Source organism: Siphateles boraxobius, unplaced genomic scaffold, assembly GCF_051911475.1.
Source record: "Siphateles boraxobius isolate OS27281-9 unplaced genomic scaffold, OSU_SipBor_1 3, whole genome shotgun sequence".
NCBI classification, from domain to species: Eukaryota; Metazoa; Chordata; class Actinopteri; order Cypriniformes; family Leuciscidae; genus Siphateles; species Siphateles boraxobius.
Genome location: NW_027508919.1, coordinates 3,682,273 through 3,792,135, shown reverse-complemented (window position 1 = coordinate 3,792,135; position 109,863 = coordinate 3,682,273). Strand labels below are relative to the sequence as shown.

At 37.6% G+C, this 109,863-nt stretch overlaps 2 protein-coding genes across 6 annotated transcripts; one reads left to right on the top strand and one right to left on the bottom strand.

Moving 5' to 3' along the window:
• Positions 1 to 21,868: 21,868 nt before the first annotated feature.
• On the bottom strand, positions 21,869 to 38,069 carry LOC143756756 (uncharacterized). The gene is made up of 6 exons (XM_077247436.1): positions 37,879 to 38,069; positions 34,846 to 35,225; positions 28,110 to 28,257; positions 27,618 to 27,708; positions 26,279 to 26,552; positions 21,869 to 22,406 (listed from the first exon to the last, which is right to left on the bottom strand). The coding sequence occupies exons 2-6, from the start codon at positions 35,024 to 35,026 to the stop codon at positions 22,258 to 22,260; spliced, it is 843 nt and encodes a 280-aa protein (XP_077103551.1). The 5' UTR covers positions 35,027 to 35,225; positions 37,879 to 38,069; the 3' UTR covers positions 21,869 to 22,257.
• psd2 (pleckstrin and Sec7 domain containing 2) lies at positions 24,613 to 103,146 on the top strand. 5 transcript variants are annotated; one of them, XM_077247425.1, is made up of 20 exons: positions 24,613 to 25,030; positions 43,905 to 43,967; positions 45,746 to 45,914; positions 49,549 to 49,645; positions 52,589 to 52,619; positions 55,256 to 55,515; positions 67,365 to 67,822; positions 69,080 to 69,787; positions 88,434 to 88,628; positions 88,720 to 88,800; positions 90,993 to 91,105; positions 91,931 to 91,989; positions 93,886 to 93,975; positions 94,354 to 94,397; positions 94,503 to 94,693; positions 97,012 to 97,082; positions 98,039 to 98,196; positions 98,338 to 98,482; positions 99,307 to 99,450; positions 100,934 to 103,146. In XM_077247425.1, the coding sequence occupies exons 7-20, from the start codon at positions 67,449 to 67,451 to the stop codon at positions 101,138 to 101,140; spliced, it is 2,580 nt and encodes an 859-aa protein (XP_077103540.1). In that variant the 5' UTR covers positions 24,613 to 25,030; positions 43,905 to 43,967; positions 45,746 to 45,914; positions 49,549 to 49,645; positions 52,589 to 52,619; positions 55,256 to 55,515; positions 67,365 to 67,448; the 3' UTR covers positions 101,141 to 103,146. The 5 variants fall into 5 exon arrangements, with proteins under 5 accessions (XP_077103540.1, XP_077103542.1, XP_077103543.1 ...); XM_077247427.1 differs by lacking the exons at positions 24,613 to 25,030; positions 43,905 to 43,967; positions 45,746 to 45,914; ... (1 more) ...; positions 52,589 to 52,619; positions 55,256 to 55,515 and adding an exon at positions 57,753 to 57,952; XM_077247428.1 differs by lacking the exons at positions 24,613 to 25,030; positions 43,905 to 43,967; positions 45,746 to 45,914; ... (1 more) ...; positions 52,589 to 52,619; positions 55,256 to 55,515 and adding an exon at positions 61,571 to 61,591.
• Positions 103,147 to 109,863: the final 6,717 nt, after the last annotated feature.

The window sequence follows — 109,863 nt, the reverse complement described above, 5'->3', positions numbered from 1 at the left end:
GGCCATGGCAACAGAACCAAGGACACGTTTTCAAACAGGAGAGAGAGACCATTCACAATACACAGTGTGTGTGTGTGTGTGTGTGTGTGTGCGTGCGTGCTGCCCTGTGAGTAATACTGCATGAGCATGGCTAACTCAGATAGAGTTTCCTTCAGATGTCTTTGCCATTAAACCAAATGTGGTATTATTAAGTAGCTACTGCTTCAGACATGTCAACAGTTTAACTAACCATAATAATTGACCTGAAAGAGAAAGCTGACCATAAGAGATGATGCTAAGTTTACATTAACACCTTCTACAGTGCCCTTTGCAGCAACACACACTCATAAAATCAAGTTAGTGTTCTTGTGGAGTATATTTCTGGGCTTAGGGGCCGTTTAAAAAAAAACATTTTTTAAAACAAGCTTTAAATCTGTTGCGTTCTGTTGTGCTTTTTTTGAATGCAGTAACACACTGTGTATATGAACGGCCCGTGAGGCCCAAAACATAGGCCTACTCTACGCAAGTGTGTGAAAGCAGCAGCTTTTAGCTACGCAAAATTTTACTTGTCTTTGCATTCCAAAATGTTTCCAAACACAATTCCAAATGCAATGCAAGTTCACACCGAATGCCTTAGTAAGTTCATCTGTGCTATAGCACTGTAAAAAATGTTTGTAATTTTAACAGTAAAAAACTGTAAAAGAGCAACGGAAAAGACATGTTAATTGCTTAACAGTATTTATCCTTACTAAATACAGTGAAAAACTGTAATAGCTCGCACGGGACATTTCACGTTTTCCATTAAAACTGTAGAAAAATGCATTCTGGGTGATATTTGTCCTTTTCGAGAAAGTAGCTATACTGTGAATTAACAGCGCTCAAAGTCGACACTCAAAGGCTGTGTTCCAAATCATATCCTACACCCTCCTTCACTATTCCCTACATTAGTTCACTAATATAGTCCACTTGACTGAGTGAATAATTACATAATTACAGTTAATTCAGTTAATTTTCTAAGTTAATGCAGACACTGAGGAACACCTGCTGTTAACAAGCAGAATCACTGAAGGAAAGAGGAACATGAAGAACAGAAAAAATATGAAATCAACTGAATATTAAATAAAATCTCAGAGGAGGACTAAACAACTCCATAAACAGCATTACCAACTTCACTTATTACTAACCAGAGTGACTTTATTTCTGTCAGACGTCTACAGAAGTTCTTATTAAAAGGTGACAGAGGTTTAGATGTCATTTTATTTTCATTTGATGTTACCATGATGGTGATCAGTGATTGCTTTAGTTGGGCTCCTGACCCTTGACTTTTGAACATTACTTTTTTTTTTAGGCTGCTATAGCTGTTTTTTAAAATACATTTGCTATTGCAAAAAAGCTGAAAGAAAACTTGATCAGATGACATTTTGCTAATAGTCACAAGCATCATATAGTTGCTTGATTATTTTTTTATCTCTTTTATTGTCAATAGTATTTATTTGGGTGAAGTTTTGTATTTTTTTATCATGGTATCACTATGATTTTACAGATAAAGCCTATCCGAGTTTTGACAACCTGAAAAAATGAAGGATATTACAAAGTTTATGCACAGAACATTTTGATCTTCTATAATGGCCAGACACACACAGACATCAATAATTGGCATATGAATCTCAACAATGGTGACAATCAAAAGTTTGATGCTGCAATGCATGTTGGGTACCAGCATAGTACAAAAAAATTGTCCCAGACTCCCAGCATGCATTGCAGCATAAATAAATTATGCAGCTGAATTGTCTGGTTATTTTCTCATTGTCTTATTTGCTTTTATTTTTGCTGTTGGTTTTGTGTTGACTTTTACTAGCGTGTTTTATGATGTTCCGATTTGATGTTATCTTTTTTGTTGATTGTCACCATTGTTGAGATTCATTGGCTGATTCTTGATCTCTGTGTGTGTCTACCTGAAGTCGTAGTAACATTAATTTTTTTAGTTAATGATGAGTTAAAAAATTGCGCAGCACTGCTTGCTTTTTCGCAGCAATTTCGCAGTGTAGTAATATTAAATTAAGCTGTATTATAAACACATTTTTGATAAATGATTAGACACTGAATAAGATAAGTGAGTCAAATATTATGTGATGACATAATCTAAAAAATAACCAACAACACCTCATCTCATTTTTATTGGCTTTGTTTTTGCCACAACAAATGTGTCTTATAAACACACAGTTACAGCAGCCAAAAATCTGATTTGAAGTCAAGGGTCAAGAGCCCAACTAAATCAAACACTGATCTCCATAATGGTAATGTCAAATGAAACAAAACATCTACACCTCTGTTAAATCTCAATAGGAATTTCTGTAGATGTATGAAAAAATAAATAAAGCCAATCTGGTTAGTAATAAGTGAAGCTAGTAATGCTATTTTTTAGATTTGTTTAATCTTCCTCTGCTGAGATCTTGAGAGATGTAATGTCTTCTGTGGTGTGAAGTCAATTGTAGTTTTTGTGTTTCGCTTTTTTATCTTTTTGTGTTTCTCTTTCCTTCAGGGATTCTGCTTGGCAACATCAGGTGTTCATCACTAATGATCAATCATCAGTTAATTAATCACTGAATTATGTAATTAACTTCAACACTGCTCCAGTGTTACTCTAACACTGTAGTGTGGACACACAAGTGTTCAAGACTGAAGATTTTGCAGTGGGGTTTAAAGGGTTAAATGTGTCAAAAAAAACAGAGTGAAGTGTAATTTAACGGTAATAAACTGTAAATTAATTTACATCATAAAACTGTAGAAAAACAGCATTTTACTGGCAACCACAGCTGCCAGTAGATTACCGTAAAATCAAAGAAAAAACAGTAATATTCTGTAAAACTCAACAGTCAGATTTACTAAACAAAAGAAGTTAATTTTACTGAAATATTAGTAAAAGTTCATAGAAAAAAGTTATGTGAAGTCAATAACTGATAAGGAGAGTAAATATGAAACTGAAGTGTTTTATGTGTTTTGCAAAAGATGATATGGAGAGATCTTTTAGTTTAATGAATGAGTTTTGTGTGTCACCATTGTGCTGGAGAGTAGAGCCTGTGCTTCAGTCAGAGATGAGCAGAGAAACACTGATGTTATGCTAACTGTTGCTTTATTTAGAAGCAGTGACTGTGTATGCAGTGACAATCTCTTTGTTAAGTACTTTAGCTCAAACGTGTGCTAATGTTCACTGCAAACTGCAAAGATTTTAGATAAAGTTGTGTTTTTAATTAATTCACTTTTACACATTAGGGGTTTGTGGTTTTATATTAAGAGATATTAATTTTGAGTAGACTGACAGGAAAGTAAGTTCACAGTACTATCAGTGTATCACTCGTTTTTAAACTTTGGTAGCAGTACTTTGCTGGCAACCACAGCTGCCAGTAGATTACCGTTATTTTACAGCGCAAATTTTTACAGTGTAATTTTTACAAAATTATTCTGGCAACCACAGCTGCCAAATTATTTTTGTAAAAACAACAGGATTTTTTGTTTAAATACACACAAAATGTCTGTATTTCTTACAGTAAATCCCAGTAAATTTTACAGGATTTTTTTTTACAGTGACTGTAATTTTTACAAAATTATTCTGGCAACCCAGCTGGCAAATTTTTTTTGTAAAAACGACAGAATTTTTTTTACAGTGTACTTTTCCATTGTTTTCATTTTCCAGTTCTCCATTGTGTTAAATATGCGGTGGACAGACGGCTTTAACCTTTGTGCTCATGTCCCATGTCTATTACAGCATTTCACAGATGACACTTTATCCAAAAAAGTTCAAATTCGATTAAAATAAAATTGCTCAAGTTCAATTACAAATTACAATCAAGGTCTTACGTTTTTTTCCCCATTCCACTTGAATTTTCAATGCAAAAATGCATTTGATGTGATTTGGCCCCTTAATTACATTTTCTGTTAATTGCATTCTGTAACGTGTCAGAGCACAATTAAAAACAAATTGCAAATACATGTTGCATATTGATTAGCATTAGTTAAAATCTGTTTTAAGCTAAGATCATGTTTATTCTTTCATGTCAACTGCTCTTGCAGTGGAGCGATACTTTAAAGAGAATCTTGCTGATCAGTTTTTTGAGCTTCTAAACACGGTTATGTTAAAGTCTCTTCGAAGGAAAGTCTGTTCACTCTGAAGCCATATTTGCAACACCTTCGGGCAGCTATTTCGGGAATCCAAGGCTCTGGGATCCAAGAATCCAAGGCTATCTATTTAAATGGGTTAATCCTGAAATCTCAAAAACTGCTTGAAGTCATAATTAAATAACATTTCAAATCAGCAACAAAATCCGACAGGAACTGTCCTATTGTCACATCCGCCGATGGAGTGCACATGATCTCCACTAGAGGGCACTCCTCCTAAATCTTGTGCTATATTATCATCGACTACATTTCCCATAACCCACTGCCTGGACTCATTATGCTTGATTACATTCAGCTGTGTCTCATTACCTTGTTAACTCTGCCTATATAAGCCCTGTGTGTTCTCTCATTCTTTGCGAAGTCGTATATGTTGTTACACTGCATTTCTGAGCGTTATCCTTTGGGTTTTTTGTTTTGTTTTTTATTTATTCCCCTTCCTGTATTCTGGATTACCCTTTGTGCCTGTGTTTTCTGCCTTGTTGCTTATTTTGGTTTGTTTGCCCGTGTGTTTGACCCATTGCCCTCTGGATTTTGGACTGTCCCAATAAAGCTGGATTTTGATCTTCAATCCAATGTTGTATACATATGCTCAAATAATGTAAAAAAAAAGAAGCGTACTTTTCAGGCTAGACCATTCAATGCACGTGCAGTACTAAGCGCAAATCTCAGTTTTCAATGGAAACTGGCACTTCTAGCGGCAGCTGCAGTGACACAATGAATTTACTTTTATTTAGAGGGCGAGACATATTCCGCCATATTGCGCGTTGAGGTTTCTCCCATTCTTAAGTGATAGGAGTGCACCGTCTTTGTTTATCTATAGTCTTTCATTATATTTAGCTAGCTGAACAATAATACAACCAGTTTTATGGCACAGACTTGTAACTTGAGTGCAACTTTATCGCCCCCTAGAGTATGGAGGTTTGTTACCTTTTCACATAGTACAATGCAGTAGTATATTTGCAATGTGTTGCCTTAGCATTCAAACCTGTGTTTGCTGCTTAGACTTGTCAGAGGAACAATCAGGAATGATCTCCTGGGCCACTAAGATCCTCCTACATGGTATAACCTACTCACCGATGATAAAATATTTTCCCGGGCCACATGAATTTATGCGACGGGCCTGTGTTGGGTGTTCCTGTCAAAATAGACTATTAGTACAGTAAACTCTGATGATCTGAACACTGCATGCTTGTGTTTATGTGTGTTGTCGTTGTGAGAGGAAGAGGAACAAAGAGAGAAAGCGTGACAGGAAGTAGAACGCAAGGAGACTGGAGCAGGCAGATAATGTGTAAGTGAGTAAACGAGAATCTCAGAGAGAGTGAGTGTGTGCACGCGTGTGTGTGTGTGTGTGTGTGTGTGTGTGTGTTACAATGAGAGAGACAGCGAGATGGAGACAGGCAGATGCAGTCTAGGGGAGATAAAATGGATTTGTCTCTGGAGATGCAGTCTAACCAGGATGAGTGTGTCACAGACAGCGAGTGTTGCTCCATGTGTGTGTGTGTGTGTTTAAGATAGGGCGGGAGAATGCGCCTACTGCTGCAGTAGAAACCTGACGTTAATGATTAAATAGTTTGTGAAGGTTTGCTTCATTAACACACCACCATGTGACTAATTCACTGAGCACAACTGACCCCAGTGTATGTGTGATCCTGCCACGCTGGATATCAAGACGTCACGGTCTGTGCATATCCATGTGTGTTCGTGAAAGTCTACAGGGAACAAAAGATTTCTCCATCTACTTGGTTCTCAGCGTTGTAATATACTATTAAAAGGATAGTTCATCCAAAAATGAACATCCTGTCATCATTTACTCACCCTCATGCCATTTCCTGTTTGGATAAATTGTGCTTTTAATTTAAAAAAGCACTGGTTTTCTCATGTGGTTGCAGAAAGCAGTGCCGGTTTGATTATGCAGAATGGGGAATGAGATCTGAAAGCTGCAGCGGATGTTAAGATTATAAGAGAATATTGATTGAATGTTGGTATGTTCGTCACAAAAATGTATTGTGTATCCACTTAGGCGGATGATAATATTCTGGTTATTATTCCCTATTATCATAAAATTAGAATGATTATCAAAAATGTATAGATATAGTTATAATTTTAGTAGTCATGGTCTAAATTGTAAAAAAAAAAAATTAATTCGGTTTCGAATGCAATGATAGGATGCCTACTTGTTTACACATTCATTATAATTGTAATGTTATGTGCTTTGATGTAATTGACAATGTCATTTAACGCCGTCTCGATTGTTGCAGAATCTGTTCTTCATGTGATTTGAAGGAGGCGTGGTTTTGGAGACGCTCTGAAGGGAGGGTGGGATCCTATGCTTGCTATTGCTAGCCTCTCCCAAATTACCTACCCTATCTTTAAGTCTGTTGTGTCTATATTATATATAATATATATATATAATATTATAGTTAAAACACTTCGGGTTGGGGTTTAGAATAAGTTGGCATGTAGTTGCAAAGTTACGTATAGGCAGAAGATGTCTGCTGCAGGACCATCAAAATAAAGTGTTAGCAGATTTGAAAGGGATAGTTCACCCAAAATTTAAAAAACATTCGGTCATCATTTACTCACCCTCATTTTTATCCAAACCTGTATGAATTCCTTTCTTATGCTGAACACAAAAGAAGTTATTGTGAAGAATGTCAGTGACACAGTAACCAAATAGTTGATGGACCCCATTAACTTCAATTTTTTGCCTTCCATACTATGGAAGGCAATGGGGTCCATCTATTGTTTGATATTCTTCAAAATATCTTGTTTTGTGTTCAGCAGAAGAAACAAATTCATACAGGTTTGGAACAACTTGAGGGTGAGTAAATGATGACCGAATTTTCATTTTGTAGTGAACTTTTAAGTTTACCAGTACTCCAATGACTGGTAGTTGACATGTAGTTGCAAGGTTATGCATAGTTAGTAAAACACCTAAAGTGGACTATTGAAAAGTATTTCCAGAAACATTCATATTAAAGATGCATTCTCTGAAAACAAGTCTAATGCAGATTTTTAGACATTTTAACTTGAAAATAAGATAAAAAATGCATTTTTGAAGTGTGTTTTACAGACAAACAGCACATGAGTAAATGATGACAGTAATAATTATAGAATTAGAACTATTCCTTTTATAAACATTCAATGAAGCCTATGAGCAAAGAATCCATACAAGAGCAAGTCCGAAAATACAGGACTGATTCTCCGTACTCATTCTGTATCGCTCAAACTAAGCTAGCGTGACTCTGATCTCTATCAGCACGGCATCGGGCCTGTGGGCTGGGCTGGGCTGGGATAGCGTCAGTCGTGGGTAGTGTTGTGTAAAGACGGAGCTGTGAGGGGCCATTGTTCTTCTCACCACAGTCCAGTGTGTTGCCGTGCCGTCTGACGGTAAATAAGGGCCCGGCTTTATTGAATTGGCCTAAAGGCGTGCAAGAGAGATAGGGAGCGAGAGAGAAAGAGAGGGAAGGAGGGGGTTGTCTGATCCACCGTGTCTGACGCTGTCACCTCTCCAAGCTAACAAAGTTTACATCTTTATCTCCAATCAGATTTCCATCACATACTCATCAAACACAAACACATACTGTGCTGTTGGTTTCTGCTGGCACTGGTTTCATTACAAAGAGGAAAAAAACATCAGAAAGTTAAAAATGTCCCCATAAAGGTCAAATTGGGGCAAGTTGTCACATGTTTTTTTAATGTTAGAATATTATGTTTGATATTTTTCCTTTTTTTGTGCTGTTTTTGTGATTCACAATTGTTTTAATGTTACATTTGTGCTCCATATATATTAGTTAACTACATAGTCTATAGTACATTTAAATAGAAATAAAAACAGATATATTTTGGAAGATGAACTTTGTTTTAGTTTAGATTAGTATAAATAAAACTGCATTATAAAAATCAGTTTTTCATAAACTCAGTATTTTAGTGTCAGTAAACAGCAAGTTTACATTGTGACAACTGAACTATAGACGGGGTTTGTCTATACAGAAATGGACTTTTAACAATAAATACCCTGAGAAATATTCACTGGAGTAAGAAGTGTGACAACTAGCCGAAGACTATCCTTTATTTTAAGTGACACTTGTGTCAGGAACATAATATGATCCTGTGGAATGTTGGGATCTTTGATATGCTCTTAAAGAGACAGTTCACCAAAAATTTTAGTTTTTTTCTTTTGTGGAACATAAAAGATAACATAAAGGAAAAACAAAACTGGACCCCATTAACTTTTATTGTACCGACAAAAATATTTTTCTAGATATATTGTATTTTGTATCTCTTCCGCGATTAAACAAATTGATGTTGAAAAGTGTTTTTTTATATCAGCATGTTTTTGGGTTAAAGCATCAGTGCTTGATGGTTTTCTAAAGAGCTAGATAGTCTTTTGTAGAACTTAAAAATGTTCCCATACTTTAAATCATAAGGTTTTTTGGTTCTACTTGGAAACGTAACATTTATTTTTCGGAATATTCAGTCAAATTCCGATTCCGATTCAGCTTTGAATCTATGAATAGAATCTCTATTACCATCAAATCAGTGACATATAGTGTTGTATTGTATTCATATCAGTATCTCTCTATGTTTTGCACCATCCATCCTTCCTTCTATCTTAACAAGATGTCCAGTCCCTGCTGCTAAAACACAGCCATACAATATGATGCAACTCCCACTATATTTCACTCTAGACATGGTGCTTTTTTGTGGCGAGGTTAGATTTATTTTACACCACATAAATTGCTTTGAATTTCCACTAAAATGCTGTATATCTCGTTTTCATCTGACCACAAAATCGTTTCCCACATTGTAAGCGGGGCGCTATTAAGCTTTTTGGCAAACTCTGAACGTGCTTTCACATGGTTCCTTTGAGTAATGGCTTCTTTTGTGCCACCCTCCCATACAGGCTAGTGTCAGAGCGTTTGATATGCTTGACTGGTGCACCTTCAGTCTGTTCTCAGCTGCTGAACTCTGTAACTCCTTCAAAGTGATCGTTGGCTCCTTCACGGTTTCTCTCACATGTGTCGTTCTTGTTGGCACAGGGACGTCCTTTTTTCAAGACGGCAACTCGGTTGTTTGATGTGCTTGATAATTGAACAACAGAACCCACTGGGACATCCAACAATTGGGTATTGTCGAGTAGCCTTTTCCTAATACTTGCATTTGTTTTACTTCAGCCTCTTCAGAAGACTTTTAGTTTTCGTTTTTACATCCGGCCTTCGGATTTGCAACCTAAATAATGATCGCTTATAACTGTGGGGTTTTTGTCTAGAAAATGTGGTAGTTATTTTAATGATTCTCAGGTAGATGGCATTCGCAAGGCAGTTGTGTCCTTGTTAGGGAAATTGTTTTTCATCGATGTAAACTTAGAGCTGATGCAATGCAGGGACTGAAAACTTAAAGAGTTTTTCTTTGTATGTGTGTATTTGTCTCATAAAATAAATTAATTTAGAGTTTCAGAGATTAAATAAAAATAGATTTTACATTTTCTGGGTTGTTATATCATCCACCTGTCAAAAATCCCAATAAAGTTTCAAAAGTTTGGGGTCGGTAAGACATTGTAATGTTTTTGAAAGAAGTCTCTTCTGCTCATCAAGGCGGCATTTATTTAATCAAAAAATACAGGGAAAAAATGCTAATATTGTGAAATATTATTACAATTTAAAATAGCTTTTTTTTCAGTGTTGAAAACAGTTGTGCATTTTTTCAGGATTTTTTGATGAATAGAAAGTTCAAAAGAACAGCATTCATTTGAAATAGAAATATTTTGTGACATTATAAATGGCCATAAATGTAAGGTTGGGGGTATGTTGTCAAATATGTTTTATATTCTAATTTTATACAATTGATTTATGCCCAAAACATGTTTTTACTGTGAATCTGTAAATTATGCATGATTTGTTGTGCATGGTTGTTTTATGGTGACATTTTGCTATAAAGACATTGAAAACCCTGTAATACATTTTAAAGACAGATTTTTGTGGAAGACATATTTTGCTTTAACTAATATTTCATAATTAAAATAAATGAGTTATAATTGTTTTATAATCAGTTTCAATAAACAATAGGTTCACATTAGGACAACAAGCCCAATGTTATGTGACAATATGCCTTGCTATTGGGTTAACGTGTGTTAAATAAACTGTAATATCTGTTAATGTTCAATAGCTTTTTTGTAGCCAAGACGTTAATACTTGGCATTAATGTTTTTTTCAAAACTCTAACCCTAACTATGAGTAATAGTTATAAAGTTACATCACAGAGAGCTAAATTTCAATGTACAATTTGAAATTATGTAAAAAGAAAAGTAGTTAAGGATCAAAATACTTGGCAATTAAACGTTTCATGGTGAAATTTTGCATGTATCACATGAAACCTTGTGCTCAACCCTGACTAATGCCGTGAGATTTGATACTTCGGCACTCTCCCACAGAGCAAAAACGTGTTTGGACGAACAAAAACGGCTCTGATGTAAGGCACAGAGAAAGACGCAATTTCTGCCTGTGCTTCTCTTGCCTCCTGTGCACACATCCCAGCATGCACCGGGCCTGGCTGCCTGCTCTAGGGACTGCGTGACCACCATCAGTCACGGTTCCGCGTTGTGCGCAAACACACACGTACCCACACACACAAATGCACACACACACACACACACACACACACACACACATCTAAGCGCCTCTCTGTGAAATCCTACTCCCCTGAGCAAGGGTGAAATACAGGTCTAGCTTGCAGTGACCTCTCGGGTTTCCATGGATACGCCGCACTATAAATAAAACAGGGTTTTTCTTCTAGCGGTTTGGCAGATCTGTAGGGGCCTGCTGGTGGTACAGTTCCTTCCCTCTCTCCCCCTTCCCTCTCTCTCTTTATCTGTTCGCTTTCACATAGGTATCTCTTCTATTTCGTTTCCTCAGCATCTACCCAGCGTCGTCCTCTCTCTCTCTCTCTAAAGTGGACATCCTTCCCCTCATGACAGGGTATTCTGATCAAAACAACTGTGACGTAATGAGAAACAAAGAGTGTTGTTTATTGACAAGGCCGCATATTGTGTGTGCAGAGGCAGTGGTTGTGTTTTATGTAGTTTATAGAGGTTCTAATCTCTACGGAGTGAGTCATGATGACGGCGTTTGAGTGTGCGTGGAAAACAGCAAAAAATTATGACAATAGGCACTTTCACAGCCTTTTTTGTAGATTTAACAGCATTTTTCTTTTTATAGGTTACGAGTAAACAGAATTAGTTGTCAAAGTTGGACATATCGACTCTGGCGACTAGCTCAGGAAGTTGGCGAAAAAGTTGTATTAATAAAGAGCCTAACTGATGTGCAGTCACAAATTTTACTTATATATAGCCTAAGTTTATTGGCTGTTTTATAGTTCAACGCCTTTAAACTTCGTTTGCTTAGAGTCGGCATGAATGTTGCGATAGTCTTTTCTTCCCTACTGTAACGTATATCAGAGTAAAATGGATTCTCTAACAAGACAAATTATAGGATGGGACTGGATTTTGTCCAGAGAACTGATTGGATGTTTGTGGTTTGCTATTGGTAGATCTCATGTGAGTGACAGGTTGCCCCGCCCTCACGCCAGTAAATATGTCATCCGAGAAGAGATGCTGCAAGAGGGGGTAAAGATTATGAGGCACATGAATAAAAAAATAAAAATAATCATGTGCATGGATAAATCATTTATAATAAATACTGTAATATTCCATAAAAAAAACAAGAATTGTCAATTTAGATTTTAGATAAAATATATAAATATGAATTAAATTTAAAATATACATTGAAATAAAAAATATTGTATTAACTATTATGAATATTATGACTTAATGAATAATTTAGCCTACATTTTGGTTTGCATCCATAAAGTTCATATTTAAAAAAAAGAATATTGTCAAATAATATTTAGTACTATTTTTATTTATAAAATATTCATATTTATTTTAAAATAAATTCTAAAGTATTTTCTTTATTATGTGGATCAGGGTTTCCCAAGAATGAAAATTTGAAAAAAAAATTAACAAATTGTATTTGTTTACCTGCATTACATGCAACCATTAACCAACATCACAAAACCATGAAAATGGAAATGTGTTGTTAAATGATTGAAATATTAAATCTTATATATTAATATATCTAGTAAATATTATAGGTCAAAGGAGTTTGCCTGACACAAAAGTTAAGACATACCTGCTGTGGATTTGACATTGCTATTTGGTTATGTAAAGTATAAATAATGTTTGGGTGGATTTCCGGACAAATTAGTTTAAATAATTTGCTTAAATAAAAAAACTATTGTTTATTTTTTCTTTCTTTCTTTTATTTTATATATATATATATTTTTTTTATATAGATATATATATCACATTATGAAATAAATGTTTTTCTCCAAAACACATTGGCCACAATTATTAGCACCCCTAGAATTTTCTACGAGTAAAATATCCCTGAAGTATATTCCCATTAATATTTACCTTTTTATAGCACACCAGGGTGACTGAACATGAAATTGTCTAGCTATGACTTCTTGGTTCACAGGAGTTTAAATATGAGGAAACACAAAGGCCAAATTCCCTTCCATTGCGAAGATCATTAGTTATTGGGCCGCTAGCACAACACAGTTCTAACAGAAAAACCCTAAACGTGCTCCGGCCGCCCATCTGCATAAAACAGTGCCTGGTGACTGTTCAAGAACGCACTTCCTGGAATACGTTTGAAGGTGCAAACGATTATCTGTTATCTCTTCTCAAACCTCAAAAACGCAAACCCACGAAAACGCAGACATGCACATTACGTGTTCAGTAGATAGGTATGCGCGTTTGAATATATATCTGCGCCGGTGTGTAGTCCCTCTTTACAAATCAACCCTCAACAAACTACTTGTCTGGCTTAAAAATGTATAATACAGAAATTTTTGTCGCATCTGCGTAGCAACGCGAACCGGAATTATCCTGACAACGTTTTATCTGTACAGAGGTAAAGGGAAGGAGGCCTTCACAGTGGAGAGACTAGTTGACACTTCAGGACTGCGTTGTCGATGTGTCCAGGTGCTGGTCCTTCATCAGATCCGGATACGGCCTGGATCCGGCGGATTGCGGTAAACCTCGGGATAAACAGAGAGACAAAAATTTGCGTAGACGCCATCCTTCTTGTGATGTAACAAGTACATCAGGATTAATGGGAAGTGTTCCTGGTTCCGGCTTATCTAAACTATGCAGCCTAACATTTAATTATAGAAGTCTATAATGTGTTATGTGTATGCTAGGCCAAAGAGAGTGTTTTTAGTCTAGATTTGACCTGACAGAAAAAATCTAGAAGTAAATCTAGATTAAGAAGTTCCAAACAACTAAAGATGTTACAAATCTGCCAGGAAGAGTATGTGTGTCTATATTGTCTTAATGCAAGGTGAGGAGGAAAGTTTGAGTGGCCAAAGACTCTCCAAGGATCACAGATGGAGAATTGCAGAGATTACTTGAGTCTCGGGGGTCAGAAAGCCTAAAAAAATATATCAAACAACCCCTACATCACCACATGTTGTTTAGGAGGGTTTCAAGAAAAATCCTCCTTGCTCCTCCAAAAAATATACTCCAGCATATTCAGTTGTCAGACACGACTAGATCTTCAAAAGGGACTGGATTCTAGGGCTGTAGTCAAGACCCATTTTGTAGAGTCCAAGACCAGGACTAGTCGAGTCCAAGTCAAGACCAAGTCCAAAGAGGTTCGAGTCCAAGACAAGACCGAGTCTAAAAAGGTTTGAGTCCGAGTCAAGACCGATTCCAGGGACAGGAAAAAAAATGATTATGCATGACATTATCAAGACAATCATTTTGGGTTATTATTTGTTGATATAAAAGCAAAAACAGTGTCACAGCACACAGGATTTTTAAGTATAGACATTCCCCTTGATATCATATAATCTTTTAATCTAAAGAAAACAGAATCATGACATATAGTGATACCTCATAATAGCAATGTTTCACTGTGGATATGAAAGACGCACACTTTCACATCCGGATAGCCCTCCATCAAAGGCCATTCTTGAGATTCGCCTTCGAGGGGCAGACTTATCAATACACAGTTCTGCTGTTCGGTCTGTCCCTACCACCCCGTACATTTACGAAGTGCACTGACGTGACGCTTTCTCCCCTGAGACTCCAGGGAGTGCGCATGCTGAATTATCTCGACAACTGGCTGGTTCTGGAGCAATCGCGGCTCACACCAGAGCATATAAACGGCGCGCAAATAAACGGCTTTTATGTCTGCTTACTAGGAACATAATGAAGACACCTGGACTCGGTTGAGACCAAAAGCCATATTTGGCAAGACCAGTGGCCGAGACCGAGACAAGTCCGAGTCCGAATACCAGCGTGTCCGAGACAAGTCCGAGACCATAGAAAAACGTTTTCGAGTCCGGACTCGAATACTACAGCCCTACTGGATTCTATGGTCAGATGAAACAAAAAAAGGGCTTTTTGGCAGCAAACCCACAAGATGTGTTTGGTGCAAACAGGGATGAAAAGTACCCCATGCCTACGGTTAAATATACTGCTGGATCTTATATGTTGTGGGCCTATTTTTTTGCTGGAGGTCCTGGACATCTTGTTCAGATGCATGGTATAATGGATTCTAGCAAATACCAACAGATAAAAAATCAAAACATGACTGCCTCTGCTAGAAATCTTATAATGGACCGTGGTTGGATCTTCTATCAGGACAACGGTCCAAAACAAACATCAGAATCAACACAAAAATAGGTAACTGAGCACAAAATGAAGCATCTGCCATGACCGTCCCAGACCCCTAAACTGAACCCTAATGAGTGGGCTGAACTGAAGAAAAGAAGTGCCAACATTAACTTGTGAATCTGAAGGATCTGGAGAGATTCTGTATGGACGAATGGTCTCTGATCTCTTGTCAGGTGTTCTCCAAACTCATCAGGCATTATGGAAGAAAACTCAGAGCTGTTATTTTGGAAAAAGGAGGTTGCAAAAACTAATTACAGGGAGCCAATAATTATGACCAGCGTGTTTTGGAGAAAAGCATTTACAGGTCCTTCTCAAAAAATTAGCATATTGTGATAAAGTTCATTATTTTCCATAATGTAATGATAAAAATTAAACTTTCATATATTTTAGATTCATTGCACACCAACTGAAATATTTCAGGTCTTTTATAGTTTTAATACTGATTATTTTGGCATACAGCTCATGAAAACCCAAAATTCCTATCTCAAAAAATTAGCATATCATGAAAAGGGTCTCTAAACGAGCTATTAACCTAATCATCTGAATCAACTAATTAACTCTAAACACCTGCAAAAGATTCCTGAGGCTTTTAAAAACTCCCAGCCTGTTTCATGACTCAAAACCGCACTCATGGGTAAGACTGCCGACCTGACTGCTGTCCAGAAGGCCATCATTGACACCCTCAAGCAAGAGGGTAAGACACAGAAAGAAATTTCTGAACAAATAGGCTGTTCCCAGAGTGCTGTATCAAGGCACCTCAGTGGGAAGTCTGTGGGAAGGAAAAAGTGTGGAAAAAAACGCTGCACAACGAGAAGAGGTGACCGGACCCTGAGGAAGATTGTGGAGAAGGACCGATTCCAGACCTTGGGGGACCTGCGGAAGCAGTGGACTGAGTCTGGAGTAGAAACATCCAGAGCCACCGTGCACAGGCGTGTGCAGGAAATGGGCTACAGGTGCCGCATTCCCCAGGTCAAGCCACTTTTGAACCAGAAACAGCGGCAGAAGCGCCGGACCTGGGCTACAGAGAAGCAGCACTGGACTGTTGCTCAGTGGTCCAAAGTACTTTTTTCGGATGAAAAGGGGTGGGGTGGTGATGGCGCAGTGGATAAGACGCATGCCTTTGATGTGAGAGACCCGGGTTCGAATCCACTGTGACACACCTATGTGTCCCTGAGCAAGACACTTAACCCCTAGTTGCTCCAGAGGCGTGCGACCTCTGACATATAAAGCAATTGTAAGTCGCTTTGGATAAAAGCGTCATGTACATGTAAAGCAAATTTTGCATGTCATTTGGAAATCAAGGTACCAGAGTCTGGAGGAAGACTGGGGAGAAGGAAATGCCAAAATGCCTGAAGTCAGTGTCAAGTACCCACAGTCAGTGATGGTCTGGGGTGCCATGTCAGCTGTTGGTGTTGGTCCACTGTGTTTTATCAAGGGCAAGGTCAATTCAGCTAGCTATCAGGAGATTTTGGAGCACTTCATGCTTCCATCTGCTGAAAAGCTTTATGGAGATGAAGATTTCATTTTCAGCACGACCTGGCACCTGCTCACAGTGCCAAAACCACTGGTAAATGGTTTACTGACCATGGTATTACTGTGCTCAATTGGCCTGCCAACTCTCTTGACCTGAACCCCATAGAGAATCTGTGGGATATTGTGAAGAGAAAGTTGAGAGACGCAAGACCCAACACTCTGGATGAGCTTAAGGCCGCTATCGAAGCATCCTGGGCCTCCATAACACCTCAGCAGTGCCACAGGCTGATTGGCTCCATGCCACGCCGCATTGAAGCTGTCATTTCTGCAAAAGGATTCCCGACCAAGTATTGAGTGCATAACTGAACATAATTATTTGAAGGTTGACTTTTTTTGTATTAAAAACACTTCTTTTATTGGTCGGATGAAATATGCTAATTTTTTGAGATAGGAATTTTGGGTTTTCATGAGCTGTATGCCAAAATCATCAGTATTAAAACAATAAAAGACCTGAAATATTTCAGTTGGTGTGCAATGAATCTAAAATATATGAAAGTTTAATTTTTATCATTACATTATGGAAAATAATAAACTTTATCACAATATGCTAATTTTTTGAGAAGGACCTGTATTTCATAATGTGATTTACCCCCCACTTTCAATTCTTTTACTCCAATGAAATGTTATATTTTTGCGAATTTTTTCAATGAAAGATCAAAAAGGATAAACAATGCAGATTTATTTTTACAGCCATTTTTGATCATATTTAGCAGGGGTGCCAGTAAATCTGACCACAACTCTATAACTACACCGTGATATAATATTCCTGGTGTTTGTGTAGGCCTTTGTGTGTGTCAGCAGGCTGACAACAAGAACAGTCCTCCTTAGACCGTCCATTTAACAACATTCAGTCCGACCTTTGCGGCCTTCGAAGTCAGAGTCCTCTTGAATTGGAACACAGCCATAGTCTCCAGTCATATGATTCACTCCTAAAGACCCCATGATTAGCACACTTTTCTTCCTGGTTAATGTATTTCCTATCTAAAACAGGAAGCTGGTTCTGAACATTTTGAAGGGCTCATCCTTTTTTTAAATAGACAAAAATTGGTTACTGTCATTTTTTGGGCATCAGCAGGTAACCAAAATACAGAACAGCTGAAAATGCTTTTTTCTGTTTCTCTGACAGGTCACAGTGTATTAATAAGTATTAATTACACATTATTTTGTGTATGACATAATAATTGGACCTCACAGACCCATTTGGGTAGCCTATATACTGAGCATATGAGGTGAAAATTTTTCCTTTTGGTCCGATGACGCATTTCAATAGTTGAATTGAACCCTATGGAGAAGCTTTTGAAGAGTGAGGCTACATTCACACAGCAGTTCAGTTCTGTTAGGAGAGAGAAATACACTGGTGTGTAGACAGTGACAGTAAAAGAGTGACAATCGCTTTATATAACCGAAGTGACAGAATTGTAAAAGTATTAATAAACCTACTCCTAAAAACTCTTACTGACTCAAATCTTTTGAATTCTAAATCAAATCTTTACAATGGTTTTGTATATCTGCTAAAGCAAATTTATGTTAAGTAAATTAGAATATGACATGAAAAGCTCTGTAGACAAAACTCGTAAAACAAATGTTTTGTATGTAGTCAAATCAAAGGGGCGGGATTATGTCTGATTGACAGCCGTGTAAATTTCATCACATGCCTTTGTGGTCTTGTGATTGGTTTTCAACATGCCAGACATGTGATGTATGTGTTTGAAATAGTCTTTAAACATGTCTGCAGGGGATTTCTGGGTTTGTGCTATGCTGATGGTGTTGTCAGGTGCAGTTTTTCACTCACCAGAGACTCAAGACCAGATGCGTTCAAATGTTTAGGGTCAAAGGTTTTTTTTTTTTTTATATATAAATTAACACTTCTATTCAGCAAATATATCTATAATTTTACAAAAGGTTTCCACACAAAAGAAGATATTTTGAAAAATATGGGAAACCAAAAAGTTGGACCCCATTGACATAAAAAAAAACTATGGAAGTCAGTCGGGTTGATCAAATGTTTGGTTACGCGTATTCTTCCAAAAATCTTCTTTTGTGTTCAGCAGAAGAAATAAATTCATACAGGTTTGGAATGAGTAAATGATGACAGAATTTAAATTTTTGGGTGAACTATCCCTTTAATAGGCCTATATAATTTAGTTTCTTTGAGTGTATATATTACAGTATGAAAAGCTGTTTTTATATTACATTTAGTTTGCTTTAAATCAAAGTTTGTACTGTTTTGATTCAACTTAAAGCTAAATTGGTTTAGAACAAAATATGTTCTAAGAACGTTTTAACTATAACATTCCCATTAAGTTATGAAAAAGTTTTTTTAAACATTTTAAATGTTTAAAAACGTTCTTAGTTATGCGAAAGTTAAGAAAATATTTCATGTTATCACTCTGCAGACATTATGAGAACGTTACTTTTGAATGTTATCTGAACATTCTAAAAAAGTAACATTTATATAATGTTAGAAAAACGTCCAACTAATCCGTTAAAAAAAGTTCCATGATTGATGTACCCTATGGCCTAAAAAAAGTGCTAACGTTTAAAGACCAATAAGACCAGATAACTTTGAACGAACATTCTATTAATGTTACTGGACAAACTTTGGCTCATAAAATAAAATCTTGCCAGAACGTTAGCTAAAGTTCTGAGAATGTTCCCTAGCTGGTGAATTATTAAATAATTGTTAAAATATCTGTTGCTCACTATTAGTCTACTCTCTAATGGTGTTTGTGCTATAACCAGTCCCAGCTAATTAGTTTGCAATGGTTTCGGTGTTGGTGATATTACAGGTTGTGTTTTCAGTGTGTATCTCCAGTATGTGTGCATCTCCAGTATGTGTGCGTGGGCAGTAAAGGGTTAAGAGCGTTGGAGCTGTCGCAGTCCCTTCGGCCCTCGGCCTCCTGCCCTCGCTCTGATTAATCATGGAGGGAAAAACGCAGTAGACCGTTCACTGCAAGACACGCACGCACGGACACGCACACGCAGCTCCACGTATAGAGACGCGCGCACACACAGAAGGGATTGTTTTCGCCAAACGGATTCGGTCACACACACACACACACACACACACACACACACACACACACACACACACACACACTGGCGCTTTCGCTGCAGACCGTTTCGCTCTTGCCTGAGGGGCTGAGCCTGTGTGTGTGTGTGTAGCCCTGTCACATGTTGCAGCGATAAACACACACACACACACACACACACACAGCGCTCTCTCTCTCGCCAGGGGTCACTGGAGCCGAGGTTCAGCCTACACCGCTAGACCGCCACAACACTTCTCTCTCTCTCTCTCTCTCTCTCTCTCTCTCTCTCTCTCTCTCTCTCTCTCTCTCTCTCTCTCTCTCTCTCTCTCACTCGCTTTTTTCTCCCTGGGTGACAGTGGTGGAGGTGGTGATGGGCTTCTCTCTCTTTCCGCGCACAACAGTCTTTTTTTATCTCCCTTCAGAGAATCCCACTGCAGCAGGGAATTGTGTGTGCGCGCGTGTGTGTGTGTGTGCGCTCGCATGTGTGTTTAAAAGGTTTACGATGCCTGAGTACCCCTGTCCTCCTCGCGCTCAGAGAAACCCCCCACCTTCCTCTTCCTCCAGGAAGCTTCTTCAGAGCATCTGAGTGTAACGGCAAAACAGTCGTGGTCTTTGTAGAAGCAGAAGAGAGAGAGAGAGAGAGATAGAGGGAAGCAGAGAGAGAGAGAGAGAGAGAGAGAGAGAGAGAGAGAGAGAGAGAGGGGAATATGAATTCTCCTCTCATGTAAAAAATTCTAGACCGGTTTGGTCACTACAGAGACGACAGACATAAAGTATCGACTTTATGGAGTTACAGAGCAGCTTCCCAAAACTCTGCAGCTCCGTGCACGTACAGCAGTGATACTGTTTATGAAATATTCATCTGTTCTCTCGCCATTCGCACATCAGAGGTATTTCTACGGTAGGTAGCCATCATTAGTTGAGTTTTGAAAACACACATTCAACTCGGACGGGAATCTGATGGTTTATCATTATTGCATCAGCACTAAATTTAATATAATTTGATAGGCCTTTTAGCCTACCTGTCCATTTTTTTGTGTGATGTTTGTTCAGGCTAAATTACTCACGCAACCCACACAATAACATTCACTACACGTTTACTTTAATCAGAATATTCAAATCAAAAGTTATTTTTTCCATTAGAAATTGATTGAATCATGAAAAGTGGGTGTTTCAGACCTGAATGCGTGTTTGCAGTCGATGTGTGTATGATGACTAAACTCCCTCAGTCAAATGGTGACGTCAAACAAAAAGCTAAGACGTTTATTATCTTTACTGTAACTTTTGATCAAGTTACTGCCTCATTGCTTAATATAGGCCTAATTATTTTTATTTCTTTGAAAATGAATCTTACTGAACTGTTCTCCCCTCATAACTATAACTATAACATAATATGATTATGCATTGTAGACATGCATTTTAAAGCGATTTAGTCTTTATGTTTCATATTTTTATTGTTTATTTTTTGGCCTATGTGAACAGAATTTAATGAAAATTGTGTTGTGCTGAGAATTTATGTGTATGGTTATACATATGATTTTACTGATTTAGTCTTTATTGTATATAAATTGTAGTTTTATATATGCTATATGTAATGATAATTGTGTTCAATTGAAAGATGAGAAAGAATAATTTTTTAATAAAATTAAATATATATATATATATATAATATATTAAATTTAAAAAAAAATCCCCATTTTTATTTGATGTGAGCCAGACTCAAACTCACATTGCCTGTGAAACACTGTTAAATCAGGAGGCTACAGCTCCAACAGAAGGATTCACAGTACTGATGTTCCTTTAAAGTCATCCTGAAGGAAAATCACCTGTAAACCAGTTAAATTATGAGATTTGCTTGACCCATCTTCTCTACATCATCTTAACTTTCCCTCCATCTCCCTCCCTCCACGTCTCTCTTTTTCCAGCCCTGATCCTTCCGAGGAAGCGAGGAATGGGAGGAGATAAGGGAGAGGTCAGTAACTCTGCTCCATGAGCTCATTTGAGACGAGGGTCAGCATGACGGCCGTCTGCCTCGACCGCTCGAACTATCCCAGCTGCTGTTTCACAGTCTGGAATGATTGACTGGCTCCGTCATGAACCAGATGCCGCACCAAACATGTGGCGATAATATGGAAGTACATTTTGAAGGTTGATTGACTGTCGATTGTCAGTTTGTTGTTTTAAACTGGTGTTGTAGCCTATAACATGTGTTTAATATAAAATTATGATTAAAGTAAACTCCAAAATTTCATTTTGGATATCTATCTATCTATCTATCTATCTATCTATCTATCTATCTATCTATCTATCTATCTATCTATCTATCTATCTATCTATCTATCTGCGGAGGACATTAGAGGGCCTGGAACAGCATTCCTGTTTAGATGAGCATTCAGTTCTCAAAACCAGTTAAAACCTTTTTTTATTATACAATAGGCTATAACACCGTTATTTACAGACAGAAAAAAAAGATTATCTATAAAAACATGAACTTTGGTCTTTCTTCACTTAAGGAAACAAAGTTTATATAAAAATACATAAAATAAACAATATCACATAAAGGCAGTAGAACAAATGTTCCCCTGTAAACAATGTGGGAACTGAAGAGTAGGGGTGCGAGCTGGGTCATAAAGAGCGTTTGATTTCTGTACAGCGTCTGTCTCCAGCTGCATCCACACCTGGATCTGCTCATACGCGCAGGTATGTGCAAGTTCTTCTAGTTTTTTAGTCCATTTTGCAGGTTTTAAAATACACAACAGTGTTTTTCAGGTGTGCAGAGTGGCAGTGTTGTGTTTATCTGACAGAGGGGGAGGTCAGTAGGTGAGCTGGCTTGCATGGGATCGGTGGTTTGACACATGGGGCACTTGTGGTGTTGAAGTTCTTCCTGAGCTGAGCCACACGACTGCCATACGTCAGGCTGCTATCCTTTTCTTTCACCACTCCTTTACAGAGACAGAAAGAGAAGAAAGATTGTATCATTAGACATGGAAACAAAACTTACTCTGTTGAAAAACCTAGTGAGCTGCCTTGTTGTTTACATGGGCATCATGCACAATGTTAGCATGTTGCTAAGCTAACAACGACATGATACATTACTAAGTGTGAATAAATACACAGCAGGTTAGATTTAATATGGGTAGAATTAAATTGCTTCTATTGAGCTGTTATTTTATTAACACACACATATGTATATAGTTATATTCAACTTTATTTTTTATGAATAATATACATGTCAGCTTAGAGTCCAATTCTCACTGTTAACTAGCTGCTAAATAGCATGCATATTACTAGGATATTTGTTGTTTATTAGTACTTGTAAAGCACATATTAAAACCTTATTCTGTATGACCATAATCTACATCTCTAATCCTACCAATACCTAAATTAACAACTACCTACCTAACTATTAATAAGCAGTAATTAGGAGTTTACTGAGGCAAAAATCGTAGTTAATATTGAGAGTTGGACCCTAAACTAAAGTGTGACCTACAGATTGCTAAAGATAACTTTTTTATTTTTGTAAATGATGTATGTGTGTGTATATATACAGTACACACACACACACACACACACACACACACACACACACACACACACACACACACACACACACACACACACACACACACACACACACACACACACACATATTATATAAAAAAAACTTTTATGTTAGATGTGATTAATCACTCTGTGCAGGAGCGCAGCTATGATCTGGTTCAGAGCCACGAGGACCTCGCGAGAGGTCAAGACTAAGGAAATAATCAAGCAGAAATTCATAATTACGAGACTTTGACTGTCTGTAAATCACTTCTGACTTTAAAAAGCTGTAAGACCCCTGACACAAGCCCGCCGGGGATTATAATACATCCACAGCTGTCTCTCTCTCGATCCTCCTTTCCACCCACTCAAGGCAGGTCTAGAGGTCACAAGAGGGAGAAGCAAGGAGAGCGACAGCACGCAAAGAGAAAAAAGTGAGAGGAAGAAAGTAAAGGACGTAGAGAGTACAAATAACATGAGCGTGAGGAAGAGGGTAAAGGCTACGGGAGTGATGAGTCAATTTGAATGTGTTAAACGGGGTGAGACAGGTGGTCAGGGAATAGGTGAAGGGGTGATTGAGGTAGGAGGGAGGAAGAGACAGAGAGATGGAGGAGGACGCTCGTGGGGACCATGGTTGACTTCAGAGACAGATGCTGTGGAGAGCGAGACTCAGAGGAGAGGCCAGGGGAGAGCTGTATTTTTAGACTTTCCCTGAGGGGTCTAAGCCTGGAGTTCCACCCCCTTCACGCTTTTCCTGTGAGACCAACTCTCTCCCAGAACTTTTTTTCTTCTTCTGCACTGACATGGGGGTCTTTACAATGCCCTCTACATGCAGTTTTTCCTTGTATTCAAGTGACGCAACCTTTATTTCTAAGTTGCAACCAATGAGGCGGCAACACAAGACCCGTTCCCATAATGACTGAAAACATCTAACCAGATGCAATGTGGCAAAGTCATCATCAGCAAAAAATACACTTCACTTCCACATCATCTCAAATAAATCCAAATAACCTATTCCAATCTGAGACATTTTAGAGACAATGACACTCACGTTTATGCACTTTAAAAGTTTGAATAAAAACGTAATTTGTCTTTTAATTTAATATGCATATTTGAATATGTTCTGGTATTTGATACTTTTATTTAATCGCTTCAAGCTGCATTTTCACGTTTCACACCACATTGGCAAAAGGTGTCATAGGGTTTGTTAATAAACAATGCTGTAAATGGTTGCTGTAAACCTAAATCTCAAAGGGATAGAAATAAAATGGAAATAAAAGATTTAAATTAAATATTTTCATCATATAACGCGTTCGAGTCTACTCAGAAAGTTTGGACTAAAGCGCTTAATGTGGATTAGTTTTACAATCTATTAACTTTTTGAAGCTCAAAGTGGTAGTTGCGTATAGCTGTCAATGGAGGGACAGAAATATCTGATTTCATCAAAAAAAGATCTTCACTTTTTGTTTCGAAGATTCACAAATTCATCTTTGGGTCGACTTGAGGGTAAGTAATTACTGAATTTTCATTTTTGGGTGAGCTATGCCTTTAAATTAATGACTTTCGGGCACTTGGAAAAATATATGACGTCGAGATCGTGACGCAAGCGGTACTACGTGCAAACACTCGATCGTTCTTACCAAGGGCTCTGGTTCTAACTAGACAGCTGTGCGGATTATAATGGGAGCCGTCTAGTTTTGTCACGTCTCTCTCTTTCCCTCTCATGAGTTGAGCCGTGGTTCCTGTTGCTGTTTCTCTAGCCGTTCCCTGCAGCCGTGACCCCCTGACTGCGTTTGCTGTCGCCATGGAAACGTTGGATAAGCGCAAATTCCCGCTCCAGCGCACACGCACAGACTGAGTCACAGGCCCACAACCCCACACTCGATGCATCATGTATCCACTTTAACAAAAAACAAATTAAAAAAATTCACTATGTAAGCGCAATATTGTTTAAGGTGACGACACAAACAACGCCTGTCCGGCAACATCTGACCTCCCAAGCTGAAAGTCAGGTAACAGTTTACAGGTACGTTAATATGTTGGAATCCTGTAAACTCGTGTTTGTTTTCTGTTTCTAAAGAAGGTTGGGTGTAGTTTTTGAGTTTGGCTGTAAACAAAGCAGCATTTTAGTACGCAAACACCAGCGCAAAGTTGCCTGCTTTTGAATATTAGCCGCAGCTGGTAAACAAAGGAAAGTGTTGCAGTGACTGATGTGTCCTGCAGGTGGCGCACGCAGGCTTACAGGCTCCCTGTTGCTTGTGCTAATGATACTAGAAGTCCACTAGATGGCGCTTGCTGTTCGTTTATTTTGACAACAACATGAAAATCCCCTTTTAAATGTAAAATGGCCATAAACCATATAAATGTTGATCGTTAATTCCCAGGTTATCTGTTCATTTTCTGAAGTATTTAAAAACGTGTATACTGTTTATAGGTTTAATTTTAGAAACTTTTTTAATGTTTTTGTAAGAAGTCTCTTCTGCTCATTAAGGCTGCATTTATTTAATTAAAATACAGAAAAAATAGTAATATTTTGAAATATTATTACAATATAAAATAATGGTTTTCTATTTAATTTAAAATATAATTTATTTCTGTGATGTAAATCTGAATTTTCAGCATCATTACTTCAGTCTTCTTGGCATGATCCTAAAAAAGCATTCTAATGTGCGAATTTGATGCTCAGTTATTATCAATGTTGGAAACAGCTGCTTGCTTAATATTTTTTTGGAACCTGGCTGTGATACTTTTTTTCAGGATTCATTTAAAAAGTTAAAAAGAACAGCATTTATTTATTAGGCCCATATCAATTTAACACATCCTTGGAAAATAAAAGTATTCATTTCTTTCAAAAAAAAGAAAGAAAGAAAACCCATAGTGTGTGTGTGTGTTTGTGTTTGTGTGTGTGTGTGTATATGTGTGTGTGTGTGTTTGTGTGTCTCTTATTAATTTAAAATATTGTATATTAGTTTACATTTTATAATTGGTGTTTATTCAATGTTCATAGAAAGTTGAAAAATTACACAAATTAGGGTTTCAAAATGTATTTAGACATTGGTCACAAACCTCAGAAAATGAATTAAACAACAAACAATTACAATCTTTATAGAAAATAAGTTTAGTTTGACCTCCTGGGAATCGAAAAACCAATATCCTAACCTATCTATCCATCCATTGCGATTGTTATTATATTAGATGCAGATAAATGTTAATAATGGTGTGCTGTGCTTTCAGTTTGGCTTGTTCTACGGTGTTTTTGTGGTTGATTGTTTACCTTTGTCTGGTGTGGGTGTGTCCAGTGGGCGTGTCTGGTTGCTGATTGACAGCTGCTCTTTCATTGCTCTGTGCAGTTGAATCTCTCTCAGTTTGTCTGCTACTGTTGTCTCGCTGTTGCTCATGTGTGACCTGTAAAGGCCCGTGTCCTCCTCCGCACTGCCGGAGTCCGAGTCGTCTGTTGGGCCCCTGCTGTCGTCAGCTGACTGATCAGAACCGCTGTCCTGCTTGGACTCATCCGAGACTGTTGGAGAATCGCTGAGCTCCTCTGCTTTCTGGGGCAGATTGAATGAAACTCATTTGTAAACACTTACAAAATCGGAGTTGACAAATTCAGAGACACAAACAGAGAAGAAGGGGTGTTGGTGTGTTTGTGTGTGTGTGTGTGTATTCCCTCTGGCACTGTGGCACTAATGCCATCTGATACCGTTTAATTCTCTGCCCAGGCTCTAAACCATCTGCTCAGGGGAGCTTGGCCAGTCCAACTACACACACCCAGCCTCTTATTATTATTGCTGCTCTTATTATTAATATCACACACACACACGTATATGTGCATCTTCTCACATAAATGCACATTCATATGTCAAATCACATTAGTGCTCACTCAGTCGAACACATAGCGATCATGCACACTCACATCCAACACGTGTTCTATCGTAGCTGGAGACTTTCCACTGATGTCTATTGTTTCGAGCTAATGATATTCATATCCTCTATTCTAAACCTGTGCTTCTCATCTGGTGCTTTGTGACCCAAAAATTGTGAAACCAGATTTTTGGAGGGCCCTTAGAAGTGTGTAATGGACGTTACAGGTCATGCGGTCATGCCAATTTATAAGATGCCAACATGGACAGGTTTTGACATGATCCTCAAAAATCTCAAAAATACACAGAGTAAAAGAAAATACGACTCATTAATAAATACAATAAATCTGATTTTTTTTTAATGGTCAGTTTTACTATTCAGTATGGAAGCTTGTTTCTGCCACAGAATTAATAATACAAAAGTTAATTGCGACTTATTTTCTCAGAATTGCATAATATAAATCGTTATTTTTTAGTCAGTTATTAAGTCAGAATTGTGAGATATAAACACAGACTCTTTTTTTCTCAGAATTGGACTTAATAACTTGAAATTGCAAGTTTAGGCCCATATCCCACAATTTTGAGAAAAAAGTCAGAATTGCGAGGTATAAAAAAAAAAAATCAAAATTGTGGGATAAAAATTCGCAATAACCTTTTTACATGTTTTTTTATTCAGTTGAGAAGCACTGTCGTAACCCAACTTTTTAAAATTTTTATAAATACATTATTTAGCACACACACACACACACACACCTTGAGCAGTAGCTGGATCCCTGGTTCTGTGCTGATTTGTTGTGCTCTGCTGGCTTTGGTCAAGCTGCTGTTCACAGATTCTGCTTTTGCTCTGTGAACAAAGAAAATAACACATTTACTTCTCTGTCTCATGGTTGTCATGATGGGATCATTGCTTCGGATTTAGTTTTTATTAATTAGGTTTGTTTTAATCCAATTTTATTTTAATTAAACAAGCAGCTCGAAAATAACTTGATGAACATGAGAAAGTATTGAAGACATCTCTCCATATAGAACCTTTTTTAGGATCCTTAAAAATGTTGTCAAGAACCCGATGGGTCTATATATTTTGTTCTGACGTGATATTATAATTTTTTGTAGACTATATTTTTACCTGCCGTTTGTTAGTTAGTGTGTTTATAGCTCTTTGAAATACTTGTCTCTCGAATACTTGAATATTCATAATCACTTCATTTCTGGCTGCTGATGTTATTGCGGTAGAGGCCGTTGTACCTGTTGATATTGTTAGGGTTGGCTGCTGTCTTGTTCCTCAGCTCAGACAGGATGAGTTTTGAAGATTTGAGCTCATCCGATTCTCCGATAATACACACATGGACGTCGCCGTCACTGCCCAGCCGCCAGCTCACACTTTTACAAGGGCCTGAGGACAAAATGATATACATGTCAAGAAAATCAATATCTGAGAAGCAATAAATAAATGAGCAACACAGAAACAATTAAGCTACAAAGACTAAAAGATGCACGACAGAAACAACAGTTCACATTTAGTCCCTATATTGCTTTTTGAATACACATATGGGTATTTTTGAGGTTTAATAGTTTGTAATTTTATGTTAATTAGATCTTCTTTTCTCAACCCAAAGGACCAAGGTTTGGAATGACCAGCGTAAAGCATATTTCTCCATTTGACAATCGTATTTTGCCACAATATTTTTTCAGGGGAACACTAACAGATGGCTTTCTACAGGCATTGATGTTAACCAGTCAAACCCTGATCCCTTGACTTCCATGATTACAGTCTGTAGTGTGTCCTTTTCACAGACAGAGGGCGCTGTGACATTGAGTGAAATTGATCCTGTATACTGTAGGTCATCCACTCCGGTTTAGATGTGTGTTAATGTCATTCAGTGTGTAGATGCCGATGCCAGTGTTCGTCAGGATTGTATTATCACCTTACAGACACTTGCACCAACCCACAAAGGCTGTGACTCTTTCCCAGTCACCCTCATGATTATTTCAGTGTGATTTAACCTTCTCAGATTGCACGAAATGTTTGAAGGCATGAAATGAAGTGTGATCAACTGAAATGTGGTGCTTACGTAATGCTGCAGGCACACAAAAGGGATCCTTGTGCGGATCATATGGGGCCGTAGTTCAACTAACTACATAATCTAAAAGTACATTGTAATACCACAGATATCGCTGTGGGAATTAGAGAGAAAAATGTCAAGAATTTCCAAGCGTGACCAGTTTGTTCCAGTAGCGGACGACCTGTTTTTCTTTTTCCTTTATTTTGCATGCACGTAAGAGAAAACCTAACACCCTTCAGCTTCTTCAGAAAGGGTTACGTAAAGAACCAGTTCTCCAGGTTGGCAGTCTAAAGACGAGGCAGATCAGATGGCTTCACATCCAAACAAGGATGAATTTAGAGAAGGTTTCTGTTAGAAATCTCAGAAATGTTCAGTATGTGCAGGTGAAACTGTGCAAGATAGATAATATTAAAACTGGCACACATCTTTAGGAGGTGTTTTTGCACGCCAATGGTTAGATCTGTCTGTGTGTTTATTTGTGTGTTTGTGTTGCTTGTTGCCTAGCTGTGTGATGTAACAGGATGATGATAAATATGTTTTCCTGAGGAGTGTTTCTTCACTTTTGGCCAGGGCTTAATGCGGCCAGAGAGATTGGAGCTAGACCTAGTAAAGGAACATAACCCATCAGTAGTTATGTAATATCTTTAGCTGGACAATAACGTTATCCTAGAGCTGTGGTAAAGCCTAAACAATCTGTTACGGTAATTTCTATTATCACTGTAAAGCTGATTTGAAACAATCCATACTGTTAAAAGTGCTTTATAAATGAAGGTGACTTGGCTTGACTAATAAAACTTATAAATAAAAGACAATACGCCCTCCAACATTTGAGGAGAAGAGATGTTTATAGCTGAGAAGTTACTCTTTCTGATCTCTTTCTTTTCTTTGGCTCTTGTTTCTTGTACAAAAATAAATAAAAATGTCATATTTTACCCTCAAGCAGTTCCAAACCTGTATGTCAAATGTATCAGTGTTTTACATGCAATCTTCTTTTGTGTTCCACAGAAGAAAGAAAATCATACGGGTCTGGAACGACTTGACGGTGAGTAAATGATGAAATAATAGATTTATATTTTTGTGTAAATTGTCCATTTAAACTGCTTAAAATAGGCACAGATTCTTGTTGACAGGGAGCCTCAGCAAAGTCCTAAAGGCGCCTCAAGATGGTTTGAAATCATTTAAAATAAGACAAAACAAGCATTAAGTTAACTTAAACTACAAACAAAAAAAATTAAGATATTTTTAATTTAAATCCTCTTTGAAGAAGATCTCCAGGGTTTTGAACAACCTACATATAAGGTAGCCTAATTATAAAAGTGTGATTTCAAGATCGGGAAAAGTTATATAAATAATGAGATCCTCTAACAACTCCTTGGTCATTTTTATAAATTTTATAAACATACATTTATTTCTTTATTTATGCCAAGCTCTAAAATATTTTATCAGGTAGATATTTTGTATGTAAAAAAATCTATTTTTAAATCCTTATAGTAAATCACTAACTGATAGGTTATAGGTCTTCCAGTGTTGTGTGGACAGAGAGACAAAAAGAAGAGAAGCAATGAAAATGTGCATAACAGCTTCTATTTTGACTTTGACTGCATACTGTGCAATGTGACTTGTCAAATGAGAGCACAGTTTGAGATGTTGTTGAGATCATTTCTGAAAAAAATGTGAGAATATTGAAAGAAAATTAGACTAAAGGGACTGTTACATTAGATTTTATGTTCCTTTCACTTCCAATAATACATGTGTATGCGAGATCGTAAATGCAAGCATACGCTCAAACAAAAGTTCAGGCTTAACTAACTCTGAACTTGCACTGCAGAAAGACATCCAACCAATCGATGATCTACATTTCACAGATTGACTTCATTGATGAAAATCAGACAGGGAGGAAATGGTTTTTAAGAGTTTAAAGTGTCTCTATAGTAGATTGTGTATGTCCTGGAGTGTGACATCACATCCTGTTGCTAATATTCATTGACATGTATTAGATGTTTGAAGTAATCCCATATACTTAAGTCTAGACCACACCTCTAAATCTCCATTTGCTCTCCAATTCATCTCAGCGCTGTCTAAGAGAAACACTTATCGTATTAAATAAGTGTCATTGGTGATTTGTCAGTGGGCAGCGAAAGAGTCTCAGGTATAAAGTTCCAGCAATAGCTCATAGTTTTGTGTGTTTGTGTACAGAAAGAACTGCCAACGGAAACTTCAACAACATTATTTATCTTGACTACCCCTGACGCAAAGCTGACACACAGTATCAGCTGAGACGACTGAAACCAGCCACAAAGGGTTGAGCGAGGGAAAGAGAGACACAGCTGCGTTTCACAATGCTGCCATTGACATGAACTGTGAACCCTGCCATGTGCGTCCGCGGAGAGAGAATCTAAAGAGCACAGAAAGAGATTTGACTGTGTTCATGTCACACTGGAGTAAATTAATGAGTGTGCAGCTCGCACAAAAGTGCAGAGGCTTAACACGCATCACAAAGGCCCTGTGTCACATGTAGCCCATGTGACGTGACGAGATGAGAATCTGAAGCCGGAGGAGAAAACCAAGCTATTGATAGGAACGCTTACCAGGACATTAACGTCCCCAAGCAAATGTTTTTTTAATTGTCAATTCCTGTTGGGTTGGATTCCATCGTCCTCAACACATGAGCGTGGATGTTTTTTCCCAGCTTAAGAACTTGCTTTCAAGTTCTCACAGATGTTACAAGCATCTGATGCTTTGAAATTCCATGTATATTTATGCAGAGTTACGCAAATATTAGTTGTCGAGAGTTTTTCCTCATATACTGTCATTTGCAAATATTATTGGCCTCTATTTTTTCTCTCTTCTCTGTTTTTGCATGTCTTCTGTTTCCCAAAAACATGCCATTTCCAAATTTCTTGTAGAACACATCCTTAGACTTTAAAGCATTAGAAAGCCCTCAAATGTTTAGAGGAATTTACGTTGACTGGTCCCCTAAGGCATTAGATCCCAAAAAGGCTGAATGCTGATGCTGTGGGAGATAAACGGTGAGTTACTGTTGTGTTGAGGTGCAAGGCCAGTGTTGAAAAGCGGGAATTTGTCTCCGGTTTCGCCCCTGCAGCTGTAGGATGTCTCTGCGCTCATGTTATGTGACTCTTTTAGGTCACTTCATTTCCTTTGGCCTTAAAAATGTGATATCACCTCGAAATTACTTTTACATCATTTTGCATAGGTGTTGATTTTCCTGTTAAGTCATTGAGGGCGTGTTTGCTGTACTTGCGTAAAAGGGTAGGTCGAGATTTCATAAAAGTGATTCTGATTGGCTAGGGTCACACAGCAAGGGGTGATCTCATTAAATCAGGCTCTAATTGTGTTGAAATGCACTGTCTGTACACCATTTTGTTTTTGAAAGAAATGAATACTTTTATTCAGTGTATTTGTGTGGGTATGTTTATTCACATTTAATGACAGTAAAGACATTTATAATGTTACAAAAGATTTATATTTCAAATAAATGCTGTTCTTTTGAGCTTTCTATTCATCAAAGAATCCTGAAAAAATCTATCATGGTTTCCACAAAAATATTAAGCAGCACAATTGTTTTCAACATTAATTCTTGAGACTTCTTTAAAAATATCTAGGGTAGTGTAAATCATTGTAATTTGTTTTCAGTAAATTAAGCTCTTTAATATGTGGCTATTTCACCAAACTGTGTTTTTTAACTTTGTGCTAATTCTGTTTTTTTTAAAGACATCTTTACGTAAATTTTCATGCATTTTAAGGAGTTTTTTGCATTGTAAATAAACAATTTAGGTGTCTATGGCTCTGTCAATGCAGCACATTAACTGAATTTCACTCTCAAAATATATCATATCTATAAATGATATAATCTACAGAATATAACATTTTAAAAGTGTTCGCTTTGTTTGAGCTTTTTGACAGGGTAAGACAATTGGAGACATGCGTCCTTTAATAGATATATATTCTAACCTAAAAAATATAAAAGTAATAACTGTATGTGGACTATTCTAGAAACCTTAGATGTACCAGCTGTTATGAGTAATAAAATGGGAAAATCAAATGAAGATATAATTGGAGGAGGAAGATTAATTATTAATGATTAATATTAGTTATTATTATTGTTAGTTATTCATTATTATAAAAAAACAATATAATAAAAAATATTTAAATTAAATTGCTTTCAAAAATTTTGGTTCTGTAAGGTGATAGTCTCTTTAATACCTGAGCTGTGTGTGAACAGTGTAGAACTGAACTGCTGTGTGAATGTAGCCGTATTAACTAGAATCACTCTTCAAAAGCTTCTCCATAGGGTTCAGTTCAACTATTGAAATGCATCATTGGACCAAAAAGAGATATTGTTGCCTCATACACTCAATATATACCCGACTGGGTCTGTAAGGTCAAATTATGATGTCATACACAAAATAATGCGTAATTAATAACAAACACTCTGACCTGTCACCTGTCTTTTTTTCTTCTTTTTTTTGAAGGTCAAATTAGGTAATCCTGAGAAAAATGTATGGTATTGACAATTGATGATTTAAAAATTTATTTAAAATTCATCACTTTTATATGTGTGAAACCACGTTTGACTGAGTCATTTTGACATGTTTTTGAATGACATGTTGAACTCTGAATCCGTTCAGATATATATTGAGCATTTGATGCGGACATTTTTCTTTTTGTCCCAATGAAGCATTTCAGTTTTGAGCAGTTTGAGACCCTGAGATCTGAAGCTCTAGAGGAGTCACACTTGAGATTATAACACTCGCTAGTAATCTCACTGCTGTCTTGGAGAAACTATTCTTATATTACAGCCATTCTCATTGTGATTTTCTTCCTTGTGGTGGTTAAAGAAGATATTTTGGTTAAAATGTTCCTTTGAGCAGCTGTAAGTTTTAATGTTTTTTTTAGGGTTTGTGATCTAGACTGCTGTTTATGCCAGATCTTAGCTAAATGCACATCTATATTTCTCTCCATCATATACATTATTTAGTTGTTTCTCATTTAATAGCTCCATCTCTGTTGCTACAGCATTTCAGTCCTTAAGACTCTCTCTTTTCTTTATTTCTCTCTGCGAGAAATTAATCTCTACCATTTCTCAAACAAAGAGCCTCTCTGTATTTAAAACCAATCATGCGTCAGACATGTTTAATGCCTGAATTGAGTGTGAACACTAACAGAACTGAACTGCTGTGTGAATGTAGCTGTATTCACTAGAAACACTCATCCCTAAAGGGTTCAATTTACACTTATACATTTGGCAGACACTTTTATCCAAAGCGACTTACATTGCATTTCAATTTTCAAGGTACACATTTACATGCTAATCAGTTCTTGCTTTCTCTGGGAATCGAACCCATGACCTTGGCGTTGCAAGCGCCAATGCTCTACTGTTTCAACTGTTAGTTTAATATTTATGTTTTGATATTATGACTTTGATTTAATTTAATCTATGTTGAATATGAAAGTGAAGGTATTGAACGGCAATATGTTGGGAGACATCGAGTGGGTCGGATGTGATTGTTGACCACTTCATTAAGTTGTTGTGTAGAAAGCCTTTTTTGTTTTTTAAAGTGAAGTACGTTTTGTGTACATTTTAGATAAATTTCAATCAATGTTTCATCAACCAACTTCCTGGATTTAACAAATAAGAAGCTAACCAAGAACTTGGAGTTAGGCCAAAACAAAACACGTCATCGGAACAAAAGAAAGATTATCGCCTCATACGCCCAATATATATCCATCTGGGCCTGTGAGGTCCAATTATGTTGCCACACACAAAAGAATGTGTTATTAACAACAAACACTGTCAGAGACACACAAAAGCATATTTAGCTTTTCTGTAAATAGTTTTTGTCTCCTCACAGAATGACAGATGTGGCAGTATTTTTAGAAAGGGTGTAAGTTCATACCTTTCTTTTGCCGGAGCTTTTCTTTTTTCATCCCCTCCTTGCCATCCTTCTCTTCCCGCTCCTTCCAGCGCCTGACTTGTTCCTCTCTCATTTTGAAGAACAAGATCTTCTTCTGTTCATCATTCAGGGCCTCTAGTACATCAGGGTCTATGTACATGTCAGCTAGGATTTGCTGCAGCATGTTGGTTCTGTATGTGTGTTGTAGGTTTTGATTAAGTGTGCTGGTATACAAAATCGCTCCCTGAAGAGTCCAGCTTCTTTTGGGGAATTCTTATCGCCCTTTCCTCAAACAAAAGCTCCCTCTATCTTTCAGAGATTGGCATTTTAGATCCTGCTGCCGAGTTCGTTCTTGTACCAGACTCTGGCCATGTGATTCCAGTCTGAAAGAAAGGGAGAGAAATGGGAGGAGGTAAAGAAAGAAAGATCCATTACAGCATCTGTTGCCATTTTTGTTCAGCCCCCCCTTTAAGGGCGACTCTTTATATCTCTGCATTAGTTCATCCTGATTTCATTAGTGAAACAATCAAGCTTCCCACTTTAATTTCCTTTTCTGAAGCGAGCAGAGAGCAGTTTTATTTCTCTTTAGTCAGGCTTAATGAAGCTCTCAGATGTTGCTGTTTTGTTTTGAGAGGAGTGTTTTTATTGGAAGAATATGATAATAAATTCATATTGATCCACAGGAAAGAAAAATACCAAGTGAGATCTCTAAATACCTCAGTTATTAAGCAGCAATGTGGATTTTCTTGAATCTTCTACACTCAAAAAATATGTTTTACCGCTTGCTCAGTTTAATTAAAATGAGGTTTTTTTTTACATTTTGTCACAACTTAATTTCATTGTTAAATCAACCTAAAATATTTAAAACTGAAGTTTATGTAATTAATTTGTGGGTTAAAACTAGATGAATCATTTTTGTTAACAACCGAACTAACTAGCAGTAGATCTGTAGTTCCCAGCATGCTTTGCAAGGGACTGATTTAGGAGAGTAAATATAGTGATTATTATTATGTGTTATTTTATGTAATTTTCAGTTAAGGGAAAGATTTTGTTATGTTAGTGTTTAATGTTCAGTTATGTTGGATGTTTAGTGGAGTTTCTGTAATGTTTGTGAATTTTGTGGTTACATTATGCAGACGAGTGGCACCTGTGCTCAGTCATCTATGCTTATGTCAACATTGACACTACTCTTTTTTATTTGTTCATTATTGTGTATAATAATGATGAAACTGATTGTTTGAACATAAGAAAATTAAGTCTCAGTAAATTAATATACAAATTAAGTTGAACCAACATAAAAAAGCTTTAGTTAAGTTAAACATGCTAGAGTAGCCTAAATTAAACCAACCAACGTAAACCAACTAAATTGTGTTGACCCAACTAAACTAAATTAAATTGTCTGTAAAAACTTTCTTCAATTAATTTAAGTAAAGGTAATCAATTAATTGTTTGAGTGTATCTATTCTCGTTTTGTCCTAGCAGTATCTTTTAAACCTGAATTCATACAAAATGACTTGAATATGCCTCTGCAATGATGAATATGTTTTTAAGTTTTTAATTCCTGAATTTATACACCAAAGCATTTATACACCAAATCAATGTCAGTGTGTGTGGAAAGACCAACATCCAAGTTTTGTCATATGACAGGAAAATTATTAAACAAAGTAAACCCCAATAAAATAAATCACATATTTTTACTTTTTTTTTGAAGATCAAATGAAGTAACCCTGAGAAAAATTATTGGTATTGATGGTTTAAAAATTAATTTAAAGTTCATCATATTTATGTGTGAAAAAAACGTTTGACTGAGTCATTTTGACATGTTTGTCATTTTGTAAAACAAGCAGAAGTCAGTGACTGATCTGTTTGTGACATCATAATTTAATTGTGAACCCATTTTTCAGTAGTTGAATTGAATCCTATGGAGAGTCTTCTGAACACTGATTAGTGAGCGGTGAAGTTTGAGACACTTTTGAGATCTATCCGAAGATCTAGTGGTCATACTTGAGATTACTACACTCTATTAATCTCACTTCTGTCTATGAGACGTGATTCACATTACAGTGATTCTCATTACAGTGATTCTCATTGTGATTTCCTTCCCTGTGGGGGTTAAAGGAGTTTGTTTGGCCAAATGTTCCTCTGAGCAGCTGTAAGTTTTGATGTTTTGGGGTTTGTGATCCAGACTGCTGTTGAATAGAAGTCTGTTTTATGCCAGATCTCTGTGTGTTTTTCCCTCTCTCTGTTGACTTTAGCTAAATGAACATCTATAATTCCCTCCATCATTCAATTTATTTAGTTGTTCCTCATTCAGTGGCTCCATCTCTGTTGCTGTTTACACAGATTATACAGCATTTCAGTCCTTAAAACTCTCTCTCTCTCTCTCTCTCCTTTCTCTCTCTCTCTCTCTCTCTCTCTCTCTCTCTCTGCCAGAAATTAATCCTACTTCTCTACATTTCTCAAACAAAGAGCCTCTCTGTATTCAAAACCAATCATGCACCAGGTCAGACATGTTTCCACACCAAACAACTAACAAAGCCATTCAAAACAAACAAAGAAGCAATAAATTAATAAACGTCTGTGCTTTTTAATTACAGTGATATGGAGCAAGCACAGCAACTTTGAGTTTACTCAAGCAAAACCAACAATCTGAGCATGAAAGGTTAGATTGCAGCTGAAATAACATGTTAAAACTGTGATGATGATGCATCAGAGAAGACTTTGAATTTTGGTAGTTAAGGATAGACAATAGACACAGCCAGAGACTGAGACGTTTACACAAAGACTCACGACACAACAGAATCTAGATGTTGGAAAAAGAGCAACTAGAAGAAACAAAGCAAGAGAGAAAGCAGCCGTTAGACAGATCAGGAGCTTTGTAACTCTGCCAAAACAATCTGATCTGTTCCTCAGCACACGAGAAAGAGAGAGATCGAGAGAAAGAGAGAATGAAAAAGCTGTAAAGATGAGGACAAAGAGACAGCTGAGTGCTGATGAAGTCTGCTGAGAAAGAGAGAAAAGTGAACTAGTACTCACATTCTGAGCTGGAGGAGTGTGCAGTGGAGTTGTGTGAGTGAAACAGGCAGCAGCAGCATGTGTGTGTGTGTGTGTGTGTGTGTGTGTGCGTGTGAGAGTGTGTTTCTTTCTCTCGCCTGCTTTTGTATTTGAGTGCACTCGTGTGACATCATAGCATTCTTTCTCCCTCCCTCTCTCAGACTTCCTCACTCCAGCTCTCCTTCCTTGTCTCCTCCCTCTCTATCTGTTTCAATGTGCTTCATTCGCATAACAAAAACAGCTACATTTGAATTGCCAAATCACCAGGTTAGACTGATGTTGATAACAATTTACAGTGGATAGTTTTAGTTGGTTAACCATTGCATTACGTATCATGAACTACGAAAAACAATCTTTAATGTTAATTTATAAATATATACATATGTTCGTGTTTAATTCAGATTTGTTCATATTACTTATTTTTTTTATTTAATGTTAATTTATACAACTTGAAATATTAACAATGTAGTATTTGTGGAATAGTAATAATCAAGAATAATAAGTGCTGTAAAAGTATTGTTCACTGTTATTTTATGTTTGCTAAAGCATTAACTAATGTTAACATATGAAACCTTGGTGTGAATTTACCAAAGATCTAGATCTAATACGTTTATGGTACAGTCCATTAAAATACAAGTCATACAAAATTTACTAGAATAATTTTCTAACATGTTTTTAATGTCTAGTAATTTTGCGGGGGGTTGGGACTTAAAGACAAACATGACTGAGAAATTAGACATTTACTAAAAATAAGCACTTAATCAATTTAGTTTAAATATATTATTCATATATTAAATATATTTATAATACTATTAATAATTTAAAAATACAATATTTACAAAAAAAACGTGAATCTGTTTAAATCATATTACATATTTTGGTATTTTTATGAATAGGCACATTTGTTCACGGTCAAATAAAAAAAAGTCTTGCTATTCATGACTCATTTTGATCTGAAGTTGGCCATATGTTTAATATATTTGTGTTTGTAAACTTTTTTTTTTTATAAATCTCTGTCATTTTGTGGGCGTCAGCAGACGTAAATGAGTATTTACAGAACAGTCAAATATGCTTTTGTGTCACTCTGACAGAAGGTTCCTGTGTTTGTTACTAATTCCACATGCTATCGTGTGTGTGACGTTAACTAGTCCCCAATTAGCTATATTTTGACAGTTTGACGCAAAAACTTTTTTTCCCCCCGTGACGCATTTCAGTAGTTGAATTGAAGCCGAGTGTCTTCTGAACACTGATTCTAGTGAGCGGTGTGGTGAGACACTGTTGAGATCTTATCTTATTTTAGATTACTACACTCTCTATTTAATGATTGATATATTACAGTGATTTTCATTGTGATTCATCTTTCCAGCAGGGGTTTTCTTCCAACTAAAAAAATATATATATTAATGATTCAAAAGTATGTTATATTTGGAAATAATTTTTTAAAAATTAAAATATGTTTTAAAAGAATCATTGAATTGTTTTTATCAAAATAATGATTAAGTGAAAGTATTTTAGCATTTCCCCCTAATGGTTACACTAGACATTTTTAGGGTTTTTAAATATAAGGAAAAGGTATACAGGTTTTTCCTGTGTGAAATGTATCATGGTGTATTCTGTGCCAAAGACAATAGAGATGCAATAAATGAGTCAGAGAACAATGAGGTTCACACATCATAAAGCCTAATGACTAGCTAGTATCTCTATAGTGCTGTGACTGAAGAGCTTTGAAAGTGACGGGGGTTGAGCTGTGAGGGAGTGTTGGGCAGAACAGAGGGATAAAGATGTGTATTAAAGGCTATTCATTTATTGCAGGATCTTCACTATGGATAATGTGGATGGATATATTGAAACATTGAAAGATTCTACATTTAATTCCTTGACCTCTAGTGCAAACAGAGATCATGACAAGTTTAGGCACAGGTGATTTCCCATCATGCCTCGCAGGTCAAGGCTAAGTCAACAAGGAAATGAATCTTTTTTTTTTTCAGCAAGCCTCAGATTAAATTTAAAAGGCCCGTCTCTGACTTTTGTTCTTTAACAGTCATGAGTTAAACATGTTACACACCCACAATGAAGGGAGCTATGAACTGGTAAAGGGATAATTCACCCAAGATTGAAATTGACTTACCGGTCATGTTCCAAACCTGTATGACTTCCTTTCCTCTGCCATTCAATACTTTGAGAAATGTGTCTGTGTTTTGTTGAGGTTTTTTATTTATTTATTTTTATCACAAATGAAACCAAAGGGGACCATAGTTGTTTGGTTCTCATCTTTTTTCAAAATAATTTTCTTTTGAAACAGTGAGTAAATGACAACAGACCTTTAATTTTCGAGTGACTTATCCCACCTCAACATGAATCATTTTTTCAGGACTTTTTTTTTTTCTTTTTTCGAAAATCATTTTTAAGGAGATCTACACATTAAAATAGAAGTCACATGATGTTTGTTTTCCTACAAGCATGCTTTATAAATTTCCCAGAAAATTTCCTTTGAAATGTCTTGAGTCATGAATCATGGGGTGTGTGCAATGCATGCTGAAAAACAGGAAGTGTGTGTCTGGTTATGTGTACTGACCCGTTTACTCTTCCCTGACTCATGTGCTGTGGTCATGTGACTTTTGTCACTCTTTTTGAAATGGACTTCACTGCATGGCTCCATGTGAGTATGCATACACAACAATGGAGCACAGTGTGGGTTAGGGTTCACATCGTATATGTAAATAAACAAACACCCACACACACAACATATTTGACTTTCAAAGCAATCCCTCAGAATGGGAATGTTTGAACACAAGAGATTGGATCTGGAGCTCCTGGAGTTTTGAGCTGTTTATGATCGGCTTTAAAAAAAAAGTTTTTTTTGTGCGTGGCTGCACAAAACATTTCCAATACATCTTTGTTTAAATTCACAGATGAATGAAATCCTATCTTTATTAGTTATTTGAACACAGTAGTCTTCATGTGAAAATTTCGCTGTCAGCATCTTGCTTGTGTATTTTCATAAATGTAAATTTCACTTTTGGGCAAATAGTGGCCCTGAAACTCAAAAACTCAAAACCTGTCAAGGTCATATTTGACCCCAAAATATAAAGAATTTAATAATATTAATAGTAAGAATTGATCATTTTTATTACAATTAAGCATATTTTTCCTCTAAATATAATTAAAAAAAAATCAAGGCTAAATAATGATAATGTAACGTCACCAGCTGGAGTGCCTTGAGAGCCACCAGAGGGCACTCCACATTAGACTAATGTCATTCCCTCACAAACTACATCTCCCACAACTCACTTCATCCATTATCACATTCACCTGTGTCTCATTATCTTGTTTCGCTCACCCCATATACGCCTGGTTTTCTCATTCATTCACTGCGAAGTTTTGTATGTTTTTGCGCTGCATTTCTGAGCATTCTCCCTGGTTTCATTGTCTCTTGGATTTTTGCCTCTGACCCCTGTTTGTTTGTTTGGACTGCCTACCTGTGTTTTGACCTGTTGCCTGTACATTGGATTACGTGTCTGGATTAACCCATTATTAAAAGTTCTATCTGGATCTCAACCTTCTTGTCTCAGAGCAGTACGTAACAGAAAACTTCGCCATGCACAGATCCAGCAGCCGAGTAAGACACAGACCCACCGTTGATCCAGCAGTTCAACTCATCCGTTTACAGCAAGATAAAAGACCACTCCTGAGACTTTCTGTAATGGTCACCAGCTGGACTGCCTTGAGAGCCACCAGAGGGCACTCCACATCAGACTACAACTCACTTCATCCATTATCACATTCACCTGCGTCTCATTATCTTGTTTAGCTCCGCCCATAAGCCTGGTTTTGTGGATCTTGTCTCAGGCCATGTCCACACGGACACGGGTATTTTTATAACCGGAGTTTTTCCTACAGCGTTTTAAAAAAAAATCCCGTCCACACATGCTCGGTCTCCGTCTACATGAAAACGTAAAAACACACAATCAAGCGCGGTCAAGAGCATGCCACGCCAGCAGGCGGCAATATAAACCTTAACCCTAAAGCCACGTTGGCCAATCAGAAGCGCAAATCTGATGTCAAACACAGCTGATAACGGCGCACACTCTGACGTCACAAGGCAAAAACCCCGGTTTCACTGTCTACACGACAACACTGTAACCGGCGTTTCTGAAAATCCTCACCCTGGCAGGGGTTTTCAAAAATGTTCGGTTTCAGTGCGTTTTCGTGTGGACGAATGGCCGAACCGCGTAAAAAAAGTCACGGTTATAAAAATACCCGTGTCCGTGTGGACAGGGCCTTAGTCCAGTACGTAACAGATAAATATTTAAGTTTAGATCATTGTTGTACTGCCTTAATTTAGGCTAATGTAGATGTATTTTTTTTACTGAAGCTTGCTATATGGTAATGTGAATCTAATGAGAATTATCACTGAGAGTAATTACAGCTAATTATTGTGGTAATTATATTATTTAAAAAAAACAAAAACAGATCCATTATTTTCTTGCGAACCTGCTTAATTATCATGAAAATTATGTTGCCATGCATTAAACCTAATGATCCTAACTTTTTTTCTTTTCTTATTTTTACATATTTTTATTTTTCTCTCTTTAGTTTCAGGGTAAAATGTGACCTGAACATGTTTTTATGACATTCACCTATATGCATAAATAAAACAGTTGAAGGTATAATGAACTGCTGCTGTTTGTTTTACAGTGATGGTCTGTGTGTTTTCAGACTCTAGATTCAAGTGGGATTACACTGGTGCTGGTTCAGCAGTTATATCTGTACTATAACAGTTCACAGAGAGCGCGAGTGATATTGCTGTGAAACTGTTGCTCCGGTATCAGAGGAATGGGAGATGTTCAGAAAATGTGGTCCATTTGCCTCATCAAAATCAACTATATTTGTTCTTTGGTGTGGGACAAGACTCAGATTGTTTCAGTTTCATGTAGAGGTTCAAATTCTGGTATTTTCCCACTGTCAGGGAAATTTCATTTCTTTCCTTCTATCTGTCTCTCGCTCAGATTGAGAACTGGTCTGACCTGTAGTGAAAACAAATACATGTCAGAATGTGGCATATATAGGATGGTTTCTGGGTCAAATCCTTATCAGGTTTCATATCAGTGGAGAAGGATAAATATGTTGGCCTGTCTAAATTCATATATATATATATAAGTTTGAACCCTAGAACAGACCTTCACCGTTGTTGAAAAGCACATTATCTCAGATTGCTCTTGGGGGACTGTCTCTGAAATAATTAATAATTGGTAAAAGTGTTAGCTAAATGACTAATTAGTATTTAGAAATGGAAATGTAGGACAATTTATGATTAGTTGCAATAGTATTCCCACCCTATCAATAATTTATAGTTGGTGGAGCAATATACAGTTACAGTTTCTCCATGGCCATCGTGTAATTCACTAATGAACATCGCCCCCTTGTGGAGCATGAGATTTTAGTTTTAGTTGGAAGCAGGCAAGTGCTATTTTTCTGTACTGTACATGATTACAGATTGGCAGTCAATTTTAAAAATAAAAGATTCATGTACTTGCAGAGTACTCAGATATTTAAATGTCCTTGTTGTTTTGCTGATTAGATTAACGTATAATATAATATTTTGAGTTCTGTGTGTGATTGCCACACCAAACTGGAGACACTGTTTTGTTGATGTGAACTATACACATTTGTCTCTTTTCAGAAATATCGCTCCCTGACTTCGAGTGTGATTTAGATGTTTATTTCTTTTCACCTGGATGTTCTGCTCTGCAATGTGCTAACATAGAAACTCTCTACTTATTTCTTCTGCATTGATTTTCTGAAGAGACTGAGTTTGGTTATGAATGAATGAAATGAATTACGGTTCATCACTGAGTTCTTAAATAAAGTTAAACAATGCAATACCTTTAAGCTTCACCATCAACCCTTTGTGTCTCACGTCAGAGGGTAATACAACTAACTATCATTTCAAATGATCATTTCAATATCTAACAATGAAGCTTAAGTCTCAATGTGTGTTGTTACAGTGACGTCACTTCCTGTCGAGATTCTGCTGGGTCATTAGCTGGACTTCTGAAGACATTAACAAGGTATACATTTAATCAGTTTATGCATTCACCTGGGAATCAAACTAATAACATTGTTGTTTGTTTGTTAGCACCATACTCTACTGCTTGAGCTACAGTTATCCACCGTATAATAACATAATTTTGTCTTTGTTATACTTAAGTTAATTTAAATTAGGATAATGAAATAATATATTATGTTAAAAATATATACATTTTAAAATGTATAAATAAAGTTGTACATATATATTTGTTAATAATTAAATATTAATAACATTAAAGCTGCAGTCCGTAACTTTTTTGGGTTAAAAAATATCCAAAATAATTTTTTGAGCAAGTATAACCAGCCAGTGTTCAAAACTATCTGCTTGCCTTAGCTCGATTCAAAACGGTAAGCTGGTGGATTTCCGCGGGAAATTCCAGCATGTCTTTGCGTCATTACGTCACATCCATTCTGTACACATAAAGAAGGAGTCTCGGCTAGTGGCTATGTTGCGTGTGAGGATGTTGGAGGTGGAGATTTATAGCCTTTTCTCACAGCACTTGATATAATTAAACTTATTAATTGATGGCGGATCCAGAAAGGTTCGAACTACAATCACCAGTGAGTGACAACTTGTTTTGTAAAATGCAAAAGACTTGGGACTTCGGAGTGGCTACAGAAAAAAAGAGACTGCAACCGGACCCATGCGAAAACAAGGATAAATATCGGAAGGGCATTAAATGTAGTCACGCAATGCTGATGTTCAACATTAACAATTTGAGAACAAAGTATAACTTGCACGGTTTGACGTGTTATGATAAGCGATCGTTAGATTTAATCAGCGCGATTTATGGCAATGCTTTTTTCCCTTACTTGGTCAGAACAAAATTGGATGTTACTTTGTTCAAATGACATTTTCCAGTGAAAATTCTTATGCTGGTCATACTTCTAAAAAGTAGAATCTGTGATTCTGAATGCCAGTATCCACATCGTCGCGGCGACTGACCGCCGCACATTCTCCTCAAAATATTGGATTCATCCGCGCTGTGCCGACGTAAAGTTGATAATTCTGCGAATAACTGCAATTGAAGATTTCGAACAGAGATGGCGACAAAGAGGAAAAACTACGGACTGCAGCTTTAAACAAATTACATTGTTAAATTTATGCCATAAAGTTTTAGGTAAACTCAAAGTGATGTCAAATTTGCAACCAGTGTTGTTACTGTAATTTAATTACTTTTCACTTAAAAAGTACAGTAAGGGTTTACTCTTAATTTTTCTGTAATTTAATTACAGTTACTTCTGATGTAATTACATTAAATACTGTATAGACTATAGAACCATTCTTAAACAATATTGGATTTAATATCAAAATGTAACGTCTAATGTTAAAATGTATGTTTTTAATGTAACCTCCCTTTAAATGCTTTGGTCAGTGTCCTTGTATTGTCTATCCTTGTATTGTTCAACTGTTCAATGTTGTTATTTAGAAAGTAATTAGTAATAAGAAATACAATACTTTTTAGAGAGAGTAATTAGTACAGTAAATTACACGGTTGAGGATGTAATTAGTAGCTAGTAATTCATTACTTTTTTACTCTATACTGGTTGCAACTTGCAGCGTTATGTAACGTTGCTCTTGATCTGGCTATTTTAAATAAATAAATAGTAAAAAATATATCAGGCGAAAAAAAAAAAAATCAAGTTGAAACTCAAGTTCAATCTTATAATATTGAATCCAAATAACAAATGATTGCGACAAATTATATGGATAAAATCAGATGTTGTTGTTGTTGTAATGATGAAAACATTTTTACAGTGTGCATCATGGCATTCTGGAGGAAGACCAAGCAAATGTTTGAAGCAGATTTGTTGATGGAGTGTGAGATCTGCTGGTAAGTCTGCACTGAGCGTATATGGAGGTCAGAGATCAGATGTCCATGATAGGCCAGTTGTGGACGGCGTACACCCAGCCTGTGGGATTTTGGGTAAGCATGTGGAATGTTTTTGTTGGAGGGGATGTTTTAGGGATTAGTATGAACTCTAAAACGTATATACACCCCTCCTCCACTGCATCATAGTGCCAACCTGACAGCCCGTTCACTCCAGAGAGCTATATCCGGACATGTGCGAGTGTGTGTGAGTAGCTCCTTCAACCACCAGCTGGCAAGGTCACGATTCACCAGTTAATCTCTCCCTCTGTCTTTCTTTCTGTTTGCTCCCCCTCCCTCCCTCCCTCCCTCTGTTTCTTTCTGTGCATGTTTGTATTAGTCTGCAGTTTCCCTGGAACCACAGTTCATGTCTTCTTTGTTCCGGTCTGTGTCCTCTAAGAGTTTTCTCTCTGAGTGATAAGCAGGCCCCGAAGGAATCTGCACACCTTTTTCATATTTTCTGCTCTGATTTTAGAGGATCGTCTGCTGAATTCTGTACGTGCTCAGTAGCTGCTTAATCAATAAACTAAAATATTCACTGAACACACAAGCAGGGATGTGTAGAACTTTGTGAATCACGTGATTTTGGTTTCAACATAATGGTATTGTCATTATTATTGACTTAGTTATCCTGGCTAATTATTGCAGTTATTGTATATAAAAAAGCTTTTAAAACTTTGGGTTCTGTGGTGTTGTGCTCACCAAGGCTGCAATTATTTGATCAAAAAAACAGTAAAACAGTCATATTGTGAAATATTATTACATTTTATATGCTGATTTGCTGCTCAGGAAATATTTTTTAGTATCAATGTTGAAAACGGGTTTGCTGCTTAATAATTTGTTGGAGCTGTGATATATTATTTTCAGGATTCTTTGATGTATTCATGGACAGGATTCAGGATTCTGAACTGAAAGTTCAGAAGAACAGGATATATTTGAAATACATAGAATAGTAGTCTTTACTGTCGCTTTTGATCAATTTAGAAACTTACTAGAAACTTTCACTAGAAAAGCTAATTTTTCAAACTTTAAATTTAAAAGTTCAAAATTTCAAAACGCTTTGATGTTTGAAGGTTCTATCGACACAGAGAGAGATATTAATATATTATTTATTTATATATTAACTTTTGTGGATCACGGTAGAAGAATACTTCATTTCCCAGAATGCTTTATCGGTGTTTTCTTTGCATGGCTGTTTAATAAATTGCTTTCCGTCATTACAATTTAAATTCTAATTCAACCTATGGGGTGTGGCCAGTTCTATTACAATTCAAATCCAACTCATGAATTAAAATGCTGCAGTTACTGAATTGTGAATTTTGCACGATCCTGTTACTCAAGTCCACCCGCTGCTCTCTAGACATGACTTGAGTAATTGCCTTAGCAAGAGCTGCTAATTGCATTATCTCATAACCTGGGCTAAGCACTATGATATCAATTCATCCCAGTCAGTAATGTGTGTGTGTGTGTGTGTGTGTTGTGTGTGTGTGAGTGATGATGGATGTGTTAATAACCAAATAAACCCTCAACCATCTTTCTCTCTCTCACACACACACACACACACACACACACACACACACACACACACACACACACACACACACACACACACACACACACACACACACACACACACACACACACACAGGAGTGTGTGGTAATTAAATAGATAAGTCTGCATGTCAGATCTGCTTCTTGTCTCTCTTGATGCTAACCCGTGCTGACTAGCTCATTATTGGACAGCCATAATTGCGTCCCGCTGTCTGGTCGGCACTGGGAGTCGAGGGAACATTATTTTTATTTCTGATCCCAGTCGGGTGTTTTGTTGTTCCTGTCAATTTTCCACATGACAGGTAGTATCTGACATCTTTATGCACTGCGCTCAGTGTTTTGTGACAGCATGACAGCATGTTGCAATACTGTGTAAATGTCACAATGTGCAAACCAACGTTCTACAGTAGCATGCATTCTCTCTCTTTTGTTTTCTCTCTCACCTGCACACATGGCCATTTGTGTAAGCATGTCTGCGGCAGAGATCTTGAACAGTTGCACCAATTTTGCACATATTTTACCGCAAACTAACTAAATGTAATAGTTTAACTAAGCACTAAATGGGCTAAAATATAGATGCTTTGTACTGTAAATTAGGCCTTTCTATGTAAATTAGGCTCATTATAAAATGCACCTTATTCATAAATGCTTGCCGCAATTACCATTGTGCTATTACTGTTATGTTAAGATTTGTGAAAATGTTTTTGAAAGAAGTCTCACTTGCAAAGGATGCATTTGTTTGATCAAAAACACAGTCAAAATTGACACATTGTGACATTATTATAATTTAAAATAACTGTTTTCTATGTGAATAATATATTTTAAAATGCAATTTATTCCAGTGATACAAAGCTGAATTTTCAGCATCATTACTCCAGTCTTCAGTATCAAATGATCCTCCAGAAATCATTCCAATATGCTGATTTAGTGCTTTACATTTAGTGATTTACTACTATTATCAATGTTGTAAACACTTGTGCTGCTTACTATTTACTGTGATACAATTTTTCAAGATTCTTTAAAGGGACATTGTGTAGGAATTTCTCCCATCTAGCGGTGAAATTGTATTTTGCATTCAAACGAATTGTGCTCTCCAGCGCCTCGCTTTTTCAAATGCGTGTTGCATCTACGGTAGCCGTTATGTACCAAAAAGCTATGACAAACAATGCAAGAACAATCATATGCTCTATTAAAACATATTCTTATCGAATTTCTAGATTACATAAAAAGTAAACTTACAAACTTTTTTTTTGGCGCCATTTCAACTTTATTCAATAAATGCTATTCATCAAAGAGCCTGTTTAACTTTTAACTATAAATTATCTACTGTCTATATAATAAAGTACACAAACAAGCAATGAAAAAAGCTTGTCATTTAGACTGTAATATTGACTTAGCCTACCTGTCGAGGAGAAAGCAGGCAACTTCAGCGTCTCTTTTGAAATCTTTCTCCTGCATTAGTTCTTTCCACCTGGAAAAAGCTATCCCGATATTGACTCTTGTTTTTTGTAATCTCCGGTCACGTTTCCTTTTACGTTAAATTTTGGACTTTTTTGGCGACGAGGATTTCTTCTCCAGTGCCTCGGCAATATGCATTAAAAATAACAGTGCAATGCAGCCTTTTAAACTTGCCGGGGCAGTGACAAGTGCCTTTCACTGCTGTGCTCCTCCGTTTCTGCTGCTTTCAGTTATGTCACGCTGGCTCTGAACGAAAACGCGTTGTGGAAACGCGTTGGCCTAGTACTTTTTGATCTTCTCTGGTGTTATAGTTTATAAAGATGGCGGAACGACATGGAAGCCTCCGTGGACCTACCCGTCACATGTATATAAAGATAATAAATTCTTCGTTTACGAGGATAAGTCAGATAATTGGCAGAGGTATTTGTAGACAATTGAGGACATATTTATGAATAAAAATATTGATTTTAGATAATAAAATACCTAAAAAACTACACATACAGCAATTATATTGTATATATTTGTAACATTTTAAATGTTTTTACTGACACTTTTGATAAATTTTTTGCAGTATTAAGTATTAATTTCTTTAAAGAAAAAAACTAACTTTTGAATGGTGTGGTAGTGTATATTTTCTATTGATCATAGCAGCAGTTGTTCATAAGATTTCTACATTTTACAGGTATCTGAATCAGACAAACCGGCTGTGCAAATAAAGGGTGGCTCAATTCATGAAACACAGAAGAAGCAGACATCCACACAGACACAAAGCCATGAAGGTACAGTAGATGCTGTATCTTTCTTCTTTTTCAGCACTGTCAGCAGGCAGGGTGATGCACACGTGCACAAAAGCATTTGTGCAGTCCTGAACACACTCTTACACACAAGGAAATCACATGGAACAAAGCAGACCAGTGAGTGATCAGATGTTATTATATTTGCCTAATGTAAGTGTAGAGACTGCAGCAGCGGTGGCGAGATAAACGCTCTGGCCCTTTGTTTGGTCGCTTCGTTCTGTTACTGCTAAGCACTCTGACATTTACGTATGACATTTCTGTCATCAGACGTCCTGGCAGTTATTTGCAGCAGATCAAGGAGGTGTTTAAACCTTTCAAATGCTACATTTCTCATCCAAAACTCATTAAAAGTGTTTACTGAAATAATGCCTTAAATACCTTTCAGACGAAATGGAAAGCAGAGCAGATTTATCATACTTAATAGTGCTTGCTACGGCTCTATTAAATATTGCTCATTCTTTTAGGGTTAGAGGTTTTTCAGATATATGATACCTCAAATCATGTGGCTTGTTGGGTGTCCAAACAACAAATCTGACTTGTGGTGTAGCCTGTAGCCAGTTTAGCCTGGTTTTCCCAAGCTTTTCTTCTTCTTTCGTTTCTATCACCTGATGGCTTTTGGGTTCCTTTGGCTTGCTTGGGTTAAAAGGCATTTAATATTCAGTCATATTATCACTACACTAAAACTATTTGGTGAGAAAAAAACTTGAACTGAACTGACCTGGATGATGACACTATTGTCCCGACATATTGCATAGCTTATTAGTTGAATTGAACTCATTTAATAATTGATGATTTTACACATTTATTGAACTGAACTGAATGAACACTGAGCTGACTAATGACACCATCTAAGTTTATGATGATAAGGTTTACATCATTTCAGAGCTGCTTTAAAGCAGAATTTGAATGTGTCTCATATTTGATAAGGTTTACATCATTGATTGGTACTTGTTTATTACTGTATCTGCATTGTATAAAATGCTACATCAATTTAGTTACAGCCTGTACATTTAAGCTATAACATGCTAAATAAATATAGGTGACTTGATTTGACTGTTACTTTTCAAAGCAGATGATTAAACAGCATTGCAGCTGCGACTTTTGCACAGGTATAAGCACCACTCACGTTTTCTCCTGTTCACATAAAAAATGTAGGCCGTTTTCACACCTGGCTTGTTTGGAGCATTTGTTTCAGTATATTTGATTCATATATGAACACGGCAATTGCGCTTGGATCCGCACCAAAACAATCGCTCCAAAATCCCCTGAACAAGGTGGTCTCAGACCATTTGAAAACAAACTCTGGAGTGGTTTGGTTGAGGTGAGAAAGCAATCTGACCCAATGGATCAACGAACCAAGCGGTATCGTAATTCATAACAGAAAATATGTTATATAAAAAGCAGCAGTCTCTGATTCTGTGAGTTTTTGTGGTTGAGAACCAAAGAGTTGTCACGACAGCTACAGATAAAGCCACAATACGCCCGCGGAGCCGACTTGTCAATCCATCTTGATGAATGACGCAGAGGAACATAAATAGGTGAACTCTGACCAATAAGAGGACAGTTTTACTCATGCGACTTGCATAAACACAGTTTGGTACGCTTTGAAATGTTGCCTTGTGAAAGCGAACCGAACCAAGATGAAAATGCAACATTGTAACAAATAAAGTCCATGTTTCGGAACCAAGCAAATGATCTACAGGTCTGAAAAGGTCTTTAATGGGTTTATTTAGCTGGAGATCTTACATTAGACTATAAAGCTCAGATGTGCACACACATTCTTAGCGGTACTGTAGATATTATGGTCTTGTCAGGCTTTTCAAATGTCAAGGGATGACTTGTTCCTGTTCACTGGGCTGACACTGCACAGCTGAACCAAAACCTTTCCTTCATAAACCAGCCAAAATGCCAGCGCACCCCAGCAACCGTTCACCTTCAGCTTCTCAAAAAAAAATTGTGTGTTCGCATTTAAAGTTTCTCACCGAAATTTTGCAGGCGAAAGACAGTGGGATTGCATGTGACAAAGTACGATGAATGATACAGGAATAATGATGACAAAATAAACATCCAAAGCTATTCAGCCTTTTTTATGGATCTTTTTATAATATGGAAGTGTATCTGACACTAGTGTTATACAAGTAGACACCGCCAGAATGATCGCCTCGTCAATTGTGTCCATTTTGCTTTGTTACTAAGTTCGAATCTCCACGCCTGCAGAGGTCACTGCCTAACCAAGAGGCATGCTATTGGCCGGCCATGCAGACTTGTGTGTCAAAGTTTACCAAACTTGAACCCCTAACAAAATTAGGCACAATTTTTCATTCTACCTATTCGCATTGAAATGACTGGATTTCGCTGAGCAACAGTAAATGTGACCTTAGATCATGATGTATGCACCTTAAATCATGTCAGATTTAATCAATTATTCACTGAAAATCGATAGGCTTTAGCTCTAGAACCATTGACCTTTTGAATATGCGCTAATGTTTGAATATACACAAAATTTGATTTTACAGCTTCAACAGAGTGGATTTTCTGTGCATACTTTGATATCAGACAGTTCCTCACAGAAAAGATATGCCTTTGGAAGACTTGGAATATATATATATTTACATTTATAATGTTACAAAGATTTCTATTTTAATTAAACACTGTTCTTTTGAACTTTCTATTTATCAAAGTATCCTGAATAAAATGTATAGAAAACTAAAAATATTAGGATTATGATATTTGAAGGATCATGTGACACTGAAGACTGGAGTAATGATGCTAAAAATTCAGCCTTACCGTCACAGGAGAAGGCTAAATTACGTTTTTAAAAATTCAAATAGAAAACGGTTATTTTAAATTGTAACAATATTAGTTTTTTTTTCATTTTCATCAAATAAACGCACCTCTTATTAACGCTCCTTTTATGTTTCACAGAAGAAAGAAAGCCATACAGAACATCATGAAGGTGAGTAAACGATGACAGATTTCTAACACCCTCTCTATTCATTCTAACTCCGTAGTGCCACATACTGTGACTACATTCATCATTCTATCCATGTTGAACCCCCTCTTTCCCTTTCTCCCGCTGACTCAGCTTCTTTTAACCGCCTTCCTTACCTGGCCGTCCCCCGAGTTTACCCACAATGCCTTGTGCCTGCACTACAGCTCCTCCCCCCTTTCCCCAATCTAGACTAACCAGTTCTCTGAACACCCCAGACATCTTTACATTCACCCCACTATCTCGCAGGCTCTTTCTGTATGTGCATGATTCTGTTTGGACAGTCCTGCTGGCCTCCAGCCAGTGTGTACTGTGTGGTGAGAAAACAGCCCATTGGGAACAGCGGACCAGGGTTCAAAAAGGGCCTCTGGGAAACCGGCTGCATCTCTTTCATTCTCCTCCCTGGACTGAAGACCCACAAATGACCAATCAGATTCAGTCCATTCTGTCCCCTGGCTCTTACTGTCTCCGCTTGCTAAGGATCCCTGAGGCCAGTCTCTCCCTCCTCTTCCCACGTCTCCATCTCCGTCATACTCTATTTTCTCCCTCTGTCCATCAATCAATATTTTCTTTCCATCACGCTCTCCATTCATCATCCATCCATCAGTGAACCACCATATCTACATTTTCTTGAGAGAATAGTTCATCAAAAAATGAAAATGATTTACTATTTATGGTAACACTTTACAGCAAGGTTTAATTTCCTAATATTTGTGTTAGTTAGCATGAACTAACAATGAACAATCCTTTTACAGCATTTATTATTTATTAATAATGTAAATTTTAACGATAACTAAAACTTTTTTTAAATCAAAAGTTGTATCTGTGTATTAATGCACTGTGAACTACAGTAACATGAACAATAAACAATTGTATTTTTAGTAACAAAGATGAATAAAAACTGTAAAAAAGGCTAATTTATCGTTCTTTTAGCTAATGCATTAACTAACCTTTAAAAAAGAGTCCATATCGTAAAGTTTTACCATATTTATATAATAATTTACAATTATTGGAATTACATAAAGATTATATAAAATGTATAGTGCAAAATGACAAAAAACACCAAATAAAAACACCATAAAGTGGTCCAACTTTTTTGCTCTTTTCCAAGTCATCTGAAGCCATAGGATTTTTCACAGAAAACCTTCCCATCTGCTGCAGGTCTCAAATTTCATTCTCGAGTTTTTATATTCTTAAACTGGTATGAAATTTTTCTTTACCTCACAAACAAGAGCTAATGCGATATTAGCTTCCGACATGTATGAGATTTCAGAGCGGAGGAGAATCTTGTTAGTCAACAACAATTTAAAATTTCAGTCCATGCTTTATGCAAAGCTGTTTTATAGCTAAAGATATTTTTCTAAATTTCAGTTTGAAATTACATGATGGTTAAATTCATCTCTAACTCATCATTTCACAGTCTCATTCCAAGGATGTTAAAGGTTCTTCATGGAACCATGGATGCCAATAAAGAACCTTTCTTTTTAAAGGACAATTCCGGCCAAAAAAGAACCTAGGGCTAAATAACACATGGGTACCGAGTCGACCGTTCTCTGTGATGCGTTTTCATGATAATCGAATGTACCGTGTTTTAATGTTAGTTTTAGTTTAACCACAGATTAGCTTATAATGCTAGTGTATGGGGCATAGAATAAGTAGAAATAAAAATCGCTAGTTAATACCACTAACAAGGCTCAAAATAGCCCCACACTAACACGGTAGCATAATGAGGGTCCCTACCTGCAAACCGAAGCATTGAGAACTTTGTTAATGTACTTAACTTTGTTAAGTGTCTTGCTCAGGGACACATTGGTGTCGCACAGTGGATTCGAACCCAGGTCTCTCACACCAAAGGCATGTGTCTTATCCACTGCGCCATCACCACCCCATTTTGAGCCTTGTTAGTGGTATTACCTACCGATTTTTATTTCTACTTATTCTATGCCCCATACACTGGCGTTATAAGCTAATCTGTGGATAAACTAAAACTAACATTAAAACACGGTACATTCGATTATCATGAAAACGCATCCCAGAGAACGGTCGACTCGGTACTCATGTGTTATTTAGCCCTAGGTTGTTTTTTGGCCTGAATTGTCCTTTAAAAAGAAAGGTTCGTTATTGGCATCTATGGTTCCATGAAGGACCTTTAACATCCTTGGAACCTTTCCGTTGCACAAAAGGTTATTTATAGTGGAATTTTTGTTGTTGTTGTTCTTCACACTAAGAAAACATGGTTCTTTTAAGAACTGATCACTGTAAGGTTATTTGGGGAAGCAAAAATGGTTCCTCTGTGGCATCACTACAAAACCCTTATCTATCTATCTATCTATCTATCTATCCATCCATCATCCATCCATCCATCCATCCATCCATCCATCCATCCATCCATCCATCCATCCATCCATCCATCCATCCATCCATCCATCCATCCATCCATCCATCCACCCACCCACCCATCCACCCATCCATCCATCCATCCATCCACGGTACAATAACTTCCATCTGTTTAAGCGCTATCACACCTTTCTTCCATTCTCACTCAAAAACACCTCGGTTTGTGTCTCCTCTCATCCCCCCATTTACTGCAACATTCCCAACAGACACTCCATCAGGAATCCTCTTGTCGAGCCGGGATGTCCCACCCACCCCCAACCTGCCACCACCGGATCCCATGGGATGAAGGGATGGAGGAGGAAGAGGGTGGAAGTCTAATGAATAAGTGATTAAGATTGACAGTGTCTGGGGGTCTGCTGTTGTGGTCTTCATGATCCCAGGCCACAATTTTCTCTCGCTCAACTACACAAGCAGAGCCCATAAACCCACCCTCAGCTCCCTGAAGTATCATTACCGCAGGTGAATGGTATGTTTTTATTTTTTTCTCTAGTCTTTCTCTCTAATACCGGGTTCCTTTCCAGTTTCTCCTTGGATGAACATCAGGATGACAGTGTGGGTGTTCATCAGCTCATTTTTATTATCTGGTGCAAAATGCAAATGAAACACAAACAGAAGAGACCCGCCCATTCAGAAAATCTCATATGGCTTTATTAAAATCTGACAGCTCACAGTCTCCAGATTTTGAGTTAGTGATGTTTCGAGCACTATTGCTTATCTTCTGTCTTAAAAATTGCACACAGACATGTCATCCTAAATAGCCATTGTCTCATAATCATGTTATTACAGTATATATATATATATATATACAGGCTTATTGTTATCATAAGAATATATAGATAATTATGCCTAACACACTTTAACCATCACTTTTTCACGGTATAGCATGGCCTCACATACCTTAGTGCTTTATTAAGGGCATTAAAGTTCAAATAATACAATGTATAGATCCATTAACACTCTTCAAGTGCAGACCATCAATGTTGCCTCCTTTTATTGTCACAGATAGAATATCAGCTGTTTTCTACACACTGCAATAGGGTTTTAAAACACCATTATATGCAAAATGTCTTGATTTTTGGAGAAGTGAAAGTACAACATTATATGCAAATGTCATAGGACTGTAATGCCACATCTATATAGGACTGTATCTCAGTTACTGTAAGGGTTTGAGTCAGTAAATTCCAATTATATACAGTATTCAAAACTTTTTATGAATATCCCACAATCATCATATATTTGTGAAAGATGTTGCGTAAACAGGTGAACAGGATGGAATAAAACCATGGCATACATTCAGGCAATAATCAACCATGTAATGGAGGTATATTTGACCAGGAAGTGAGAATTTTTGACTAGTTAGAGTTCAAAAACAATGTCCATTTGTTGAGAAAATAAATGAACAATATATACAAAAAAGGGACATCTCGCTGAGAAAGTGCAAACTTCCATTTCAACATATTAGTTCACATGATGGATATACAAAGTATTAAAATCAAAATATGATGTTTATAATCTACATAATGTCTGCGACACAGGGGTCCAAATCATTTCCAAATGGATCCCATATTTTGTGAAAAAAAGAGGTTTTAGGTATTTAGAGTGTTACGGTTAAAGGAAAATGTCCTGGCAAGGAAAATTTCCCCTTCCTATCTTTTCATTTAACTGATTTTTTTCTTACACAGTAGTTTTTTTGGTTGTTTTTTCCAAACTTCTTTAATTAGGTCCCAATTCAAAGGTATGCCTGAAATATTGCCTGACTAAAAATAAAGACATTTTATTTAAAGAACATTCAGGATTTTAAATGAACTACTGTATTTTTAGTTAAAGTATTTTATTATGAATTGTTGTATTGAGACTCAGTGATATAATGCCAGATGCTTTTTTTACATTTGATTTTTACATAAATGATGTAATGATGGGATTCAACACTGGGGAAATACAGTACTAGGGAAGTTATTTACATATTTCTCAGAATTTTCTGAGACTTTCAGATGATATTAAAACAAATTCAACAAATTCAAATTTATTCTTAATCATAAAATTCCTGATCTATATTTTAATAGATTTCATTTTAATTTAAGCATTTTAATATCTCTCAATGGAGAGTGAAAACATGTTTTTTCTTTTATTCATGTACTTTTTGAACAATAACAGTAAGGCAGTCATAACAGAGATTAGCAAACAAAGACTGAGATTACAGTCAAATGACCCAAAACATTATACACAACAATAAGTGAGTTAAGACAAAGAAGAAATAAAAAAGAAATACAGGAAAGAAAAGAAAAGGAGGGGAGTAGGAGTTTTTTTTAAATGTATTATTATATAAAACCAAAGTCTTCCAATAAAGAGTACAAATACATTGATTTGGGACTTTTAATCCCTGACAGTGAAAACGTAAGATCAACTGATCAAACAAATGCCCTAAATTTTAGAGAAGTGAAACCAACCTTATGTATGCAAATGTCTCCTTTTTTCTTTTCATATTGATTTTGAATTGACATGACGGCTTATATAAGACGAATGAGTCTGAATATTCTCTTTAAATCCCCAGTGCTCGTGGATTGTGCTGTATAATGTATTATTGATGTGTAAAGTCTGTGAGCAACAGTCTGAACTGCTGCTCGTACAGCGCGTCGCGGGGGCACGAGACAGCCGCAGCTCGCGCGCTCACACACACACACACACACACACAGCCGAGCTCTCACGCGCAGCCGGTCGGTCTGTCGGTAGCGGTGCGCTGTGGAAACGGCAGGTGTCAGACTCGGTTCTAACAAGCCTTTTGCAGTTCTTCCTCCTTAAAATCAGCATATAGATCCGCTCGGATGACATAGGCAGACAAGACGTGCGCGCGCTGCCACACAATTGCTTCATTTGCTGTACGGATTTGTGTTGCATTTTTAGCGGTGAGTGTATTATATCTTATTTATCCAACCTGGACGCTCATAATTGGGTTATCGCGTGCATCACAAACGGATTTGCATTTTATGCTCATGTCAATGCTTTTGCTCTTTGATGCACATTTAAATGCATTGCATGTTAAGTTGCATTCATTTGATGTGCCGGTAGTTATTTTCTATAGTATGCATGGAAATGCAACGTGTTCTCAGGTTATATGCGTGGCCTGGGTGTTTTTTAAATGCTAGAGAAAGAGAGAGAGACCCCTTCTGTTTTATATGGAGAACGAGGTGCTCTTGAAAAGCTTCTGGGCTCTATTTTGGAAGGAAGAAAGCACCAGCCGAAGCCTTTTGAGAGAGCGCAGTGTCTCCCAGCCATCCTGTTGTCATGGTTACTGCACTGGGAGGCTGGGGATAATATGGCTGCGATTCAGGCTCTCTCTCTCTCTCTCTCTCTCTCTCTCTCTCTCTCTCTCTCTCTCTCTCTCTCTCTCTCTCTCTCTCTGTGCGTGCGTGTGTGTGTGTGTGTGTGTGTGTGTGTGTGTGTGTGTCTTTTACTCCACGATGCCTTAAACACAAGGACCCACTATATGTGTTAGATATACAGCCTGTACTGTATTTAGTTGTGATGCTTTGAACGACTGCAGACTATCTGCCAATGTCATTTGTAATACGCAGCTTTATGCATGGTTGCAAATGATGATGCATCTTAAATGCATGCAGTTTTATGTCAGACGATGCAATGCAATTGCAATGCTTAGTGATCCATTGTTAACCCAACTATTATAATGCACTCGTCACTGGGAATATAGGCGTCAGACAACCAGACATCCCAGCGCTAGACGAGACACAAGACGCCCTAAATGATCACTTATTCTCTCTCTACCTGTTAAAAGGTGTGCGTGTGTGTGTGTAAGCGTCAGCCTGGAGCTGGTGAGCGGATGCGTTTAATGAGATTAATATCCCTGTGATGATTTAAGTGAAGACGTAAGTGATACGGTGACATGATACAATAGGACGTCTGACCTTGACAGCAGTGGAAGTGACAGAACGAGGTGATTTAAATCACATTTACACACGGCTCAGTTGTTCATATTCGTTTACTTGGTGGTCTCCTTCACAGGACCCCTGTCTACACTTGAAGCCTCTATTTTAATGTCCCGTAGCCCGTTACGCATGGAAAGGCAGCATTACGCAGTCGCCTGTATGTGGGTAAGGTAGACGGCATCGATATATTTAGCGCACTGCAGATCCCGAGAGAGTTAAAAACCGCGTGCTGATCATTTGTAATGGTCAGTCTTTGTGTGTGTGTGTGTGTGTGTGTTTGCGCGAGCGCGCGCGCGGTGGTGTCATCTCGCGTCTGAAGAGGGTTAGTGGGTCACACAGACGTCTAGTATCCAGACTGCATAGAGATAAAGATGGAGGAGATGAAGTGTGTGTTTGGCTCTCTTTTGTGTTAATAGTCCCAGACAGTTAGATTGGATAGGTCAGACTGTGTTGGCTGCATTGATATTGTTTCATTTAAACCTCATAATTGTGAGAATGCCTCTCATTGTTGCACTAGACTTATTGTATGTGCTTGCGTTTTTATCACTGAATCATATTATACTTTAAAAAGGTTTCATAAGAGTCACTGACTGAGTAATGCACCATATACTCATTAATAGGACATTTACATTAAATTCCAATTATATATATATATATTAGTGCTGTCAAACGATTAAAATATTTAATCGCGATTAATCGCATTAATGCCATAGTTAACTCGCGATTAATCGCACATTTTTATCTATTCTAAATGTCCCTTGATTTCTATTTGTCTCATTATTTTTTCTAATTTTAATGCTCTTATCAACATGGAAAAGTGGATCAGCAGTAAGTTTGTTCTTAGCTGTGGTATCCATGTGCTTCTGTCTGAAGTCATCCATTGTAGAGCTTAGATCGGGCCCAAAAAATCAAGCCCGACCCGAGCCCGTGCGCATTGTGTCCGAGCCCGGCCCGACACATAAACTGTAATTATGAGCCCGAGCCCGATTTAAACCCGTCCATTTTTTTAATACGTGGGTCGTTATAACTGACGTTCTCAACTACTTTCTATGTTACTTTCTCCCGCCCGCAACATTTTTGTCCCGCTCCCGCCCGCAAATAGACTCTTTTTTTGTAGGCTACCTCCAAATACTTTCGCCTACGTGTCGCCACCATACACATTAGCATAAATGCTCCTTATAAATTATTTGTTATTAAAGCATTAACACACAAACCACTGTTATAACATAAAAGCAAGCAGGCTACTGAGTGCATGGTTTGGCATTACTGAATGCGCGCAAAGTGTGCTCCCTTAATAATTCCTAAAAAGCTGACATCAGTTCATCACAATCTCACACATCTGTTATTATCAATGAAGCTGACTGCACAATGCATCTTTCATAATATATACACTTTGTTTGTTATAATTTGAGGATTTGCCAGTATACAGAATTCAGCACTGAACAAAAAGTCAGTTTTGAGCGGTGAGGGGAGTCTATTTTAAATGCTTCTGATTGGCCATTGCGTTCAAGAAATCAACACATATGTCTGTGATTGGATACATCCCTCAACGCTGCAAACATGTTATGTTAAAAAGAAAACTCTGGCCTGTAAATTGTTTCTATTTAGTTTTAGTTGTTCTTGTTGCTTTTCTGCAACATATGAATAAAAATGTATTAGTTTTTATGTTTTATTCATAGATATTTCTAGTTTGCGGGAGTCCCGCGAATCTTTTTATTCTGCCGTATCCGCACACAGAGTGAGTGCATTACCGCTCGAGCCCGCCCTCGCACACGGCCATCAAATCTAGTCCCGCGCCGCACTCTATTGCGTTGAGAGTGCACGTCTCTAGATCTGCGTCTCGCGCTCGCGCCATCCACTCAAAACGTAACGTTAGCCTACTACTCTTTGGCCGGCGCGCAAGCCCAAACAAGTAGCCTACGTGCGGCGTGCCTGTTGTTTTGTTTCCGGTCTAGCTATCCGGTGTGATGTTGTAGTTGTTCTAACGTTACTAGTTGTTGCAACAGCATTTGATAAAAATACAAAGTTTGCTTGGCCAAAAAGAGCGTTAATTTGCGATAAAAAATTGACGCCGTTAAAATGTGTTTGCGTTAACGCCGTTAATAACGCGTTTAACGCACAGCACTAATATATATATATATATATATATATATATATATATATATATATATATATATATACATAGATGAAGATATATAGATAGATATATACAGATAGATAGATGACAGCAGCCTAATATTCCTTCTTCTGTCTGTGTTTTTGTTAATCAAACAACAAATGACAAAGAAATCTGCTCTTGACTGAATTACTTTTGTAAGTTTAATAAGGATTCATCTTTATTTAATTTATACAGTGAAGATTATATACAATGTTATTTTACATTTAATTACTTTATTCAATACATACTGTTATACCTACCCGGAAAACCTGAAAATCACTGTTTATTTTATGTATATCTTTACTCTATTTTATTTATATGTGCTGTCTGCTTGTAGTTTGATTATTTGTCCTTATATTCTTTTATTTTTACTTGACAGAAGTCCTTTTTTCCTGACCATAGCAAATAACGAACCGAACCGAAACCATGATACTAACGGACCCGTGAGTAAATTGAACCGTTACACCCCTAATATAATATATATTAATATTAATTTGTGACACCACAGGACAATTTAAAATTACTTTTTTATTACATAAGATTACACCGATGAATGTCATTTTTTAAAAGGGTCAGAAAAGGTCTCAATAACAATAATTTTAAATTTTTTTTTTTAAGTGGTGAGTTCAGCTCCCTGTTCACGCCACTACTGTGGGTCCAACTCACGATCTCTGATGAAATCGTGCCTTATTTTAATCCAATCATTAAATATGTGTGATTAAAGTACCACACCTGTCAAAACGCATAAAACAAGCGAATTTCACCACAAAATATCACAAGACAGCCAAAAGGTGGAAGCAGATCTCTCTGAAAGCTTGTGGAAGGTTTTTTTTTTTTTTGGGGTGGCAGTGATTGAGTAGAGGATTGTGTGTTGATTTGAAGATAAGGCCCTTCTTTAAGTTTATCAGTGACTGTGTGTGTGTTTGTAGCCACATGAGTGCCGGTGTGTGTAGTGTAAAGAGTGAAGGTGACGGACAGATCCAGTGAAAGTAATTAAACAGAATTGATCGCCCTGAAGACCCTACTGTTCTGCTGACACACACACACACACACACACACACACACACACACACACACACACACACACACACACACACACACACACACACACACACACACACACACACACACACACACACACATACACGTGTAAACTATGAGACACTGTAGACTTCTGTTGTTTTTATATAAATCTAATAATGATGCCCAAACCCTTAACGCTAGCCCCTAAAAATCATTTACTTTATTTATGAATATTTTTCCACTTGAGGACGTCTATGATTGTTAATGCCAACAATAAGGACAGCCTGTTGGCCCGGGACAAGTGTGGGAGCACATTTTGGGTCGTTTGACAGAATGGTTACTTGGTCTTGTACATCCAAATGTTTGCTTCTCATTGATATATTATACCTTATTTAACTTTTGCTGATTTGTCACTAAGATCATTTAATCAAAATAGCAAAAAATGCTGGTTATTGTTTTTTGTTATATTGTGTTAAACCAGTAATATGCATTCATATGCTGTTGTTTTCCTGCAAAAGTGGGTTTATGAATGTAGTTTATGAATGAAAAAATATTTTACCTTTAATATTTTAAAATATCTCTAGCATATACAAAAATGCATTGCTAAAAGTAAAAAATGGCAAAGAAAAATACTGCCTGCACGGAATAGATACAGATTAAGATATATTGAAAGATTATAGAAATATTTTGAGCCACCTTTCAAAATTTGAGGGTCATTAAGACTTTTTAAATGTTTTTGATATGTAAATAAATATGTAAAATTCCTTATCAATACTGAAATTGAAATATTTTTGTGGATACATTTTCTCACAAAAACCGCATTTATTTGAAATAGAAATCTTTAGTAAAAACATAAATGTCTTTGCTGTAATTTTTGAATCTATTAATCACCCGCCTTTCGCTATTTTACATTTTTGTTTAAAACTGTTGTCACAAATGAATGCATCTATTTAATATATCTATTAATTTGTAAGGTAACCATATAAATTAACCAAAATATTATTTACAGGACCTAAGGAATAAACTATATACAGTGAGATTACTTCAAATTGTATTTAGTTACTGTTTCCAAATTAAAAGGCAGGTGTGTAAAAACATTCCAATTGGCCAGCAAAGAAAAAAAAATGTAAGCCCTGTTGTTACTACCGATATAGGCAAATATTGACACACACAAACATACGTCACACTCATACACCCTCAGCGAGTGACTAGTCATGTAGTTAAGTAGGCGTGTGCTGCTGCTGCAGGAATTATGGGTATCTGGCAGTTACTGATCGCTGAGCCTCTCAGGAATAGTTTGTGTGACAACAGGGTACTTTACAGCAGCTGAGCCTGCAAGTGTGTTTGTGTGTGTGTGTGTGTATGATGGACTCGTGCATGTGAGTCTTGATGTGAAAAGATCATCTGCAGCTGGGATGGACTTTGGGTACCGAGCACCCATGCAGAATGTCAAACATTAACCACGTGTGTTTGAATGAGGAGCAGAGGTCAAAGGTAACTTTCTGAGAGAGTCTTTTGCTAAATGTCACATTCAAATGTTCTGTGAGGTGTCAGACAGTGTGTTCTTACATCCCTATGTTGCAAGCGTTTAGGAGGGTATAGACCTTTTTGGAAAAATAACGGGGTAAAGATTACAATGATGTAGAAAACTACACACAAATTCATGCACCGTTGACCTAATTCAATTGAAATAATGTGTAACTGCTAAGATGAATTGGTGTGTATTCTGTAAAACAACACTGAACATAGACCTAAAGAGATTTTATTTGTTGCCTAATGTAATGGCAGTTTGGGCTATAGAGCTTTAATGTAATGGAAACTAGGATTTTACTGCGGTTTGTTTCGATCAGATGTTCGGCATTAGAAAGCTTTAAATGGCACCGTCTGAGTCAGAGCTGCAGAAGAAAGCGGTTGAGCTTCACATTTAACTCTGTTACACTGTTCCCCTGCCAGAGACAAGGATTTTCTGTACATGTGTGCTGTTTATATTCCAGCCTGTGTTTGTATGTCTGTCCAGTTGGCTTCATCTGGTAAATGAGTATTAAACTAAGCAAAGCCCCATAGCAAAGGCTCTGAATATGAATTTAAAATCACCCTTTAATGAACTTGATATGAAGAAACAACAACACACTATTGTTCAAAAGTTTGGGATCCTATTTAGCAAGAATTTTATTCTGATGCATTAAATTGATCAATTTTATCTATTTCGATTAAAAGATTTATCTTGTTTTCCTCAAAATATTAAGCAGCAAATCAGAATATTAGGATGATTTCTGAAAGATCATGTGACACTGAAGACTGGAGGTAATGATGCTGAAAATTCACCTTTGCATCACTGGAATAAATTAGATTTAAAAAAATATATTAAAATGGGAAATAACATTAAATTGTAATAACATTTAACCATATCACAGTTTTTGTTGTATTTTTGATCAAATAAACACAGCCTTGGTGAGAATCCTTTCAAAAATGTGGGGGGAAAAAATCTTACGAACCCCAAACTTTTGAACGATAGTTTAGTAAACTATTTTTATGCTGATTCCCCAGAAAAAGAGCATCAGACTACAAATGGTTTACTTAAAGTTACAAACATTATTGTGATCTGTTCGGCGAGCATTCTGAGCAGCACGAAAGAGGTATTGTCTCAACCAATGATGTGAGATTTGGGCGGGGCTATTTGTTTGATCGACCAATGAGAGATGGAGGGAGTGTTCTGGAAAGCTGTATGAAATATTTGGTCATTATTTTGCAGTTCTTTTGGTTCCTCTAGTGGCAAGGAAACTGCATGTTTCAGTTTCAGTCGACACAAATTTCTAACAACACATTCTTGATCCTATTATGCCAGATTCCTTTGGCCACATTATTACAAATGAAAATTCGAATCTTTTATCAAAATGTAATGACTTTCTCCACTTCTCCACTCATGGGTCGTTTTGCGTGTGTAACGTGACAAATGAACGAAAGGATTGAAAGAGAAATCATTTGTTTCTCATAATTTGTCTTTGGCTGCATTATAATGATTTTTTAAATTTAGAGTATGATTAAAGATTGCGTATCGGGACGTGCTCTGGGACTATTGAAAATATATTTTAGGTGAACTGCGCTCAAATTAACAAAATGACATGAATAAAGATTAGTTCATTTTGCTGAACGAGATTCAAAGATTCAAGTTAGAAATGATCCGATCTTCCCATGTTTGGCTGATGCTATTCTGTTATGTAATGCCCTCTTTTCAAAACACAATTAACATCTAATGGATAAAGTCAAGTTTTGTCCATTTGTATTCACTGAATATCCTGTTGCATGTAACATTACAGAAGTTAAACGGGTTGGTGAATGCTGACATTAACCATGCCGTAATGTGCCACTGAACATCTGTCCTGTCCAGCGCTGCTGCCGCCCACCGAGTTTAGGGAAGATTCCTCAGAGCAGCTGTTATAAATCAGAGCAGAATTTAAAATTAGACTCAGACTGACCCTTAAATTCACCCTCAGTACATGAGAGTTTGATCCTTCGGGTTTGTGTTGTACTGTAGTGAGCATGTGAAACATCAGTGGAGCTTGAGATTTGCTGAATCAAAGCTAATGTGTTTTCAACGGTCTGCACGTCCGCAGGGCTGATAAAACACAAAGATGACAGCAGATAATGGAGTCTGAATCGCTGTTTAAACTTTTAAGATCTTGCCAGTGCCACCTGACTGCTTCGGTCTTCAGAATGCTTAATATCACCTATAATGTGCAGCGAGCTGTGGTCTCACTCGCTGACCTGACACATTATCAGTTAGCAGGAGACCAACACAATATAAAACTCAAAACTAAGTATTTTGAACACCATCTTTCAAGAGCAAGCGGTTTGCGAATCCTGCATCGAACTCCGAGATTTGAGAAGTCGTCAGTAAAATAAAGGGAACACAGCAAAAGTTTAGTATTATACTGCTGTGGTATTGTTTTGAACCAATAATTCTTCACATGCTCGTCCTTGGGCCGTGTAAAAAAACTGGCTTTACCTTCACATTGTAGTGCACAGCTAACTCTCGACATGATGCCATCCAGTGTCCACAGGAATCAGCTTCCGGTTTGAGGGGGTTCAAGTTTTCCCTGGTGTTTGCAGGCTCAATAAGTGGGCGGGCAATGAATGGGTGGGCAATATGTTAATGTTTCGTCTTGACGTCACAACGAAACGGCTTATTGGTGCGTTCACGTGCTATGGTAATTATGGTAAATACCAAAAGCCGACGTGGAAAATGCACATGAACACCCCCTCATGTGGTATTTTCCACTGGGCAGCTCGTAGAATATTATGATGCACGAGTTGCCGAGATGAGATAACCTTTGACCTTTTCAAAATGGCGGAGAGCAACGCGAGAGTCGTCAATGGCAAAAATATGTACTATTCATGATCTAGAAAATTTACCGTTTGAGTTTTGATGAATCATCTTCTTGCTGTAGCAGATGACTTAATCAATCTAAAATAGTTTTAGCTAAATAACAGGTCTGGATCTCCATCTTTTTACCACATTACGACAACAAAAGGACTTGAATGCAACACACTGGTAAATACCAGTTCACAAGTGGAAAATATCATGTTTTCCATAGCATGTGAACGCACCATTTGACTCGTTTGAAAAACGATTAATTTCATTGACTCAGAGTCGACTCTTACTTTTGAAAGACAATAACTTTATATACGTTGCAGTTTCAGATTTAAAACTATGCAGGATGTGTTCATTCACTTAGAGCTATGTTACACACTACATGAAAGGTCATTTTCAAAAATCCATAATTGGGGCACTTTAAAGCCAAAATTATTTATCCACTTTCATTTTTCATGTCCTAACCAGATGTGACTGACAAGCAATTTGTCTGTCCATAGCCTGGAACATTTGTCTGACAGGAGATATTTACAATGGTGTTATTTATGATCAATGCCTTCAGTAGGCAGGTCTACACTGAGTGACACCATATAAATAAAAATGAAACAATTTACAGAATGTCCTGTCACTTATTGCATCATTCCTGGTAAAGGGGCAATTTTATATTCTTACGTGAACAATTGTCTCATTTGTTTATATGTAGGAGATTATTTATAATCATAATGCATTACTGTATTTCTCAGTAGGTCACTATCCTCTATTATTCAGGGCTCACATTTATCTGACATCTCATTGCTCTGTCTTATCTTTTTCTGTAATAGGTGTGAACTTTGGCCCTCTCCCTTGTTTCCGACCCTGACCTTGTGACCCCAGGCTACCAGGACATTGTGATTGAGGAGGCCACCATGAGTCAGGAGGGGCAGCAGGACCCCCTCCGCACAGGCAGCCCACCTCCAGATACACCCCCAGCACCTGAGGGAGAAGAGGAAGCTGACGGCTCGAAGGCTCAAGATCTGGAGCCCTGTAATGGAACAAAGACAGAGGAGGAGCGTCAAGGTGAAGCAGAGGACAGAGAAACAGAGAATAACCGAAACACACAGTCCAGGGAAAAGGAGGATGAGATGGTGACATTAGAAAAGGAAGGTAGAAACAGTGAGATTGAGGGCAGCTGCGTGGATCCTGTAACAGAAAACTGTAACGGGGACACCCGTGAAGGTGAAGACACACAGTCTCTGCCGCCTCAGAGCCCAGAAAAGGACAAGCCCCTGTACTCTCTGAGGTTAGTAAAATAAGAATGACTTTTACATGCACTTTAAAACTTTGATTTCAGTCAGACTGAAGCAATAATTCATCTTTAAAAAATGTAATGTCACTTTAGTTCAACTGAAATTGTGCTGGTCTGCATATTCTCCTTAAGACAGACAGAGCTAGCGCATGTACAAAACACAACTATTCAAAATTTGCTTCAGCATTGATCAAAAGTGACAGTAAATACTTTTACATTTTATTAAAAGATTTCAGTATAAAAAAGGCTTTTCTTTTGAACTTTTTATTTAACAGAGAATCCTGAAAAATATGGATCATGGTCTCCACGAAAATATTAAACAGCACAACTGTTTTCAAAATTAATAATAAAAAAAAATGTTGAGCATCAAATCATCATATTAGAATGATTTCAGAAGGATCATGTGACACTGAAGAATGCAGTAATAATGCTGTTGCATCACAGGAATAAATTACATTTTTATTCAAAAAGAAAATTTTACAAATAGTTCACAATATTACTGTTTACTTGGACACCTAAACTTGACAGATGAAGACTGTAGCTTAATTATAACTGCACTGGTAAACATACTTAATAATGCATATCAGCCTTTGACAGCAACATTTACAGTCAAAAGTAGATTGTTGATTTGCAATTCAGTAAATTCCTTTTCCTGTCATTCCAATTCTAACTTAATTTCAACTTCCTGTGTGATGTGCCGTATGTGATTCAAACAAAAGCGCTAAACAAATAAAATTGACTTCCAAAACACATCCTAATGATCTTCTAAGAAAACAATCTGGCTGGATTCTGAACAGACCCCGAAATGATCATTAAAACCCCATGAAAGACAAGACATCCATTGTTTTACAACAAATTTCACAATGCCAGGCTTGTCATGTCGTACAAAATGTTTCGAATATGAAACATGTGTATTACAGAGTTTAGCTGTGCAGTTTTTCAGTGTCAGGCTTCACAAATGATGTGGCATGCATGTTACAATGCGGATGGGGAGATATTTCGGGCACCATACGTGGCAGGGGAGCTGTCCTGAATGAAGCTCCCCTCTGCTGGGACTCCTCCGCTGCAGTCATGATGAAGAACTGTGATAGCAGCCTGAATAAAGATAGGAGCATGTACCGCGCATGCCAGCCAGGCTAAAAGCCTTTGTATACGGTCTAAAGCCAGACCTCTGTAGCCAGGTGTGTCTGTGTGATTTGATTTTTACCTCTAGGTTTGGGAATGCTTTAACCGGCGTCTTTGTCACTGCAGGTTTGAGAATGGGACCGAAGATGACAGCGAAGGGCAGGAGGATGACGAGGGGATCCCGGAAGAGTCTTTAGCGCAGGGGAACCTAGATGCCTTCAGCTCCACATTTGAGCTCTCCGTAGAGGAAGCGGATGCTGAGGTAGAGGACGAAGAAGAAAAGGAGGAAAGGGAGACTGGAAATCAGGACAGTTTCAGCTCTACGTTTGAGAGCATAGTTGAGCAGGTCGCCAAGACCACGGCTGTGGAGGAGGAAGAGGACGACGGAGAGGAAGAGTACGACAGGACGAAAGAAAGCCAGGACGGTTTCAGCTCCACGTTCGAGCGCATCGTCGAGTCTGAGCTTCTGAGAGGCGGGACCTGCTACAGCAGTTTGGATTCTCTGGACGTGCTGTCGCTCACCGACGAGACGGACAGCTGCGTAAGCTTCGAGGCGCCACTCACCCCTCTCATCCAGCAGAGGGCCCTAATGGGCCCCGAAACTCCAGAACTGGAGCTGGAGACCGTGCAGGAAGGGGCTGAGGGCGAGGCAGATCTGGGGACGGATACGGCAAGGGATGAAGCCAGCTCTGCAAGTCCACTACGGACCACTATACCAGGAAGCAGGTCGGAAAATGTCTTGAGCCAGCCGGCACAATGGAGCATCCCTAATGGATTCCACATTGAGCTGTCTGGGAATGGAGAGAGTGGAGACACGATGCCAAACTCTACCAGGTAAGGATGCAACTAAATCTCCTGCTTGGCCTGTCCAGTAGATGGCATGCACTGCTAGTTAATAACCTGCTCTCAAACTAGTGAGCAACAAGTTTAATGCTATTTTTCCCCTCACTGAATGGAGTCAAGATCCACAGTCAATGATTGTTTGCTAATTGTTACTCTGATGAGGCATATGTACCGTCAGAACTGCGTAGATATGAGCACCCTAGGCTAAATGGAAAAAATGGGCATCTACCAATTTTTTTTACAAAACTCCCAAAACGTACCAATACAAACTATTCACTGCAGTTTCCAGATGAAATGAACATTGTGGTAGTAAAACACCAACAACGTTTATTCTTTTTCCACACAGATTATGATTACGGGGCAGAATATCAATTAATAAAGACTTATTTCCTCACGGTTTCTTGCACAATGCTAATACTGTGACCGCAAAACACTTAGGGCCAGATTTACTAACAGCTTGCACCAGCGCAAACCCTCTTTTGGCGTTAAAAAACTAAATCGGAATTTACTAAAGCCACACAGTGAAAAATTAGCGCTGAAAAGTCGTGGACGGTTATTTTTGTGTCTGACCTGAGTTAACCTTTCAGATGCAAAATGTATGGGTAAATAAATCATGCAAGGTGATTTACTAAGGTTTGCACTAATACATTTTCCGGTATTTGTGCTATTATTTACCACCCAAAAAAGCATTTCTTAAACCAGACGATAGTTTGCCCTGCTCGTGGTAGATTGCGTTGGTCATTATGGAATGGACTCCCATCTGCACTTTTTTGGAATTGTCCTCTAATGCTAATTTGTCCCGTTCAGTAAATCTGGCCTTTAGTGCATGATTTGTTTAACTAATACATTTTGACATCGCATTACCAGCTCCATATGTTTGGATTTTCTGATATAGTAAACTTGTTCAGTTGCCCATAAAGAGCTTAGAAACCCGTGAAATGCAGTTTACGATAAAATAGCAAGCTAAAACGGCAATGGTTACTTCAGCAAATGCAATTTTATGCCACGTTTTCTTATGTTCTTATTTGTTAGGTTTAGTGTAGGCGGTATGTTGTTTTCAAACGCAACAGAGCATACATTTTTTGACGCCACTCACTATAAATTTAATTTCCAAACTACCACGATACGTACAACAACCAACATAATAAAATATTGACAATTCACACCGGATTCATCTGTTTCAGATAAAACTTTTGAAAGTGTTGTGAAACGTGCAAGCAGCATCGTAATATCATTTTGCAGAAATGTCGTCATAGGCACATTTTTCCAATGAGCCATTTATAAGGGTAGCCTATCATGTCTGTTTTGAAGAGAGTCTCACACTGCGACCTAGCCGACTGGAAATTTCTTTATATTTCACGGATCTGAGCCAGTATCCAAGAGGAAAGATTTCCACCTCTGGGAGCCAGTGAGGGATTGTCTAATATAACTGCCCTCCCTCTCTCTCCCTCTCTCTCTGCATCCATCTGGACTGGACGCAGCAGCAGATGTTGTCGTTTTTTTTCCTCCCCAGTTTTAAATGACTAGCAGCTTCCTGCCCCCCAGTCTGCCTGAATGAGGCATTGTTTTTAAGGAGTGACATCATCGCTTTTGGCTTTCCTCTTTCACGACGGGAGCCTTGCTCTACTTTTCAGTCACACTGTGCTTTTTCCAAGTGCCGCTTGGCAACACGTCCATTTGAGTCCCTCTGTATCAATGCAGTTGGTTTTTGTTCACTGACAGGGTCAAAGCTACATTTGATGTATCTTTCGTGTCCAGTTGACCTCCATATTGCACTCTATTCATTAAAACTCTTAACTCACTCTCTTAGCATTAGCGGCTAACTTTATTAGCCTGTGGTCTACCAAAGACTGGTAACGCTACACTAGTCCCCCATGTGTTCTTCATTAGCAGTTCTATGGAGTTGCTTAGTGCTTAAATGTGGTTGATAAACTCATGCAGCAAATGAGTGCTGCATGGTGTCTACAACAGCTAACAGAAGGAAAAGAACATATGCTGGTAATTAGCTAATTCACAAAGCCTCACGAGCAAAATGCTAGCTAGGGAGTAACTTAAAGCACAGTCTGTTTTAATGATTAGTTCGCATTATTTGAATTGGGGTAGCTAAAAGGATGCAGAATTGCAATTCAAATTTGAAATAGAATTAATTAAAAATCAAAGAATTTTATCTAACTCAAAGTAAATCAAGCAAACAAACAAACTGAATGGTGACTGGAAAAAACCCTGAAAAGATTTATATATCATGGATGAAATATGTGAACTTTTGAAACCGTAAGTTGGTGGTGTTATTTAATTAGACAATAGCATCTAGCTTGCTTGGCATTTCTATTTTAAGGTAGGGGACATTCAAAAGAGCATTTTATTGGACAAATAAATGGCAAGATTGATCAATATCTGTTTTACACTTTTAAGTAGCATTTCAGGCCTCACTACCGTGACCATAGTCTCAGCCTCAGACGTCCTGCCCATGGACTTTTGGCTGAATGTCTAATGCATAAGGCACACAAAATGGGAAACACTTAGGAGTTTCAAAGTCGTCATTGATTGGTTGATTTCTACAGGATTTCCGGGAGACGTTTGTGTCGTATTCTTTAATGGTCTGCCTGGTTTAGGTCTGAGACAATAAGCGCGTATTAGGATCAACTAAACGCTGAATTTTCAAAAGTGTGTGAAGTTTGCGCCGCCATTGTTGCCGTAAACTTACACAACGTTCTTGAATTAATAATTTATTAGATGCACGCCGGTCTGTTATTGTAGTGACATTACATTTTCACACCCCTAAACATGACGCAGAACAAAACTAACAGTGATTGGTTGCTTTACATGTCGGTCAGACGGTTTCTGGGTGGTCCTTGGCCAATGAAAGCTGCAATAGAGTCCAGACCTTCTGCCGTCAGTCTGAAGTCCTGGCTATACGAAACTACCGTGACCATAACCACCATAGACATTGAAGGGCAAATGTCCACCTCAATAGTCAGATTAGCAGTTAACTGATTTTTCAACTGAGTTTTCAATTCTTGAATATATAGTATATATGAATCCTGACTATATAGTTACACAGATGATTAAAACTCATTGTTGACTAAAAGTCGCAAAACTTTGAATCTTTAAACTATATTCATGGTAGATTAGTGTTTTTTTAAAACCCTGTTTGCCCCTAAAACTAGGATAATGCTTAGAGTTCACTGGAGAGGAAATGCAAGTGAGTCCTTCAGTTTGTGTTTTTCACCTATTTGGTGACATAGTTAGAGAAAAAATCGAGTCCCGACCCTGCCTCTTTCACCACCCCCACACCTTTCTAAAGCTCATTTATTATTTCTTTATCAGACACTCATAATCTCCTTCTTTATCACACACACACACACACACACACACACACACACACACACACACACACACACACACACACACACACACACACACACACACACACACACAAACAAACTTCCTGTCTGGTTCCGCTTCAGCCTGGTTGTGTGAGCAGCGGGTGAGTGCTGTCTAGCTGATGATTATCCCTACAGGATGCAGGAGAGCTGCACACACACACACACACACACACACACACACACACACACACACACACACACACACACACACACACACACACACACACACACACACACACACACACACACACACACACACACACACAATATCTCTCTCTCTCTCTAACATCTACACACTGGATGTGATAAACATTGCACAAACACACACACTCTTGCATACTTTCATACAACAAAGAGAAAGGATTACTGTTGAAATCCTTTGTTTTTCTCCAACCGCACAGCCCTTTTCTTTAGGTATTCTGCTTGTGTGAAATCAATATTATTTACTCAATTACTTTTGCAGGTATTATCCCTTGATAATTTCGTTTGTACTCTGACTGTTATACCCTTTCTGAAATTTGTCTTTAACCAGCATGAAATATAGATCTGCTATTGGTGAAATATCAAGCTAAGTTTTAATCCATACACTGCAAAAATCGCTTTCTTAATCACTAACTTTGTCTTGTTTTCCAGTATCTAAACACCCCAACAGGAAAAAATTACCTAAGAAGTGCAAGTGCACAAGATATTTATTTATTAATGTAACAAATTAAGACCTATACATACATCCTTATTACACCTCTTCAACTGCTCGTTAATGCAAATTTAATCAGCCAATCACATGGCAGCACTCAATGCATTTAGGCAAGTAGACAGGGTCAAGATGATCCGCTGATGTTCAAACTGAGCATCAGAATGGGGAAGAAAGGTGATTTAAGTGACTTTGAACGTGGCATGGCTGTTGGTGCTAGACGGGCTGGTCTGAGTATTTCAGAAACTGCCGATCCACTGGTATTTTTACGCACAACCATCTCTAGGGTTTACAGAGAATAGTCCGAAAAAGAGAAAATATCCAGAGAGAGGCAGTTCTGTGGGTGAAAATACCTTGCTTAATGCCAGAGTTCAGAGGAGAATGACCAGACCGCTTCAGCTGATAGAAAGGCAACAGTAACTCAAACAACCACTCATTACAACCGAGGTCTGCAGGAGAGCATCTCTGAACGCTCAACATGTCAAACCTTGAAGCAGCTGAACAACAGCGGCAGAACACACACCGGTGCCACTGTCAGCTAAGAACAGCAAACTGAGGCTACAATTCACACGGGCTCACCAAAACTGGACAATAGATGATTGGAAAAACATTGCTTGGTCTGATGAGTCTAGATTTCTGCTGTGACATTCAGAATTTGGCGTAAACAACATGAATGGATGGATTCATCCTGCCTTGTATCATTGGTTCCTGCTGCTGGTGCTGTAATGGTGTGGAGATTTTCTTGGCACACTTTGTACCAATTGAGCATCATTTAAACACCAGTATTGTTGCTGACCATCCCTTTATGACCACAGCGTACCCATCTTCTGATGTCTACATCCAGCAGGATAACACGCCATGTCACAAAGCTCAAATCATCTTAAACTGGTTTCTTGAACATGAGTCATGACAATGACTTCCCTAAACTCAAATGCCACCATAGTCACCAGGTCTCAGTCCAGTAGAGCATCTTTGGGATGTGGAGGAACGGGAGATTCACATCATGGATGTGCAGCCGACAAATCTACAGCAACTGTGTGATGCTATCATGACAATATGGACCAAAATCTCTGAGGAATGTTTCCATCACCTTGTTGAATATATGCCAATAAGAATCCAACCTAGTACTAGCAAGGTATACCCAATAAAATCTGCTAAATTTGTCATGTTTTATATTGTAACTTGTCTTACAGTCAACATGAAATCAAAATGGACCCTGTTTATTTGTTAATGCATGTTCCTGGTCTTATTCGGTACAATTCACTGGTGCAAATTATTTAAAATAAAAAGTATTTCTTCGTAACACTGTATCGAAATGCAATAATGATCCTCCTTTGGAACGAATTGGGCTGGCTAGTTATAAGGTGTGTTGCGGTTTCATGTTGACCTAAAGCATAAACCTTAATAAGTGTATTATTATATTCCTTATTTCCTTTTTTTGTTGTTTTTTTTGTTGTTGTTTTTTGTTGGTAGTAGGTAACAATTTTTTCAATAATCAGTGGCCATTTCAGCATTAGCAGAATATAAATCTATTACTTCTCTTAGGTGCAAACTTTATGGAGCATAAGTCATAAAAGCTCTGCAGGTCAGATAGCTTGCGAGCTAAAGTGCTGGCTAGAGTAGAAAGCCTCTTTAGCTCCATGTGTGGACGTGCTAGCAGAACCGCAAAGCTCCCGGAGCACAGATGAGTTGAGATGAAAGTGAGCTGACTGTGAGACTCTGCTGAGCTTTAGAAGTGCAGAAGTAAAGCTCATCCATAGAGAGAATAATCTCTTGTGCCGTGGAGACATCAGCAACGGATGATAGGGAGAGAGAGAAAATGTTATTACTATACTAAGGATGTGTGTGTGTGTGTCCACACATATGTGTGTCAGAATAAATCATGATGGGTCTTTGTCATTCGCACTGCCGTGCTGTTAAATCCTCGCAGGTCCTCATCACCGAGAAGTCTGTCTTTACTGGGTTTAAACCCAGTCTATATTTAGCTTCATCATGTCTCTGTCTGACACTTCAGTACTGCTGTGAGTTGCACAGCAGCTTAAAATGACTGCAAGAAAGGAGAAGAAATTTATAAAGGAATAGTTCAGACAAATATAACAATTTAATTATTTATCTCTCTCTTGTTGTTCCATATGACGTCCCCAGAAGACATACTTTATTATGTGCTGCACAAAAGGTGTTTTTTTTTTTTTAAGAATATCCTGGCTTCTATTAATTATAATGAGAGAAAATGAGGACTGGGGCTCTCAAGCTTTAAAAAAAGACACAATGGCACCAAACATTTATAAATGTACTAGAGCAGATGTCTAGATTTTCAGTGAATTACTTAGATTTTAGTCTTTTTCTTACACAAAACTATCGTATGGCCTTGCGCAAGTCAAATGAATGACTTTTATGACTTTTAAGCTTTTAAGTGCCCTGGGAAGGATTATGAATGCTACAATTAAATTGCAGTTTCAGCCAGGGGTATTCCAGTGAACTTTCAATAGGTCCAGTCTCTTCACTTCCTTCCCATTAAAGTCAGAGGAATCGTAATCATAACTGTTTCAGATGCCATTATGTTTGGCTATGAAATGAAAAAAGCCATGTGCATGTCATGAATATTTATTGTTCATTTTCAAGTTGGCAGCCATAATACCTTGTGACGGGAAGAAATAATAAATCCTGTAGTCTAAACAGTCGGTTTTGTTATTGCTGAGTAAAATGAAAACTATTAAAAATAATTTTTAATAATTGAAATAAAGCTAAAATTATTAGATTAAGAACACTTAAATAAGAATTAGACTAAGTAAGCTATATAGAAAATAGTAAAAATTGCAAATGCACTTACCAAAATTACTAAAACAAAAATTAAAACAAATGACTATAAAGTGAATTAAAAAAATTAATAAATAATTATTAGTGCTATCAAGTAGAGTAATTGTGATTAATCGCAACTAACAAAAGTGTGTGTGTGTGTGTGTGTGTGTGTGTGTGTGTGTGTGTGTGTGTGTGTGTGTGTGTGTGTGTGTGTGTGTGTGTGTGTGTGTGTGTGTGTGTGTGTGTGTGTGTGTGTGTGTGTGTGTGTGATAAAAGAGAGCCAGCAATATTTGCATACCGCCATGTTGGGGTGAGGTAGGATAGCCTAAGTGATGCAAAAAAGCATATAAATTAAAATGCATTTAGTTTACTCATAGAAAGCTATTTTAGTTAAGTGCAGATCAGGTGGAGGTTAAAAGGTTCTGAGAAAAAAAGAGTGAAGATTCTGAATCTGGAGCTAACATATGACCTTTAGTTATCAAGTTAAGAGAGACAGGGAGTGAGCGAGAGAAGGATGATTATTAGTTTTGATGCTGGTCCGGCGTCAGATGTGATGAGCATTGTAAACAATAATGATGGTCATTCAGCTGAATGATCTGATGTTTGATGATGAGGGGACAAACATGTTGTGACTGCAGGTTACTGAAGCATGGCCATACCACAGATAGCAGACTAAACTCACACACACTAACAAGGCCCTTTACTGCCTCATACATCACAGCGCTTGGCCTCACATCCTGATCTTCAAGAGATAACTGCAAATTTGAAAAGATAAAGGGTTACGGATGGAGGAGCATTTTGTCATAAAGTGGTCTGTGTGTGAGTGTGTTGGACGTTATCTGTTTCCTTTCTGCCCATCTGAAGGTTAGTCATGCTGAATGGAAATGTTGTAGGACATGCTAGAGCTGCATCACATGATCCAGTTCAATGTGAGCTCAAAGTCTGCACGTGTGTGCTTTAGTATGTTTCTGGCTTGGAATAATTTATATTTTTCATGTGCTCAAGTTATAGTCTCTGGAGTACATTCATATTTTAGTTTCCAAGTAAACTAATAGGGATCTCCCAGCATGCCTAACCGCTTTAGGAAGAATAGTATTGTTCCGAGTAATAACGTTATGGCTGCTAACTGTTGTAATATTTATTGTATGATACTGTTTGTTATTATTATTATTTTATTCGTTTTTGTTGCTATTTGTTATGTTTTGAAGAATACATGTTAACATTTTCGCCATCAGTGAGCGTGAGGGATGAAAAGAGGCAGAACTCTAATAATAGACGCGCTCGCGCTCGCGGCCTGGCTGGTGCTCCCGGGCTCGGGTCCAGATCGCTACTTCAACATCGGAAATATGGAAATGTGGCTCGGGCAGGACTCATTGAGTAATTCAATCCATCCAGAGCGACTCTCTCCGCCCCCTTCCCTTGTGTCCGACTTTGAGGAACTTCACACTGGGAAGCCGTTTACGCCGGAGCCAAACGCGCGCGCAGATTCACTTTGAATTAGTCGCGTCAAAACCTTTATTTATCGAAGAACATAAACGGCATGCGGTGACCCACGTCTCCAGAACGCCCCTTTTAGCAGCAGCTGCGTCGAAATCTTATTCCATTTGGGAAAAACCTGATTACTCAATGCGCAAAGCGCCCGAAGGCGAATGGAGTTGAAGGGATTTTTCTCGCTCCGCGCGGGATTGATGCCTGATCTCCAGTGAAAGATGTGGAAAGATGAATATGAGGTGCATTTCGACTTTCTTCTGGGACTTCTGTAAGTTCTTCTCTAGCTTTTATTACTTCTAAATAGCGGAGTTCGCTTTAAAAGACCTCCAACAGACTTATAAACGTCCTCTTAACTTCTGTCATGAAGTGGAAGTTGTATTCTTTTTGGGCTAATAAATGAGTTTATTTATTGACGGTAGCCTACTGAAGTTAAAAGTCCTGGGTTTTTCTTTAATTATGTAATCTATATACACACAGGGTATGGGACAATGTTTGGACTTTATACAGTTTTCTGGTTTGGGATATCTTGCCCTTTGGTCTTTTGTGGACACATCTGATGGTTGTTTTTCTCTGGATATGGCACACTTGCAATATATACTTTGTATACAATATATATATATATATATATATATATATATATATATATATATATATATATATATATTTATATATATATATATTGTGACTCGGACTAGTTGTTACATATTTTTACTCAGTATTTAGTCAGTATTTCTCAGTGTAGTTTTTTTAAGTCAGTTTTCCATTTTCACCAACATCTCAACAATCATTGTCCAGGAAAGAAGTACAGTTCATTTAACATGTTGCCTTTTTGTGACAAGATGCCCCACTTGTGGGACCTGCCATTAGCCTATATTTGAGTTTTTTCAACAATAATAGTAAAAAAATTACTCACAAATATGATTTGACCATACAAATAGATCTACATCAGTCAAAAGAATATAATAATTAATAATTTGCTTAACATTTCAACTTGTAACAACTTGTCAGAATAAAAATGTGCTGACCTGCCTTAACCTGTGATTTATGGGACAGACATTTTGTACAAAGAAAATACATCTTTCTGTTAAAATGCCTTCATTATATAGTTGTGTCTGGTTTGAATGTATGCCAGTGTGGTTTTATTGTTCACTTGTAGAACTTATGTAAAAATATAATGATATTGGACTTTTTAGTTTATAGAGGAAATAATTTACATACAGAATTGCAATTTAAAGCAATTTTGAGCTAGATATTTGATGCCGACATACAAAACCAGTGATTATAAAAAGCATTCCCTGTGTGACAGCCCCGGTCTCCCCAAACTTAGATATTAAACTCTCATCTCTTCCGTCATCGAATGGTTTTTCGATAAAAACATAGCCTGAGGGACCTTATAGTGTGAGAGAGTGTTTGCTAACCTAAATCCCAAAGTAACCAAAATGTTTTCATTGCACAGTCTGATGCGTGATGCATTTCTGTCAGACATTGCTGCATGGTTTAAAGTATTCCAGTTAGAAAACACATATAAAGGGGAATTTGTGTTTTTGGCTAACTGACAAGGAGGCAGCAACTCCTTCACACCTAACTCTGTTCGCCCAACACACCCTCTCCGACATGCGGGTAGAGAGAGAGACGCTGGCATGTGAGTCATAGACAAGCAGTCTCATGTTTAATCTCCTGCCTGGCTCAGCAGCCGCACAGGTCCTCACAGAGACACGGCTGCTGGGTTTCTGGATCACTATATATCAGTACTTCCACATTAAGCCCTGCCATAGTCACTTATAATGTCTAGAGCTGGTGTTAGCAGGGCATCAGGCTGTCATTTATTTTTAAATAGCAAAATGTGGAAGTTCTTTGTATTGTCTAGGAATTGAAAAACCCTTACAGAATGCTCTGGTGGTACACTGATGAAATCGGATGAAATGTTGTGGTACTTTGATATATTCCATCTTAGCCACCAATGTTACATATACAATGGTACTTAATCATTACCATTTCCAATCATTACCATTTTCCAAACATTTCCAAGTAATTTTTTTTTAATAAAAGTAAATTATTTACTTAAATGTCATACTAACATTTATTTTCATGTTAGCTATAATAGCTCAGCTACTCCTGTAATATTATACATCATTGGCAATGTCCTACTTAAGTTCTTTTAAAAATCAATAATTCTATAACGTGCAATCTATCATTATTATTGATCACAGCAGTCCTGTGGCAGATGGAGACATATTGCTTTCCGATGGGGTTTGTTCAGCCATTATGTACACAGGACTAAAATACAAACAGCCAGCTGTTTTGACACCTGATTGCTGAAAGTCTATGTCAGGAGCGCTGAACCAGTCATGAGAGTCTGCCGATCTAATTCACACCTGTCTCTGTGCAGACGCCGGTGCTCACATACAGGAGGTGTGAGTCATATTTGTGATGATTCAGTGAGTGTTTTGACTCACAGGAAAAGGGAAGGAGATGATTGTAAAACCTGAACTCAGATGATCTTTCCTCATGTCTTCCTATTTCACTGATGGATACATTTAACAACACTGATCAATCAATCATGTGATCAATAATTTATCAGATGTGTGTACACTTAAAAATAAAGGTTCCAAAAGGAGTTTTTGCAGTGATTCCATTTAAGAACCATTATTGGTTCCTTAAAGAACCTTTCAGTTACCATTTTTGGTTCCTTTAAACTTTCAGTTAACAGATCTTAAAATAAACCTTTTTATTCGTAGTGTGGAGAACATTTTAAAATTCTAAAGAACCTTTTTTCCACTGAAAAGGTTGCATAGATTTTAAAAGTTCTTCATGGAACCATTTATGCAATAAAGAGCCTTTCTTTTTAAGAGTGTATCCCCAGCCATTTCTTATTCTTCAGTGTTTTGAAGCCCATTTCTCAAAACTTTCCAGTTACTATTGTTTTTATTTACTAGTATGATTTTTTAGTGTACTAAAGTTTTCCACTAAATAATCAATTAATTCAATTAAATTCAAATTTATTTGTATAGCGCTTTTCAAAATACACATTGTCTCAGAGCAACTTTACAGAAAGTGCATTTCGGAAATGTACATAGAAAAATACAGTCAGTTAATCATGTATTAATTTAGGGCATAACATATCGCCGGCGTTGAGTCGTCTCTTCACAGGCGTCGAGTCGTCTCATCACAGGTGTTGGGGCATCTGAAGTCTCCGTGAGGGGCTGGATACAAACTGGAGCTGACGAATGCTATTAACCTCGGGACTAGCTTCCCGAGATAACAGCAGAAAGGCAGATGGGAAATAATTAACATAGCTGATGTTCATAATGTTAATGCATTCGAACTGATTCAGCAGTAGTATAAAAGGTAAGCATTAGGTGAATGCTTGGTTAAATAGATGCGTCTTTAATCTAGTTTTAAACTGGGACAGCGAGTCTGAGTCTCGAACAATATCAGGAAGGCTATTCCAGAGTTTAGGAGCTAAATGTGAGAACGCCCTCCCTCCTTTAGTGGACTTAGATATCCTAGGAATGACCAGAAGCCTCGAATTTAGTGATCTTAAAGAGCGTGATGGATTGTATGGCGATAGAAGGTCTGTTAAATACACAGGAGCTAAACTATTTAGGGCTTTATATGTCAGTAGGAATACTTTGTAATTGATACGGAACTTAATAGGTAACCAGTGTAGAGATGATAAAATAGGTGTTATATGATCATATTTTCTTGATCTATAAATTGTAGCTTGTTTATTGAGGATGCAGGACAACCAGCTAATAAAGCATTACAGTAATCTATTCTCGATGTCATGAATGCATGAACTAGCTTTTCTGCATCAGAAACAGATAGCATGTTACGTAGCTTAGCAATGTTTCAAAGGTGGAAAAAGGCTGTTCTTGTAACATATGAAATATGATTTTCGAAAGTCAAGTTGCGGTCTAGTATAACACCCAGGTCTTTTACTGTAGTGGATAAAGTAACAGGACATCCTGCTAAATTAAAGTTGTATAGTAAGGGATTTTGTGGGTAGTTTTTTGGACCAATAAGTAATACCTCCGTTTTATCTGAATTTAATAGCAGGAAATTACACATCATCCAGCATTTTATATCATTTAGACACTCTGTGTCAAGTTAGATAAGTCAGTGTTTTCATCTGGTCGTGATGAGATATGTAATTGAGTGTCATCAGCATAACAGTGGACAATTAATTCCATGTTTACTTATAATATTACCAAGTGGCAGCATGTATATTGAGAATAGCAGAGAGCCTAGCACAGATCCTTGCGGCACTCCATAGTCTACTGACGTTATCTTTGATTTTTCCCCATTTAAACAGACAAAATGATAATGGTCTGATAAGTACGATCTAAACCAGCTTAATGCCTATCCCTGAACACCAGTGTAGTTTTGTAGTCGATCCAAGAGTATTTTATGATCTATAGTGTCGAACGCAGCGCTAAGATCGAGTAGAACTAGTATTGAGATACAGCCTTGGTCAGAAGCTAAAAGTAAATAATTTGTAATTTTGACTAGCGCAGTTTCTGTGCTATGATGCGGTCTGAATCCCGACTGAAATTTTTCATAGATATAATTTTCTTGCAAGAAAGAGCACAGTTGAGCGGACACAATTTTTTCTAGTATTTTAGACAATAATGGAAGATTTGAGATGGGTCTGTAATTTGCTAAGTTATTTGGATCTAATTGCGGTTCCTTAATGAGAGGTTTTAGTACTGCCAGCTTGAATATTTTTGGAACATGACCTAAAAATAAAGACGAGTTAATAATATTAAGAAGAGGCTTTTCGACTACAGGTAACACTTCTTTCAGTAGTTTAGTGGGTATTGGATCTAATAAACATGTTGTTGGTTTAGATGCAATGATAAGTTTATTTAGCTCTTCCTGTCCTATAGTTGTAAAGCGGTGTAGTTGTTCTTGAGGGGCCATAATTGAGGCTGAATCATAAGACACCATAGAGGATTGTACATTTACAATTGTGTTTCGGATGCTTTCTATTTTCTCATCGAAGTAATTCATAAAATCATTACTACTATATTGTAACGGAATATTTTGCTCTGGTGATGTCTGTTTATTTGTTAGTCTAGCCACGGTGTTAAATAAAAACCTTGGATTATTTTGGTTATTTTCTATTAGCTTGCGGAGATGCTCAGCCCTGGCTGCTTTTAGAGCCTTTTTATAACGTGACATACTGTCTTTCCACGCCATTCTAAAGACCTCTAAATTAGTTTGTTTCCATTTACGCTCTAAGTTACGAGTTTCTTTCTTGATAGCATGCGTAGCACTGTTGTACCATGGTGCTTTAGTTTTCTCTCTAACCTTTTTTAATCTAATTGGTGCAACAATTTCTGATGTACTAGAGAAAATGGTGCTCAAACTGCTAGTCATTTCCTCTAGTTCATCTGTTTGTTTGGGTGCACTGAGCAGCTGAGATAGATCAGGTAAGCTATTTGAGAATCTATCTATAGTGGTTGGAACGATTGTTCTGCCTGGTCTATAACGTGGCGCAACATGACAAATTTCATCAGTACGTATTATGCAAGTTACCATGTAATGATCAGTGAGATCGTCACTTTGCGGTATAATATTTATATCAGTTGGATTGGTTCCATATGATATAATTAAATCTAGTGTATGATTTAGACGATGAGTGGGACCACTGACGTTTTGCGTGACCCCAAAGGAGTTTAATAAATCTGTAAACGCAGCCCCTAACGCATCATTAGTATTATCTACGTGTGTGTTTAAGTCTCCAACAATTATTGCTTTATCGACATTGACCAATAGATCTGAGAGAAAGTCTGCAAATTCTTTTAGGAAATCAACATATGGCCCTGAAGGTCTATATACGGTAGCCAAGGCTAGAGATAATATGGATTTGTTTCTTACATCTAAGAGCGTAACATTTAGCACAAGTACTTCAAACGAATTAAACCTGTGACCTGTTTTCTAAGTAACATTAAGAATTATTGAGGGGATGTTTTTTGAATGGGGATGATGGTGGAGCATTTGAAGCTGGAAGGGAGCTGTGTGAAGTCTCTTTCTGCTTCAAACGCTCCACTATCATCCCCATCACAAAAAAAAACAAATCACTGGACTTAATGACTGCAGGCCTGTTGCTCTCACATCTGTGGTCATGAAGTCATTTGAAAGACGGTTGTTGGTCTACCTGAAGGACATCACAGAGCCCTTGCTGGACTCCCTGTAGTTTGCTTATTGAGCAGTTTCTGTAAGTTCTTCTCTAGCTTTTGTTGCTTCTACATAGCGGATTTCACTTTAAAAGACCTGCAACAGGCTCGAACAGTTAAGTGGATGATGCAGTTAACATGGGACAAATAAAAACCAGGGACTTATGCAATCCTTTTCATGGACTTCAGCTCGGCCTTCAACACCATCATCCCAGCACGTCCAATATCTGTACAATCAGCACTGGCGCCCCCCAGGGATGTGTGCTCTCCCCACTGCCCTTCTCTATGTACACGAAAAACTGCATTACAAAAGACCCTTCTGTCAAACTCCTGAAGTTTGCAGACGACACCACAGTCATCAGCCTCATACACAATGGTGAAGAGTCTGCATATAGGCAGGAGGTTGAACAGCTGTCTGTCTGGTGCAGTCATAACATGGAGCTGAACACACTCAAAACAGTGGAGATGATTGTGGACTTCAAGGCAAAAACAGCCCAGCAGAGGTTGTACTTGCTTCACCAGCTGAAGGTGCACAGGTGCTGCTGATGCAGTTCTACCCTGCAGTCACTGAGTCTGTCCTCTGCACTTCGAATTACTGTCTGGTTTGGCTCAGCTACAAAATCAGACATCAGATGGACGGTTCGGACTGCTGAGAGGATTATTGGTGCTCCTCTGCTCACCCTCCAAGAACTGTAGAGAGGAAAAGGGCTCAGAAATTAATTCGGGATCCCTCGCACATCCAAGTCACTTTTTCTTTGAACTGCTCCAGACCTGGTTAATTCGGCCATACTGAAATGCCTTTGTGGTCTCTGAATGAAATCAGGAAACAGTTATCACCCTAAACTACTGTTCATCACGTAGTGCGCCTGTTACTTTAGTCCTCACCTAGAATTACAGTGCTTACCCTGTGCAACCCTTCCTGCGTGACTGTTTGCTCTGTGCTATGTGAGATTTGTCTGGGCTTTTCTAGGGCACTGTGGGTAATGCTGATGAAGGGGCCATCTGCTTGGGAGGGACACAAATTACACCCTCTTTCTCTCTCCCGGAACACCAGGTTCTGCTGGCGCCATGGCAACCAACACATTAACGTTCCTTATCGTGTTTGGAGCTAATGCGATTGTGCTAATTAAATTAAGCAAAAAATATTTGACTCGTCCACAATGAAAATGACAGCCATAATTTATTCAGAAGGCAGTGGACAGACACGCATCGAGAAAACTGCTGTCCAGTAAGCATACGCCATCTGTATTTGCAGTATGTTTCTCTTCATGTCTGCTCTCAGAGTGATGACAAAATAATTTTTTGCACTATTTTTCAAAAGTTTAAGGGCTCACCAAGCATGCATTTGTTTGATCGAGTCAGTAAAAACTGTAATATGGTGAAATATTATTACAATTCAAAGTACGTTTTCTATTTTAACATATTTTTAAATTTATTCCTGTGATGGCAAAGCTGAATGTTTTTAGCATTGTCAGTATTACATGATCTTTCAGAAATCATTCTAATATGCTGATTTGCTGCTCAAGAAATATTTCTGATTATCATCCCTGTTTTTGTGAAAACCATAATACATCTTTTATAAGATTCAGTTTTCAAAAGGAACAGTATTTATTTGAAATAGAAAATTACTTTACTGACACTTTTGATCAATTTAATGTGTCCTTTCTGAATAAATTATTAATTAAAAGTAACTTATGAAAGATTGTGTATTTTAGCCACAATGGTCGACTAGTCATTTTTTGTTATTTAAGAGATTTCAAGTTGATCCCCTTTAAAGCGCCGCCACTACCACCACACACGTTTTGCAAGTCTTTTGCCCTGTCGCGTCTCTATTTTTTTGAGCGTTCCGCCTCAAACTTTGTGTTTTTAAGCCAAAGTGTCAAGTTATAAATAACCCAGCTTTTAAAAGTCTCAAGTTGAATTCTGTTCCATTATGTTGCGCAGAGTCTAGCTATTTTTAACCAGAAAAATGAATGTTATATAAATGTCCCATAAGAAACACGTCTGATCAGGATCAGGTGAACCCAAAAGCCTAAATTATAGTTTTTATTCCAGCAACCCAATGAAAATACACAGTTTTGCACATCCCCTATACTTAATGTTTATGATTACAATGAAACCCCATAAGGCACATTAGCTTATGCACATTGAGCTGTGTACCATAACCAGACAGAAGTTCATAAATAAATCATATGAAAAGCTTGGCGTCTGTCACTTCAGTAATGGCCTGCCTGACTCACTCAGGTTCTGTCATCTCTGGGGCACAGCAGCCAACGCGCAAACTCCTCGTCCCAACAGCTTCGTTTAAAGAATATCCTAATGAGCCATTGCCTCCATTGCAGTAATTGTACACATCAAGATTTTAATTAGTTGAATTAGATGTGCTGTTTCTCAGCTGGAAAAAAATATTGTGTTTCTCTCAAGATGCTCTTTGCTACCCGTGAGCTTAATGCTAATTCAGTGGCATAAATTGCAGGAGGATTGTAATGGCCTTGGATTGGGTGCTTACTTCAATAGCATAAATTTGAACACTAATGTACACGTGTATGATGCTTTTTGTATTTTAGGATTAGATCATCTCTGTTCATCTCTTTTTGGATTTAGGTAACAAATCTGATGGACAAAAAGCAGATCAAAACCAATTTGGTCCACTATCTCATCAGCTCATCCAAGATGGTCAGGCATGTTGACCTTGATCTAAACAGCTAGCCAATTAACCATTTAAAGCACCTTGGACCAGCTAATGACCTAATATGTACACACAGATAGGCCAAAACATTATGACCTGCCTAATATGCTGCTTGTCCACTCAACCGCCGAGGCATGGACTCTACAAGAGCTCTGAAGGTGTCCAGTGGTTTCTGGCACTGAGTTGTTAGCAGCAGATCCTTCGAATCCTGTAGGTTGCGAGGTGGAGACACTGTGAATCAAACTTGTTGGTCCAGCACATCTGACAGATGCTCAATTGTATTGAGATCTGGGGAGTTTGGAGCCCAGATCAACACCTTAAACTCTTCATCATGTTCCTCAATTCCATTCCTGAACATTGTGTGCAGTGTGGCTGGGTGCATTATAGATCCACTTCCATCAGGGAACACCATTGTCATGAAGGGGTGAACCTAGTCTGCATCAATATTTAGGTAGGTGGAACATGTCAAATTTACGTCTACATTAATTTGCTGGACTCTGGTTTACCAGAGGAACATTGCTCAGAACGTCACACTCCCTCCACTGACTTGTCGTCGTCCCACAGTGCATCCTGGTGCCATAATTTCCCCATGTAAATGGCACACATGTACACGGCTGTCCATGTGACTAATCGGACCAAGCAACCTTTTTCCACTGCTCCAAGGTCCAGTTCCGATGCTCGTGTGACCATTGTAAACGTTTTAGATGGTAGACAGGGGTCATCATAGGCACTCTGATTGGTCTGCAGCTACTCAGACCCATACGCAGCAGAGATGCATTGTGTGTTGTGACACATTCCTCCCATAACATCACTAAAAGTTTGTGACTTGTACCACAGTAGCCCTTCTATTGGCTGGGATAGACGGGATAGCCTTCAGTGCCCTCGTGCATGAATGAGCCTGAATGTGCATCCAACACTCTGTCGCCGGTTTGTTTTTCTCCCTCCTCAAACCATTGATGGTAAATTCTCACCAATGCTGACCAGGAGCAGCACACAAACCTTGCCGTTTCAGAGATACTCTTGCCCAATCGCTTTGCCATAACAATTTGGCCCTTGTCAAAGTCGCTCAGATCTTTATTCCTGTCCATTTCTCCTGTATCCAACACGTTGATTACAAGAACTGATAATTTGCTTGTCATTCAATCCACTCAGACCTTAATATGTGGCCTTGTTAGGCGACGATCACGACATTAGCTTTACCTGTGACTGGTTATAATTTTTTGGCTCATCAGTGTAAATTAAACCCTATTTCTTTTTTTCCATCAATAACTTGTTTTTATTGAAGAACATACAGTTCTTGAAACTTCTGGAATCCCAAAGTGAATTGTTCTTCATTCACTTGGCTTAATTTTTCATCTAGGAATTGATGTTTTTTTCTTTTCCATGTTTGTCTCCACAGTGATGCCAACCTCACAGATGTGCTGTGCGACTCGGACCCTGAGTTGGGCTGCGTGGACACGCTGGAGAGAGGCAGCACAGATACTCTCGCTAATGGTTGCCGCGTCGACACAGATGCTGCCAAACGACTGGCCAAGCGCCTGTTCTATCTGGAGGGCTTCAAGCGCTGTGACGTGGCACGACACCTGGGCAAGAAGTGAGTGTTTGTGTATGAATGAGCGTATTGTATAGGACATGGAGTAGAATGAAATGCATACCCACAATCCCTCTTTCTGTTTCTCCTGCAGTAATGAATTCAGCCAGTTGGTGGCATCAGAGTACCTGAGCTTCTTTGACTTCACTGGGTTGTCATTAGACAGAGCGCTGAGGTGAGAACATTTTAACTATGAAATACGACCAGGATTGTCAGTGACTTGAATTATAACAGTGCAGATACTTTCCCATTCCTTATTGAAAGCAAAATGCCAAATGTAGCCACACAATACGCAGCCAGACTGAACATTTGATGTTTAATATAAACACCTATCAGGTGAGTGGGAATTTGGACCAATGATGTTTCAGTGTGCGGGTCTACCGTGGCCGAGAGAGCTCAACCCGCTGCAACTGAAGAAAACACATGCAAATAGAAAAACACCCGCAAATTAAGAAAACATCTTCATCAGTTTCACAACACATGTTTACTCCAAATACTCACAACACAACCAAATACAGAAACGCGCTGCAAATAACAGAAACCACAACGGAAACGTTTCCAGGTTGCCCCAATAAGTGACGAACCTGGCGGGGACATGATTGCTCATGAGCATCCCTAATGTCCTACTCCCTTCTAAGGGCAGAAGGCAGAGCCCTTGAAGTGGGGACTTTGGAGTGAGCAGGGCACTAGCAGGGCTGTTTGGAACGCACTTGCTCAAGGAAGCAACGAAAGACAATGTCATTTCCTCATTATTTTCACCTGGGATGTTCCCATGACAACGCAGCATGGTGTCCATCAGCTGAATAGTTGTTATTACCAGAAATATCTTATTACTGCTGTTAACATAACTGTTGCAAATAAATATACATTTTATACAAAGAAAGTTTTTAAAATATTCTTTATATTTCTTTGTGTGTTCCATCTCATCTTTGGACCATGCATCACCTAACATTTCTTATGAAACTTATTTAAACATAACATGACAACATTTGTACAATGTAACTGATGTATAGATTAACATCTTTCGCTCATGTTCTTTTTCGCTATCTTTTTTATTTATTTATTTTAGTTGTCAGCTCATTGTTCTTTTCTCATTAGTATTCTGATGACATTGAACATATTGTTAACATTTTGTGTATTGTATACAAAGTTGTATGTCATAAACATGTAATATCTGTATGTTTTGCAAATAATAATAATAACAAAATAAAATAAAGTAGACTTTGAGCTGTAAGCATGTCCCAGCCGGGTTCGTTACTTATTGGGGTTTCTGTATTTGGTTGTGTTGTGAGTATTTGGAGCACACATGTGTTGTGAAACTGATGAAGATGTTTTCTTAATTTGCGGGTGTTTTTCTATTTGCATGTGTTTTCTTCAGTTGCAGCGCGTTGAGCTCTCTCGGCCACGGTAGGGTCTATGCAAAAATATAAATCAAACTAACAAAACATTGCTTTTTCATGTCGGGGTCTGATTAGGACACAATTTTACAATTCCTCAAAGTGATGTTTTACAGAAAGTCTTCTTAAAACACTGCACACATGAATTGGCTTCATAGTTTCCATGTATAAGTACCATACAGTTGTTAGGCTGTAATAAGGGGAAGTAGTTTATTTCAAAATAATACTCATGCATGTCACATATTCATCATGTCTTAGTTCCACAAATACTCCTAAAACTGGAAACAATTAAGCATGCCATCACTGAAATACCTGCACTGCAAGAAAAGGAAGAACCAAGTGTAGTTACACAGTGTGGTTAAGAATATTTCAGTCCTGGACTAACAATAGTTCCCTGAATAGAACGATAATCATGGCAGACAGTCAGTGGGATCGAAATCATACTCTATGCAAGTACATAAACTAGTTTGGGTCACTTATAAGATGTATTTGGCAACACATGTACCAACAATCTTCCCAAACCTGTAATGAGAAGTGCTGTTGTCAACAAAAATAAAAGCTTTAAGGGCTTCCTGCGGTTTTCCACCAAAATAAAAAATTGATGGTTTAACATTTAAAAATGAAGAAATCAAGACAGCCATAAATTTTAGAATGGCAATTTTATGCCTTTTGTATTTTAATAATAAAAACATATCGCTACTAGACATTTTCCACAAATGGTGCAGCCCTAACATGAACACAAATTCTTCTAATGTAGTTATGCAAGCTCAATTTCATTGCTGGGTTCTTGAATGCCAGATTTTACTTTGTAACACAATGCAAGTACACGTTGCATTACTATAGCAGACATTGGTGTAAGGAAATAAATACAGTAAAGAATAGAAATTCAGGCTATAGTATTTGGAAGCACTAGCATATTTACTCTTTCTTTGTACGGCACCATGCTTCTTTTCGTTTACTCTGGTTGCAGGAACTTCTTGAAGGCGTTTCCTCTGATGGGAGAGACGCAGGAGAGAGAACGTGTGCTGGTGCACTTCTCCAAACGCTTTTGCCACTGTAATCCAGAAACTCTCACCTCAGAGGGCAAGTCTTCCAAACGCATTGTGGATTGCTGTAGATTTAGATAGAATTTTATAATGGCTGTACTCAATAATATATATATATATATATATATATATATTATTGAGTACAGCCATTATAAAATTCTATCTTCTATTCTATATACACACAGGTGAAACTCGAAAAGTTAGAATATCGTGCAAAAGTTATAATTTTGATGATTATGGCTTACAGCTTATGAAAAAGCCATATTCAAAATCTCAGAAAATTTGAATATTACATGAAATCAATAAAAAAAAGATTTTTAAATACAGAAATGTCGGCCCTCTGAAAAGTATGATCATGCATATGTATATAGTTATATATACTAAATGTATTAGTTTCACCTTTTAATTTGAATTACTGAAATACATGAACTTTTGCACGATAATCTAATTTTTCGAGTTTCACCTGTATAAGGTTTTCAATTAACTGTTATGCTACATTGTGGCACACATGAGTGAAGTTACACATACAAAACTATTCCAAAACCTAGTAAGCCCTTTGCCTATACATAGGCTGCTGCCTTCAAAGATGGCTTCTTAACTGAAGTGGAATTTCATAAGTGACTTATTTGGAGCATTCATTTAATGTTAGCTTGCTGCTAAGCTAGCAAAATGTGTTCCAAATGATGCACTGCACTACACTCCTAAAAATAAATTTTCCAAAAGGGCGTTTGGACGCTTATCTCTATCGTTATCTTTATAGTTATCGTACTTGGTGTGAACTGGCCTTTATAGTTTCATATATTTGTTCTATAAAATTTATGATTTTTATTAACACTTTTTTTTCCCCATTTCTTATTAATAGATGGTGCTCACACCCTGACCTGTGCACTTATGCTTCTTAACACAGACCTGCATGGACACGTATGTATTCAGCAACACTCACACAACAGCTCTTCTCTGGGTTGTTGAATCCAAACATGTCTAACATTAGCATGTTTATTAGACTCGTTTATCAACAAAATGTTGTGGTTAATAATGAATGCATACAAGAAGAGGAAATAGTGGACAGAAATTTGATTTGATTGTGGATTGTGCAGTAAAATGAGGGAAGTACTGCAGTTTACTGCAGTACCTGGATCTACTAGCGATTGCACTTTGATCAGAAACACATTAGATTGATCTGGTCTTCAGTTCTGTCTCATATTTCTATATTCTGTATTCACTCCAACAAAGTAATCAGGAACATGATGTTATGCATATATAGTCGGTAATTACTTGGCTAGCGGTCATTACAAAGAATGCCACAATTGACCAATCAGAAACAAAGTTTCCAGAAAGTGTTGTGTGAAGAAAAATATGTAATGTTTGAATATGAAGCTATTTAAAAGACAAAAATGAATAATGTTATCAACTAAACTGAAAATCTCTTCCTAACCATGTGTGCTTCATAGTGTCATTTTCATTAACAAGCCTCTCGTTGCCGTTTCTCTCAGTAATATTACAGTTCTCTCTGACTTTGACCTAAACATGTCTCTCTCTGTCTCTCCATTTCTTCTTCCGTCTCTCTTTCACTTTGTCTAACCCACTCTGCGGCAGGTGGTAAGTGCTTTTCTTCTCCTCCTCTTCTCCTCCTCCTCCTCTTTTCTTCTTTGTGTTTTTGTCTTCTCTCAATGGCTTCGGCTTTAATGTGTTTTCAGAATGTTTTCATCCATCATTTGTGGAATATTACTCATCTAAAGTAGATCTCTGTGGTAGGAGGGAGTCGGTCAGACTGAGATATTATTGTGCGTTGGTTGTGATGTTTGTGGAGCTAGTTTGATACTGCCATCTGCTGACAGCTTTGTGAACTGCATTTATCTTAGAAATGTCTAATGTGGTTAAATATGGTCACTGTGACTTTGCCAAGTAAGACACGTTCCTGGAACAACATTCCTGTCCGAACATTTAGTCCTTACCCTACCCGTAACTTGATAGGTGAATGAAAACTTGTCACTCAAATCTGATTGGTTGATTTGAAATTTAGTTCCAGGATCAACAAAGACGTTGATCCAGGAACATGTTGTACTTGGTGAAATCCACCTGTTAAATAAAGTTTTTTTTTTCCATCCATATCTGTGATTTTATTTCTGTATTGTTACTTTAGCATTGGTTTTGTTACCACTCAGTTTTCAATATGATGATGTATATTTACAAAAAATTGCCATTGTACCATAGATTCTACCAAAATAGGCTACTATCCTAAATGCTATATTAATGTGCAATATTTAAAATATTACTGACAAATCTCTTGGCAATTGTTTCATTTCTCAGACAAGCTTTTGCTATTTCCTAAGGAGGATCAGTGTTTGGGGAGGTTTAAACAATTTTACAGGAATTGTACAAAAATATGGTAAAATGTTGTCTGAACACTTCTAATAGTGATGCACAAGGTACCCAGCGAGGATATAAGCAGTATTATTTCTCCTTTTTCAAATCTTTAAATAAATCTTGAGAAACGCATGATGTGGATTTAACAGCCTCAAGCATTTTTCCTCAATTTCCATTCACAGTTTCTGCCGTTTTTAATTATGTCAATGCATAATTTAACAATTTAATTTATAGACAAAAGGCAGATAAAAAAAGCTTTGCTATGTCACAGTTCATTCCTTCCAAAGTTAGAAGACTATTATCCAATGAATCTGGTGTTAGCGAAGCTTAGCGAAGGGTCAGTTGATTTTGTCAATGATATTATGTTAGTAATTGGCATGTGCAATTTTTGGCTCATAATCGGCACATATTATTATTGTTGTAACACTGTATTGTGTTATTGCGTTGCAGAACATTGGGAAGAAGATGTCCTACCAGCAGTTCATTAGCAATCTAGACGGCCTAGATGATGGCAAAGATTTTCCCAAAGAATTGCTCAAGGTAATTATTTAGGATTTTCTATAAAAAAAATATATATTTTTTTCAGGATTTTCTATTATTCTATTATTTCGGACAACCAGCAGGTAAGGAAAAGAAAAATACCTTCAGAGAAGCACATGCATGTCTACTGATAAAGTGTGTTTTCTCACCAAACCTGACTGATTTCATTAAAACACACTCGAAACACAGTAACTGCATAATGTGCATGGTGTAATTGCATTTATGAATGCAACAAAGACGCATCTGTGTTTAAATTGGATTCAAGAGCATATTCTTTCATGAGCTCTGTCCCATAAGCCCGGCTGACTGTGTTTTGTGTATTTGTGGTGTTTCAGATGTACGGTATTACCAGTCTCATATGTCTCTGTCCTGGTTTAGGTGCTCTATAACTCAATAAAGAACGAGAAGCTGGAGTGGGCGATGTGAGTATCCAATATCATCCCCAGGAGTCAAGAGCGCTCACATTATCATGTGACTTCTAGGGCTAATACCTGCACACGTGCATTAATGGTGTTCTGTTTCTGCAGCGAGGAAGAGGAGTTGAGGAAGAGTCTTTCGGAGCTGGTGGAGGAGCAGTGTGAGACGGGGGGGAAGCGGGTTGTCAGGGTAACGGACGGCGTTAACCCTTTCATCGCCATTCCACTTTTACTCAATGCTGCAACGTACAAACACGGGGTTCTGACACGTAAAAGCCATGCAGACATGGACGGCAAACGCAGTAAGTGTGTCGTTTGTTTGTTCTGTAAAATCAGGCTTTTGGATACATTTCCTGGTCCTGTTTCCCTTAGTTTCTGCATCATTTCCTGTCCTTGCTCCTGTGTCTATCAATATAAGAGGCATCATTTAACTGATAAATAAATAAATAAACATACAGGTAAATCGTGTTAAAAAAAACCCTAGTTTGCTGCCTATTGAGTCAGCATTTTAAGACATCATAGCCGTGTTCTCATCTTAACTACGCTGCCTTAGACGATGCCTTCTTTTGGCCAATAATTTCCTTTCTCATTTTAGCCTAATTCCCTAATAGACAAGGCAATCCCATAATGCATTGTGAGAAGCTCAGTGTTATTTTAGTATTACCTATATACTATTATAGTGTTTATTAAAATTTTAATTTGTTTTAAACTTTCATTTTAATTCTGGTTTAAGGTTGATTAATTTTGTTATGTGGATTTTAGCCTAAATTTATTTATCTTAGTTAGTGCAACATTTGTAATTATTAACTTAATTAAGTTTTTCATCTAACATTTATATTTATATTTATTTTATGATATATATATATATATGTGTGTATGTTTGTGTGTGTGTGTGTGTGTGTGTGTGTGTGTGTGTGTGTGTGTGTGTGTGTGTGTGTGTGAGTATCGTCGCTGTCGGGCGGAAACCTCGTATCTCCAGTAATGCAATTTTTCAGGAAATGGAAAAAACACTGTATTTTTAAATGAATTGAACACCATGTTGTCAAAGTTGATATGTGGCTTTAAAATGGTCAGACACCTGAATGTGTCATTATATTAATAGTATTTCATCAAAATCAAGCTAAAAATTGAGTTACAAGGTTTCTGACCAGCAAATTTCAGAGAATTCCATGAAATACATACATGATTTTATTGGCTGCATCTGAGGCAGCTAGTGCATCAAATGACATTTCCAGCAACATACAGATTATAAAGTTTATTTTAGCTATGTGGACTCAGTTTTCTGTCATTTGGCCGAAATCTCATGTTATTGAGCGCAGGCTATTTAAGACATACTGGCTATTACTTTAAGACAAATGCTAGACTAAAGCCATATTCGCACAGGATTAGTACTATCTGGGGACCTCGTGTGATTTAGAAATTACCCCCCCACATCTGAATTTCATGCGGCGCATTCGCACGGGATAACCGAAGCCTGTGATTTTACTCAAATTTACTGACTTACCGCCCGGATATGACGTCAATAGGCTATTGCTTGGAAATGTCTTTTCGTTAGGCTATAGGTGTAGCTGTATGATATATTATGACATAAACAGAATAAAGTTCCTTACCGCATCAAAACACTCCAACACAGCCTCCATTCTTCGCGAAAGATGGATAAAAAGGCGCACATGAAACAAAAACCTTGAAAAAATTATATACGATCCGGCCAAATCACAGAGATGCCGCACGGGACTAATATTATCACAGGACCTCGGGTGTTCGGCGAAATATAGTAGGTAATTTGCGGGGGAATCTTTACTTGACAAATTACAGACATGGCCGATTCGCACGGGATTAAGATCTCAGACAAACTCCGCAATTATTACAAATGACTAGAGGTCACCAGGTAATACTTATCCCGTGCGAATAGGGCTAAAGACACTCTTCTCTGCTCCTCAAATACATACAACATTAGCCTTATAAAAAGTGTTTCTTGAGTAAGGTGAGTTTGAGGAGCCAATGGAGTTACAAGGTTTAGTCTCAAGCTTTTTTATTATACTTTTCATAGGTTAAATATTTGCAAAACCCACAGACAGATGTAAAGTGTGACCAATAGTAACGATTTATGAAGAAAAAAAACGTATGGAAAATGAAAAAGAAATATGGAGATACAAGGTTTCCTCCCAACTGCGACTATATATATATGTGTGTGTGTATGTGTTTATAAGCTATATATTTTCTCTATCTCCTGTGCCGAGGATTGTTTGTGTGCTGCGTGGAGGCGTTTCCTATTCAGAACATTACAAATATAGGTCACTTATGAGATTCCATGATGGTTTGCATGTTGTCTTAGTAGGTACCTGCCTGAGCAGCTCACTAAGTTTTGGAACAGAGCTAATGTCAAGAAAGAATTGACATTAGAATGTCCTTCTGTTTAATAATGCAGCTGCTTTAATTAAAACAATTAGGTTGTATCTTACAGAGAGGTGGAGTTAATTTGTGAGCGGGGAAGTTGCTTTACAGATTTTCTTTCTTCGACTTGTGTTGCAACAAACAACAGAGGAGCTCATTAGTGAAGTGTGTCTTTATTCTGTATCTCTCACACACACATTTTCTCTTTTATTCTGTCTCTCTGCAGCCCCGAGAGGACGCAGAGGCTGGAAGAAGTTTTATGCCGTGCTGAAGGGGATGATTCTCTACCTGCAGAAAGTAATTTAAATCTACCTCCCACACACACACACACACACACACACACACACACACACACACACACACACACACACACACACACACACACACACACACACACACAAACAAACACACACGCACATACACGCAAACACTGCAGCATAGTCATACTATATTTTGAAGTATGTGTACTATACTATGCTAATTACATATTTTCTTTTTTGACACATCAAACATCAGAAGAGTTAAGACATTTTCACACAAAATTGGATTTAAAACGGCATATAATAATTACATTTCCAAGATTAACACTCCAAGATGCACACTCTATCACATACTACATTTTAAAATATGAAAGGCAATGTACATTATGCAAAAAGTGGTACGCTAGTTTTCTATTCTGAACATAATGAGCTGTCTACATAGGCAGCTTTCTTGTAAGGCAACATGCTAACAGAAATTGAAACCTCGATCGATTTGAAATGCTCTACATTCTACACAAATAGGCTCCTCACAAGAAGTGCACAAGAAACTCTACTTACAATTGATTTCAGTGGAGTTTGACATTAGGATGCTCTTCAGATAACACTGTGGTACTCTATTAAGCATACACAATAGACAGTAAACACAAATATTGGGATTTATTATTACTTTTTTGTGTTGATTATTCAGTGTGAATGTAATAAATGTATCACTTTGTCCATTGCCTCGGATGTTTTTTTTGTTTTTATTTTGTCAGATGCTGCAGTACATAATGGAATTGCTTTCGCCGTGATGGATACACGCTATATTCAATTTGGCCAAAACAAGTTTTCTTTTAATGCAGCGTAATTACCTATTCCAGTTATCCTGCTCCCTTTTGGAACTGCCTTTGTGTATTAAAATGCACCTTTTGGAACACAGCCATTGTCTCTCTCTCTCATGTATTTTCATTTCTGCTTACACTCATTCTGTTATCTGTCTCCTCCTATGGCCAGGACGAGTATAAGCCTGATAAAGACCTGTCAGAGGTGGACTTGAAGAACGCAGTTCGGATTCACCACGCTCTTGCTACTAGGGCCTGTGACTACAGCAAGAAACAGAACGTCCTCAAACTCAAGACCTCTGACTGGAGGGTCTTCCTCCTGCAGGCCCCGTAAGCATCACGCTTCTTTAACTGCTCTGAGAGGCTTTTCTTGTTGGTTAGTTGGTTAGTTAACAGCCCTGTCACATTGTACTAGGATGGGTGTTTGTCAGATTGCCTTTATTGACTTTCCCTTTAAATGCATGTGTGTAGGAGTGAAGAGGAGATGATGTCATGGATTTTCAGGATTAATCTGGTGGCGGCTCTTTTCTCGGCTCCTGCTTTTCCCGCCGCCATCGGCTCCATGAAGAAATTCTGCAGACCACTGCTGCCTTCATCCACCACTAGACTCAACCAGGTGCACAAACACAGCTAGAAACAGCCTACTGACTCATGAGCTTTAGTATGCAGTAGAATCATTTTGTAATTTGATAATTAATTCAACTATTTATGTAACATTAGGGTTAACATATTGCTTGAATATTGTATCCCATGATCCAATGGAGTCAAATTGAATTTCCATTTCCAGTTTGATGGAATTTACCAGAAACATTTTTTTTACTTATTGATACCAAAATAAATTTTTATGCAAAATGTAATTAAAATGCAATATATATTATAATTATATATGTATATTAATAAATATTCTATAGTTATTTATTATTTTTTTAATTTGTAATATAATTTGATTTACAAAATCATGTATGATGCAAAATATTTAATACATATAATTTAATATGTATAATGCAAAATATTTAATATATATAATAGTTTTAGTTTTATAATAATGTTTATATTAATAAATATACTATAGTTATTCATATATTTTTTACATTTGTAATATATTTATATAAAAATATTTATTTATTCACTGAATTCTAATGTGATGAAGTCTTGTGATTTTATTATTATTATATATTAATAGAATATGTTTATATTAATACATAAAAGTATACTACAGTTATTGTATTTTTTATTTGATAATAAAATATATATTTATAAAAGACTTTTTGTAAATATACATCAATAATGTAAAGAAGTCCTGTGAGACTTAAATTGTATACTAATGTAATACTAATAAAAATGAATAGTATTGCATATAGGCCTATTGTTTTATGTACTTTAAAAAAGAAAATAGGCAGTGTACAGTATATACATGACGGTAGTTTATGATTTATGCAGGAGGAGCAACTGAAGTCACATGAGAACAAACTGAAGCAGATCTCTCTGGAGTTGGAGGAACATAAGAGAAGCCCGCCGGATCTGACGCCCAAGAGCAAAGAATCAGAAGAGTATCGAATCAAAGAGCACTATTTAACCTATGAGGTCAGACCAATACAAGTCATCTGTCTCAGAGCTCATGCAAATGCTTCTGTTTGTCCCTTTTGCTATTACATTCATGCTTTTTCTACAGCACAGGGCTAATGGGGAAAAACATTTTCAGTCAAATTTGTTAGAATATACATATATTTTAACCTTCGTTTTTAGTTATCAATTTGTTTATAGGTCACAAAATAGCATCTGTAAAACATCTATATCAGTGGTTCCCAACTGGTGGGGCATGACCAAATATTAGGTCACAGGTCTGTTCTGGTCATAGTCATGGTCACCAAGGAAAATTAATGCATATTGGCAATAATAAAGTGCAACTAACCATATAATTGTGTATGTTATAATAGCAAAATAAATAGAAAAAGGAAGAAAACCTGTGTATTTTATTTTAGTTGTCAAAGTTATTTGCTGTAGTATTTATTTGTCAGCCTGTTGAAATGGGGACAATGTTTTATGCATACAATTATTGGCATTTAGGAACTAAACAAACTATAAAAATAATAAATTATCATGAATAGATATACATTAGTGGCCAAAAGTGATGTCCGGGGGAGATATTTGTTTTTAATGACCCTACAAATTCGATTAAACCATCAAAATACATGTCATATATGTGGTAAGAACAAAACACTAAACTTGATTAAGATCTTTGTCTGAAAAAAAGGAAAACTACAGCTACAGGATTCATTTTACGACGCAAAAAAATGCATAGAAAAACAAAAGCTTACAGGAAAAAGCAGACTACAACATAATCACTTATTAATATTTTATTGTTTCTGTCTTCATGAAGTGTTCATAATTTCTTTGTATGACAGCCTGGCAAATTCAGTTGAGAACTGCTGATCTATATGACATATATACAGGGTTTGAAATGAACTTTTTCACTCACCGGCTAATTTGGTTTTAAAAAATTACAAAATTTTGAAGTTACTGGCCATTCAGAACTTCTACTAGCCAAAACAAAAGAAAAATAAATGAACCAGATTAACACACACACAGTTTTGGATTTCATACATTAATTTCTTATTTAACCCCTTGAGCCGCAGGGATCCCTGGTGATCCCGAATTTTACATTCAAAAAAATTGTGCATTGTTTTTGAGCTGCTTTATCTCTCTATTAGTAATTGCTAGAGCAATTCTGAGTTTTTCACAGTAAACTGTCAAGTGTTAGCTTTTAAATGATACCTTGGTTTTGTGTATAGTCAGAAGGACTCCTTAGCAACAACCATTTTATTATGGGTATGTCATTTTGCACTCGATTGCCAAAAAGGGGGGCGACTGGTAAGGGGTTAAAAAAAATCCTGTCATCCAGCATCTCCTCGCTTCCTCTTTCATCCTCATCATTTTCACCAAAAATGTGTTTTAGGTGGACAGATCAATATAGTACAGAGACGCCCAAGCAAATTGTTTTTGCTATCCAAAAACAATCATTTTAATTGAAAGCTAATTTAATCTTCATTATTTCCTGTGTCTGCAGAAATGTCGCTATGAGACGTACGTTAGCCTCCTGCAGGCCAAGTTCCGCGTGGGAAGTGACGACTTGGATAAGATTGAAGCCAGTCTGTTCAGCGGGGAGGGGAAAGAAGGTTACCTGCGCAAAACTCAGTCCAGCCCGTCAATCAGCCAAGGTCAGGGGGTCAACGGACGGGCCGCTCATAAACACGCCCCAGAGCACAATAGCTGAAGAGCCTTTTTTGACCCCTGAACTCATGAGACAGACTCACGTCTGACCCCGACTGCAGTGGGTTCAGATACGTAAGACGGACTCGTTTCGTGAACGGAGAGAAATACAAACGTAGCATTATAATATCCTTATTATTTCAATGTACAGTAAATTTATTATGACCATTATATGTATTGTTAGAATTATTACTACAACAATAAGCATAGTAAATAATGCTATGAACATTATTATTTGCCAAATACAAAAAATGAGGAGACCAAGACTGTATAAGTGGGAAGAAATGACAACACTGCATAAAATGTCAAGAGAAAGTGAAGTATGGCATCACAAATGCGTTTTGGAAGATGCAGCGTGATATGCAGCCATGTTGTGATGTCATTTAGAACTTTATTATGACATCCCAAAGAGATTCATTTAGATTTCCTTTAGATTAAAGGGACAGTTCACTCACCCACATTGTTCCAAACCTGTATGATTTTCTTTCTTTTGTGGTAAGATGTTTTGAAGAATGTTGGGGTCCAAACAACATCAGACCCCATTTATTTTCAACGATGTCTGAGACATGTTCCAAAATATCCTCTTTTGTGTTACGCAGAAGAAAGAATGTCATACACATTTGGATTGACATGAAGGTGAGACAGTTTCATTTTTAGGTGAACTGTCCTTTTAAGGACCATGTTATAAAGACAAAAAAGACCTATGACATCATAAAGGTTGATTGTGATGGTTTGAGAATTTAAATGTAAAGGGTGTCATTTTTTCCAATGTTAAAGTCTCAGTTTAATATGCAGAGACAACAATGACTGAAGTAAATATTTCCCCAAAATAAGTTTGACAAGCCTGAAAATAGTTCAACCAATAGCATCAGTTTGGGGCGGGACTGTCAGTTTGACACCAACGTCAGACAGGAAGTGTTCTGAACATCGGTTTGAAAAGTGGAGCAGAAATGACACACTTCACCTTTAAATAATTCATGACATCACTTAGCAGTGTTTGACATTCTTTATGACATCACAATGTGTATATCCCAAGGCTGTGTGTGGTAATGGTCTGGTTTAGATGTAGCATTTGGTCCTTGTGAGACGTTCACAGTATCGGCCTCATGAAGTAGCCAGTTCAAGGGCTTTGCCGCACGCTGAGGTGCATGTAAAGATTCATGTGGGCTGTCTGTAGTGTTATACAACTACCCCCTTGTAATTATTTATTATGTTATATTTATGAATTGTACATTTATTTTCTCCTTTTGGAGCCAATATAGCGGACTACGGGAAAACGCTTGTAAAGATTAATACATTTGACCCTTGATTGACCCACACCATTGTTTTTTTAAACTCTTTTAACTGAGGAGCTGATGGTTGATAAGTGATCCATGGATATAATGTATGTTGAAAAATGCAGTGTCTTAACACGAAACAGGGTATGGGACATTGTATGCGCACAAGCGAGGAAAGTTGAGTCTGAGTATGCAAAACAGTGAAGAAGAGGAAAAACTTTTCGGACTGAAAGCCACAGCCTCATTTTCTCTATTCAATGGACCACGAAGCCTCTATGTGTCTCTATGTGCCTGCAGAAAATTCAACCTGGACTGATTATTGAGCAGCAGGACTGCAAAAAACACACCGTGAACCTCCCGGCCTCTTCCTCTCATCACTGTAGTCAACCCAAACGTCTCAACCCTGGAAAAGTGTCACTTTTGAAGAAGATATTGTTCATGAGCCTCTGAAACTCAACGGTACTAACTTTGATCAAGTGCAAGTAGATTTTTATAGTCCTGTTGTAAAGCATGAGGACATTGAAAGTGAGAGAATGAGCTTTTGGCTCTTTTATGCTTTATGGATGTTGGAATGACGTAAAAGCTGCAATTTTATACATTCTTAGTAATGGCTTTCGTAAACGGACCTCTATAGCCTACTTTTCGCTTTGGCTGTTGTGCTAACATGATTTTCCCGTTTAGGGTAGAACTCAACGCTGTTGTAATAAAAGATTGTGATGATTATTTCACCATCTCCGCCTGCGTGGAAGGAATCTGTGTTTCATGTCATTTAAAGACTCTTTATTTCTGCCACACAGGTTAGTAGGAGCTCATTTGCTGCACTAAAGAATCACCCAAAATAAGACAAGGAGTATGTGTTATGAAAGTAAATAGGATTCATTTTGATTTCATGTTGACTTTTCAGGTTAAAATGCCAGTAAAACTAAAGTGCTGAAGGAATGGCTCGTAAAACTTAGAAACAAGTTCACATTTTCAGTTAATGGGGTTTTTGAATGGTATTTTGGTTAAAAAAATTCTGTCAGTAATTACTCACCCTCATGTTGTTTCAATCACGTTCGACTTTGGTTCATGTTCGGAACACGAATGAAGACATTTTAAATGAAATCTGAGAGCTTTTTGTCCCTCCATAGACAGCAACACAACTTCCACTTTGATGCTTCAAAAAGTTAATAAAGAGATCGTAAAACCTATATCAATTGAGCAGTTTGAGCACAAATAAAAAAATAGAAAAATGGTTCTTCCTGTCTGAAGTTCCTGTTTAATTTAGAGGTGTACAAAGTAGGTTATATTAAAGCAATTTAAGTTTTTAAATAACACATTTTCTTGGGTTTCTTGTGCTCCGTTTAATTTGCTTTAACCAATGCAAGAGATACAGTAGTTCACCCAAAAATTCTGTCATCGTTTACTCAACCTGTATGACTTTTTTTCCTTCTGTGGATCACAATTAAAGAAATTTTAAAAGTCAGTGGGGTCCAAAATTAACAATGGATGATGGCAGAATTGCCATCGATTTTGGGTAATTTATTCCTATAAAAAGCCACAGGAACTGAGCTGATCTGGATGTTAGAATTCAAAGACACGAAAACCAATCGCTGCCAGGGAGGAATGGATGATTTATTGCAATTAGTCATTTTCAGACACAAAGGCTTTCCAACTCAAGAACAACATACGTACCTGTACAAAAACACACTTGTTACCAAGAAACGTAAATCTGAATAAAATCGTGAGAACACGCAAACAGCAAAGGGAACAAACGGAGAATGCAGAGGAGGAGGAGGACGGTTGTGGCAATGATGAAGAGTAGAACACGGTGGATTTCTAAGCCAATTTAAGCACCATATTCATGTTATAGGAAAGGCAGAACAGAATACCTTAAAATGGGTACACACATGAGAATAATCACAGTATTTTTTCATTAGACAATTTAACCAACTAAAGAAAATAACAGTTGGTGCACTACTTAGTCATCATGCAATTTACTTTAGTAAACCTTCTGTAACACAGACAAAATAGACTTCAATATGTAGAAGAAACTTCATAGATTTCTGCCAAACAGCAATTGTCACAAAGCCTGGAAAGTAATTATAGAATCTTTGAATGTGAGGTCACCTATCAAAAATAATATGCTGATTTTTTTTTAAATTTTCTTTATATATTTAAAGTGCAAGTATTTTATCCATTTGATTCAATGCTTTCTGTAAGTATAAAATACAAAGGAAAAAAACAGCAATATGCTTTTTCCTTTATATATTTCCTGTGCATATAGGAATACATATATAGGAACCATATGCATATTTATATATTTAATTCTATATATTTATATATATATGCTATCTTTTTTTAATAAAGAGGCGCATCATATGTAACAAACCATATATACACACACATCACAGGTCATATATATATATATTTTTTTAAGTACAACACATTTGATAGGGAATAAAAAGGAAATGGTTGGTGGGATATGTGAATACCCTCCTTGTGCATTGACCCTCGATGCAGGACCCATCCCAGACAGTCCGCTTAATACGCAAAACGCTCACAGTTACATGCTAAGCAGGTCGAAGCCTTGAGCTTGTGAGACCGAAGGACCGTGAAGTATGAGAACAAACCCAAGTTCGTGACTGGCCGTGATTTAAGATGGAGGGGGAACCGTATAATCGCGCGCACACACACACACTTTCATAAGATTAACACGTAGATCAAGTTAAAAGGTCTTCGCATATTGGAAACTGCAGACACGCGAGGGCTTTCAGCAGTATGTGCAGCTCCGTTAGTTCACAAATCCACACTCATTAAGGTCAGGTGACGTTAGAATCGGCACCACTAATTGGAGAATAGACTAAAATAGAGTCAGAGTACCATCTTGTTTTTTTGTCCCCACAGCCTGTTGTGCATCAAACCAATACTGGTCTTTGCTGGTGGAGAGATCGAACACTATCAGACGAACGTTACGAGAAATTCTTGGCTGAACGCTGCCACCTGGACAGGATTGAGCCATTTCCAATAGCACCTTCAAGTTTGACTTTAAACATGTGCTCATTCCATCGAGGGCATCATCTGAGAGCAAAAGCTTCTTCCCGAGGGCGCGTTTTTTTTTTTTTTTTGCAGATTTTCATTGTTTTGCTCTAGAAAAAACCCTTCTATGTTACCTCCAGTTTCGATTTCGCACTGTGGCACATATCGAACAGTTTTCGTAATCGGTTCCGGGCAGTGATAGGAAAAAAGATTTGCTTACCGGTCTTAGAGGAAAAGAAATATAACAGTGTACAAATAGACTTAAAATAGCCAGGACAAAAGAAGCATGCCGTTTCAGATTCAGTCTTTAAGAGATGCAAGGGCATCTCGAGCAAGACAAAGTGCCTATGTATGCTTTATTATTGTGCAGTGGTAAACAAGAGACCTAACGCACCACAAGAATCATGTCAGCCTTGATCCCCTATAGACTTCCTCATGTGCTTAGCACAAATCGGGCCTTTAGCATGGGGGTCTGTGGCTAGAAACCCCTAAACTCTCTGTAGGCTGGTGGCTTTACTAGATACAAGAATCTTGTTTTTACAAAACCCCACATAATCCCAGTAGTTGTGATGTCTGGGTTTGACAGCAACAGGCTTTTCACCACGTCTCAGCAATAGTAGTGAGTTGACTTACGTCAAGAGGGTTTGAGGGAAAAAAGGTCTTTATCTTGAACAACTTTCTTCAGATATTTGATCAAATAAATAGTTATGAATATCTCTGAATGAGGCATTGTGCATTTAACATTGGCTAAAAAAAACCCCAAAATACTAGAAACCGAGTATTAAACTACTCCAACCACCGAGAAGCTTAAGTGACTACATCAATAATTTGAGGTCACACAAAAGGGATCACACCTAATTGGCTGAGAGAAAATTTGCCGCCGTTTGCGCAGGTGCTTTCAGACGGTCCCTGTTTGTGGTGACCGGTTAGGTTACTAGAATAAACCCTAAACTTTGACTTAAGCAGTCAAAAAGGTTAGTTTAATACGCTGAGAGATGTTTCGATTAGAGCAAGCCTCATGCGTACCTTTTTTTTTTTTTTGTCATTGCAGGGGACGAGTATCCACACACACAGAATGGTGATGTCACGCAAGATTCAATCCCCTCGTAAAATCAAATCCCCCTCGGACCCCAAGAGGTGTCCATCTGTAATGCCTGTTCAAAAACATCACATTATCATCTAGACACTCAAAATAGTATTTCTGGAAGTTACGTTAACATTCTAATCAATTGGATTAGAAGATTAGCTTCACAAAGAGTACAACAAATGTTTCACATAACTATTTATAGCTTCGGTTTCATAATATGTGTGTGTGAAAATTTGAAAAGACATTAAAGGGATAGTTCACCCAAAAATGAGAAATCTGTCAGTATTTACTCACCCTCATGTTGTTCCAACCCCGTAAGACCTTCGTTCATCTTCGGAACACGAATTAAGATATTTTTGATGAAATCTGAGAGCTGGATCACTCCTCCATAGGCTTCTAAGGGATTGACACTTGCCAGCCCTGAAAAGTTATTAAATACATCGTTAAAATAGTCCAAGTGACTACAGTGACTCAATCTTAAGTTTATCAAGCGACGAGAATACTTTTTGTGCGCAAAAATAACAACTTTATTTCAACTATTCATTTCCTTCTCTGTGGGCCTCTAGTCAGTTAACGTAGTGTAATTGCGTAGAGCTACGTCACACGTAGGCTCACTATTGCCCGACGCTGGTCATGTGTGTGATGTGTGTGACGTACAACAACAGAAGCTTACGCTATTACACTAGTGAACTGACTCGAGGCCCACAGGGAAGGAAATGAATAGTTGAAATAAAGTCGTTATTTTTGTTTTTGTTTTGCGCACAAAAAGTATTCTCGTCGCTTGATAAACTTAAGATTGAGCCACTGTAGTCACTTGGACTATTTTAACGATGTATTTAATAACTTTTCAGGGCTGGCAAGTGTCAATCCCTTAGAAGCCTAAGGAGGAATGATCCAGCTCTCAGATTTCATCAAAAATATCTTAATTCATGTTCCGAAGATGAATGAAGGTCTTACGGGGTTGAACAACATGATGGTGAGTAAATACTGACAGAATTCTCATTTTTGGGTGAACTATCCCTTTAATTGTTATATTTAAATAGTTAGCTCAACATCATAAAGTGATTTTTTTAGGATTTCTAATCAGGCATTGTACCCATTTATAATGTCTTTTTGTCAATAGTTTTTCTTTGGGGGTCCAAAGGGGGACCTGAACCTACAGGGGGGACTGAAGTTTGCGCAACACCGCCATTGGCACGCAGCCTACAATATATTGCACATGATACTGAAGTGTTAGCACTGTAACTTTAATGAGAAAAGTAAAATCTCAAGGTGCGATGTGACGAGGTTGACAACAAACGAATTTAGCAACTGATAAGTAAGACCGGCAGAAGAAAATCCCACGAACGGGGATATTAGCACCATACAAAAAAATCATACAGGCTACTGCCTCGGCCGTAAGTCTACTAATATAGGCCTACATTAGCATAACGCTGGGCTGTAGCACTAAACATTTTTACAACCTTATTACGCTGTTTTTTTTGTTGTTGTTTTTAACGCAGCTTTTTTTCTTTTTTTTTTACCTGTTATTTTTTTATTCTTATTTATTTTTTTATACAAGGAGCAGACCCCCACCGCCTTGGTGACTACTGCTGCATTCACATCGTGTCGGAATTACTACGCATTCCTGACAAATCCAGTTTGCGTCTTTGTCATAATTTGGAAATTTTGCCATCAATGACAAAACCGCACATGGATCAATTTTGGCATTGAGTGCCATGAAAACGACTTGTAGAATTTAAGTAATTACAAGACGACGTGAACGTAGCACGTCCATGTTTACGTCAGCGCTGTTTGATTATGACATCATCGTTCTTTTCCCGGCAACGGGGAGGGCCGTGAGCCTCTTTCTTTGATTGGCTTGTCGAAGTCATCGAAGAAGCACCACGAGTGGTACAGCAACAATGCCGTTGTGACCCCGAACGACAAAGACAGACAAACAGCAATCAGAAAGAAAATGATCGGACACGTAAAGCATGTAAACGTGTGGAGAATATAAGGCACCAGAGTTGTTTCTTGACGTTGTAGAGGATGCTCCGTGCAGGTATTATCACAAGTCATACTAGTGGACAACTTCTGTTTGAGTCCCCCCCCCCCCTCCCACCCCATCCCAAAAAACAAAACAAAGAAAAATTCCCACAGAAAACGTGGGCAATTTCATAAGGATCTAAGTACATCTGATTCACAAAATCATAGTTTATATATCTAAGTTAGCACTTCAATGAAACCGTATGCCCAAATGTCAGTGGGCATGGTGCAACAGGGTTCGTATTTAACAGGAACAAACGTCAACCGGTCGTTTTAGCAATGCCTTCGCTGTGCGGCTACCGAAGAACACATTGCATGACGCGTGCAAACAAACAATCTCATTTGCTTCGTGTATAGAGTTAAAAGGCAAATGAGCAAACAACAACTAGATTTCCTCATATGCATTTGAAGGTGCAATCATTCATATTTTGTTTTATATTATTCTGCAAATAAAAGTGACCTATAGGACTGAGTTTATGTAGATAATTTGGTTGGTCATGTAATCTCATCATGGTGGCCCCATGATGCAATCAGCGTAAAACTTTTAAATGATGGAAAAATGACTGAGTGCACCTTTTAAGTCGAACCAGAAGGGGTGACGTCCATATATGTAAATTGAATATTCCAACAGAGTGTGTGTAGTAATATACACAGCACTCCCTAATCTTTGCACCTTCACTTCTGATGTTCGTTTGCATGTTGAACCTTTGGTTCAAAATGGTTCCTAAAGAATAGCTTTTGTGCTGGAAGTCAAAAGTAAGCACTAATAATTCATATATTTCTTCCTCTTTGTCAATTTGGACCATTGGAAATAGTTACACTGCAAAAAAAAACAATCCATCTTGTTTTCCAGTAAAATACAGCCTTAAATTACTTGACAAGCAGAACTGTACAAGTCAAGTTAGAGTGGGGTCAGTTGCTCTAATAAGCAACAAGTTAAAGTTACATCACTCACTTTGCAGCTCTCCTTAAAACCCCCAGTGTGCATGCTGAATATCAGCAGCATTTTCACCTCATGTCATCAGGTTTTACACATGAAACGGACGCATCTATCAAGTTGGCAACACGATTGACAGGTGTCAGTTCTCAAGTTTTTAGAAAGCAACCGACCTCACTCGTGTCAACTATCATACAGGACAAATTTTTATAGAAAGGGTAATTTTACCATTGACTAGGTATGTTCTTTTGTTTCCAGTATTGACATTCTTTGCTGTGTGTCATGGGTGGTTTGAATAAAATTGTGCACACTGCTGGCTGGGTTTTACTGAAAACTTATATACACACACATATATATATATATATATATATATATATATA

Coding starts and splice junctions, on each gene's coding strand:
- LOC143756756 (XM_077247436.1), bottom strand. CDS start 35,026: ATGCTGCAGCAAATCCTAGCTGACATGTACATAGACCCTGATGTACTA. Junction 27,709..28,109: donor AACCCTAACAATATCAACAG/GTACAACGGCCT, acceptor CTTTGTTCACAG/AGCAAAAGCAGAATCTGTGA. Junction 22,407..26,278: donor CACACCCACACCAGACAAAG/GTAAACAATCAA, acceptor GTCTCTGTAAAG/GAGTGGTGAAAGAAAAGGAT.
- psd2 (XM_077247425.1), top strand. CDS start 67,449: ATGAGTCAGGAGGGGCAGCAGGACCCCCTCCGCACAGGCAGCCCACCT. Junction 91,990..93,885: donor ACACAGACCTGCATGGACAC/GTATGTATTCAG, acceptor ATTGCGTTGCAG/AACATTGGGAAGAAGATGTC. Junction 99,451..100,933: donor AGCACTATTTAACCTATGAG/GTCAGACCAATA, acceptor CTGTGTCTGCAG/AAATGTCGCTATGAGACGTA.